We start from the raw sequence: 144,179 nt of genomic DNA, 5'->3' as shown, positions 1-144,179 counted from the left end.
CTCAAACCCTTGGTAAGTTAGGGACTTCCTTTGCATGCAAAGGACAGGCTCCAGCAGATTGGGTGGACAAGACCAATAGTGGGTCCAACGGTCAAGAAGTGGTTTCTGCACGTGCTGCAGAAGGAAGTGAGGGGCAGATGAGGCTCATCAACCTGGGAAGGCGACCCATCTAGGAGAATGAAAACTCATCCTAGACCTCCGCTGCCTTGCAGGGTATCTTTGGGAGAAAAAAAATGCTAAAGAGTAAACCCTAAACAAATCCAGAATGGAGTCCCTAAGATGGTTGGATAGCGCCTTGTAATGCTTCCTACTGGCAACACCTGCAGCCAAGCTGTTGCTAAATGTATCACTCTGTTTTCCTTTAGACCACATCAGCAAGGCCAAGAGACCTCCAGACACATTGCCCAGGCTTGTGCCTCAGGGAGGTCACTTCAGTGCTGCTAATGCAGTGGTAACGGAGGAGGACTACCCTGCTGAGCGCCTGAGGGCCCTAGTCCTGCCACTCAGCGTCTGGCCTAAGGCAGGGCCTGACAGGCTCCATAAAGGACTGCTGCCGCTGCTGCTGGACAGAGAGGGCTCCGTTTTTGTGTGTGTGTGTGTTTTTAAAAGAATATTTTTTACTTATGTCATTTTAAACTGTGATATTAATGCTGTATTCTTAGTTTTAGATTTTGATTTGTGTGGAAATTGTTTTCCATTTGGTTGTGTATTTTTTTGATGTGGTTAATTTCTTATTTATGACTTTTGTAATTACCGTATTTTTCGCTCTATAAGACGCACCAGACCACAAGACACACCTAGTTTTTGGAGGAGGAAAACAAGAAAAAAAATATTCTGAATCTCAGAAGCCAGAATAGCAAGAGGGATCGCTGCGCAGTGAAAGCAGCAATCCCTCTTGCTGTTCTGGCTTTTGGGATAGCTGTGCAGCCTACATTCACTCCATAAGACACACACATGTTTCCCCTTACTTTTTAGGAGGGAAAAAGTGAGTCTTCTAGAGCAAAAAATACGGTATGTAAGACTTGTCATGTTGTAAGCCGCCTTGAGCATTGCTTTTGACTGTGGAAAGGTGGCATACAAATAAAATGGTGATGATGATGATGATGGTGATGATGCTTTGACTTCACCCTTGGAGGTGCACTCCATTGTCTCTTGAGACAGATGGATATCAACGAAAAGTTGTGGTTCTGTGATGCTTCCTCAGTGGTACGGCATTTTTGCCGCCTGAAGCAGTTACAGCAGCATAACAAAAGCAGGACAAAAAGAAGCTAAAACTTTTGTGGCATAAAACATTATGGGCAGCAGGAAGCTATGGGACTTGCTCTGATGGGAAATGAAGCAATCAAACCACCCCAACACTTTTGCAGGCCAAAGGGAAGCAGAAACATATATCAAGAGCAATAACTGAGAGGCTATTGTAGATAACAAGCTGAACTTGAACCCTTAGTGCAGGAATGGGGGATGTGTTACCCTACAGATGTTGTTGGACTCCAAGTCCCCTCAGTCTCATTCAGCATGGGCAGTGGTCGAAAACGATGGGAATTATAGTTCAATAGCATATGGAGGACCACAGGTTGCCATCCCTACCATAATATGATGCTGTGTGATACAAATGGCCTGCATCCTTCTATTTGTAATATCAAAAGCATCATGTCCAAGACTTGGGAAGCAATAGCATCTCTCAGCTGAGCATTGCTCCCTTCTCTTCCAGAGGACTGTGTCCACTTTTAATATCTGATTATCCAGAAGAATGCTGCCAAGTAGAAAACATAATATAGGATCTAAATGACAAAATTGTATCAGGAGCTCATGCAGGGATTGGAATTATGGAGGGGGGTGATGAAAGGGAAGGGATCTGTTGACAACTTCCAAAATGTAAAAGGATGTTGGGGGTGGGGGAGGAAGAAGGAACAAATGATTTGTTCTCTCAGCTAAGAAGAGGGGAAGAAATCACCTTAACGATAGACAATTTACATGCCACTGAGAAATGTTTGAAGCAGTTTCTTAATCATAGGAGCATTTGGGCTGTGGTGGGATAAAGCACCTAAGAAGAGCATCTCCTTCCTTAGAGATTTTCCAAGGACATCTGCTTCAGTTGTTTTTGGTTGAGGGTATCCTGCTGATTAGCCTCAGAGACAGTGGTTTGGTTCCTAGCTATAGGGAGGCCATCCTGGCTCCCCGAGTATTTTATTTTCACAACAGCTTATGTGCTTTCAATGGTGGTTGAAAGCCATCAGTCATGGCTCCGTAGTCACAAATTCATATTTTCCTCCTGGGCAACAGGCAGCGCTGCAAGCAATCGGTCTGAATGCCACATGTCATAATACCACTCAGCTGGGAGCTGGGATTATAGCTTCCCCCCATACGCCCCATAAACTGGCTGCAGGGAGAGAATCATTGGAATCAGCATGGGTCACCCATTGGGAGTGTGTTTTGCAGCATGTTGTTCAGCTGGTGGTGGTGCACAGCACTATACACAAGCCATACCTAAAGGGGGTTGTTTGGGCTTCCTGCCTTTCTATCGATCACACTAAAATGTTTGATGCACCATAGCTCAGTTTTTGCTACTTGTGCTAATTCCAAATAACTCCTGCAGTTTTGATGCAAGCATTAGAGAACTAAAGCCTGAATATCAGAAGTGTTGTAAATTTCACCATCACTCTGATATCTAAGGGTTTTTGGTTTTTTGGTGTGTGTGTGTGTGTGTGTGTGTGTGTGTGTGTGTGTTGCCAATAAAGGCTGAATGAATCTAAGGTTATAGCACAGCAATGGTGAAATTTCAAACTCTTCTGATATGCAAACTTTAGTTTTCTTATTAGGTTCATTCATAGCACAGTGGTCCTTAGTAACGACAGGATGAGGTATATTGTAGAGTCTCCTCCTTGTTAGCTTGCACTCCCCATCTGCTCTGATCGCTTTGGTTTATCCTTCTCTTGTTCTGTTCATAGAAACATAGGAAGCTGCCTTATACTGAATCAGACCATTTGATCCATCTTTCTTAGTATTGTTTATGTTGATTGGCAGCAGCTCTCTGGGGTTTCAGAAAGGGAGTTTCACCCAGTCCTACCTGGAGTTCTGCAAGCAAGACAAATACTCTACCACTGAGCTACTGCCCTTCCTCTGTATGATCCACCTCTTGATGCCATTGACTGACCTGATGGGAGTTGGAGTTCAGCAACAACTGGAGAGCACCACAGGGTCCCCAAACCTGCCTTAGCATTTGAATTCCCAAGGTTCATGACCATTGAGTGTGAAATGAAACCTGTGTATCTCTCACAGAACTTCACAGGCTCGTTGTACACACAGATCAGTTAAGCACTCTAGAGAGCAGCAGACAATTGCTTCTACATAACAACAGCATCAATTATTACAGCCACTATTGCTGCTCAAGATTTATTCAATCAAGGTGTACTAGATGCTATTTGAATTATGGCACATTCCTTGTGCAGAAATATTTGCGCTTTGTGACACGTGGGCAGGGCAGGGAGAAGATGAAAGATGAAGCATGAGATTTGATAAAGGAGTGGCGAGGTCAGAGCAGTAGTGGGTTGGCAGAAAGGTAAAAAGAACTTAACCTAATGCTGTAAGAGTTTTCTCTTGCAAAAGAAATGAATTTCAGAGAAGAATGTTAAGGGGGAAGAGAGATGGGTGTTTGATGGATGGGAGGAGGAAGGTTCTTTCCAGCATAGTTCTAGACGGCTTCAAAGTGGGAGAATTAAGATGGCTGATAGTAAGTGAGCTTCTGGAGAGTGGAGACAGAAGATGAGGGAACAGTGGGACTGGCAAATGTAGTTGGGGTATTAACCACACCATATTTCTGTATGCCCGGTTGCAAATGTGGACAGGTTCTTTTCACAGCTGTTGGCCCATCGTGGGGAAGTGGCACCTCGGATCCACGGGTTCCCCTTTCTCCCTGCCCAGGGCAGCCCTGCCTGCACCTCAGAGCCAGTGCAAAACATTACGCTGGGCCATGGCAGAGTCAGCCTCTCCTCCTTGCCTGCTCTCCAGCAGCTGCCAGGAGCTGCCCAAGGGAGGAGACCAGCAGCAGCAGCCATGGAGGGGCAACGGGATGTTCCCTCACAGTCGCCACTGCCTCCCTGGAGAAGCGCCAGCTCCTCCTCCTCCCCGAGCTTGGCAGCAGCAACACTGGCAGGGAAAATAGGGGCATTCTGGGATCAAATCAGCCAGGATGGTTTTCATAATTCTGGGACTGTCCCTGGAAAATCAGGACGCTTTGTGAGGTATGCCAAGCAATACACATAACCATGGAAAGAGAGGCCCTCATAAGACCATTAAGTCCAGAGTCTAAAACAGTGGAGGCTGGTCCATTAGGGCAAATGGGGCAGTGCCCCACCAACCTCAGCCTGCCTTCAGCCACCCCTGCCTACCTGACTGCGCACTTATAACCAGCCCTGGTTGTCAGTTTCCTCCTCCTTAGTCTGAGTTTTGCCCTCGAAAAGCTGAGCAAGGAGGCATATGCGGACAAAATTAGAATGAGTTGACTCAGCCTGTAAGTGGCTCTGTCTACCATGGCATCCTTGCCTTCTGCTCTACCAGTCCTGACAAGCACCAGTGGTCTGAGATTACCGAAGTGTGCCGCAGCGCAAAAATGTACAAAAGGAGGTTAAAGTCAGTCAGGGGGCCTTGTACCGTACCCAAGAAAACCAATCTTGATTTAGTGTCCCAGAAACGGTTCCCAGAAGAAATGAGCTTTGTATGACAACCTGGTAGTGAAGTTTCAGTGTCTCCTTCCATAACGCTCCTAAAATTCCCATTCCCCAAACTGGTGCCATATTCCATCTTGTAGCTAAAATAGAAAAGGCTGTCTATTGTGTCCCCAAGATTTATATTTATTGTCTCTTATTATGAAAGCATGTGTAATCATTTTCTGGGTGAGAACGTGTATGTGTATGTAACGAGACAGCTTGACTTTTCCTGCCAGGGAAGTGTGGGTGAACATTTGCAAGAATTCTGACAGGGTGCAACTCAGCATCTACCCCACTTTGCCTGTAGGCTTCTCACAATGCTATTTCTCACTGTTTATCATCACTCCACCTTCCTGGTGTTTCGTACCCGACACCCTTTCTGTAAGGTTTCCAAGCAGAAAATGAAAAGATAAGTGGAGCTGTCTTTCGTACTACTGGGCTGGGATATCCTGGAATGAGAGATTCTGTACCATCGCTGCTGCCATTCCTGTGATGTGCAATAGGATTGTGAACCACCAGCTCTACAAAATAACCGAAATCCGTTCTGATGTTTTCCAGAAGTGTGGCAAAACATTTAGTCCCTAGGGTGACCTGGTTAAACAGGAGATGCTGTTAAATTTGTTTGCTCTGTTCTGGGAGAATAATGCACAAATGTCCGAAGTTCAGCTTTGTCAGGGAGGGGGAATCAGAACATTTTGGATTATGCATGTGTCAGCTGTCTCATCAATACATGTGGAAGTCCCCCTATAAATGTCAAGACTTCCATGAAGGAGTTCAATTTTTTATTAAATTTGTATCCCGCCCTTCCTCCCAAAAGAGCCCAGGGTGATAGGCGTTGTTCGGTCATGTCATTCAGTGAGGCCCAAGTATCATTACATATATATTTATATTTAATGTTGCAACTGTAATACTATGCATGTCATTTGCAGAAATATGCCCCACTTTAATTGGGGTGTAATTCCAAATACTGTAGATGCATACAGTCGTACCTTGGTTACTGAATGCCTTGGAACTTGTACATTTCGGCTCCCAAACGATCGAAAACCGGAAATGGGTGTTCCGGTTTTCAAACGATTTTCAGAAGCCAAACGTCTGACACGGCTTCCGTGGCTTCCGATTGGCTGCAGGAAGCTCCTACAGCCAATCGGAAGCCGCGCCTTGGTTTTCTAATGGTTCTGGGAGTCGAACAGACTCCTGCAATGCATTCTGTTCGAGACCCAGGGTGTGACTGTATAGGATTTCTGCCTAAATTTCCCATTTTAAATAGCCACCCTGAGAACCTTCCCTCCTCATGGTGAGAGGAAGCAATGCCTCTGAATACCAGTTGCTGAAAACCACAGGAGGAGAGAGAATTGTTATGCTCAGATCCTGTTTGCGGGCTTCCCGCAGGCATCTGCTTGGCCATCATGAGAACAGGATATCGGACTAGATGGCCCCAGCCTTATCCCACAGGCTCGTCTTACGTTTATATGTGGTGGGATATATTTTAAAAACAAAGGAATCAGGTACTATAGTGCTCAATATTATTACCTTTCCTTGAAGCTAGGACACATGACGATACCAATGCATTGGTATGTTTTCAAAATCCTTATCGCAACCCCTCTATCACTTATAGATTTCCTATAGAAATGGTAAAGAAACACACCAGGTTGGAAGGGCTGTCTGTCCTGAGCTTGTAGTCAGGCCTGGGGGTGAGTGGTGGTGTAGGACTGCCCCCTGCTGTCCCTCAAGTTCGACTGCCAGATCCTTCGCCTGCACGTTTAACCATCGTGCCTCTTCTTCACATACAGAGAGAAGCATAAATATCACCTCCAAAAGCAGCCTATTTTTCATTAGATTTTCCTGCGAAAGACTTCGTCCTCAATATCTTCCCCCAACCACTCCTTTACGGCTGCTGCCTGATCAGCTACGCAAATAAGCCCATCAGTGGCACAGAACCCAGCCAACATTGCTGCAGAGAAGAAGCAATAAGCAGTCCTTAGAGAGACAGAGCCAACTGGCAATAAATTTGCACTTGCTTCTGTATTTGTGTGTGCATCTCCTGATCAACAACAATAATTGCTGCCTATGTACAAGGCTTCCCTCCCCAAAGCCTGTTTGCATTCCTAGCCATCAAAACTGTCACCTCCCCCGCTGCTCCAAAGAGTGCATATAGTCATAAACAATCCAAAGCAAGTGGGATATGTGTTGGAGAAGTTTGGAAGAGAGCTTCTTGCTCACTCATAGCAGAGTTAAGTACAATGGCAATTGATCCAAGTGCATTAAAACTGGGTAAGAATTACATCTACCCTCTTCCACCTTTAAACAAACTTTCCCCACAAAAATACTTAGGCTAGAATAAATTACAGTCACTTAACTTTCCAAATAAGTGAAATTTTTACTCAGAGTTTCCATAAGTTACAGCAAACAAATCTCCATCCATTGGCAGTAAAACAAAGATGAAAAAAGGTTCAAACAATTTTAAAAGAAAAGTACTTGGTTTCCTTACAAAAAGGATCATGAAATGTTTGGGTTAGCAAAGATGCAGGCTATAAAATATCCTTTTAGAGAGATTCTTCATTCATGTGCAGCTTTTGCTGAGTTGGGAGCCAAGCCACATGGCCTGTTCTTTGCTTCTTCCAGGAAGCGCAAAGGGGGGGGGGATTAAGAAGGGAGGGAGCAAAGCCTGCTGAGAGCCTACAAAGTCTCAACCACTTTCAACATGAGCTCAGGTTAACCCTATTTATGAACACAAGTGTGAATCAATAACTATCTATTACAACAATATGAAACTTCTCCTAAAAGGTATGGCAAAATTCATAATGGCTGTATGGAACCTGCTCAAGATCACATGACTCAGATTAGTTAATGTAGGGGTAATCTGTGACCCTCAAGATGTTGTTGGACTCCCAGCTCCCGTCAGCCCCAGCTAGCATGGACAATGGTCATGGATGATGGAGCTGGAGCTCAGCAACATCTGGGGAGGGAGGATTTCAAGCTCCCCAACTTGCCTTAATGCCTATCTGTATGGCAGAAGGTGACACTAATGGGATTGTGATGACATGAAGAACCTAATTAACTTACTAATCATAGGCTTGCTCACATGTTACTCTGAACACAGCTACAAGTCATCTCTACACTTTCCACACTGAGGTCCAGCGCCGAGGGCCTTCCGGCGGTTCCCTCATTGCAAGAAGCAAAGCTACAGGGAACCAGGCAGAGGGCCTTTTCAGTAGTGGCGCCCACCCTGTGGAACGCCCTCCCATCAGATGCCAAGGAAATAAACAACTACCTGACATTTAGAAGACATCTGAAGGCAGCCCTGTTTAGGGAAGTTTTTAATGTGTGACATTTTAATGTATTTTTAATCTTTGTTGGCTGGGGAGACCCAGCCAGATGGACGGGGTACAAATAATACATTATTACTATTATTATTATTATCATTATCATCATCATCATCATCATCATTATTTATTTATTTATTTCCCAATGCTTGGGGCAAGTGTACCTAGTTGCCTGCGCCCCACTCTGCACAAGTCTGATCTATAGCCCAAGTTGGAGGGCAGGCTTGACTTAGTTCTATTTGCTATTTTTTACTTGTTATCAGCAGTATTATACTATTATTTTATGGGTTTTTCCATTTGATGTTACCTGTTTTCAGCATTTGATTTTATGTATTTCATATCTTTTATTCTGCATTTCCACCAAGTGTGCCAAAAGTGTCTAGCAACAACAGATAAGAATGCAGTATTAAAAACAAACAAACCAAGCACTTTAAAAGTAGCAATTAAAAACTTACAAACAGCAGAGAGAATGCAAAGAACTTATCAGTCAAGCTGCAAAGTCCAGGATTGAAATGCTTCAAAAACACCGAGAGAGAAAGCAAAACACACAACCTAGCACGTCTACAAATATTTTTTGAGTTTAAAAAAACACCATAATTCGAGTATGAGATATGGATATATGTTGCCTGTCAACAAATTTAGATTTGTGAGCAGACGGATTCTAACAATTATTCTAATTATAATGGTGTTCTAAAGAACAGTCTTACTAGAACAGCTGGGAGAGCAAAGAACCTATTTGGTGCTAAAACTGAGAGGCATGTTTGATAAGTTTTTTGATCTGATTCTTCAGTTATAGCTTATTGAAGCTGGATAATGATCCCCCAAAGCCATGAATGTTGTATAATGTAGTGCCATTATTCAGTCTGTAAAATGGGGATAATGTTTTCACTATGATGTTCACAATAAGTGGCTTTTGTAAGCAAATAATTGATCCACAGAAATTACCGGTAGTTGTGACTATATCCCATAGAGATGCAGGTGACGCTGTGGTCTAAACCACTGATCCTCCTGGGCTTGCCGATCAGAGGGTCGGCAGTTCAAATCCCCGCGATGGGGTGAGCTCCCGTTGCTCGGTCCCTGCTCCTGCCAACCTAGCAGTTTGAAAGCACGCCTAAAAGTGCAAGTAGATAAATAGATATTGCTCCGGTAGGTAAAGATAAATAGATACTGCTCCGGTAGGTAAACAGCGTTTCTGTGCACTGCTCTGGTTTTGCCAGAAGTGGCTTAGTCATGCTGGCCACATGACCCAGAAAAACTGCCTGCAGACAAACGCCGGCTCACTCAGCCTGTAAAGCGAGATGAGCGCCACAACCCCAGAGTCGTCTGCGACTGGACTTAACTGTCAGAGGTCCTTTACCTTTACCTTTATATCCCATAGAAAGCAACAAGTCATAAGTTGATCATAAATATCTTTATTTGTTTCATTTGTTTCAATATGACTTCATCATTACTAATTCCAGCTGCATCTGGGCTTTAGAGGTTGAGGCTCCAAAATTAAATTACTGTTATCATCACCATCATTTTGCTATTAAATTTAATACCATGATAAAATGGAATATTTCTAACCCCCCAAAAAAGAAAACGATATACATGGATAAACATTGTCTCAGAAGTTAGTATTCTAATGTATTACAGATAAATCCATTTTTCCATAAATGTATCTGATGATGTTTCATCTTTAATCCTCTTTATGTAATTTTAGTTAAAAGAGCTAATGTTCTTATCCGTTTATACCAATCCAGCAAGGGTGCTGTTATCTCCAATTTCTAAGATGAAATTATGCAATCTGTGCCAATGGCAGCAAAGTGAGTATTAACTCAAAATCATCTTCCGAGACAACCCAGGCATCCACCTACATAAAGAAATTACACACAGAATAATACGTGCACACAAAATTAATCTCAAAATTAACCACTCCAATTAGTACCTGAGTGCTTGCATACAGAAGACTATTCATATAATGACATGCTATAACTGTGGCAAATTACAAAAGAAACAACCATCGATAGGTTGTTGCTCAGTTGCAGTTAGAGCTGATTTAATCTGAATTTGCACCTCAGCACTTATGGCAGAGCCAAAATTTATTTATTTATTTAGTGTGCAGTTGGACACAAAATATGCAGTTGGAAGCCGGTAGTGTTCTGTTTGAAAAATGGGAAGAAATCCAGACAATCTAGTCATGTTACTTAACCATTTAAATGACGGGCAACGTTTACAAATTATATTCCATACTTAATCTGCCCAATCATATTAAAACACCTTCTTCTTGTTAAGTATAATTGGTTTAATTGACACTGTTACGGCTAAAATCTGGGTGTGGGGTTACTCTGCCACCCAGCTCATCGGACTAAGTCCGTGGGTCCCTGCGGAAGAAAATGAGCTCAGCCGGACGCAGGAGCAAACTGCAGAAGATCCAAGTTTATTGCACAACAGGTTCAAGGCGAGATTGAACCCAGAGAAAGCGGTGACATTAACTTTTGAAATTTCCCTCCATATCCCAGAATACAGTGCAAAATACATCCCAGTTACATCATGAATACATTAAGAAGAGGTTGGGTTACACAGATTAACATATGGAGGAGGGAGGGGTGAATATGCAGAGAGCCGGATGGAGGAGGGAGGGGGAATATGCAGAGCTGGAGATATGCGCAGATAAGCACATCCTGAGAAGACAATGGTCCATGTACACATAGTCTGTCACCTTGCCCAGAGGAAAGGTTTGGCAGAGTGATTTTGACAGGATTACTTGAGAGATTATGGAGGACAGGGGAGGGGTGATGGAGTCCTAGAGAAATTGAGCAAATATATTGTAGTGAAGAAGACATGCCCCCCCCCCTTCCGCAACAGTCCCCCATTCGGAGATAGATTTGCATTAAAGTTCTGTAAGAACTTGCGAATCTTTTCTCCGCACCCTAAATCTCGGTGAATGGGATGTGTGGCTTTATGCAAACCTGAAAGGGACTTAAATATCATGCTGCTTTAAGGATATTTGCACAGAAATATAATGGTGTAACAGTGCACATAGTTAGACATAGGATATCACGTAAATTAATATTTTGTTGCTCAGTTACTTGTGGTATTCTAGCACCTCAGAAGAAATATTTTCTCAATAGTGATCTATGCTTTACATTTAGGCAGGAAGGTCCACTAATGACTGCAAAGTGCAGTTTGCTCCCCCCCCCCCGCCATTTGTGTGTTCTCAGGTGTCAAGGTAGCTCTTCTGTGGTCTCACATCGGCATGGTGTCGCAGTAGTGGCAATCCCTGGTGAATCCACTTAGGGCTTTCATATTTATCATGTAGCCTGGCACCCACCACAGCTGGCACAGGTTTCGGACACGTCCTGAGAGAAATGTCTTTGCCTTGGCCAAAATCCATGGGATTTCTTATTATTATTACAGGCTCTGGTCTTGTAGTCCTGGGAAGTTGATCACTTGCACTTTAAGGACCAAAAAGCTAATTGCAGCCTGGATACACTTGCCCAATTCAAACTGAGTCCAATTTGAATTTATGTGCCCATGGTTCTCAACCTTTCAAACCAGTCTGTTAAAGGAAAACCGTTCTTAAAAGGGCACTTTGTCCAAATAAGTCAATTTAACTCTATAAGGGATCATTCCTGCTAAACCAAAGCATGTGCACCTTCATGTATCTTATAAGCTTCTCCTTGGTAAAGCAAGTTTTAGCACATTTTAAAATGGATAGGGAAAGTCGGCAGAGTGCCAGGTGGGACAATGAAATGTGGTTATCTAAACATTGGACTACACAATAGTGTGAGCTATCAGAAAGTATAAAATGCATGAGAATTGGTGTGCAAGCAATAAGACATTAAACATAAAAATTACACACAAAAATACCCCCCTTGTGGAAATAACACACTGTCAGACACATTTCAACATTCCTACATAATAACACTTAATACAAAACAAACTAATTAAATATCAGTTGCATATCTTGACACAATTGTGATCTTTTACGCATGTATCTTTTGAATCCTGGAGCACAGAGGTTTGAGGTTCAAGTGAAAAGATGTCCTTGCAAGTCAACTCCACCCCCCTTGTCAGGCCCACTCCCCTGGCAGTCTATATCCTTTGAAAGAGATAGCTGTGGGCACTTGGAAACTCTGGTGTCTTGTGATGACGGAAGAACTGAGTTGAGGGGTTGTTGCTGCTTTTCATCATTGCACATCTGTAGAAGTGATATCCTGTAAGGGGCAGGGTTTTGGGGCGACTTAAAACACAGTTAGACAAGAAGGATGTCCTCCAGTTTCCATGGGAAGCTGCAAATAATAAAAAATCTTAGCACATTAAGCATTTTATTTATTTCAATATTATTATCACATTTCCACATAATTACTGTTATTATCTGCTAAGTTTGTTTGCTTTCCTTCACTTAATTTTTGTTGTTGTTGTTCTTTTCATATTATAAAATAAAAAATTACTCCACATGTATAGAAAGAGAACTGTAAAAAAATACAAAGGTTAAAAAATAAAAAGAAAGCAAAAAATTAGATTACCAGTTAGATGAAAATGGACTTGACACAAAGACATCAGATTCAGAAAATAACTATTATTAAATAGTACAAAGATATTATCAAAACCACACATATTACTACTAGACTGAAAAAATGGGAAAACAATGGGGAAAAACTTAAAATTCACCATGTGCTATCTGATAAAAGAACTTCATGAAACTGACTTTCAACATGTGATGAACATGTCCCCAAAGTAAAACACACACACAAAATGAGCTATGAGGAACCAAAAATAAATAAATGCTAAGACACACAATTAATAAGTAACCTGAAGTAATCTGTTTTGGCATTCTAACATCCCAAATGAAAATAAAAGTGTTTCTTGATGTGGCAACATCAACTGTAATGTTAATACTGGGAAATGAGTTAATACCAAGAAAAATGAATGGCAATTTAAAGTTGTGCAGGTACCTTGCACTAGCCAAAATGACAGAATTAATAAGAAATGCTCAGGCAAAAAGGTAAACAAATACCATTCCACAAACAATGTTTGGTTGTGCTTCGATTAACTTCATAGATATCATGGAGAAACAGATTAAATAAATGAAATCAGATTATTTGTAACTTTAAAAAAAGTGTCAAAGCCACAAAGAGATGGAAGTCACTAATATAGCAGGGATTCAGACTTGTTTCACAGAACAGAAAGAAAGTTGCTGTGGGAGGAAAAAGGGACAAACACTTTGTTATCGGGGTTCACATATCCTGTTAAAAGGGAAAATTATTTCATGTGAGAAGCCTGTCAGGAAATGCTGTTCCTAAAATTCCCATTGAGGGAGGAATGCTTTGATATTTACCTGTGAAAAGAATTTGGCATGTTAAGATTTGGAACCTGGAAAGCTCTTGACTTTTGATGGGCTAGTTTTTTTTTTTTGTTTTTTTTTTGTTTTTGTGTTTTTTTTGTAGCCTTTTGTCTTAAGTAGCCCCTGGAGCAAAGACAGATTAAGGGTGATTTCCCTCAATGGTTCCGACTTTTCTTTTACATTTGGAAGAAACCTCCTCTCCCTCCTTACAGTTCCCCCCTTCCTCTCTCTCTCTTCTTTAGCTGATCTAGCCTCTGTGCATGTGCAGAGTTCATGTCTCAGCAAACCTTTTATACTATTGAAAATGTTGCATCCTTTGGCTAAATTACCATTTGAATAAGGGAAAGGAAGGGTAAGGAGTAGATTTTGAAAACAGGGTTTGATTTTAAACAAAAAAGAGAAACTCAGCAATTTAAGTATTCACCAAAGCTAGCAATTTCAGCCCAAGCAAACTGAGACTGCTTCCTTTATGTACAGGAAAGGGCTAATATCCCTCTGGCTATTCGCGGAACAATCAACCGCTCTCTTATTTATGAGTAAAAATGGCCAGAGAGTTAGAATTCATAGGATTTTTTTTTTTTTTTTTACATTCTCAGCATTTACAGGAATGGTCAAGGCTAATTCTACTTGATTATTCATTTGTATGTGCTTAAACTTTGAGTAGACTTTTAAGTCTGATTTTTAAATAGTAGACAAAATGATAAACACTGTAATCACTCAAATGCTTGATATTACCAGTTGGGCTTCACCTCTCACCTTTTAAAACTAAAGAGCAAAGCTAGGCTGAATTTCAACTCCATTACCACACCAGAATTTAAGAATTACCCTCCAATGCTTGCAGACACATGGTCTTCCACACAGCCACAAATTGGGAGAGTTGAAAGGGACCCTGGGGTCATCTAGTCCAACCCTCCAAAATATAGGGTTCACAGCAAGATTTCGCAGCAAGATTTGTACTACCAAAGAGGCATACACATTTAAGTACAGATTTACAGCTGGGAAAGGAAACATCTATACTCCTGAGAGGATCTCTTATAAAGCACAGTTAAAGCAGCCCTAGATTTGATTTTTAAAGGGAATACACAAGTGTTGCCCCCTCCCCTCTTTGCAGTTTCCTTTAAAGGAAGCTTACTCGGGAGTAAATTTACCTGGCACAGAAGTAAGAAGGGAGAAAACAACTGAAAGAGGCAGAGTGAAACAAGGGGGAGGGGGGCATTTTCTAACAAAAGAGGCCATGAAGTCTTATAGAGACTGATATCAGGAGCCTTACAATAACTCTTCTGTCCAACCAAATCAAAGTTAAAACTGGACTCAAATATTTTTCTTAGAATGAACACCATACTTTTATAGGCATACGCTTAATGAAATACATACACTGCATTTTAGCTTGAGAGAGCAGTTGTGCTCAACTAGGCTTTTGCAGCAGAAACATTAGGTTAAAAGCACCTTCTAAAATAAGACTGTAGACTCACAATCTCAAAAGTTGGGGCAAAGCAAGAGGTGGGGTAAACATTTGCACACTTCATTCTCATCTTCTCTTATTTAGGACTGCTAAGATCCAGCATGACTTCCTTAGATTTAAATTTTGAAGCAAGCTTGCAGTTTAAACTATGCGCACTTAAGAAAGGCAGTCTGCCAGAGACAGAAGGAACAGACAACACACATAACAGACAACATGTAAACATACATATTCTCATATATGTATTAACACATAACAGACAACATGTAAACATGTAAACATATATATTCTCATCCTTTAGTTGGTTATTGCAAGGAGTTGGGCCACTACCTTTGGCTTCATTAAGTGAAATTAGTAGGAAGGTCCCACATGGTTTTATGAGCCTCCTTGCCTCTTCAAACACACCACCAGGTAATCAGACTGGTAGGGCTCACAACGCTTGGTTGACTGGGTACCCCTTTATAGATGAATGCGTTGCTGTTGTTGCTTTTTTGCTTTTTCCTTTTTTTTGGGGGGGGGTGTCTGGGATAGAGAAGGGGAAAAAGGAGGGGTTGATTAGGATTGGTATGTCTAGGGGTTTGGTATGCTTAGTACAGGGACGTATAGTAAAGAGGAGAAGGGGCTTCTAGTTGCCTGGCAACTTCCTTAGTGGGTTTTAGAGAGCTCTAGCTATCCGGTTCCTTGCGTTCCCTTTCCTATTTCCTTATTTCCTATTTCCTTATTTCCTTATTTCCTTATTTCCTTATTTCCTTATTTCCTATAACCTGGGGTCTCTTTCCACTCTGCCGGTCCTGCCCAATTCCTCATGGGCTATCCCTCCTGGCAACCTCCTACCTATCGTCACATCTCAGGAAAAGGGGCCCTACTGGACGCCCGCGCCATGCGGTGCCAGATCAGGTGGTCCCTGGATAGAATTTCGAACTGAAAATCCCCCTTGCTTTTGGAAGCGGGCTCACGCACGGTTACGTGGCACCGACCAGTGCGGCTGGGATTGGTGATAGAAAGCAAGACCACTTCCCGCCCCCTTGCCGGGCGCTAGAGAAGTTCGGAAAGAGAGCCCCAACCCCTTGCTTTCAACTGGGATGTCCGTTGCGGAGAGTCGGCTATCTTTCAAGTTGGCTCTCTCCGTCTTACTTTCGGACTCCCAATTGGTGCGGCTGGCTGGGGGGTTCAGAGAAAGAGATAGAGCTCAGAGCCCCCCCTTTTCGGGCTGAGCAGTGGTCCACGGTCTCTCTCGTTAACAGGACCAAGAGAAAGGTAAGAAGGAGCGATAGGGAGGAGGGCAGAGATTCAGTTGCCAGGAGATTCCACCCCCTTCCCACCAGTGCACTGGATTTTCCTTTTTCCTTATACTCACGCGTCTTCTATGATGATCCCGGGATCGATGAATAAGCCGGCTGGATCCCTCTTTTGCTCCCCGGCTGAACTCCTAGGGCTTTCGATTACCGCCCGGAAGATGGCTGGGGGTCCAAAAGGATCTTCCCAGGCAAAATGGCCCGGAGCCGGCTGAAGATTTCGGGGCCCCCAGTCAGCAGCTCGGGAGAACCACAAGCCCCACGTTGGGCAGCCAACTGTTACGGCTAAAATCTGGGTGTGGGGTTACTCTGCCACCCAGCTCATCGGACTAAGTCCGTGGGTCCCTGCGGAAGAAAATGAGCTCAGCCGGACGCAGGAGCAAACTGCAGAAGATCCAAGTTTATTGCACAACAGGTTCAAGGCGAGATTGAACCCAGAGAAAGGGGTGACATTAACTTTTGAAATTTCCCTCCATATCCCAGAATACAGTGCAAAATACATCCCAGTTACATCATGAATACATTAAGAAGAGGTTGGGTTACACAGATTAACATATGGAGGAGGGAGGGGTGAATATGCAGAGAGCCGGATGGAGGAGGGAGGGGGAATATGCAGAGCTGGAGATATGCGCAGATAAGCACATCCTGAGAAGACAATGGTCCATGTACACATAGTCTGTCACCTGGCATTGCCCAGAGGAAAGGTTTGGCAGAGTGATTTTGACAGGATTACTTGAGAGATTATGGAGGACAGGGGAGGGGTGATGGAGTCCTAGAGAAATTGAGCAAATATATTGTAGTGAAGAAGACATGCCCCCCCCCTTCCGCAACAACACTGAAATAGGAAGGCCTGTGTACTGGTGAAAAGGTTTAATAAGGGGAGATTCCATTGAAACTAAATGAAGAGCAGGCTGTGGTCTCCAAGCTTTAACTGAGTTGATAATTAACTGTGGGATGTTCTCTACTCTTAAACTGAACGTGTTCCTTTGATCATATGAGAAAGGCATTTGGACAAATCGCCATTTTGAAGGAAGTCGCCTTTGAGGGGTTTTGTTGTTGTTGTTGTTCCCAAAGCTCCGTGGAGTGAGGATGTAAATGAAGCTCTCCAGGTAAACAGTCTAAGGCTGATGGAGGCTGGAATGCAGGCAATGGAGCCTGTGTGAGAGAGAGCTATGTTTGTCAGCTCCGATTATAAATTAACGCTATTTCTTAGATGCTGAGTCTTGATATTGTATGGATATTTGATGCCTTTGTTTTGTTTTGGAAGGAAGTTCTGAAAGTAAAGATTTGAATTAAACTGATGGGCCTTGACCATGTTTTTATTCCAAAAGGATTCAGTTTTTAATCCATCCAGTTGCTTCAAACTGTACAATATTAATATCTTCAATACTTCTTTGGGGCCAAAACCTTCTCTACTTCGTCACATCCTTGTAAATACCTATAATGTACTGTTATATCAGGTATGTCCAAAGTCTGTTCCGGGGGCCTAATCCGGCAGCTCAACAACTTTGGGGTAAAATTGTACACAAATATTGGCCCTCACGCATGTTCACTTCATACAATCTGGCCCTCTTTGAAAAATGTTTGGACACCCCTGTCTTATATGGTACCCTGTTTGTTTGTTTGTTTGTTTGTTTGTTTGTTTGTTTGTTTGTTTGTTTGTTTGTTGCAGCCAGTGCAAAACGGCTCATCTGGTGTCCCACTCATCCATGGTGGCATATTATAAAGGATGTAAAGATAGATGTTTTCTGTTTCCACAGATAACTGGGGTCTGCTTTTGCTTTTGAGCACAACATTTGCATTTATGATTGACACTGTGGGGTTTGGCAGTGAGTATGCAGGTGAGGATACTAGCAGTGTTCTTACAATCTGACAACCCTGCAAAACATTTGACCTTGTTGCTCAAAGCCATGGAGAACACATTCTCAATACATTCAATGCCCCATATTTCATCAAAGAAAACAGATTTATTGATTTATTTTGCTTTCTTGGAAGAGTGCTACACACACCGTTTTCCCTCCCTACCACACACAGAAACACGAGAGACATACAGAAAACTTCAGCTGGGTGTGGGAGGCAGAGGAGATCCAGTGAGTGAGCCAGTCCAGAGAACTACTATTAATTTATTATTCCCTTCTGGCTTTGCTTGCCAAACTGCACTGTCACCTAGTCAAGCCTTTCAGATTGACGAAGCCAATCACAGGCATGGACTGAGTCTGAAACTGTCTAGTTAACCCTCTGAGAAAGCTTCATTGGTTAGCAACTTGATTCTGCAGACAATACAAAATGCTCTGGCAGAGGGAACTAAGCAGCTCATCCTACCAATTGCTTTAAAAAGAACCCGGCGTATGGTTATGGCTTCTGGCCTCATGGTCCATCCACAAGTTATGCTCTTCAAAAAAGGGGGGGGGATTTTAAGTTATGAAGGGGTAAGCTGTGTTTCTTCTCTGGAATATTAATCATAATAATTTATTACTTATACCCCGCCCATCTGACCAAGCCTCCCCAGCCACTCTGGGCGGCTTCCAACAGGATATTAAAAACACAATAAAAGATCAAACCTTAAAAACTTCCCTAAACAGGGCTGCCTTCAGCTATCTTCTAAAAGTCTTCTAAAAGAACCCTCTGCCTGGTTCCCTGTAACCTTACTTCTCACAGTGATGGAACCGCCAGAAGACCATCAGCGCTGGACCTCAGTGTCCAGGCAGAATGATGGGGGCGAAGATGCTCCTTCAGGTATACTGGGCCAAGGCCATTTAGGGCTTTAAAAGTCAGCACCAACACTTTGGATTGTGCTCGGAAATGTACTGGGAGCCAATGTAGGTCTTTCAGGACTGGTGCTATATGGTTTTGGCAGCCACTCCCAGTCACCAGTCTAGCTGCAGCATTCTGGATTAGTTGCACTTTCTGGGTCACCTTCAAAGGTAGCCCCATGTAGAGCATGTTGCAGTAGTCCAAGTGGGAGGTAACTAGAACATGCACCACTCTGGTAAGACAGTCCACGGGCAGATAGGGTCTCAGCCTGCATACCAGATGGAGCTGGTAGACAGCTGCCCTGGACACAGAGTTGACCTGCGCCTCCATGGACAGCTGTGAGTCCAAAATGACTCCCAGGCTGCGCACCTGGTCCTTCAGGGGCACAGTTAGCCCATTCAGGACCAGGGAATCCTCCACACCAGCCTGCTCTTTGCCCCACCCCCAAACAGTACTTCTGTCTTGTTGGGATTCAACCTCAATTTCTTAGCTGCCATCCGTCCTCCAACTGCCTCCAGACACTCACACAGAGAGTGGGTCTTGCCCTCCAAATTTATGGAAGGTAAGTGAGAAATTGGTCATTATGAAAAATAAGAAACACTGAGATTTTCCACTAACTCCACTAGAATAAACACACTGAAGAAAACAAACAAACACAACCTCCCTCCCACAAACATTATCCCCTACGGGTACTTAAACGAATATATCAGGTTCATTTAAGCCCAGAATTTTGTAAAGAGAAGAAAATCAGCAGGAATGTTTCCAGGGCTTTAAAGTGAGTAAATAAAAACCCATTTTCTGTGAGAAACCTTGTTTAGAGAGGGGGGAGTATTTCCTAGCAACCTTTGGGACAGCCTTAACAAAGCAGCTTTCTGCTAGTCCAGGTGAACCAGAAAATGAAATTGACAAGCCAGTAACTTGAGAAAGGAGAGAAACTGACCTGCCTTTCTTCCTTGCCTCCAGCTGTAAAGTAAGGGGAGAAAAGAAGTCAGGAAACAAAATTGGATTTATTTAACTTTTAAGAAGATATGAGGCAAACCAAAATCAAATATTGAACACCCTAGAGTCTCTGGCTACATTGGAAGCTTTGTTGTATCTTCTCTGGCTTTATTGGCCTATGTGATGAATAACACAGGTTATGAAATGTTTGGTAAAAATAGATGAGCGCTAGCTTTATAGTGTCCCATAAAGAACAGCTCTCACCAGGGATACAGCTCTTCAACAAGCCTTACCCAGTGTTGTTGATTGCTAGTGTTTTCCTAATGATGGTTTTTGACTCTTCCCAATACTGGCATTTAAAATCAAAGGATGCTTTAAAATAAGGCTACTCTTCCGTTCCCAATTCAAACAGAAACTCCTAATGCTGATAAGCATCTTGGGTAGACTTTTCCAAACTATTATTAGGATCCACATATCACTGCTGGCACACTAATAATAATAATAATAATAATAATAATAATAATAATAATAACAATAATAATTTATTATTTATACCCCGCCCATCTGGCTGAGTTTCCCCAGCCACTCTGGGCGGCTCCCAATCAGTGTTAAAAACAGTACAGCATTACATATTAAAAACTTCCCTGAACAGGGCTGTCTTAAGATGTCTTCTGAATGTCAGGTAATTATTTATCTCTTTGACATCTGATGGGAGGGCGTTCCACAGGGCGGGCGCCACTACCGAGAAGGCCCTCTGTCTGGTTCCCTGTAGCTTTGCTTCTTGCAATGAGGGAACCGCCAGAAGGCCCTCGGCGCTAGATCTCAGTGTCCGGGCTGAACGATGGGGGTGGAGACGCTCCTTCAGGTATACAGGGCTGCAGTTCTAATTCCACTTACTTGGGAGTAACCATTGAATTCAACACTAGAATGGGCAGATTTAATTGCCTATTTAAAAAATCCAGGGGGCTTAAACTCTGCTAACTGTAAAGCAGGCATGTCCAGCAGGTCAGTCACGATCTACTGGTCGACCATGGGGTGCCCCTGGTCGATCCTGGTTGATCTTTGGACCCCCTGAGCATTGCAAGCCCCCCCAAAAAAAAGCAAAAAAAAAAAAATGGCCCACCAACTTGGGCTTCCTAAAAAGAACTCATCAACTCTGGTCCATCCACCAATGACAATGGGTAGAACACTGTCACTTTTTTTTTTACTGTGAGTAAATCGCCGTGTCTTGGGAGTTGGACGTGCCTGCTGTATAGGACTGGCCTGTAAGCATACAGTGAACAATCAGGCAATAAGCTTAGCTTTAAATGTACACACAAGGAGGGAATCAAACTTAATAATCCTGACAGAGCAGAACTCTGGGGTCCAGTTATTGGAGAGTCTCAGCTGCACAAAACATGGCTTTGCCTTTAATGGCAGATCTGAGAAATTCAAGGGAACGTGTGGTGGCTGTTCCTTAAACAGAGCTCACCAACTCCAGAGAAGAACATTTGTGCTGGAAGAGGCAGGCTATGGGAAGATGGGCTCACAATTAATAATATTTAGGTCTGTGGCTGGCAACGGAATTTGGGAACCTTGGTTCGCCTCTTCCTCTCAACCATACCATTTCTGGCTGCATGACAATCTTTGACTAGTTAAAAACTTCCTTTAATGCAAAGGAGTATGATGAAGATTAGCAACAGTATTGAAAAAACTAAACAACCATAATGCGAAGTCAGATAATCTGCCCATGGGCTTTTTGTGGTGCCTGCCTCCTTCAGGTTTTTAAGCACCTCTGTCTAAGAATGATGAAGCAGCGCCGTTCTAAAAAAGTGACATTCGACTGATAGAGACGCCAGAAACTGGCCCGGGAAAAAATGGTTAATGCCTTTGCAAACTCTTCCAAGCTCCATCAGTTGTATAAATGTCATGGTAAATGAAAGGAGGCCCCACTGGGAGTAATGTGCCTGATCTCAGTGTGTAGCACTCTAGGGCAAAAACACAGTGTGCTTTCTCTCTCTCTCTCTCTCTCTCTCTCTCTCTCTCTCTCTCACTCACACACACACACACACACACACACACACCTTTAGAGACTGTCAACTGAAGGGGTTGAAGGACAGGAGTGGATACAGAAAGGGAAATAAATAGGGCTGAATGGAGAAAAGAGGTGCTGCAGTAGTCATGAGCATAGAGGAACCAGGACTGGCCCAAGACATTTTGCTGCTTGAGGCAGATTATAAAATCCCCACCCCCAGGCCCAGTTCCCATGTATGGTCTGGCTGTGGCATTTTAATCTAGAATTGGGACAGCATCCACCATTGCAGCCGAGGCAGCACGCCAGCATAGTGGGTGCAGGATCAGTCATTGTGGCACACAGAGTTGTACTCCAGCTGAGGGAAATTGCTGAAGGGGCTGCCCCTCCAGCATCTGCTGCCTGAGGCATTTAAATCACTCTGCCTAATGGTAGGGCTGGCCCTAAGGAACAAATACGGGGGAAATGAGTGACCGATAACCCAGCAAAACAGGCTAGAAAAAGCAGTGGGAGAGTGAAATCTGGAGAGAAGTAAAACAGATGCAGGTAATGGGAAATGGCAGGAGAAGGAAATATATCTCCAAAAAAAAAAAAGAAAGAAAGAAAGAAAAGAGGAAAGTTACAAGTAGAAAGAAGGAGGGGGCCTGGAGTGGTTGTCGGATGTCAAATCTAATGGAAAAAGAGGATTTATCTGCAAAAAATAACCCAAATCTAAGCTGCAGCTTGAGAGTTGCTGTATTTAGACCCATAAAAAGTATGGAGCATTTATTCTTAAGATGAAGGAGGAGGGAGAAAGGGCCATAAAACAAAATCTCTGCTTTTGAGGGAAAGCAAACACGCTTTTTGCTGGAGAAAGACTCAAATTATCTAAAGAGTTTCATGCCAAGAGAAAGCAAAAGCAAGGGCCAAGTTTTAGAGATCACTCATCCATGGTGCTGGAGAAACCATTTTGTACCTCTTGGGCTTGCCGATCGGAAGGTTGGCGGTTCGAATCCCCGCGACGGGGTGAGCTCCCATTGCTCTGCCCCAGCTTCTCCCAACCTAGCAGTTTGAAAGCACACCAGTGCAAGTAGATAAATAGGTACCGCTGTGGCAGGAAGGTAAACAGCATTTCCATGCACTCTGGTTTCTGTCACGGTGTTCCCTTGCGCCAGAAGCGGTTTAGTCATGCTGGCCACATGACCTGGAAAGCTGTGGACAAACACTGGCTCCCTCGGCCTGAAAGCGAGATGAGCGCCGTAACCCTATAGTTGCCTTTGACTGGACTTAACCGTCCAGGGGTCCTTTACCTAGAGTAAACTCATAAATAGTCTACAGTGCCTGTGGGGGGGGGGATTTATCACTCTCTTCCACCCTGTTATTCTGGGTGGAGTGAGTAAAGGTACTACCAAGGCTATGGTACGTGATGTCTGACTTCTCTGTTATGGGAAAACTGAGGCAATGGGATTAGCTAGGAAGAGGGTGACTGGCATTTGGAGCACCCTGACAACAGACCTCTTTTCTCCCCTTTACAGAGAGCTGCAGCCGTGCAGTAGACATCAGTTTCACAAGTTGTAAAGCCAGAGCCACAGCTCAGTAGTAGACCATCTGCTTTGCATTTCATTAAAGCAGAGCATGCTCTTGAAAGCTATTTCCATGATCTTATGCCCTGCATAAGTTCTTAAGAGAAAATATCACATGACCCACCAACCCACACCCATGCTAACAGCTCTATATCTGTGGAGCTCACACAACTGGCAACATTTGTCCTGACGTTGCTTCCTATCTCCCTCTCTATATATACTTCCTATATCTATATCTATATCTATCTATCTATATCTATATCTATATCTATATCTATATCTATATCTATATCTATATCTATATCTATATCTATATCTATATCATCTATATCCCAGGAGGAAATGTATTAAGACACCATTGGATGGTTTGATCCAAACAGGCAATTCAGTTAAAATCTAACTGAGAGAAATATGTTAGATTTAGAGTTGCAAGAAACTGAGAACAAACATTATTGCAACAAATGTTGTAGATTGTAAATATGTGCATATTGATGATGAAGACGTGTTTTAAGCATGTGGGGTGCTACATGCTCTCTTTGTGCTACTTTCTTTTTTTTACTTTGGGTGCGGCTTTATCTAATCCTTTATTTTTATTTAACTCTTGAAATAAAATAATTGGTTAATCAAGCCATGTATCCACTGAGAAAAGCCAAGGCATTTCTCTCTCTATCTCTCGATTTCTCCCTCTCTTTTCTCCCTCTCCTCACCCCCCCCCCTTTAACATCCTGAATTTGATAATTGGGATGAACCAGGCAGCTGGGTTCTGAAATTAATTTGTTAAGGTCGCTGGGAATTGTAGCTCTGTGATGGGTAAGTTACAGTTCCCAGGCTTCTTGGCGGGGGGGGGGGCATGTGCTTTAAATTTATGGTGTATATGCAGCTGAAGAGCGAGAGAGAATTTTTTAAAACCTTTTCTGCCTGAAAGAGTAGGGCTCTGGGATTCTGAGAGATTTACAAGGAGGAAGGTTAAAAAAAAAGTTATTGATGCACACTATAAGTCTCTTTCTCTCTCTCTCTCTCTCTCTCTCTCTGTGTGTGTGTGTGTGTGTGTGTGTGTGTGTGAAAGAGAGACAGAGACAGAAATATCTTTAAATGCTTAACTGTTTTTATTGATAATTTTAATATTCCTTGTAAACAGCTTAGAGGTTTTATTACAGCCAGGTAGCACATTCAACCTATAGTCTTATGGAAAGAAAGCATCCATTGGTAGGTAGTTTGCTTTGCTGTGCACAAAGTCTAGGGAGAAATTTGCTCTGGAACCTTTTACACTTTCCAAAACCATCCATGAGCCCAAATGTAATGATCCTTTAAAATGTGTACATCTCTGAATTTTGTAATACAGTTCGCCAACCTGAAATTGAGTTGGGAAGTGTACCTAAAAATGCATATACTCATGAAAATATCATAAAAGGGTTCTTTTCCTTCCCAAAAATTGGCTTGCAACAATGTGTTATTATTTTAGTTGTGTTGCTTGTTTTAAATATCAGGAATGTGAGACTTTGGAGAGCTGCCACTTTAGTTAGATTAGGGAAAGGGAACCTCAGCGAACATCACCAGGAGGGCCACAGGTTCCCCATTTCTGGGCTAGAAGGACCAAAGATCTGACTCAATAGAATGCACCTTCAGTTGTTCATATGAGATGGTGGCACCCAACAATGTGACAGTGGACCCACCAATCAAATGCCACCATCTAAAGTTATGAAGGCTATTGCCAGCCCTGATGCAGTCTCAGTTTTTGCTTTGCTTTGGCTTCCCATTGTGATGAATCTCCTTCCCAGATATCTGTATATTACAACAATAAGGTATACCGGTACTTTACAAACGACATACCGGGTATGTACAGTCATACATATTTACAGTGATGCATATGTGTCTTTCACCACAGTCACGGACCCTCCAAGTGTCCCTATTTTCCAGGGATGTCCCTGATTTAGAGAAGCTGTCCCGGTTTCTGATTTGATCCCAGAATGTCCCACTTTTCCTTAGGACATCCCTATTTTCATTGGTGAAGTGTTGGAGGGTATGGGGTTCTCTGACCCCCAAGCCGTCTGAAGGCAATCCTGTATAGGGAAGTTTCTTTAATGTTTTATTATGTTTTTATATATGTTGGAAGCTGCCCAGAGTGGCTGGGGCAACCCAGTAAGACGTGTGGGGTATAAACAGTAAAATTATCATTATGGAATGGCACGTCCCTATTTTCATCGAGAAATGTTGGAGGGTATGCAAATGTTGCATATACATTTGGTAAGAGAGAGAGAGAGAGAGAGAGAGAGAGAGAGAGAGAGAGAGAGAGAGAGAAATCATCATTGCCTAAACAGCAGGCACAAACCTGGAATATCTGTGTGTAAAAAGGATCTCCCTTCCCAACTTGGAATAATGGAAATTTACTTTAGGAGGCTGGATATCAAGAACTTGTTCCTCACAGAGGAACTGTTGGGCTATGGAAATGTCTCCTGAGTCATGAGAAAGATTGCTTTGGGACAATTTTAAAATTAGATCTGCAGACAAACCCACAGCTGTGAAGAGCCCTGCATATTGACTCTCTGACCCAGAGCTTTTCCATCTCAGCTCTGTGCGACTCGCCTCTGATGGATAGCTGGCTGCAGAAAGGACTCTATTGCCTTGGCAGTCGTTCCCCTCTAGTGGACGAGGGGCCACGTGGCTGCGCTAGAAAGCTGTTTCCTCATTCTAAGAAATTGGATTAAGGGTCAGAGGATCCTGGCTGTTATTTACCTTTTGATTAAAGCCGGCCTGCCTCCCTCTTGAGCAACACGGGAGGACAATGTTGCTGTTATGTACTCTGCTGCCAAGCCTGGAGCTCAATCTCTGGCCTGCAGTAGAAGCCAGAGAAAGAGAGAGAGAGAAGCAGAGGGTGGGGAGAAGGAAACAAGGCTTTTGGGCAGGCCTCCATTCCCTGTTTGTTTTGTAAGCAGGATCTCGTGCCAACTTTATGAGCCAGGTCAAGAATGGCTGCTGTGGTTGATTTGACCCCGAGGACTCGCTCAGGGCACTGCCCCAGGTAGAGCAATAATCTCTTTCTGCTGACTCTCTAACATACTGCAGTTGTCTGCACTGGGCCCTCAGCTATGCATCCACTCTTCTGGGGTGGGAAAATATTTTCCGCTTGAAGGCTGCATTTTCTTTTAGGTAACTTTCTGGGAGCTAATGCCTGTGCTGGACAGGGACAGGAGCAAAAGCGAGCAGAGCAAGGAATGGAAATGTTTCCTTTGTGCAGTATGCTAGTTCCTAGACGTGTTCCTCTCTATCTTCCATCCAGGGAAGGAAGAGGCATTCTCAGAATTCAAGGCATATTCTAGCTAGGCAAAAGCACTCAAGGAGGGGGCAAGACAAGGCCAGTTGGGGGTATGGATTTGAGAGTCTCGAGGGCCAGGCAGAAAGCCTTGGAGGGCTGCATTCAGCCCCAGCCTTTGGTTCCCCATCAGTACCCTTTGCAATGAAGGGGGGGACCTGCGGTCCTCCAGATGCTGTTATAACTCCCAGCATCCCTGACAAACATCCATGCTGGCCAGGGCTTGCTCAATACGTTCTGTTGTTTAAGGTAAAGGGGGGAAATGGCATCCCCTCTCCATTCTACAAGCCGAACCAGACTGGACTGTCAGTTGAATCTGCCTGTGACACTGACGACAGGATAGCAGCCAGCAGGTTAAGGGGGTCGGGACCGGCTGTGTGGCAATCGGGATAAATGAAGCTGCAGAGTTCAGGAAGAGCAGCTGTCATGGTAGGGCTGGCCCTGGTGGTGCTGGGGCTGTTGATGCATTGATCATTGCAAAGCATCCCTAATTAATATTATTGTATAATTATATTATATAATTATATATAATATTATTATATTATTGTATCTGTCCTTCTGAATTTGCCACTACACTACTGATGCTTTGTTGTTCACAACGGAACTGCATGTAAGATTGCATTGTGTGCTGGTGTACATTTTAAAATACGTTTTTATTTATTTATTTATTTACTTACTTACTTACTTACTTACTTACTTACTTCAAGCCCTCTTGAATCATTTAAGGAAATCAGGGCACAAAAGCTGCCCAATCAATACATAAAACTCTTGAGTCTTGACTTGTGCAGAATGGTGATGTACATAATCATTGGCCCTCCAGATAATTACCATATCTGGAGACTGCTTATTTGCAAATAGTGTGGTGGCCAGAGGGGGAATTCAGGGCCAGCCCCAGACATGTTTGGTACCTGGGGTAGAAAACCCAGAGAGTATGCTCCCTTCCCGGGAAGAATTATGGGACACATCCCACCAGGACATTCTCCTGTCCTAGCCCCATTGAAGTGAATGGGAGACAGGGAAGAACATGACTGTGTTCTTACACAACTCCTTCTGTGTCAATGGGCCTGAATCAGAAAAAGTTATTTACATACTGTGCCCCATGGATCACATCTGATTCTCCCACCCTCCTGTCCTTCATCTTCTTCCTCACTGGTGATCACTCGTAGCCGAGTAAGATTGTCTCCTATGAGCAGATGGTTTTTTGGAAGACACCTGCGCATGAATTTGTTTTATATGCGGAGATCAGTGCATGCTGACCAACTCACAGTCTTCACCATAAAGCTATATTCCGATGGCATGAGTATCATGACAATCGGTAGTGTCTTATCTGCTGCAGCCTTCATCCTCCTTGTAACATACCTCTTGTTATCTTCCGCCTGTTCTGCCATTGAGGACTTCTTGGATCATTCTTTGTCTAGCAGCTCCTCTTACCGCCTTGGATGACCCTACTGGGAGTACAAGACACCTGACAGCTTTCCTCACAAGGATAATAGGAACATGCAAGCCCACTCACCCCAACAAGGTGATGATCCCGCGAGGGAGTGTCCTTCATACCTCATAGTAGCACTGCTTGTATGAGGAGTTGTTTTTTGAAAGGGTGGAAGGAACTTCTCTCCTCTCCTTGCAACTCCCCATCTCTTACCTCAGGGGTCAGCAACCTTTTTCAGCTGTGGGTCGGTCCACTGTCCCGCAGACCATGTGGTGGACCAGACTATATTTTGGAAAAAATAAAGAACGAATTCCCATGCCCCACAAATACCTCAGAGATGCATTTTAAATAAAAGGCCACATTCTACTTATGTAAAAACACGCTGATTCCCGGACCGTCCGTGGGCCAGATTGAGAAGGCGATTGGGCCGCATCCAGCCCCCGGGCCTTAGGTTGCCTACCCCTGTCTTAGGTCCTGGATTTTCAGAGAACACACTAAGGATGACCCAAAAAGCTCAGAGCAATCAGTTCATTGTTACATCATTGCTTAATGACCACCATTCCAAACACATTATAGCTCCTGTTTTCCTTCTTCCTCTTTCCCTCCCCTCCTCTCTTAAAATCACTTTGGATTTCCTCCCCTATCTTTTATCCTTCTCTTCTCTTATTTCACCTTTCCCTCTCCCCCCTCCCTTTCTCCTTATGTGCTCTCACTTCCGCATTATCCTCCCCCCTCCCTCAGCTGCTACTCCAGGACAATAGAGCAGATGGCAAGTGGTTTGCTTCAGAAAGTCAGTTCAATGCTGGAATCTGCTGCTGTTTCTAAAAACAGACGTGCTCTCTAACGCTAAACTGAGCATTAAGACAACTGGGAGGAGGCTTTGGCTCGGGAATATCACCTACGCTGGCCTGACAGCAGCCATGGTGGTCTCAACCCCTCCCTCCACTTTGCCCTGTCCTGATGAATTGTGCTTTTTGGGCATCTAAAAGGATGCATCTTAGGTCTTGGGCTGTTGCCAAATGGCCAGGCAACTCCTGTCCCTTTGAGAACAGCTTGATCTGGAGAAGTTGGTAGGCAAAGCATTTCAAGGCATGGGGTTAACTATTATCACCTGCTAATTGCTGCAGATGAAGCTGCTGGTACACTGATTACAGAGATAGGAGGAGAACAGAGTAGCAGCCTCTCTGCCTCCATTATCATAGGGCTTAAGCGTGGCCCAGGGAATTGGATCTAAGCAAAATGGAAGCAAAAGTTAAGAATTAAGAACATAAGAAGAGCTTTCTGGATCAGGCCAGTAGTCCACTTAGTCCAGCATCCTGTTCTCACAGTGACTAACCAGATGCTTATGGGAAGCCTGCAAGCAGGACATGAATGGAACAGAATCCACCCTCCTGCATCTTTCAGCAACTGGAGGTAGTACGTATCTGTCAGATTAGTAGCCATTGATAGCCTTAGCCTTCATGAATCTGTCTAACCCTCTCTTAAAACCACCCCAGTTTAAAGCCACCAAACCCAAATGAGGAGTTTGATATGCTTCTATCAAGGATCAATTGAACATTCACACTTTAATTTTTTAAAATTCACATTTAGTTTTACTTTGTCGTAGGATATGTCGGAGAGGGATTTGGCTTCATATCAAGGATGGAAACCTGTGACAATGAGGTGCAGGGGGACAGACATTGCTGGAATACAACATCCATCATCCCTGGCTGTTGGCCATGCTGGCAGGGGCAGGTGGGAGTTGGGTGTCCAACAATGGAAGATTGCAGGCCCTTGCTTTAAATGGCATGTGTGTGATCATCGCCCTGCAAGTGTGACTCAACTAATTTTGCCAGCAAAATCTTAAATGAGAGCACAAAAGCAGAAATCCACAATAAACTTTTAAAACAATTCTGTTTTGAACTTGCTCCTTTCAAAGGAGTGGGGAACTTTCAGTTTGGACTTTGAAGTCTGGAATATACATATATATTTTAAAAATCGTTTGTGCTATGTTTTGCATACAGCTTGGTGTCAGAGCTTGTGCATTACATAGGAAAGGTCCCAGGTTCAGTTCTTAGAATCTCCAGGTAGGACTGAGAAAGATGCCCTGAAAGTCCACTGCTTGACAGTGTAGTTAGTTACTGGGCTAGCTGGATGGACCAATGACCTGCCTTAGGTAGAGGAATCTGCCTTATACCATGTCCATGCCATGCTCCCTCCCAGAAGGTCTATATTAATCTCTGATTTGAGTCCCTACCAGAGAAGAATGGCAGATTAAGTTGATGGGCTATGCCAAACTGGCAAAAATGACCAGAAAAATCAGAAACTGGGAAGACCAAATTTTAATAAGGAATGGGGGAAATATATAATTTACCTTAAAAACCATTTTAAACTATTAAAATTATTAGGTTAGGAATAACACTTGTAGTTTAATGTTGAATCTGGGGTATAATGGAGATTTTAAAGATTCAGATTAATAGATAAGATGCAGGAGGAAAAGGTTAATATAAGGACCCACAAAGGGGAGAAGGGAAGTTCAGGAGATTCTTCGGAATTCTCTTTTTATGCTGATTGCTGGTGTCTCCTGGTCAGGCTGGAAGGAACTCCTTCCTCCAACCCCGGAGAGCCACTACCAGGCAACGTGGACAGTACTGAGCTACATGTTCCTATATTCCTTTTATACCAGCTTGCTAAAAGGCTAGTAGCTTGTGTTTCCATGTTGGCTGTAGAGGGGCTTCCTCTCCACCTAGCTACTAGCCTCTTAGCAGGCTAGTAAAATAATAATACTTTGCAGGCTAGTAACATCTGTGAGCTTATTTGCAAGGCTTGTACAGAGGCAGAGGCACCTGTTTATGTGAAAGTCAATAGAGGTAATCTATGCCTCAGAAACTGGAGCTAAATTTGCAAAGGTGTAAAGAAGCATTGGCCCTACTCAGATGGTTGTTATCTGGATAACAAGGGACACCAACCTAAAGTCCTTGAGGGCAAGGAAGGGAGGTTTCAATGTGAGAAAAGAGAAATTTCACCAATGCAAAATAGAGCCTCTAAGCTTAGGGTGTAAGTTTCCCACTGTGGTGATGGAATTGCTGGGGCATGGAGAGAAACCCGTGGTAATGGCTCCTATCAAGCCTCTCCTGGGTGAACAGAACCCCATCTTTCCATTTGGAGAAAGAACTGAATCACACGGATTGGAGCTTTTCCCGCCTCTGCTTGGCTTGCTCTTGGACTGGGCGATCTATCTTTGCGCGCCGGTTATGGTGCTCCTGGCGGGAGCTGTGGCAATAACGGAGCTAAGCTGATGGGTGTCGATACAGCGCAAGGCGTACGTGCTTTATCGAGCACAGCCATCCCTTCCCTGCTGCGAGACACACAGCCATTGCTGGGAAGGGGAATGTAAATAATGACAGCTCCAGCATGCGCAATTGCTCCCCAGAGCAAGAGAAACACGTCATAAATCAGGCAGAGTGCAGGCCCAAGCAAGTAACCCAGCCCACGAGAAAGGAAGGAATCCAACTCGATGGGCCAAAGGAGAGCAGAGCATGGAAGCATTTTCTGGCCCCCGTGTCTGGCCAGGCCTCTCTTTTTCATGCCGTTCCCTGCTGCTTTCATACAGGAGAGGTTTGTGAAAGTGGGACCTACCTTCATCTAAGCTGAAGAAGGGAGCTGTTACATCCTTGCTGGCAAACAACATAGAAACAAAGGAACCGATCCACCAAATCAGCATTGCCTGCACTGTCCATGCCAAGTGTCTCGATTTCCCCAGGACAGTCCCAGAATTACAGAAGCCATCTCAGCTTCTGATTTGATCCCAGAATGTCCCGTTTTACCTCTCCAGCACCGCCACCACAGAGCACATGTCAGGGACTGGACTGAAGGGGACGAGCTTGAGGAGGAATGGTGGAGATCGCCCCCCCCCAGAAGCTTCCAGAGAAGAGGAAGGCAGTATTGAATTACAGCAGTGGTTTGAGGAAGGTCACAGCTCAGAGACAGGCGAACAGAAGAGTTGGGAGGTGTTGGGAGAAGAGAAGGCAGAGACAGAGCAGCCAGCTGACATGGAGAGTAGTTCCGATCCCCCTTCTCCCAGAACACAGCATTCATTGAGGGTGCAAGAGCAAAGGACTCAGAGACAATTAGCCCCTGGCGGCCACTGTAAGGGGAAGTGCTGTACTAGGAAGGGAAGGGGGAGTAGCTCACTTGGAGCAATGCCATTAAAGGGAGCCAGTGTGGTGTAGTGGTTAAGAGCAGTGGACTCGTAATCTGGGGAACCGGGTTTGATTCCCCGCTCCTCCACATGCAGCTGCTGGGTGACCTTGGGCCAGTCACACTTCTTTAAAGTCTCTCAGCCCCACTCACCTCACAGAGTGTTTGTTGTGGGGGAGGAAGGGAAAGGAGAATGTTAGCCGCTTTGAGACTCCTTAGGGTAGTGATAAAGCGGGATATCAAATCCAAACTCTTCTTCTTCTTCTTCTTCATCTCTTACTGTGATGATTGAATAAACTCATTAGTAAGAACTCTTCCTTGTTTTTCTCGGCTCCTTGCTGCCACCAGGGGAAGGGATGGACTTCCCTGAAGCCTGACAGCACAGGAGGAGGATGAGCCGCCATTTGCAGCCAGCACTTGTGCTTGCGGTGGAACCCTTGTGCGCGGGAGAGGCAGTTCCTGTGGTGGACGTGCGCAGCACTCTTGCTGGCCCCTCTCTGCCACAGCCATAGCTGCCACCCTTGTCATACCAGCATGAGGTGTGGGGTGGGCAGAGAAAGCGAGCGGGGAGGGAAGGGAGCATGCAGCTGCCAGGTAGGGGCTGTGGCACCAAAAGACCCACGATTTCCCAAATTCCATTTCAAGAATGTTGGAAGGTAAGATGTTCTGCTTCTGCCTTATGCTGAGGCCCTCCTAGCTCAGCAGGGTCAGATTCAAACGTTACGTTTCATGGGGACAAAGGCTCCAATGTGTGTGGAGCTCATCGCCAGTTACGGGAGGAACTAAGCTAGTCAACTTTATGGAAAGAGGTGAGTGGTGAAGACACCTTTGGGGCTTGGTGGATCAAACAATGGCTGCTCAGCTCAAAAGCTGCAGCATCTGGTGGGATGAGGAGGACCGTGTCTTACTGCTGCAAGAAAAGGTGAATGCTGCTGGGCCTTGGATGTAGCCAGAAGAGTTAATGCAGACACATGCTTCTCCTTTCCCAAGGTCTATTGCCGTAGAGACGTCAGTGTTCCAGCAGAAATAGAGGCAAGTTGTAAGAAGTCATGAACAAGACATTCAATTTAATTTGCCCAGAGAGTTTGTTAAATAACAAGCATCTGGTTGAAGAGGCACAAAATGATGTTTTACTGTGTTCAGTCCAAATATTTGACTAACTTCCATGACCTTGTTAAGTCCTGGGAAGCAATTTAAACATCAGAGATCAGCAGCTCAACAGACCTCAGGTCAGTAATTAATAACGCATCGTCTCAAACATGGAAATAAATTAGTTTTTTTGCAGGAGATTTCCCCTCCATCCTGTCACTTGCAGGGGAGCGGGGCTGCGACAGGAACAGCCTTAAAGAGGCTCTGCTTATTTAGAACCACAATCCAGTTTTGAAAATATAAAGTTGGCCTGCAGGGACTTGCACCTGAAAGTGCAGAAAGGAACATACAAGAAGATTGACAAAGGCCAACAACACCTAGGCAGGCAGGAAATGGGTGTCCCAAAAGACCAAGTGGCTGTAGGAACTCCGCTATGAGGACAAGGGGCTTTCTAGTTTAGAAAACAGTCAAATAAGGTGGGGGTGGAGGAGTATAAAAATGTGGCTGAGATTATTCAGTGGCTGACTGGGTGGTTGGATGCCTGAACAGCAGCACTCCATGCTGCAACATTTAGTTGCAGGTCCTAAATGGAACTTCGCATATAGCTCCCAGAGAATTCTTAATGGAAGTTCATAAGAAGTTATCACCACCTGTTGGATACTGATGGAATCGGCAGGCTATGTGCTTAATGAGCAACAGAGGGGCCAGTCAGATCTCGACCCTCAAAGTGAAGATTAAAAACCTCTCCCATGGAGCACTGAAGCACTTTTGCCATAGATGACTTGCAACCATAAAGATCCCTTGCCTTCCCCCCCCCTGCATTATAAGAATACACTTCCCATAACAATATTCATCTTTAAAACTAAAATGACTTGGTACTTTTACTGCAAGGATAAGGCCTGGGGTTTGAACTCCTAAATAGTCTTGAAATTCCCTTTTTTGAAGGCTGGCCAACTGGCCTAAAGGTAAACTAATTAATTCCTGCTACCTGTACTTAAATCTGTACCTACCCAAAGACTTTAAAATCCTTTGGGGAGTCTGTTCATAATAAACCTGTGTTGTTGTTTTCGCAAAGAGAATTTATAACGGATGTGATTAAGTAAAGTTCGAGAACCTTTGCATTCCTGTAATTGCAGACTGTGTTGTTCTTGTATTTTAGGAACCACATTATTTCATGTACATGTTTTTGTAGCCTGATAATATTCACATTACCTTTATAATCCTTTTATTAAGCAAGCATGTATATTTTTGATATTGAGCATCTGTCCATAGGTTTCCTGGCAATATGAAACAAATCTGTAAAGAACCCCTTCTGTGCAAAATAGCAGGACACTAATCTGGCTTTCCCAAATCTAGTTTGTTGACTTAAGGCTATATAACAACTGACGCCCAAGACATCGTTCTTTATTTATTACATCACTTCAACTTCAAAACCTTCCATGTCCTTGCCTGCTCACTTTATCTCTCCACCCTTATATCCTGACACATGACCTTCATTTGTTTTAACTTCACCATCTTTCTGCTTCCACAAGCAACTCCATCCTTTCTCCCTTGCTCCCCATTAGGCCTCAAGCGACCTTCCACAACCCCGTGAGGCAAACACCCTTACGTTCTTCTGACCTCTCCTCAAAACCCACCATGATAAGGTAAAGGTAAAGGACCCCTGGACGGTTACGGCCAGTCAAAGGCGACTAAGGAGTTGCAGCGCTCATCTCACTTTCAGGCCGAGAGAGCTGGCATTTGGCCAGACAGCTTTCCGAGTCATGTGGCCAGCATGACTAAATCGCTTCTGGTGCGATGGAACACCGTGATGGAAACCAGAGTGCATGGAAACACTGTTTACCTTCCCACCACAATGGTATCTATTTATCTACTTGCACTGGTATGCTTTTGAAGTGCTAGGTTGGCAGAAGCTGGGACAGAGCAATGGGAGCTCACTCTGTCGTGGGGATTTGAACCGCCAACCTTCTGATCAGCAAGCCCAAGAGGCTCAGTAGTTTAGACCACAGTGTCACCTGCATGCGACCCCCACGCCATGTGTTGGACCGCCCAGCTCTAGTACTTCCAAGCTGAGGTCTTCTGAGTCAGAGGAGGGCTATACAATGTCTTCAGGCTGGCGGGGGGGGGGGGCAATGATGCCACAAGCTCTCATTGTGGTTAGGTGATTCTGAGGCTGGCCCTGAGAGCACTTCCCTCTCATGGCCTGAATCCCCAGCTTTATTCCCTAAGGAAGGGACGACTGTGTCCAGGGTCATTGCCTTTAGCTTGAACACAGCTGCTATACCACATGCTTGGAAATCATGCCCTGAGGGCGTAATTGGCACCCTGCCATAATCTTGGTGGCCAGGGGGTGCTCCAGCAGCTGTGGAGGGAAAGAAGAGGCGTGTGAGCCCTAGCCCACAAACATGACCCCTGTTTTACTCAGAGAAACAAAGGTAGAATCTAGTGTCTCGTTCAATACCCAGAGCAGGAGATGTAAAAATGCCCTCTGATAAGTCATTGTCTTGGGGGCTATGGCAAAGTCTTTTGGCTTCTTCTGTAACCAACACCTCTCTTTATTCATCTCCTCATGTATTGGCATGAATCTACTGCTGCAACTGCTGCTAACTCACTCCTCAAGCCCCAATCTTTATAGTCCCCGCTACCTCTTGGTCATGCTGGAAGATAGCCATGAGATGATTTGACATATTTCATAGATAGATGGATAGATAGATAGATAGATAGATAGATAGATAGATAGATAGAAAGATAGGTAGATAGATGATAGTGAGATACTTAGGATTCTGAACAGGCTACCATATTCTGCAGCAAATTCTATATGCACGGAATAACCCAAGACAACCAATCTGGTCTGCAGTGCTGGTACTTCCAATTAATTTGATCTTATCTTTCCCTCAGTGGACAACCGGGTGTTCTACATCATCTTTATGGTAGCATTTTAAAACCTGGTGAATGTTATATTCCCCATTTAATTTTCTTTTTCAAAGCCAAGTAATTTTCTAAGCCCAGATATTTTTTTTCTATCTCTCTCCCTCCTACCTCATGCATTACAGACATTTTATACCCTCTTCTCAGGCTTTGCTACAATCAAGCCCTTCAGAATAGTTTTTTGGTCCTTATTCACAGCAAACGTTGTATTTCTAAGTCTTGTTCTGTTTATGATCTAAGTACAACATTCCCAAATCCTTCTTAATGGAAATATGTTTAGACAGTTATCCCCAACTGAGCTCTCTAGCTGGTTTGGAAATATCTTAACTATTTGGGGATACATGTTGAAAACATCATTAATGGGGAGCGGGGGTTCAGATTGGGGCAAATCAATGTTTTGCAATGGTGCAGTCGGCTTTTAATTGAAATGGGACTATTACTGGTGTTCAATTGGCATGGTTATGTATTGTTTCTATGTCAAATTGCAACAATGAGAATTGAATCATTAGTGTTGTCCTAATGATGGGGCGGGACGCGGGTGGCGCTGTGGGCAAAACCTCAGTGCCTAGGACTTGCCGATCGTATGGTCGGCGGTTCGAATCCCCACGGTGGGGTAAGCTCCCGTCGTTCAGTCCCAGCTCCTGCCCACCTAGCAGTTCGAAAGCACCCCTAAGTGCAAGTAGAAAAATAGGTACCGCTTTATAGCGGGAAGGTAAACGGCGTTTCCGTGTGCTGCTCTGGTGCCGGGTCGCCAGAGCAGCTTCGTCACGCTGGCCACGTGACCCGGAAGTGTCTTCGGACGGCACTTGCTCCCGGCCTCTTAAGCGAGATGAGCGCACAACCCCAGAGTCGGTCACGACTGGCCCGTACGGGCAGGGGTACCTTTACCTTTACCTAATGATGGGGGGCATCCACATGATGCCCTCCCCATCCCAGCATCACCCCAGACCTTTCCTTTTAATTGCAGGGCTTCTCAATGCTTGGAAAATTCAGAATGACCAGGATTGGGAAAACCTACATTTAAAGGATGGGAGTGGGGCAGGGGGAGGTCCAGGACAACACTAAGATAAGGAAGACTTGCAGATGCACCCCCACCTACATTAATGGGGAGACAGGCAGGTGCAAATCCACATTTGCAAATGTAATCTAATATTGAGTTTGCCTAACCCAGTCCTAGTCCCTCGGGTAAGAGTCTTTTCATGTCGAACTTCAAGGAGAGATGCTGCCTTAAAGCTCAGCACAAAAATAATTCTTCCCAAATTAGACAAATTTGAGAAAGACTACATTTAGCTGAAATGGAGTATTACTGGTATTTCATAGTAATTGGCATGTTTGTTTGTGTGGTATATTGCAGATACAATTTCTTGTTCTTTTCATCCTTGTGCGTAGGGGCTTTCACTGTGGGCAGGTTGGTGGTCATTGATCTCCTTATCCTCAGTGCATGTCTTTTAGGGGGGAAATAGGTGCTGGTACTGCATACCCCTGAGTACCCCCATAAGAAAGGACTGCTTATCCTTCTTTTTGTTCTTCAGATAGAATGGTTCTTCTTAAAGTTTTGGAGCTCAAAGCATTGGACAGACTAAAGACAGGGACCTCCTTTTACAGACTGTGGATTATTCTGCAAAAGGTCTTAAGTTTCTGTCCTGATCAAAAAATAAAAAAATGAATTCTCCACCATCCATTCATTCAAATTTATTTATTTATTTAAAAGGTTCATTTCACACCAAGAGCTTCAGAACGCACACTGATTCACATTTCATTGAAGTGCAGGCTTTGTTTTCCCAGGGCTTTTGATCAGTGCCCTGTTATTTGATTCACACGCCTCTGTGTACTCAGAGGGAGGAATAGCTGGAAGTTACAAGGCCAGGATTGTCGCCAGGAACTTCTCAGATGAAAGAACAGGCTCCTTAGAGACAAAATGTTAAGGTGTAGAGTCATGTAGAATGTTAGAATAAGGGCGGCCCTTTAAAAATCTGCTGCTTGAGAAGTTGGTAGGAAATGCCAAAGTTCCAGATCCCTAGAAAGTGGTTTAACAAAATCATCAGATTTGATTCACAAAGAGGCAGAGCTAGCCCTAAACAATCTGGTGCCTGAGGTGCAAAATCCAAATGGCACTAGTGTGGTTATGTCATTAGGGTGTCAAGTTCAAATTCTGGCAGAGTAATAATGCTCATTTTGCCCAGTTACCATCTCTCAGCCTAACCCTACCCCACGCAAAATTATAATTAATTATTGTTGCTACCAGTATTATTATTACCACCCCTAACTTTGCTTCTGCCAAAACCCAGTTCAGGATTTCTGAAGGATACTCAGACTTTAGCCTGATCCATCAGGCTTTCCATGCGTCCTTGTGGCTTTATAAGTCAAGGCCAGAACCTTGAATTGTGCTATGTTGGGCACACATGGACGTAACTGAGAAGGCTGCCTTAATTGGTAGAGAAACAAAAGTGCCTCCCATTACTTTTGCTACTGCAGATACAGCTAAGGGTGCCTTTTCAGACTTCAGTGAGTAGAGAATCATTCTTGGACATTTTATGTATTGATTTATTTTGCTCATCCGACACCTTCAACAAGTGTGCATTCCCAGAGTGACTCACAATAAAAACAGAACAATACAATCAAACATTAAATGCAATAATATTTGAGCAGCCAGTGAAAGATAAAAAGAGTAAAAATGCAGCAGATGAAAACACAACTTTCTCAGTGCCTTACAATGTCTGGCGAAGCCTAGGAAAACAAAGCTGGGTACCAGAATGGCAGGTGCGTCTCCATGGGGAGAGCATTCCAAAGGTGGGCAATGCAATATAGTGAGTCGACAGTGATGCTCCAAGGATTCAGACAGAAGTCTTTCTCAGGGCCTCCTGGAGATGTTGGGGATTGAACCTGGGACCTTCTGCATGTAAAGCAGAAGCTCTTCCACTGGCCTATGGCCCCAGAGACTCTCTCTAGTCACAACCTGCCTTAGGTCACCAGGAGGAAAGCAAAAATAGAGGACAACTGCACAAGAGACATGGTTCACATCTTTTTTTTGTTCTTGGATTTTTCTTTGACTGTTATCAATCTTTGCAATTTGTACACCCAGAGAAGTCTCTGATGGTTATCTCAATGACCAGCAGGAGACAGGGTGGTGGGGTGGTAACCACCCATCAGTCACATCATAGCTGCTTCCTGAGAGGCAGAGGAGGAGGGGCAAGTTGGCAGCAAAGTCCATGCAGTGCAAATGTTCTGGCACACCTGCTGGTGCATCTGCACTGCCCCAATCTCCCCACTGCCTCACATGTCCATCCCTGTAGGCAACAGTGACACAACTGGTGCTGTCAATGTCAGGGTAGAATGCCAATCTGACAAGACCCTGGTCCCTAAAGCATACAGAACAGTGTTCTTGAACCTTGGGTACCCACATACCACAGCCAGCTCAGCCAATGTCCATGAATGAAGGGATTTGTAGTCTGGCAACATCTGTGAACCCAAAGTTCAAAAGCAGCGGTGTGACACTTTCAGGAAAAACACCAGGCTTGCATATTTCAACATATCTTCAGGCACACGTAGAGCATCACATGTGATGAACCAGGTCATCAGTGTGATACATTCATCAAAATGAAAAGCGATAGCATAGGCAAGGCATATGAACTGAATCCCACATGAAAGTACATGTGGCATGTAAGGAGATATGATTCACAGCAGATGTTATGTGAGTTGGCCCAAGGGCAGTCACATTTGCAGTCTACTACCTCATTTGAGCCCCTTCATGGATCACTGCCTTGCCGTGGCAAAGGGGCTTGAATAACTCAGAGAAGCTATGAACAACACCGAGCAGGGCACCCAAGATGGACAGGTCATAGTGGAGAGTTTTGACCAAACGTGATCCACCTGGAGCAGGGACCGGCAAGCCACTCCAGTATCCCTGCCAAGAAAACTCCATGGACAAAGACAACAGGCATATAAAAGTTATGACACTGGAAGATGAGCCCCTCAGGTCGGAAGGTGTCCAACATGCTACTGGGGAAGAGCAGAGGACAAGTACAAGTAGATTCAGAGCTGATGAAGCGGCTGGGCCAAAGCCGAAAGGTCGCTCAGTTGCGGATATGCATGGAAGCGAAAGGAAAGTCCAATGCTGTAAAGAAAAATATTGCATAGGAACCTGGAATGTAAGAACTACCAAACTGCGGGAGGCAGTGGAAGACAGGAGTGCCTGACGTGCTGTGGTCCATGGGGTCACGAAGAGTCGGACACGACTAAACGACTAAACAACAGCACCTCATTTGACATAACTTGAAGAGCAGCTCTCAATCCATCCTCTTGCCACACACTTTAATGTATCTCCCCTCTTGCCTTAGCTCTTCCTTCAGTAATCAATAAAGCCCTCAGCTAAGTCAACACACAGCTACTGTGGTCTCTGTTGAACAGGGATTTGGAATACTTGACAGCTTTACAGGGGGAATAAACAAATTTGTGACGGATGAGGCTATCAAGAGGTCCTAGCCATGATGGCTGTGAACTGCCTCATGCATCTCCATCAGTTGATGGAGATCAGGAGCAGTAGAGTTCTGTTTCATTGATGTCCTGCTTGTGGCCAGCCCCTGGGCCCCTTGGCCACTGTGAGAACAGAAGGCTGGGCTAGGTAAATCTTTGGTCTGGTCCAGCAGGGCTCTTCTCATGTTCTTCTCCACCATTCACGGTCAGACCTTCTGAGCAGTTTTCACAGGATGACTGGCTGTGGGCACCAGGAAGTGTCTGGATAAAGAAGGCAGTGAAGCGATCGAAACCTAGAAAGGAGGGGGAGAGAGAGAGAAGGAATGTAAAGAGACGGCTCTTGCTGCAGATGGGGAAAGGGCTGCATGTGAGGAGTACATGCTCCCCAGTGCCCCATCCAACACCAGATGCTCTCACACTGCACTGCAGCGAAATGTCTAGATGGATGCTTCTCACCCTCTAATCCTGTGTAGATTTAATAGGCGCCTCAGCCAAAGTACGCCCTGCCCATCCCCTTGGGGCTGAATAACCTTGAATGTTTGGCTTCGGTTCCAGACTTTGCAATAAAGGCTGAGCTTAAAGGGTGATAAAAGAGAGCAAACCATGAGCAGCAGAAATGCTCGGCTCAGCTCTGGCCGTAGGACTGCAGGCTTCTGCTCCTCATCAGCATCGTCCCCACCCAAACCTCTGCTGGTACCCCCGGTTTGGCTCTATTCAGGCTTTTTATCCGTGTCCTTCAAGCCCTCTTAACATTGCCAGCACGTTGTGAAAGATCTGCTCTCATGGGAGATACCTGGAAGGGTCATCTTGTGGAGAAAAAGGACCAGAAAGCTCGATGACATTGAGCTTCTTCTCAAAAATGCCATAGCTGAGAGTAACCTACAAGGAAATACCAGAAAGGAAGAAAGATGACTGAGGAATATACATGCCCTGTGGGCAACAAACTCCTTTTACGCATCACAGCCAAAGATACTTCTCAGCCGTACAAGTCTCCTGCCCTCTCCAATTTATTATACACACATGCATTCTGCTACCTAAAAACTATTCAAAGCCAAATTACAATGCCTGGGTAGTTTCTAGTAACCTCGGTTTTCTCCAGGTGCTCCAGACTTGTTGGGAACACAGGTTTAGCCATATTTTCCCAAGCTCTTCGCATCTCTTCTGCCTTCGAGCAACTGCCATGCAAGGGATCAGATTAAAGAGCTGAAGGACATAACCAGCAGAATCACATGGGGGCAGTTCTAGTTGGGATGGAGTATTCAAGATGAAACCTCTCTGCCGCCATCCCCCCCCCAAAGCTGTTGGTGTTTGGTTTTTTAAAAAACCAACATAGAAACCACTATACCAGGTATAATGGGGCACTTCTGAGAGAATGTGTACTTAGCTTGTGCTAGAAACTGGGCTTTTAGTATCACAGCTCCAGCCCTCTGGAATCAATCACCTGCCAAAATTAGACAGGTGCCTAATGTTTTGGTACTTACTGAACACGTTTTTGTTTAAGGTTTCCCGAAGGTCTGACCCAGTCATTTATGGAATATTAACAGCATAGTGGCAGAAATGGCTATGTTGTTGTATTATTTTGTTTTATTGCTTTCAGAATTTGTTGCAATTATTTCATTGTTTTTAAGGCTTGCATTTTTGTGTTATTTTCTATCTTTATCTTATACAGTGCTTCAATGGCTTCATGCTATGAAGCAACTTATACATTTTTTAACAACAGCAACAACAGTAGAAGTGTCTTAACTTACCAAGCCTTTTCATTGGCTGCTAGGTGCTCCTCCCTTCACCTTTGACCATTGGCTGTGCTGAAGGGGACCAATAGGAACTGGAGTCCAACAACATCTGGAGAGCCACAAGTTCCCCACCCCTGAACCATGTGGCCTACCCTCTGCATTCTAAACTGGTACAGTCCAGCAAGAGTTTCGCTCTGTGATTCTGCTGATTGGGTCACACTGCCCTCATGGGAGAAGAGGGCAAGTTATTGGCACTAGGACTTCTATTCTTGAATGGAAGGAGTTGCCTTTTCTTGGACTTTGACTGGCAGAAGTTTTATTGGCTAGTTAATTGCTTTTCCATCCCCTTGCCTATTATTGCAGAGAAGTGTCTGGGGAAGCATTTGTCAGGAAAGCCTCCTCTAAATAATGCATGATTGATTCAATCAGTGTCACAATTACTGAGGAGATGATGTGAATGACTGCTTTCCTGCCTGCTCCTCTCTCCTTCTCCTCACTCTCTCTCCCCCCCTCTCTTTTATCCAGACAACCCCAGCCGCATTTTGATAGTCTTGCGAATCCCCATTCAAAGACAATAGCAGGCTATCTGGTCACACATAATGGATGGGGAGATATCATGCCACAGGCGGTAGCGAAAAGTGTAAGGCTAGCCCCAGCAATCTCAGCAGCAATGGATGAGTTCATCTGGGGAAAGAATTATGTTACCCCCAGGTACAAAATACAACACATCCCAATTCGACTGAGAAAATGCTATATCACGGCGACCGATGTGCAACTTCAAGAGGAGATGATTGGATTCTGGGCAACAAATGCATAGCGGAGGGGCAATTTCATGCATCTGAACTGTCATTCAAAAACAGTTCATTTGGAAAGTGCCCACTCTCTCCAACAAGGGCAAGATGGTGTTTCCTGCATCATCTCACCTGCTTAGTAAGTTGGGGACCCTGGATGACATGCAAGTTTTCCAGGTGAGAGTGGAACAGGTCACTAGGGACCAAGTGACCGGCTAGCTTACGTTCAATGATATAGCCCACGGTGCAGTCATCTGGGAGGTGGATGAGCTCAGATGTGATCAGGAAGTTGTTGCCACTGGAAAACAAAGCAGGCCAGATCCATTCATTTCATAAAATTAAGGAAAGGAATCTGACAGTGGGGATAGTGGAAGACCCGTGTTTCCCCAGGGAATGTGAATTATATCATAGTGGGCAGGTAGGGCTGATAGGTGGCACACATACATAAACATCTGTGTAATTCTGGCCTCAAGTTGTATGGCACTACAATCATAGCCATTTTGTTGGGTTTAAATACTATTTTTAATTAGCATCGCACAATGATAATTGTGTGCAATTGTGCACAACCCTGTTATTGGATTTCTTGAATGCAGTGGATGAGAACAGGCCACTGCTTTGGTCCTCTACCTCCACCACACATTCTTCACAGCCCTGCCAGCCCCTGGCAAAGTCAGATGTCCTCCTGCTGCTCGAAGAGAAAGAGAGAGGGAAGGAATAGGAAATACTTCTTTGATTCTTCCCACTCAAGAGAGGAGGGGGAAATGACATCACACAGAGCCCTCTCTACCAATTACATTTCTATGGTCTGAGTCTCTGCCTATCAGCAATACAGCGCTGGGGTCATTAGCTCCTAAGCTTACCCAGTAACAAGAATATGTACTGTCAGATTTGACTGCAATTTTCCCCAGGTAGAGCACTGCTTTTCGTGCAGAGGGTTCCAGGTTCAATCCCCAGCATCTCCAGGTAGGATTGGGAGAAACCGCCATCGAAAATCCTGGATGGCTGCTGCCAGGCAGTGTAGACAATACCTAGCTAGATAGACCAATGTCTGCCTCAGTAATAGTAATAATAAAGTGCCTACATTCCTGGCAGTAATATATAGCCATCATGACTTGGAGGTCAAGCTCCGTTCAATTCTTGTACATCTGCTAGTTTTGGCCCATCAATGTTTGTTCAGAGAATTAGACAGGAGGAAGCTTCTAGCTCAGGTTCTTAAGAGTTGTTCTCTGGGATTAAAAAGGCTTAGGCATACATCAATCCATTAAGGGGAAACTCTTGCAAAGCTACATAGCCCACTGTAATGGTTCTAGGGGTTGCTCGTGCGTAAATCGTCGCCACACTTGGCTGGGTTGCTTGAGTGAACCTTTTCTGTCTGGACAGCCACTCGCCCGTGGCTGTCTCAGTCGCTGGCAGAATCCGTCAGTGAGCGTTTCTTGAACTTCTTCCAGCAAAGAAGTTCTTTGACGCCTAGTCTCCGCCTAGTCTCCCTGCGCGGGAGCCTTCTGCGCAGGGAAGGTGTGGGCAGCGGAGGACCTGTGCCAGTGTGGTGTAGTGGTTAAGAGCGGTAGTCATGTAATCTGGGTAACCGGGTTCGCGTCTCCGCTCCTCCACATGCAGCTGCTGGGTGACCTTGGGCCAGTCACACTTCTGTGAAGTCTCTCAGCCCCACTCACCTCACAGAGTGTTTGTTGTGGGGGAGGAAGGGAAAGGAGATTGTTAGCCGCTTTGAGACTCCTGAAGGGGAGTGAAAGGCGGGATATCAAATCCAAACTCTTCTTCTTCTTCTTCTCTCCCCGCTGGTCCCCGGTGAAGAGTCATGGAGCCTCCTCGCTGATTCCCCCATCTGCCCCCCCTTCTCCACTGGTGCTACGCTGATTTCCTTCCCCAGAAGATGTGCTGCTTCTCTCCCTCCCGGGACGCTCTACGAAACCCCTCTGGAGCCCTCCCTCTCCCTCTGGCTCCGATGGCAGTTCCCTGACACCCACCAACATGTGAAGGGCACCAGGCTGGGGAACGCCAATGAATGATGCTAGCTTTGTAGTCCTCTAAACTGCAACCAGTCAATGGCCGAGCCTCTAGATTTAGCTGTCTTTTCACGCTTAGAATGCGTGCTCAACAAATCCGCCCTATTCCTTTTGAACCCCGTTTGCCTGCAAATCAGATGTCTGAATCAATACTCTGTGTAAAGGAGACAAATGTGCTAATAAGTTCCTCAACAGGGCAGCTTCCTTTTCCTGGCCCACTTCCTGTGTAATATGAAAATTAATGAGTTCATTATTTGGTTTAAAACTTCAAAAAGAGAAGGGAAGCTGCTGGGGTTTTTTCCCCTGCAAGAAATCCATATTCAGAAGTGGGAGGGATGGTAACTGAATGCAGAGAGAGGGAGAGAGAAGGAGCTGTGCTGAAAACTACTGTGGGGTAATGCATTTATTGGGGGTAACTAAAATATCACAAATAGTAAGCAAAGTTTTGACTTCTCTAGAATGTCTCAGGCTGGATGTTCAGCAAAATGGGATGAGGAAGAGAAAGGAGGGAAAGTCCTGGCATAGCCATTGCTATTGGAGCTCAAAAATACATAGTTTGTAATAGGCTTGGGTTGCAATCCTATGTACCTTTACCTGGGAGTAAGCACCACTGAATACAATGGGGCTCCTGAGGAAACACAAGCAGGCTTGCACTGTTAAGGAAGGTCAACAGAAGTTAGGCAGGCTGACAACACCATCATCTACATCAAGGTTAGCCAACGTGGTGCTCTTCAGATGTTGCTGGACTAGAACGCTCATCATCTCTCACCATTGGCCCGAAGTGAGCTGGGATCTGACAACATCTGGAGGCCCACAATTCAGTTCATTGGCCGCATGAAGTGTTATAATTCCAGAGTTGGGGAAAAGGTGACCCTCCAATTGTTGTTGGACTCCAACTCCCATCAGCCCCAGCCAACATGGCCGATAGACAGGGATGATGGGAGCTGAAGTCCAGAAACATCTGAAGGGCTGCAGGTTCCCCAACCCTGTTATATACTCTTTATTCAGAAACTGAATTCAATAAGACTTATAGCAAGTTGGTAGGTTAAGACTGCAGCCTTAATTTGTTTGTTTGTTTTTTGTTTGTTTTTTGTTTATAACCTGCCCTTTGTCTTGGTGGACCCCAGAGATTAGTTTCTGCTAGACACAAAAGAGATTTTCAGTGGCCCTGTATATTTTGGAAACACAAAATCTACAAAGTGCCTAAATCTGTCCCCAGTGCTGTTCATAACCAATTAACATGAAAGTTAGGAGCCATTTTTGCAGCCTGTTTTATTTAAAAAGGAGAGTAGCAATTGTTAAAAATACATATCAAATTGGTCTTTTTTAAAAAAGAAAAGAAATTATATTATTTTGCATATGAGAATAGACAATTTGTGAAAGGCACATATGTAGTAGATCAAAACAGCACCTTAGGATGTATTTATATATATAATTGTTGGTACAAAGGAGAGGGAGGGAATCCAGGACTGTTTCAATGCCTGCAAAATGTTGTTGAGGGCAAGATGATTGTAGGAAGGGATTGCAATGGACCCTAGTTGGAGAAATCCACTGCGTTTGGACAAATCAAGATGTGGTCTCTCTGGTTGGAATGTTTCCAGAAGTATTATGAAGAATCTAGACTCGAGAGCTTTTTTTAGCCTATTGATTCATGGAGGTGTTGTTATCCATTGACCTGAGACTGCATTACTCACATTTATATATTCATTTTGTCTCTTCACAGCGGGTGTTTTAACACAAACAGTAGATGTTAAGGTAAGAGTCTCAGCTTTATGCGGATCTTGCACCAATAACCATGTAATTGAAAGATGGACATACCATTTTGTTTCAGTCTTGGAAATTAAATACTCCATTGCTTAAGAATGTTACCAAGGAAAAAATTCAGCGGTATTTTAAACTAACACACATACAGACTATGGGTCATATTGTTATTTGGGATGGAGAGAAGTCAGTGGTGACAGGGCAGTTAATTAAACTTTCAGCTTATTTAAATAAACAAAAAAAGAAAAGAAATCAGCAAGCAGAAGGTTTGGTGTTTGTTGTTTTTTAAAGAGAGCAAAAAGCTTGAGAAAATGTGTAGGAACTGATCCATTTAAAATAGGCATGATCCTCATAAGAGAACAGAATCACAGAGCCTTCAACAATCTGCAGAGATAGCGCAGGATAGTGTGCACCCCAGAAATGATCTCTTTCAGCTTTTGCCTTCTGGAAGAAGGTACAGGGTTATAAAGACTAGGACTAGCCTCCTGAGAAACAGTTTCTACCCAAATGCGATTTTGGTTTTAAATGCAATATAAGGAGTCTCTATGGGAGTATATTGTATTTAAAAATGGAGGATCAGAGTTTTTAGCGGGCTAACCAGGTTGGGATAGCTGGGATAGCAGGCTTGTTGGTTTTTGAATGCCTTATGTAGATTTTTCAATTTCGTTGTTCTGTATGGGACAATGACAATAAAGATTATCGTATTGTAATCTGATATGCTTCAGATGTTTTGAACTACAACTCCCATCAGCCCCAGCCAGCTGACTGGGGCTGATGCAAGTTGTAGTCTGGAGAATACCCAGTTGGCAAAAACTGGTGTAGTATAGCCACACCATGGGAAAAGCTTTGGATGTATTGCAACAGAAGTGATTTTGGATCAGTGTCCTTCACACCATTGTGATCACATGGAGGGAGAGAGTGGGGCTGTGCCACTGTCATCCTGTCGTACCCCCTCCCCCAACTGCTCACGAGTGAGGGAAGAAGCTGTAGAGGAGAGCCTATAGTATGTGCATAGGGTCTTTCTATGTTATGGGGTCCTCAGTCATTGGAAGATTGGCTGTACGGAATCTGAGAAAGGCTGGCAAAAATCCTGGCAATCAAAGTAGCAAAGGAAATGACTCCTCGTCATGCAAACATGGAGAGGCTGTATGTGCAACATATCTGAAGCGTTTGTTGAGGCTGCAATCCCAACCCAATTTAGCCAGGAGAAAGCCCCATTTGTTTTAATAAGACTTACTTCTTAATAGGCTTGGTTAGACTTGTGCTCATAGTCTTCTAGACAATATATATGATATTTTAAGTAAAGTATTTCATTCCTGAAAATGCAATAGAACCAGAAGTCATTATTTACTAGGGGGAAAGTGTTGAAAAATGCTAAAATTAATAAATCCTATGGACTGGACGGACTTTACTAGAGGAATGAAAATTCGTTACAATAACTTTGTCTGCTACTTCTTTCAATGAAGTATCTTGTTATAAGATCAGGGGGTTTTAATCCAAAATTCTGGTATTAAACACAGAGAAACAAATGAAAGTTGAAGCACACCTCCTTTCTGAAATTTCCTGGAAAACCTATGTCATAAAATACCTGGAATATAGTCTTCTGATTGCTTGAATAGGTTGTTTGAGGATAATTATGTTAACGTGATTAAGGAAATGCAGAAGTTTCTGTTACGGGCTAATTTAAAGATTTAATGGTTTGGAACAATCTGTACAGTAAAGATAATAATTTTGTCAAACCATTATTTATGGTTCTTCCTATCTATACTGATAACTGTAAAGACCTGGCAACAATATATTACTAAGTTCATTCAGGCTAGAGGCAAAAAATGAGAATGAAACTGGCATGCGTCTTTGCCACATACAGTAGAGTTGGGAGCAGGCAATTAGCTGTATCAAATCTTTTTCTTTGCTACCTTTCATCACCCTTAGCAGCAGCAAGGGAATGTTTGGTACTGATAAAAGCACAGAATTGGGACAGTAGGATGTAAAAATTCCCTTCCCCTGAACTATTTATTATATTATGCCATAAGACAGAATAGATTTTAAAGAAAATACACTGTCCTTTAGTACATATTAGTTGTATGGGAGACATGGAAGATTTATAAACCAAAACTGAGTCAAATGTCTCACTATTAGCATCTGTTCAATATTTATAAGGTCCTGCCTGATTTAGGACTGTTAGGAAATTTTAAATTGTTGAAGTGGTATAATTTAATTAGGAAGAATTGTGTATAATGGAAATGCACTGCCATAAAAAGAACATCTAGTGTAAGATCTTCTGGCTTTCCTCACCCCAGGATTTTCAGGTATGGTATTTGTTAAGCACAGAGCATTTTAGAGGGGCAAGCCATCAAACCAGTTTGAAGGAGGGATAAACCATCAAATCAATTTGTGGGAGGAAGTACATGGCGAGAGAAGCCCTGACTGCCTGACCTGGACATCGTTATCTTCTATTTTTCCTTTAGTGTGGAGGACTTCCTGAAGGACTTCCTCTTTAGCATGCATGCCAGTGAGCCATAGCAAAGGGCAACACGAAAGGGCCTTGACCCTCTTACATTGTCTTCTAGTGTCGATATCAGGCATAGGGTGTGCAAGACTCTTAGTTTGCTCTGCAGTGGGAAAGGTAAATATCTCCTACTGAGACTAAAAACAAGTATTTGGTCATATATGATGATGATGTTGATGATGTATATTTCTATACTGCCCAACATCCAAGGATCAAAAGGTGGTTTACCATATAGAAAGCAAAAATACATACCATAGTAAGTAACAAAAACAGTACCCTCACAGATACAGTTTAAAAGGCTATAGATTGTATAATTAGCCAAAGGCCTGGAAGAAGAGGAATGTTTTTGCTTGACACCTAAAGAAATGTAATGAAGGTGCCAGGCAAGCCTCCCTGGGGAGAGCATTACACAAATGGGGAGCCACTGCAGAAAAGGCCCATATTCGTGTTGCTCCTCACGTGGAGGGGGCAAACGGAGAAGGGTTCAAATGTTGATCATGGGGTCTGGGTTGGTTCATATGGGAAGAGGAAGGGAGAGTTGGTCCTTGAAGTATTGTGATCCAGAGCCGTTTTAAGGCTTTATAGATCAAAACCAGCACTTTGAATTGGGCCCAGAAACAAACTGGTAGCCAGTGCAGTCGGGGCCATGATCGGTTTTGGATGTTAATCGAAACAAAATTCAGTGGTACCAAAGAAAATAGGGGAAAGATTCAAACATTCATAGAAAATGCATGGAATTAGATTTGGGACAATGTTCCTTCAAAATTATTCTGTGTGAACTTGAGAGAAAATGTATATAAAATTAAGGATCAGTGCAATCACAGTGAGCTACTTTAGGGTGTGTTTGTGTATCTGTGTGTTTTAGATTTCTAGTGGGATGATTCCACTCCAGCTGATTTCATTCATAATTGGTCATGTTGCCGCAAAATACAAATATATTGGCAGACAAGCAATAATTTAGGATAGTAAAATATGTTATAGATTACCAATTACCATTTGATTCACAAACGATTCTATCTTTTGTGATATACCTAGAAAGGTTGGGACACGTGATCTTGAATTTATTATTAACCTTTTGTGCACAATCAAGATTAATTTGGCAGCTAAGAAGAAAAGTGCAACCGCTTCCAAGTTTAACGACTGTGAGGAAAAGATTGGGCAAATAGCCAAAATGACTGAACTGACATATTATATAAGGGTTTGGGAAATATGCCAGTTAGATAACAAGTTTGTAGAACACTGGGCATTGTTTATTCATTACTGGAATGAAAAATTTAATGATAATGTTCAACCATATGTTTTGTTTTTGTAACTTTTTTGTTGTTGAAACAGCTGGTTTTATTTCTCTTTGGTATATTCCCTGCTTTCGTCTCATATATATTTTGTCGATTTTTCTTCATCTTATGTAAACATTGTGCTTTGAGATCAAAAAGTAGTAATGCTAATACTACTAATAGCACAACTTTCAAATTACAGTGGAGATTGACCCATGTGCATTAATATCACTCTGCATCAGAGACTGAGACCCTTGGCTCTCCAAATCATTATTGGGATTTAACTCCCATCATACTTGACCACTGGCCATGCTGCCTGGGGTTAATGGAAGCTGAAGTCCAGCAACAACAACTTATAGGTCCACACATGCCCCATCCCTGCCCTACAACAAATGACTTCTTCCCTAAACATATGGTTTTCAAACAAAGGTTGTCATCACCTTTGGCTGACCAACGTCATGCATATTCATTTGCCATTTAGAAAGTCTTCACCTGTTTTCAAATCAGTTTTCTTCTTTTTTTTTAACCACTGGAGAGTTCTAAGGTAGTGCCAAAGGCCCAAAACATGTCATTCCTATTGTAACAGTCATAGAATCATAGAATTGTAGAGCTGGAAAGGACCCCAAGGTTCAACCATCTGCAATGCAGGAATCTCAGCTGATGCATCCATAACAGATGGCCATCCAACCTCTGCTTAAAAACATACAAGGAAGGAGAGTCCACAGTCTCATGAGGGAGACCATTCCACTGCCTAACAGCTCTTCCTGCCAGAAATTTCATCCTAATGTTTAGTCTGGGGGAGTACTCATTGATCCACCACTATCCCTAGAGGCCCAAGTGACCTCTGAGTCCAGGAGTGCTTTTGTAAGTTCTGGCTGGTACGCCATTTGCGACTAGTCCTGGACCACGACAGCCAGATCGCAGTCACCCATCCATTGGTGGCCTCAAGATGTGATTACTGTGAGACGCTTTATGTGGGGCTGCCCTTGTATCTGGTCTGGCAGTAGTAAGGAGTACAGAAGGCAGCAGCCAACCTGCTCACAGGAACAGACTACCAACAGCCTGTTACTCTACTACTGAGAGACCTGCACTGGTTGCTGATTTGCCACAGGGCCAGGTTCAAGATTCTTGTGTTAATTCAGAAGACCCTAAGCAATTTGGGTCCAAAGTACCTTAAGGACTGTCTGATCCCTACAGCGTGCACATGCAAATGCCTTTGAAAGATACAGTGAGTGCAGGTGCACACTTCAGCAAATGTTCATCTTCATTTACATCTATTAACCTCCCATCCAGGAGCATTGTTAAGGGATGGCTCAGGGGGTTAATTGTTAAAACTTCACTTGCAGAGCAGCTTTCCCTCAGACAGTTGGCTCAATGTGCCTCCATACATATAAATCAGCAGATGCAAACTTTACGCAAATCTGTATTTTCCCTGACCGCTGGCCATTCTGGCTGGAGCTGATGGGAGATGGAGTCCAACCACATCTGAAAGGCCACAGGTTCCCCACCCCAGCCATTGCAGGAAGATGTGAAATGAGAGACATTCATACAAGATCTTTTAGTGGTCACTGCTCACCTTGCCCAGGGAGCCATCTTTCGGGCCAGCTTCCTGCTGATACAGAATCCAGCACCTCCAGTGGCAAACCAAAAATACACTGACTTCTGAAAGAAGGAAAAATGGAGATGTTGGGTGGGTATTCAGCATACATGCTCTACCACTGAGCTATGCAGTCCCTTCCCTTATAGGCTAAGGGTGGAATGCAGAGGAGATTCAATGTTTTGTTGAAATTTATGATAGGAACCCAACATTTGCTCCCGAGATCAGCCTGGTATACATTCTTCTCTCTCCTCAAAGCAATTGTCCAGATGTTGTTATTGTTTGGGGTGCAGAAGCTCACCTAGCTGCCCTTAGAATTCCCAGCCAACCTGCTGTTTACTCCTGAAATAAAGGGGTTGGACTTACTGTCTGATTTTTAGGCAAAGCTTCTGAGGCACGAATTGGCCTGTTCAAGCTGGGCTTCCCAATATACACATCTTGGTCCGGAGAATAAGAAGACAAGAGCTTGAGCAGAGCTTGTGGGTTCAGGTAGTTGTCGTCATCAAGGTGGCAAAACCAGCTGGAGAAGGAGGAGAAATGCACAGCCGGTAGATTCAAGAGGAGACTATAATTTCAACTTGATTCCATAACAATGGCGGTTGCTGCCCATTGGGACTGGTAGGGTAGAAGGCAGGGAGAACAACAGTGAGTGGAGCCACAGCCAAGAAGAGGCACAGGCGTGCAAGCACACACTCACACAAATTGTAAGAAAGAAGACAAGCAGTTGGTGGATGGCTGAGCGCAGACTGAGTTGCTTGGGTTGTGTCCCATTTGCCCTAATGGACCAGACTGCCCTGTCATAGTTAGCTGTTGAACAGTTTTTTGGCATCTATCCCACCAGTTAAATCTAGGCGCCACTTGATTCATGGTTGGTATAACTGCACTTCTGTCACTGAGTCATTGTCGTACACAGTTTAATTTACTAACCTTGGCATTCACCACCTGGAGCAAGCAGGCAATTGCTCTGCAGTGCATGTTGATCAGAGGGAGCTGACTCCTTATGCTACCTATGCTAAATGCCGTTTGCATTTCCTGAGTGATCTCAGATGGCTCCAATTAGTGGCTCCCTCACAGGACAATTTTGCAGAGGCAAACTACAGTTTGAATGGAGCTTTGGATAACTAGACCACAAAAAGCTAACTATGGCGAACAAGTGTTTACTTTTATTGACAATAAATAATCTCACTAAACTTGGATAGAAATGGACTCCATCCCATGTCACATCTCCCAACTCAAGTCCATTTGCTCACCTTAGGCCGCTAACCAAAAAGGCATCAAACTCCGCCGCCATTTTGCAAGAAAGTGCTGGATGGCTGTACTCTGCAGAGCAGTTTGTGATGATCATGCGGTCACCTAATGGGAAAAGGAGAAACGCTTTCTGGATGGGTTCCTGGACCTGTTTTGATTTATGTAAAGCAACTTCAAACACAGACAAGCTTACACCCTCAACAAGACAAAGATGGGAGACCTTGCCCCAGTGCAAAGGGCATCTTTGTGCAGTACATCTCCAAGTCTTCCATACCACAGCAATGCTCTGCAGCAGTTCAACATAGTGACCAGAGTGCCAGAAGAGAACTGAAGGAGACCTAGGTTCAAATCCCCACTCAGCCATGAAAGCTCCCCGGGTTAGATTCAGCCTGTCACTTTCTCCCAGCTATCTACCTCACAGAGTCATTGTGCAGGGGTGGGGATGATATAATTAGAATAAGCCGGTTTGTATATTATTTTCATTAACCCACATTTCACCCTAAGGTCCCAGGGCACATCACAACAATTTAAAATGAAACGTTAAAAACAGTTTAAAAGAAACTACAGACACAAGAATAGGGCAGGTCCTAAAAGTATACACCTCAATCATCAAAGGCCAACATAAAGAGATGCATCTTCAACATTCATTGAAAACTGTATAGTGAAGGTGCCAGAGATACCTCTATGGGGAGGAAAGTTCCATAACTTAGGGGCTGCCACAGAGAATGTCTTTTCTTCCCCCTTCCAAGTTGGCTGCCTCTGCCAGTCTCTTAACACCTAAGAGTGTTTGTAGAGAAGGAGGTGTTATTTCAGATATTTGGGGTCTTGGGACTTTAAATACTAACATGAGCACCTTGAGTTGCACCCCCAGAATGAACTGGCAACCAATGAAGCTGTTTTAAAACAAGGGGTATAGGAATTCTAAAGAGAATCCTAGCAGTAATCTGGCTGCTCCATTTTGGACTAGCTGAAGTTTCTTAGTCATCTTCAATGGCAGCCCCATTTAGGGCACATTGTGATAATCCAGCTGGGCTCCCCTACATTTTCAGGCCTTTGGGCACATTTGCAAATGAGAGAAACTGTTGCACCAAACATGCACTGAAGTTGCACATGCACTACAACAATGCACACACGTGTGTGCGCAACAAAAGACTTCTTTCAAACCTCATTTCAGCAGAGAGGGGCTCAGGGGCAAGATCCTGCGGGGGCCAGGGAAGGCTTCTGTGGGCAAATGTGCTCCCATGGTGCTAGCCATGTTAGCAACCCATGATTTAGAGAGTGGGGTGGGAATAGCCTAGATGAGAGGAAAGCTCACCATGGTTTTAAATAAGCATGAGTACACAGTGAACAGAGGAAGGCTTGCTGCGATGACTGTCTTAAGTCTGCTGGCTCCAAAGAGTCACCATTTTAGTGAGAGGCAGTCAGAAACTCAGTCAGTGTTTATTGCCTGAAGCCACAGGCCATTGCAAATGGTAGCTTTTTTAAAAAAGGAAAATGTCTGGAAGGCAAAAAACCATGACCAATTGAGCTTCCCAATTCTCATTTAATGTAAAAGCCATTGCTAAAATAAATCCTTAATAAAGACTCTTAGTGATTACGCTTGACTTAGCTTACTCAAGTGAATCACCTTTTCAAATTCACTGGTATTTCCTTCAGATATTTGCTCAAATTTTCTTAGCTGCTGCACCAAATAATAAAACTAGATACAGCCATGCTCAATGAGAAGTAAGAATGCTGGTATATCTTGAATTAGACACCCCATAAACTGAGATACAGGGTAAGACAGACATTGCCCAGTTACCTGCTATATGTGGGGTTGGACTTTGAAATAAAAGATTCATAGTTTGGGAGTCTACTGGATGCATCTTTGTCACTGGAAGCTCAGAGCCTGACTAGCAGTGTCTTTCACCAACTATGATTAGTACAGAAACTATAGCCATTCTTGGACAGGGATCCTAATTCATGCATTGGGAATGTGAAGACTTTATTACTGCAGTACGCTCTTTGTGGGGCTACACTTGGGGCTGGTCTGGAAGCTCCAACCAGTGCAAAATGCTGGAGCTAGACTACTTGTGAGAGGACAGACTACCACCAGCAAATAACTCTGGCGATTAAAAGCGTGCACTGGCTGCCCATATGGTACGAGTCCAATTTCAAGGTTCTTAATTCGCAAGGCCCTTAAGAACTTGGGTCCAGTGAGATTGGACTGCAAGATTCCTAATGTCCCTGCCAGATCATGGAGGTCATGAGCAGAGTTGCTGTTAGTGGTCATCCACCAGTCAGTCGCACAGCTCGCAATGACCAGCAACCATGCCATGAGCATCATGGGCCCAACTCTGTGGACTTCCCTCCTGATTGAGATCAAGCAGGCCTGCCTCACTACTAAACTTAAGCTGCGTGGTGAAGTCTTTTCTTTTTTCCCCAGCAGGCATTTTAAGTAAACTTTTCTGATTGTGTGGTTAATTTTACTGATTTCATCCTTTGTATCTCCTTTGTGTCTTCATCGTACAACACGTCAAAACTACTGCATAAAGCAGTATATAAATTATTGAAATAAATAATAATAAATAAATGCAGCAGGGGTGCAGAAACTGTGGCCTTCCGGATACTGTTGAACTCCAGTTCCCATCGGCTTCAGCCAACAAAGGTCAGAGCTGATGAGATTTGTAATCTACCAACTTCTGGAAGGCCACAGATCCCCCACCCTGCTCTACAGGTGTTGAATATTACCATGTTCTGCCTGACAGATCTGTCCGTAATCCCCTAGTTGTGCACCAAGACTGAATCACTCCCTTTAGCACCTCTTGATTTCGTAGAAGATACAGGTCTCTTCTGGTCTCTGCAGGAGTACTATGGATAGTTCTAGATTTAAAAACAAAACTATTTGTAGTACTTCCAGTGAAGCTTGTTTACCCTTGCCCAAGATCTCAGAACCACAATGCATTTGGGCAACGGCTTTCCCCAATACTGTAGTTTATCGGATGTCCTGCCAATTGCACCCCTAAGTAGGGGCTGAAAAGGCAGCTCTGCACAGCAGCTTGCAGGCACTGGCTGAGCATGCCTGAGCTGGAATTGTAAAGTGAAGGGACTTCCTTCCTTCCTTCCTTCCTTCCTTCCTTCCTTCCTTCCTTCCTGTTTCACTAGCTAGAAAGCACAGAGCGAAGTAGAATCAGTAGTTCAAAGTTGTATTAACTTCGTAAAAAAAACAAAAACCAACCCCACATTTCATTGTTGAACACCTAGTCAAATTATTGATAAGCAAAACCAGGCGAGGGAGTGCTCATCAAGCAAAGTCAGATAATGGCATTGGTTCGTTGACGGTCATTATTCTCCTCCCAGGCACTACCCAAGGGGGTGCTGACAAGAGTTGCCAATTACCTTCTGCATAGTAATCACATTAGCAATGATAGCGCTAGTCAGGGAAAGGATCTCATTTTCTCAGCAACATGATATTGAGGTTCTGAGAGCTGGGGAAATGAGTTAGGACCTCCTTAACAGAAGCCTCATCTGGAGAGAAAATGGCGGCAACAAAAGAGCAACTACAATGGATTTATGGTACAAAAATAATAATAAACGCTGTGCTTCCAATATTGTGATCTGACAGTTTAAAATCTATGAGTGGTATTCAGCTAAGCCCTATTCAGAGGAGACCAAGTGCAATTAATGAACCTACATTACTCATGTCCATTAACTTCAGTGAGTATACTCTGAGTAGGACTAGCGTTGAATATCAACCTTAAAAAAAAAAACTCTTCAGGGGGAATTCAAGGTCGCCGTCTTCTGATTTTATTTCAGCTTGCCAGGCGGAATGATCTTCCTTCCCCTCGTCCTGTGTGCTCTTCTTGGGGTTCTCTTGACCCCAATTTGGGGGGCCTGGGGCATGGGAGGAGGGTGGGACCTTGTTGCTCAAGTGGAAATCCTTGCAAGTGGCTTCTGATGACAGGACTCATTCAGTGAATCCCACCCAAAAGCAGTGGTACACCTAGTTAACATCACACAGAGTAATCCAAAGTCCTGGCCAATAGAGACAGAGCTTCATGGGGGCAGCACAGCCACCACAACATACAATGCCCCAGTACTCACAACAGCTGGGTGGGGGAAGTGGGGCACAAAAATGGCTCTTTGCTCCACCAGCTCTCAGGCTGATGCAGCAAAAAGGCCCAGATCTTCCATAATTGGTAGACAGTATTGTCTAGTTGTGCAGGGAAATTGGATAGCAGTGTCAATGCGCAATGAGCCTGACAACACATGCTGATGTGCTGCACAATCCAAATTGATATTAATTGCCTGGTTTTTACTGACTGGGCTAAGAAACTTCATCCAAAGGACTTGATCATTTTTATGTTGGTGGGCTGCGAGTTTCACCATATCTCAGAACTCGAAGGATGCAAAGAATCTAAACTTAGACATTCAATATATATATATATATATTTTAAAAAAATTATTGCAGTTTCTGAAAAATTAACATAAAATTTGAAAGTACAATGAGGCGAGGGCAATCCAGGAGATTTTGCAACTGTTTGTGGCCATTTTAAAATTATATGTCACATGATCCTCAAAAACTATGCACCAAAATACTTGGACTTTATTTGAAATTATGTGTAACTTCTCTTCCTGCTTATCTATGATTTTTCCTTCCTGTCTAGGTCAATCTACGTATTTTTGTCTTGCTTATAGATGGATTTCGTATACAACCTACACGCTTCTATATCATCTGTAAATAGCCCTGTGCTTACCAAGTTTTCCTTAGTTTCTTTGTATTAAAACCTGTATTATCCATGCTGTTCTTCTGTATTTAAAAGCTATTAATAAGAAAGAAGTAAGAGAAGGCCCAGATCCGGCATGCTGTCAACACATGACAGCAGTAGGACCGGCTCAGGATCCAGCAGATCCTGTATAGACCCAGTCCAGCCCTTCCCCTGAAATGCTACTGGTAGCAGAGACACCACTAATGGTAGCTTCCACTTACTTGCCATTTGGGTGGTTCACTGAGCTGTTCTTCACTGCTGAAGCTTCCCTGCCATTGGTGGAGGTCAGCAGAGTCAAGTCAAGGCAGGGTATAGAGAGATACCTCCACTCCAACTCCTCTAAACTTCTTCCAGTGGATAGATTGGGGGTTTGGATCACTCTGTTTGTTGTATTTACCAAACACAGATTGTTAGCTGGTGTTGCAGTTCAATACCTGCAGATTTTATGTCATATTTTTTGGTTCTGCCCATTAATTCGGTGTTTCTGGAGAACTGCACAAGCTGCAGTAAATGAAATTACTAATTACTTGATAGCTGAAGAGCCAAGCATAGCAGTATTTGACCCTGAGGACCTTGTCGATTAAGCAGATTTGGATTGGAACTGGCGATGCCAGAGCAAGTCTACGCATGTCTACGCAGAAGTAAGCCTTGGGTGGAGATTTCTGCATCACCAATAAAGAAGAAACACATGGGGGGAGGCGTAGAAGAGGTGCCAATTTGCATTAAATGTGGAGATATGTATACATGCAAATTTAGAAATAAGTAATATAATTTACCGTAAATAGAAACTCAGCACATCTCACCAAAGTGGAGAAGACTATGTCCGGGTTACCTGTGTGCCTGCTCAGTCTGTTCTCCAGGTGCTGATGATATGATATGGCTCTTCATTCTCAGGGTTCTTTATCTTTACACAGACAGCCTTAAGTCATACTCAGAATAGACCCAGAATAGACTCAGTTATATTGATTTGTATTTAATAATTATTATTTTATGTTGTGAGCTGCCTTGTGATCTTTGGATGAAGGGTGGTATACAAACTAAATACTAATAATACTAATAATAATAAGATTGAGCATAGCCCAACAGACAGTCAAACTGACTGCCCCTTATCAGGTGTCCTAGTGAGTTCTATGGCTGAGCAGGGACTTCAAACTGAGTCTTCCCAGTCTTAGGGCTTGTCCACATTTTCGCTTCTCCTGTGCCTAGAATGCATGAGTCCAAGCAGTTTTCCTCCTGCCAAGCCACTTTTCCCAGAGAAAACCTGCAGTTTAGGGCTGAATCAGAACAAATAGCAATCGGGTTTTCCATACATTGCTGTTTGTTCCGATTTAGCACTAAAGAGTGGGTTTTCCAAGAGGGAGCAGTGGGGCAAAGGCAAAACCACTCAGGCCCATGTCTAGGCAGCACGGGACAAGTACATGTATGTTTGAGCCCTGAGTCAAGAATGAGTTATCCCATCTATTACAGTATAGGCGTCCCCTCCCCCACTTTCACGCGATCGCCTCACACACAACCACATATACGCACAATACCAGAAAAATAAATCATTTGATTCAACCCAGAAATAATGGGAGGAGCAGCCACAACACACACACCCCAAATGTTTTCCCAAGACCTCATTCAGAGATGCAAGACTGAACCTGGGACTGCATGCAAGGCATGTGCCCTGTGGCTGAGCTATAACCCTTTCCCACGGTCAGTCGTGTAAGGATGCTATTACCCAAGCGTTCCTGACACACAGTTTACAGAAGTCAGTTTCCAGATCTTGCGCAACACTAAAGGCCGGATTACCCAGTTTTTCCCGTAGCTCATCATCTTCTTTATCAGTGAAGACATATGCCTGAGGAAAAAGAAGAGAGAAGGGTTATTCCAGGGCCTAAAATGTGCTGAGTTCCATACCTGCCATCCAGTGACAAGCCACATAACTCTCTCCACCGTGGCTATGCGTCATATGAGATTATTACTGAAGTAATGAATGTGAAATGCTTTGAACACTCAGAAAGTGTTTTATCTGTACAAATGGAATAATAATGCCCCCATCTCACAGAGATGCGGCAAAATAGAGGTTGTAACAAGTTCTGATATGTTTTAAAGTGCTATATGATGATGGAAAGTAAGTATTTGACCCAGCTTCTTTGCAGGGAGGGAGAGAGAGAGAGAGAGAGAGAGAGAGAGAGAGAGAGAGAGAGACTCACGCTCCCCTTTGCTGATTAATTGATTAGTTGATAATCTTTTGATATGCTTGTTTGTTCTGTTCTGGAAAAAATCCAGATGGATCTGAAGCTGGTATTTCCCGAAGGACCCTGCATATTGCAGTTTTGAGAGGGTGTTGATCATTCAGTGGAACAGGTCACTAACGTCATTGTAGAATGGCGTTCACCCCACCCCCACCCCAGCAAGTGTTTTGGTGTTGAGTACCTCACCCATTGAGAAATTGCTTTTAAAACAAAGACAACATAGATAGATTGTGCTTCAGTTATGAAAGGGATTTCAGCAAAGTGTATTTTCGGGCACTTCCTCTGGTGCATGTTCTTCTGGCAGTAGTTGTAGGCAGCCATTTTCAATTTTCCACAGTGCCCCAAATCAGCATGACGTTTGGCCAGGGCAGGCACCAGCATCTGTTAGTGTGGCCATGTGTCCTACTTTACCGAGGTCAGTCCTCTGTTTGAAAGGCTGTCAGAGTATAGTCCTCTATTTGAAAGAGCTCTCTTTTTGGAGGGCGGTCCAGTTCAAGTCCAGTTTAAAGCTAAAGAACCACCACAGGGGAGAGTAGGAGTTAGCACCTGTGGAGTGCAGATAGAAGAAGACTGGGAAATGCTCTGGTTCAAGGCCCCATATAGATGTCTTTCCCCCTTATGCTAGATGGGGTGCCAGAGTATTGGAACCCACTGACATGTGTGATGGTACTGCCTCAAGGTAAAAGGGTTCTGGATGGAAGTATTTTCTGAGAATCCATTGATAACTGGACAAAATTCACCCCGCTCCTTGTCTTCTTTTTTGAATCTGTTTGCAGATTCGGATCAAGACCTGAATAACAAGGAACTGATTTTGCATCCTTTGACAGCAACCAGAGCCACAATTGCCAAGTTTTGCAGAACTTTTGATCTCAGTAATCTAGACTATTGCTATTCCAAGACTTGGCAAATCACCCTTCTTGAAAAAAGTATTGCATAACCTAAATGCGTCCAGGGTTCCCAAGTGTTCAAGATCGCAGCTTTGCCATTTGGTCTAATTTTATTTTATATACAAGCACAGGAGTGTCAGATACCACAGGTCTATGCGGGTGTTTTGATGGAATATGTTTTATCATCTTTTTTGAATTAAAATTTCTAATTGTTTTGATTTAAACTGCAGGACTCATTGCAATTATAGACTACACATATTTTTCCTTTCAGTACATTTCCTGTATTTCTTTATTGACAATTGTGACAGCTTATCTGTATTTATTTTTCTCTTCATTTCTTTTTTTCTGTCACCTGTTTGTCCTAATTAAAATTGAATTTAAAAAATGTGAGGGGGGAAACAGTTAGAACCTATGCAGGCATGCACATACCCATAGCAGTAATCCCTACTCTATTTAACTTATGGTCCTTCTAGATTTTTATCTATGGATATAAATTTGCATGTGTGGGTTTTTGTTTTGTTTTTGCAAATGTATGTTCTCTTTTGACCTATTTTGGAGAGGGAGGTGTATTTCCTTTTGGGGGGCGCAATGTGTAAGCGCCTACTGTAGCACCAGGGGGTTCTGCTAGGGCTCTGGAGCCCCAATAATATCTGATATAGGTATGAGTCATTTTTGTAGAACAGATGCTTTCAATATATAGGTTTCATTGTGCTGAGCCAGCTCACACTGAGCTTTTAGTCACCAGCCTGGGGCTGCAGAACCTGGTCTGATCCAGCATCCCTAAATAACTCATGAGCCCAAGGGGTGACCATCGAATAGCTCAGGTTTGTCCCTCGAGAATCCTGCTGTGATGTTTGCAAGATATCTGACAGCAGATTAAACAGAAGCTTTGTAGTGAAAGGAAAGTTGAATTCAGAAAAGAACATCTGTTCGTGTGTAAAAGACCTATAAGCTCTCTGCTGTTTTCCCTACTCTCCTCCTCCTCCTCTTCCCCGCAGTCCCTCCCCGGCCCTCTCAACAACATCATGTGGCATGTTCTTCCATCCCAAGGGCAGAGTGGGGATCGAGTCCAGCAAAGAATACCTCCTCTCAAGCGGAAAATGGGCTTTCAAGAAGCCAAGGGGACTGAAAGAGAGAGACACAAGCCTTAAACAATCTCCCCACCAGCTGCCTGCAGGCTGGTTAAACAGTGTACTTGCATTATGTACTGAAATATGGGCAAAGTCATTCAGACAGTCGCCCAGGCACGTGGGCGTCCCCTGGGCCTGGCGGTGGCGAGGCCTTTTCACAAAACCAGCCTGGGTTTTATTGTGAGCCTCTTGTCTCTGGAAGAATGAAGGAGCTGAGGGACAGCGATAAAGAAAAGGAACCAGGCGGACGAAGCAACCACAACAAAAAATACGAGGGAGGGGAGAAAAAACACATTTGCTGGGAATATAGCAGGGCTGAATATGGCACATTCGCTCCTTAAATCGCCAATTAGAGATGTGAATTTCTAAATGATATGTCAACCAGAACTGTCCGCCCCTGAAAGAGCATTCGGTGCTGGTGTGATGGCAAACTATCTGCGTACATTTTGCAAGGTCCTCAACATTTTGCTTTGTGTATGTGTGAGAGAGGGACGCGGATGGCACTGTGGTCTAAACCACTGAGCCTCTTGGGCTTGCCGATCAGAAGGTCGGCAGTTCAAATCCCTGCAACAGGGTGAGCTCCCGTTGCTCTGTCCCAGCTCCTGCAAACCTAGCAGTTCGGAAGCACGTCAAAGTGCAAGTAGATAAATAGTTACCGCTCCGGCGGGAAGGTAAACGGCATTTACGTGCACTGCTCTGGTTTCTCCAGAAGCGGCTTAGTCATGCTGGCCACATGATCCAGAAAAACTGTCTGCGGACAAACGTCGGCTCCCTCGGCCAGGAAAGCGAGATGAATGCCTCAACCCTAGTGTTGTTCGAGACTGTACTTAACTGTCAGGGGTCCTTTACCCTTTTTTATGTGTGTGAGAGAGATATATACTCAGTCCTTTTTTCTGGGGGGATGCAGGGGTATCTAAACATTTTGTGAATCTAAGTTTGTCATTGAGGAGCAGTATTTCAATATGAGTAGGAAAATGAGAGTACTCCTAAACATTTTTTTAGAGGAAAAAAGCACAGTATATACTCATACATAAACGAATGTATGAATTCCTAGGCCTGTTTCACACATTACATGAATGCAATCCTTTGTCTGCCTCAGAGTCAACCAATTCTACCTTCCTCGTGAGTGAAAACAGTATGAAATCTGCCTCACCAAATATGTTTTGCCCATTTACCTTTAACATGTGGAGAAGCTCATAAACAAGTGTTTTGGAAGGCCAGTGTTTCTAAGGCAGCTTAAAAAGCCCTGAGAGGCATTGGGGAGCTAGTCCAGGGACAAGCTTTCCCACACAAACAAAGCATAGTTAGAACAGTTGGGCTGTGCATGCCTCTCCCTGATCCAATTCAGGGCTCGGTTGGGCACTTTGAAGAGACACCAATCCAACCTGAGACCAACTCAACTCGGCACCAGACTCTGAACCAATCTGAGCACCTTGCACAGTGTCTAATTAAGGTTTAAAACCCTATATATCTCCTTTCCCCCCCCTCTTGCTACCACCAGATCCTGCACCTCTTTTGCCAGCCCCAGATTGCTTCAGCTGGACCTGATCCAACCCAGAGTGACCAGGGGCTACCTCCACCCAATATGGTGGAATCCTGGGTTGATCCAAACCTGATTTGATTCAGAACTCAGGATTTGGCTGAGAAAAACACCACCATGCTCTGCTCTGCATCCCTCCCTCCCCCATTATCAGTCTCCTCCAAATCTATGCGGCTTGCTCCCTCGGCTTGCTTTGAAGTTCTCCGAGAGACACACTGATGTTACTTTTCTTGGGTAAAATAAAATGATGAATGAGACAGATGGCCATCAGCATAATGAACGGTAGAAAGACTAGAATCTGGTATAAGGCAGCTTCGTTGTAAAAACATACTCTTTTTTGTAAGTGCAACAGCAGGTACTTTTCTTATTTTTCTTTTTTACTATGCTTTGATTAAAAGCAGGCAACACCAGGGCTTGGGGCTAAATCAAATCACATCTGGGGATGTTTCCAGCCCTGAGGCTTCCAAATGACCAATCCTGGCTTAAGGCATCATTTGGTTCTAGGCAATGCGTGCGCATGAGTGCATATGAGAATCACACACAGGTTCTTCCCTTAGGCATTCTGGTGTCAGCGGTCCATTCAACCCTCCCTCTCACCCTCATACCAACCTGTCCTTTAACCTGGGAGATCCAGGTCTCCAGCAGCAATCCCATCCTGGACTGGTGGAACTTCTGGGTTGTTTTGACAGCGATGAAAAGCTCTTCCAGCAAGAGGCCTTTCCCAGCAGCAGAATGCGCCATACCGTCATCGTGGCCCTTGAGTTGTTTCCCATGCTCAGTCTCCCTCCTGTTTCTCCAGTCTGCCCCACCTGCCAGCATCATCTCCTTCCATGCCCATCTGCCAGATATCCCTCCTGAAAGTCTCTGGTTGCCGACCGCTTCCTGGATGCCGGAACGCCTTGTGGAAAGGAGCACCATGCTCACAAGAAATAGAACAACTCCAGAGGAGGTCTGGAGGAGATGCCTGCGCATGGCTTTCGATCCCACAGCGAAGAGATGGGTGAGGTTCAAAGCTTGAAGTGCAAATCCTGCTCTGGCCTGTGTGCATAGATTAAGGCCTGTCTAATAAATACCCCAGGAATGCAAGAGGAAGGGGCCAGTGAGTGGGGTTGTGTGGGTCTTCAGGAAAGCAGAAATTACCAAAGAGGTCTGCCTCACTCTTTTCTCCCCCACTCACACCTCAGGGGATGAGGAAGCCTGGAGGGCAGAGGCATGGGATCTAGGGAGACCTGATTTTCCAGATATCAAAGAGGGTAGGTGACAGAGGCTTTTAGGTAGGAGGAGGACCCTATCACCTGAGCCCAGGTAACCAAAGGGGGCATGACCCTGGGTCCCCATCTGAAGTCACACAGGATGAGCTTCAGCTGTCAAGTCAAGACTCCATGGACAAATACCCACCCCAAGGGCAGGGAAGAAAGTGCCCACTTTTCCACAGCGAAGATTCCCAAATAACAGCCTCTCCTTCCCAGCTAGAACACAGAGCTTCTAACCTAAAAGGCAAGGCAGGTTTTTCCTTTTTTGATCGCCTCCTTTTTGTCTCCCAGCAATTACAGGCTAGAGCCAGAGCTGCAAAGGAAACTGCCTTTCTCCAGTCCCACCAGCTGTCTGCTGCCCTCCCTCTCCCAGCTCCATTTTTTGGCTGCAAGGAGGCAAACTCCGCCCAGTCCCTTTTTTATGGGTAAATGGCTTTTATGGGTTCACGGCTAGGCAGATCCCGCGTGTCTCCGGGGAAATCTTCCCATCTGAACAGCCGCCTGGCTGCCCTCCCAGCTGCTGCCCTTTTGACCGGCTTTGTCAGGCAGTGAAAAGCACCCCCTTCCCAATGGAGAATTTATCTTCTCAGTAAAGGAAATGGCACGCATATTGCAAACATTGATTTCTCAGGCCGGCTCACTAGTAAATAAGGGTGCGCAAGCAAAGATCACCTGATGCAAATTAGTTTCCCTTCACACCTGATAACCTGTGGGTTGCAGGCAATTAAGGAGGTAAAAAGGAGCAATTCCTTTGCTCTTTGCATTACAGAGCTGGGCTGAGTTTGTTTGAGAGGACAGAAACCAGAATATGTTAGTTTATCAGGAATAATTCCTGGTACATCTCAAATATTAAGGGGCAGCAACACAATGGGTACACATTGTCAGGGCATGATATGGGTTTGATGAGGCCCTAAGCTACTGAAGGTAATAGGGCCCTTTATATGCGATATTTTAGGGAGCAGGCTAGCAGGCGGGGCCCATTACTTACATCATAGGAGCCAACACAACACAAAACACTGTTGCTGTAGGTAGGTTTTATTTTATTTGTTTATCTTATAATTTGGAAATGTACATCCAGTTTTTTCACCTTTAATTTTTTGGTGGGGCCCAAGAGAGTGGGGCCCCAAGCTATAGCTTGTTTAGCTTATACATAAATCCGGCACTGCACATTGTACTTATAAGGCACATTTTGAGTACATGGCTTTCCCTCAGAAAATCCTGGGACCTGTAGTTTAAGGGTGCTGGGAACTGTAGCTCTGTGAGGTGTAAACAACCATTCCCAGGATTCATTGGAAAAAGTGATATGCTTTAAATACATACATACATACATTTTTTTTTGCATGCCACATTTTCATAGTTAAAACCATGCACAAGGCAAGTTTCAACATGAAAAAGTACATATTTACAAACATAACAAAAGTAGTCATAAACAATAAAAAACATCAAAAAGTTCACAACCAATTTAAACAATTAAGCAATTTCCAAATTAAATACACGGTATGCATGCAGCCTCTGCTACCCCTGGCAAGAACAGCTGTATGATAATCTTTGCAAATGCCTGTCTCTCCCCCTTACTGCGCTTCCATGCTTAGGCATACATTAAAAACATCTAGGGGAAGAATTATGGCTTAATTCTTACAAACAAAAGTCAAGGTAGCAAACTTGCCTTTTGAAATGTAGCAAACTAGCTGTAAGGTATTTAGTTGTTGTTTTAGTCTTCTACAGTGTGCAATAGCGATGGAAGGGGATGCTGGGGTCAGAGCACAATTCTTGGTTTAAGAATAGATGCTACTAAAGGTAAAGGTAAAGGGATCCCTGACCGTTAGGTCCAATCGTGGCCGACTCTGGGGTTGCGGCGCTCATCTCGCTTTATTGGCCAAGGGAGCCGGCGTACAGCTTCCGGGTCATGTGGCCAGCATGACTAAGCCGCTTCTGGCGAACCAGAGCAGTGCACGGAAACGCCGTTTACCTTCCCGCCGTTTACCTATTTATCTACTTGCACTCTGACATACTTTCAAACTGCTAGGTTGGCAGGAGCAGGGACCAAGCAATGGGAGCTCACCCCGTCTCGGGGATTTGAACCTACTGTGCCACCCGCGTCTACTAGTCAGTGCTATTTTTCTATGCAGAAAAGGTGTACTAGAAGAACTCACCAGGAATGCCCTCCTTGTTCTCTTATTGTGGCAATAGTGCCCGTCTGAGAGGTGCCAGAACTGAGTTCTAGTGAGTTTCAGCTGAAAAAAAGCCCTTCTACTAGCATGTTTCGATGGTCTTCAGTGAAAGGTACAAGAACATATCAGGCAAAGGGCCATGTTTGTGCACTGGGATGGAGAGTTCCCTGACTCCACAGCCAAACCGCAACCATGGAGAGAAAGATCTTTGACCCAGGATTCTTTGGGGTGGGGGATGATGCAAGAATGCTTTAAATGCATGATGAGGATGGTTCTTACGTGCAGCGATGCACTCTGCCATCTACAGATGGAGGAATGCCAAGGCCATTAAACCTGGAGTCTGAAGATTGCCAAACCATCTTTGACTCACTGCTGAGGCTGCAATTGCAGAGTCCAAGGGCTTGCTGCTTTCAATACTCACAGGTAGTTTCAGCTGAGAAGGATCCTTTGCAGTAGGCTGCCAGATTTCAAAAAAGAGTCATATGGTCTGCCGCTTCATGGAATTGTAGCATTTTGAATAACAATACAGGAGCAGTTCAGCGGCCACATTTTCTCCTTCTGTGAATGATGTTCCTGCAATAAGGAACAGAAAACCAGAGCATCTGGCGATCCTAGTTTGGCAAGGAATGAAAAAATGCTCATGTGAGTTAAACTCAGACACATTTGCGTGCACACACACACAAAATGTACATTTCTATTTTTACATGCTTGCCTTTATAGGCTGGCTGCTGGAAGCTGACCTCCTCCCTGCTTTTGAGAAGTGAAACTGATAATTTCCCCTTTTCCCCCACCCACATCTCTGTTCCTAAAGACCTTCCCATAAGGGACAGTCATTCATTCCAAGTAGATCATGCTGCTCTGGATTTTATGCACATTCTTCTCTTTGTTACATGCTTTGATGAGCAGTGACCTAATTAAAACATGTTGCCTTTTAGAATATTATCAATGGCATCTTGAAGGGAAGATATGCACATCTAGTCTTTTTGACCTAGATTTTTAGATTCCCTTCCAGCTTTCAAATCCCTTCCAGCTTCCCTAGCTGCAATAGTGCCCAACCATGCAAACTTACCAATCTATCAATTCTGGTCCATGTTCCCCCAGACCACCTGTTGGGATTGTGCGTTAGCTCACATCTTGCAAGATTTTTGCCTTAGGGTACTTTCAGATGGCTGGATGGGGGATTCTAAATTATGAAAATGGGTCATTCAGATATCACAGGCAGGTTGTTGGCAACAGGGTTGTTGTTTTAATTACTAGGTTTTTGCCAGAGAATACAAATTGGATTATTATTATTATTATTATTATTATTATTATTATTATTATTATTATTATTTCCAGACACACCATTCTTGCTCCCACAAGAGCCCAGAGTGGCTATCAGCAATCACACAAAAAAGAGCTTTTAAATACAAATGCTAAAACAACAATCTGAAATAAAATAAACTATACAGTGGTATCTTGGGTTACAGATGCTTCAGGTTACAGACGCTTCAGGTTACAGACTCTGCTAACCCAGAAATAGTACCTGGGGTTAAGAACTTTGCTTCAGGATGAGAACAGAAATCGTGCAGCGGTAGCGGGAGACCCCATTAGCTAAAGTGGTGTCTCAGGTTAAGAACAGTTTCAGGTTAAGAACTGACCTCCGGAATGAATTAAGTTCTTAACCCGAGGTACCACTGTACAGCATAACGATCAGTGACAGAATATTCCGTAAGGACCCCCAATTCTTAGAATCATAGTTGGAAGGGACCACAAGGATTGTCTACTTAGTGGCGTAGCTTGGTTTGCCGGTGCCCCGGGTGTGTGTGCCAGGCAGGGGCGGGGCAAGGAGGATGAACGGAGTCTGCTTTGTTAGCCCAGACTTCACCGCAGACACTGCCAGAGTGACCCCCCACCAGAGCCACACTGTTCTACCTGCCTGCCCACCTGCACAGGGTGGAGCCTGGCTGGCCGATGCTGCCCTTGACAGGAAAGCCCCCCCCCCGATGCCCGCAGAGAGGAAGCCGAGCTGAACCACACTGGGGTCACCCCTTGCCTGCTGCACTCCATCCACGCCCACTCAGAGGACTGGAATCTGCATATGCTATTTCATATGTAGAAATGGAAATGTAGGATTAAAGGTAAAGGTAAAGGGACCCCTGACTCATGACTGACTCTGGGGTTGCGGCGCATATTTCGCTTTATTGGCCAAGGGAGCCAGCGTACAGCTTCCGGGTCATGTGGCCAGCATGACTAAGCCGCTTCTGGTGAACCAGAGCAGCGCATGGAAACGCCGTTTAGCTTCCCGCTGGAGCAGTACCTATTTATCTACTTGCACTTTGACGTGCTTTCGAACTGCTAGGATGGCAGGAGCAGGGACCAAGCAACGGGAGCTCACCCCGTTGCGGGGATTCGAACCGCCGACCTTCTGATCGGCAAGTCCTAGGCTCTGTGGTTTAACCCACAGGCGTCCCCAATGTAGGATTACTATGATTTAAATAGAAATACATCTTAATGGATTGAGGAATGCCTGCATAACCTGTGTGCCTGCTCAGTCTGCTGCCCAATTGCAAACTGGAAGAGCATCTTCGAGGCCCCTGCCTCTCTTCCTTCTTATTGTTCTTTTTCTTTAAACCAGACTTGGGCTGGACTCGGGCAGCCCTTCAAACAGAGGACTGTCCTCTTTAAGGCAGGGCACATGGCCACCTTCCATCTTATGAAACTATGCTCCTTTCCAGCTTATGAAGTTCTATTTCCCAACATACTCCCAATGCTCATAATGTAGTGCTGTTACTTGCAGTCACTTTTACGATTCAGCAATCAATAGCTGCTTAAGTGAGTACTGCTGCATACACCAAGCCAAGCTACCCCTCCCCAAGTTCAGTTGCAGATGGAGTTAACCCTCCAGTCCGATTCCTTCCTCTAGGAGACCCATATTTCACAGCTTTGTGGATGCTAACAATCCCACAGAAAGACACAAGTGGACCAAAAATTGGTTGTGGGTGGCTTATGCAGCTTCCTAAAGGTCTTGGCGGGACGCGGGTGGCACTGTGGGTAAAACCTCAGCGCCTAGGACTTGCCGATCGCATGGTCGGCGGTTCGAATCCCTGTGGCGGGGTGAGCTCCCGTTGTTCGGTCCCAGCTCCTGCCTACCTAGCAGTTCGAAAGCACCCTTAAGTGCAAGTAGATAAAGGTGGGAAGGTAAACGGCATTTCCGTGTGCTGCTCTGGTGCCAGTTCGCCAGAGCAGCTTTGTCTCGCTGGCCACGTGACACGGAAGTGTCTGCGGACAGCGCTGGCTTCCGGCCTCTAGAGTGAGATGAGCGCACAACCCTAGAGTCTGTCAAGACTGGCCCGTACTGGCAGGGGTACCTTTACCTTTACCTTTAAAGGTCTTGGCTTACATTTTTGTAAAAAAAAGCAGGCATCTAGGCCTTATTGCTTCGAATGTATATTTGAAAGTGTTAGACGAAGTCTGCTGAACTCTTGGAAGTCAAAGGAGCAGATGAATAAGATGTCCAGTGGTTGAAAATGGAGCGCTAGCTTGTTTGGCCAAGATTTTTTCCTCTTCCCTTGATTAGTTCTATTTTTGAAAAACAAAACACCACAGAATAAATTATTTAAAAGAATAAACATAATAGATGATAAACAATTATGCAAAACAAGTGAAATTATGCAAATCTGCTCTATTTGCATAATTTATATAGGTTGCAGAATTCAGTATTTTGGGAACAGTGTTAGGAACTGCTGACCACTGCCCCATGTGGTGAAATGTTTAACTGCAGCCTTTCATTGAAGAACAACAGGAAGGAGTGTAAAACATATTCCGGTCTCAGCAGTGATTTGCTTGGCCGACAGAGGCTGCATGAACTGTGGCAAACCCAGTCTTGTTGGTCCTGGTTGGCTCTTTGATCTTGATTTCTGTGTGGTCCTGACTCCTAGTCCCAGGCTCACTCCAGATCATATTCCTGACACAGAGTTTAACTTTTTCCCCAATGGGATTTTATTTTCTCTTTTGTTGCTGTTGTTCAAAGATTATACACTGCACAGCTCCTATTTCCAACCACCACCCCCAAATCCAAAGTCCATAATTGTCCCAGCAGAGTATCCCATAATCAGCATAGGATGCCCTGTTGGTGGTGCTGTTGCAGGATACAGCCCATTTGACCCATGGCAGGACCTTCTCAGTGGCAGATCACCATTTCTGGAATGCCCCCATTATTAACTTCTAGGAAGCATTTAAGACATTTCTGTTGACCCAGGCATTTGATAGCTGAAAAACCCTGTTCTTGGCAACCTTGAAATTACTGGCTGTGAGAGTTATGTGTTTTCAGACATTTCAATTGTTTTAAAATGTTTTTTAAACAATATTTGTAATTGCATTGCATTATCACAGATGTCCTGGGCTCCTTTGGGATGACGAATGGGATATAAAATTAATAACTAAAATGTAGAGTGAAATAATATTTGAACTGCTTCGTTTTAGCCATAGCTGAGCACTTACCTCTTCCGAAAGGCACGGTATTCTATCTGCCACAGATTTTTCACAGAACTCCAGGCAGCTTTCCATTTCTTTGGTGCTCCCCTGGTATTTTAATATATAAATGTATATATTATTTTTAGATTCCCTTTGAACATCAGCGTGTTCTTTCACTGACTTATTGGGAACAACATGCCTTAGGCCCCGAGGCCTGATAAACTTCACATTTGCAAAGCTCCAGCACTCTACATGGGTCAAACTGGCAACCCCAGAGAAACAAATCCTTGGAGGTGTTCCACTGACATGAGAGCATAGGAAGAACCGATGTTCTCAAAGTGGCCAACCAGACGCCTGTGGGAAACCCACAAGCAGGGCTCAAACACAACAGCACTCTCCCCTCCTGCGGTTGTCGGCAACTGGTACTCAAAAGCATTACTCCCTCCCATAGCTGTCAATCGTCCCTTATTTGGCGGGACAGTCCCTTATCCCAGCGCCATGTCCCGCTGCTGTCCCTTATTGATGATGTCCCTTAAATTTCCCGGGTTTCAAAGGAAGCAGCTCCTCTCCCTCCCTGCCTGCCAGCCAGGGAGGAAGGAGGCTCCAACTGTGTTGCTTGGCTGCTTTGCTCACCCAATAAGGAGTCTAAGAATGACTGGGGGGGTGGAGTTTGCATGCCTTGTGCCGATCAAATCGGCCGCATTGCCTGGGGACTCGCCTTTGCTCAGCGCTTCCCAGCGGAGAGGTGAAGGTGGTTTTCCTTGCTGCATCCCCTTTGCCGGGTTGCTGCGCTATGGGAACCACCACTTGAGGCTTCGTTTGGCTGTTGGTTGACTAAAATCCCTTATTTTGGCTGCTGATCCCTTATTTTTGAGGCTGCTGGTCCCTTATTTTCAAATCTGTAAGTTGACAGCTATGCTCCCTCCATCTGTGGGAGCAGAGCACAGCCATCATGGCTAGTACCCATTGAAAGCCTTCTCCAAGAATCTGTCCAGTCCTCTTTTCAAGCTATCCAAGTTGGTAGCGTCACTGCCTCCTGTGGCAGTGAGTTCCATAGTCTGACTATGCAATGTGTGAAGAAGCATTTTCCTGAATCCTCTTAACAATCAACTTCATTGGATGGGATGTCCACAGGTTCTAGCGTTATATGAGAGGAAAATTTGCCTTGGCTGCACAGATGTTATTTTTTTAATAATAATTTTTATTAATTTTACATATAATTACATTGCGTAGCATCATATCCCCTTATTAAATCTCTTTGGCTCAACTGAGCCTAATGACTTCCCTCCCTCCCACCTAATGGTTTACAAACTTAAATTTTGCATCTTTGCATTTCACTTCCTTTCCTATTCTGGCTATATCATTACCTAAGTTATTACATTACTCATCCTGAATAGGTAGTAATTTCATCTTACAAATCTTCAGATAACCCTGCTAGTAATGTTCCCAAAGGCTGCTGATGGCTGCACAGATGTTATTGGCCCAGAGATGGAAAGAAGATACAGTACCTACCACAGAAGAATGAAGTTGATGGACGATGCTGAAATGGGTAAAATAACTGGAAGAGTCAGAAATCATTTAGACCAAAATTTTAATAAGGAATGGGGGGAATTTGTAACTTATCTTAAAGACAGTTAAAATCGTTAGTAGGATTGGAATATCACTTGTAGTTTAAGGGTGAATTCTGGACACAATGGAGATGTAAAAGATTTGGATCATCATAAAAGATGCAGGAGGAAATGATTAATATCAGAGAACGGAAGTCCAAGAGATTCCTTGGAATCTTGTTTTTATGATTTATGTTTGATATATCTCTGTAAAATTGTAATTTGAAAAACCAAATAAATTAATAAAGAATTTAAAAGGAGAGGAAAATGTTCCTCTACCGATTTCTCCATGCCGTATGTAATTTTATCGTGCCACCTCTTACTTCCTTTTCTGCTAACTAAATTGTCTTGAATGCCGCAACCTTTCCTCGCAGGCGAGTCAATTTGTCCCCTCATTCGCTTCGCATGCCGTTTTCTGACCCAAAGCAGCTAAAGAGAAACATCAACAGATACCTGGAGCACCCAGAGTAACAGGAGACTCCCAGAGTGATGTAGAGAACCATACATGGTAGCCCTCAACCCTCCTAAGATTTGGACCCAGACAAAATGGTGGGAGGTCCCTGCTGCCTCCAGTGGAATTTGCAGCTGTTATGCTGCTTTGAGACTGGCCTGAGGCCAGCAGCCTGCTCAAGTCTGCTATCAGTGTTACTCCGATGATAATTTACCATGTCTGCTCCGCATTTGATTTACAGACACTAAGCCTGTTGGCAGAGCCATTTGTTTTATTGTTCTTCATTGATTGTACAGCACCTAGTTGTTTAGGTGCTTAATAAATTATTATTATATTACTCTCCCAGCACAAAATCATCTGGCCTCCTCTCTCTTACTGCTTCAGTTAATATCCTTCCAACCCGCCCACTAAGGCTCTGGCTACCATCATTCATGTTTCTGTGTCTTTAAGGATGGGCTGCCAGGAGGCACTTTTCGTGGAGCAACCCTTGGAGGCTGTTTGGCAGGGCCAATTTGTGCAGCATATCCGAGCCAGACTCCTCACAAGGTGAATGACACATGTGAGCGTGTTCAGCCTGATCAGTTGCTCAAGTTACCTATTAACATCCAGGTAAAATTCAACATGTTGGCTTTTGACTTGAAAAGGCTCTGTAATACATGGGCACTACAAGAGCCTCCCTACCCTTCAACAGCTGTGGAAGAGGACACACATAAAGCCCCTTTGCTACAGGTGCTAAGCTCAGTTGGAAAAAAGCAATATCCTTTCTTCTATATCCCTGACATTCCGGAACGAGTTTTCCCACAGTCCAATCCTGCCGACTTTTAAAAGATGCTCCTTTTCGACTGGGCTTTTAAAGGATTTGTTTTATAATCTAATAGGTTCATTTGTTCCTTATCCAGCCTGCATTTTTACTCAACGCTGAGATGTTTTTACCGGCGTTTTTATTTGTACTACTATTTCTTAGCCACCTAATTAAAAATAGAGGGATATTTATATTTTAAAGAAATGAACAAAATAAAAAATAAGTGCTGTTCTCAATCTGCCAACCAAGGCGTTGAAAAAGAGGGAATCCAGAACAGCCAAGGTTAGATGTGTCCAACACTAGCAGCAGGCAAGCAACATTTCCCCCCTTCCTATCCAGCAATTTGTATCCCAATATATTGGGGTTCTTGAACCTATGAAACCAGACTGGCTATAAGCCTGAGAAGCCCATCTGTACAAGAGTGTTAGAAAGTCACAGTCTGCAGTCCAAACATAAATCTAATCCCTGTTCTCAGAACACCCATATCTTTGGGTTCGATTCTAAATCGATAATTCAGAGAAACTGCAATGGCCTATAAGGCCACAACTGAGATGAATTATGATTAGGAATATTAAAAGATGCCTTACAACAAGTCATGCATAGGACTGTGTTATGTTAATGCTTATCTTATCCTTGCTGCCGTTTTTCATCTTTTGGTGGTGTTTTTGTTGATGTTCTTGAGAAATAACCTCCTCCTTTAGTTTTATGGCTTTACAGAACAACCCCCCCCCCATTTGCACCTTCCCAAATGCAGCTGCATTAAATGACTCTTTACACGACTTCTACAAGGTATTTACTACCCTTCTAATAGCTGCCTGAGGAGGCAAATGGCATTCCTCTGCTAACACGCCTGGAGCTGCCCTTGCTCTGCGGCAGGCCAAATTAACTTGCAGGGTTAATATTTACCCAAGACTTCTTTAACCCAGCTCTGCCCACACAGGGAACCAGGCCGCTGGCGTGAAAGGAACTGGTAAAGTACAAATGCAGAAGTAGCCACCGCAAGTGGGCCCCAGAAGAAATTGTGGGCATCAGAAACAGGTTCTGAAACAAACACAGGGAAGAGAAACAGTGTGGGGTGTGATTCCTACAGTGAAATACGGCTGCCAAAAAAATGTCTGAGTTTCTTCAAGCCAGGAACAAGGTGCTGGTAAAGCTTGGAGAGACCATATTGGAGAGCCACTGCCAGCCAGTGTATAGACAGCATTGAGCTAAAAGGGCCAATGGCTTGACTCAGGAAGAGCCTAAGGAGCTGCTCTATACCAGCTTTCCACAACCCTCCTTTACGAACACTTGCCAGACTTTTGTGGCATCTTGCACATCAGTGGGCCCCTAGAAGCAACAGAAGACAAGCTCTGGGAGCAGACCAACTCTCTCTCTAAGTCACATCCTTCCCAGAACACAACTCAGAAGGTAAGCCAAGAGCTCTGTTATGTACCAAAAGCCAGCTGGGGCTGACTTCTGCATGGTAGCTCTTCACTCTCCCCCCTCCGTGCATTTCATTGACTGTGCTTCATCCTCTTCCGCTCCACCCCATTCTTGGCCCCCATGTCCATGGGGAAAAGATAAGATGGAAGAGTTCAAGGCCGAGTGATCTTAGCAAGTCATCCTACATCAAGGGGCAGCCAACATGGTGTTACTGGACTCCAGCTCCCCATCAGTCCAGGGCAGAACAGCCAATGGTCAGGAGTGATGGGAGCTATAATTGGAGGGCACCCTGTTGGCAACCCCAGCTCATGAGATTTAAGTGAAGACAGCCTCTGTTGAGTAAGTGCAACAGCTGACTTTCTGGAGGCCCTTGTGGACCCAACCTCTTGTTTCTGACAAAGCACTACAGCTGTTCCTGAGGACTGAGGGGGAAGGAATCAAAGAGGAACAGGAAGTTGCCTAGGAACAGAAGCGACAGCCACTCTTTCGCTAGAAGGGGCCATGGGTCATTGGTAAAGTATCTGCTATGCAAGCAGAACATCCAAGCTTCAATCTTCAGCTTCTCCAGGTAAAGCTAGAAGTGACCCCTGCCTGTAACTCTGCAGAATCACCACCAGTCAGTGCAGACAACACTGCAAGTCCGACTTGGTATAAGGCAGATTCCTACTTACAGTTTGTGCCTTTAGCCACACAAGAGGCAGCAGGTGAACGGCAAAGAGACACAATTCAAGAATTGTGCACAATTCCAAGCACAATTCAAAGTGTTGGTGCTGACCTTTAAAGCCCTAAACGGCCTCAGCCCAGTATACCTGAAGGAGCGTCTCCATCCCCATCATTCAGCCCAGACACTGAGCTCCAGCTCCGAAGGTCTTCTGGTGGTTGCCTCATTGTGAGAAGTGAGGTTACAGGGAACCAGGCCTTCTTGGTAGTGGTGCCCTCCCATCAGATGTCAACGAAATAAACAACTATCTGACTTTTAGAAGGCACCTGAAGGCAGCCCTGGTTAGGGAAGTTTTTTATGTTTGATGTTTTACCATGTTTTTAATATTCTGTTGGGAGCCGCACAGAGTGACTGGGGAAACCCAGCCAGATGGGTGGGGTATAAACAATAAATTATTATTACTAGGCAAAAAAGAAGGAGTGGAGACAGAGGCAGGCAACTAGGAACAAGTTGGAAATGTGCTTCCTTCCCAGTGAACTCAAGAAGCAGCCAGTCGTTCATTTCCATTGTTAATGCTGTTTAATTCTCTTTCCATATTCTGGTCTTCAATAAAAAGGGTCCATCAATAATTTAGGCACAAGAAAGCGGCGGGCGCAGAGGGTGTCTCTCCTGCCCGCTCACAGTCCCTCTGGCTGAGGGGACACTGTATGTCCATATGCGTGCATACGAGGGCTCCTCATCCCCCCTCTAACGCACACACATACTTCCATCAGGATGTGAATGGAGGTAGAGACAACAGCCACAGAGAACACAGGAAATGAGGAAGGGCCTGGGAGAGTGAAGTCGATACTGGAGGCAGTGAAATGCAGAGGCACATTTTCCCCATCCTCAGGCTAATTGAGGGAACGACTGGACCACAAAGGAAATGGGCTATGTCTGTAGGATATCTGGAGTGAATCACAGATCCAGAACATCATCAGCGGGTCGTAGATCGAAGCCTCTGTCCTGCAGAGGCTTTTCTGCTTGCAGACACCTCCAGACACCCATCACAAATCCCTCTCCTCGACCCACACAATCCTGGTCTGCTCCTGGAAGACGTGGGACCGCACCACCTTCACCAGCTCCTCCGCACTGCCCCAGGCGTGAGGATCCACCCAGGCCCCCAAGCACGGCAAAGTGTGCAGAGTCCACTTGGCCTTCCGGCACTGCTTCAGCACCTCTGAGTCGCGAAGCCCCGGCTTCCCCAGCCAGCTCCTAGAAGGGAAGAGCACAGCAGAGAAACATGCCATCAGTAGACTCCTCGAGACGCTATGAATAATGCATTCGCCAAGATGGGTTAAGTCAAGCATGTTAGCTTAAGCATGTTGAAGTCTAATGGTCTGATCCCAAGAACTGATGGACCGCCAAGCAAACGCTCCAGTTGGGAGCTTCCTCCGCCCCCCTGCACCAGAACGATGTCACAAATCACAGTCCACGTGTGTTCCCATCTGAAGCAAAACATTCAGGATTTTTGCAGAAGGAGCTTAAAAAAATTCAGCAGACGCTGTAACCGCCCAAAGGAGAGTTTGGGCAACCGGTGAAACCTTATGGTCCACAGCGTATTTGGGGATGGAGCGCAGTTCAGTGGTAGGGCACTCATTTCACGTGCAGAAGATCCCTGGTTTCAATCTCCACCCAAGGCCAGGAAAAACTGCATGTCCGAAACTGGGAAGAGCCACTGCCAATCCATATACAGAAAACTGAGATATAGTGCAACCACCTATATGGCTTCTAATGTGGTGGTTTTTAAAAGCTTTCTGCATCAGCACTGCTTGTGAAGGAGTTGCAGGAAAATACTGAAGCAATGAAGGTGCAGGTTTTTAACCAGAGGTTGGATGGCCACCTGTCGCGGATGCTTCTGTTGAGATTCCTGCATTGTAAGGGGTTGAACTAGATGGTCCCTTCCAACTCTGCAATTCTATGGTCCCCCGAGTCAGTTGATTCAGAATATTGGCTCAGCCTATTGGGTCTTACTGTCCTCTTGCACAGAATGAGAATAGTTCCCTAAAAACACTTCCTTGAGGCTACGGAGTTTGGGAGAGGACCAACAAAGATGGGGGAAATTGTCTTTCAGGGAAACTTGTCAGCTGTTCTACTCGTCTTCTCACTGCGAGACACCTGTGTTCTAGGGTGGTCAGCTGCAAAAGCAAGACAAGAGGACATGGCTCCTGCAGCTTTGATTGCAGCGCAGAAGAGGAAATTTCAACAAGCATAGCTTGCTACACCTCCTTAGACGCTTCAATGCCCCAGTCCGCTGCCTTATTTTTTATTTTTTTTCATACTTTTATTTTGCTTTAAACAAATACAGATAAATATAAACAATCAAAATCGAAGAAAATTTATTATGAAAAATCCTTAATAATAATAATAATGAAAAAAGCTTTAAAAACTACAAAAAATATCAAAGTATATGGCATAGAACATAAGCTATTAAGGGAAAGAAAAAATAAAAAAGGGAAAGGGAAAGGAAAGGAGGAGGAGGAGGAAAAAAATAAAATAAAAAGGGGGGGAGGAAGATGAGCCAAAACACAAGAAGGCTCATCTATTGTATGCTTCCATCAAGATCACAACAGATCATTATTCTTATCAATTCTCTCTATCTGCATTCCATAGAATCCCTCATCTTGGTATCAGTGAACATTTCCCTAAGTCCGCTGCCTTATATTCATAGAATCATAAAATTGTAGAGTTGGAAGAGACCACAAGTGCCATCTAGTCCAATCCCCTGCGATGCAGGAAACTTTTGCCCAACGTGAGACTCAAACACATGACCCTGAGATTCAGAGCCTCATCCTCTACAGAGCGAGCTGGACCAGGCCATTTGTTCATTTAGCTCGGTCCACACTGACTGGCAGCAGCTTCCCAGGATTTCAGACAGGGCTATCTCACAGCCCCACTTGGAAACGCCAACGACTGAACCTGGGAGACTGTGCATGCAACACAGATTTCAGACAGTGTCTCTCCTAGTAGCAGGTGCTAGAGGGTGAATCTGGGACATGCTACACGCAAAGAAGATGCTCTTCCACTGAGCTATTGCCCTTCTCCAGGTGGTAATTCAGTAGGGCATGGAGCTGGGTCTAGGCACAATGGAAAGGTTGGTGCTTCTTCCGGCAGGCTCAGCTAGAGGAAGAAGGGCTCTCATCTGGAGCTGTGTCAGGGCAGAGCAGGGGGTGCCGGACTGCCTATACCATCTGAAGCCAGCTCTTCCCATCTGCATTGCAACCCGTGTCAATCCTGAGAAGGGCTTTTCATACCTGACTCCCCTGACGTTCTTCTCTGTGACCTCGACATGGATAACAATGGGGTATATTTCACTTTTAATTAGTTCCCTCGCCACCTGGACCTCCAGCTCCAGCAGGCAGTGTTTGTTCTGCAAGGAAATCCAACAGATTTACTGATTTAAATGGAAAAGAAATAACCCGTCCCTGACAAGTTACATTAAATCAAACCCTACACTGTGAAATATCATTGCTTTTCCAATAGTAATTCCATTAAAGGATGGGATTTACAACCAAACCAGTGAGGAAAAAGAGAGAATTGAAGGGCAGGGTCAGTTGATATACAGCATGCTGGGTGTCCGATACGTCTGGGTGGGAGGAGAACTCGACACTCACCTTCAGGGACACTCGGTCTCCCATGCTAGTCAAGGAGAGCATCACCCCACAGACCTGCATAGCCCACCAGCTTGCAGATCTGCACTCAGAAGACCCTCTTCTCTGGAGAAGGAGGACAAATGGGATGTGAACAGATATTACACAAAATGGCAGTCATGGAGCTTACATAGGAAGTTGTGGAGACAGCTTGTTGGGACTGGTTTGAGGTAGAGGAAGATAATTTGGATTCCCCTCCCTGGAAGCAGGGCCAAAGTGTAGCCATTAAATTTCCCACAGCTCCAGATGGCCGCTAGTACACTCCCTGCTCTGAGAGTAATTGGGAATAGCAGTGTAGATGCTCTCGCCACAAAGAGTTGCCAGGGTAGTGTTACAATAAAAGGGGAATCTAATTTGTCTCGAGTTTTTCCATAAGGCGGTTTAGCATAACCGTTCGTCTCGCCCTGCCTCTCAGCCCTGAAATTGCAGTGCTCTAGTCCTCACCTTTCCAATAGCCTCCTTGATGGTGCGCATCTTCCCGCAGTTCCTCTGGCTTTCAGAGATCCCATCAGCGATAAGAATATTCTTGGAGGAGGCAGAGGAGAGTCTTTGGTCAGGAGGGGCATCTGTGAATACAGGGAGCAAAAACCACAAAAGGACAAGTTGTGGAGGAGATGTTACAATAAGAATGAGTTGTCATTGGGGGGGGGGGGTTTGCTTTCAAAGCCTAGGCCAGGAGTAGGCAACCTAAGGCCCGTGGGCCAGATGCGGCCCAATCGCCTTCTCAATCCGGCCCGCAGACGGTCTGGGAATCTGCATGTTTTTACATGAGTAGAATGTGTGCTTTTATTTAAAATGCATCTTTGGGTTATTCGTGGGGCATAGGAATTCGTTCATCCCCCCCCCCAAAAAAAAAAATAGTCCAGCCCACCACATGGTCTGAGGCACAGTGGACCGGCCCATGGCTGAAAAAGGCTGCTCACCCCTAGCCTAGGCTAAGACATGCACCTTCAATCTGAAATTCTCTTTAATCAAAATTAAGTCCCAGTGAATTCAGTTACATTTATTTTCAGTTAAGAGTGCAGGGAATGGCAGCCTAAGGCAAACCTGCGAGTCAAATCCACTGAACACACTGGGAGATATTTTTGAATAAACATGCATTGGATCGCACTGTAAATCATGCAAGTTGCAATGCAGAACTTTTCTCAAAAAAATTGCCCTATTTTTTTTCTTTTGCAAGGGAAGGAAAACAGAAGCAACGTCTTTTGTTTTTATGACCTTAGCGCTGTAGTTCCCAGTAGTTTTGTTAAGGAGATCAACCAATGGATTTTTTTCAAGATCCATCTATTGGCCCTGACCTCGATGCAGAAGAACTTCCTGTCCTTTCATTTTCCACACCACACGGTACAAGAATCATAGCACAACCTCAAGCTCCCACATTTCACTGCATTAGGAGGCATTAATTTTGTATCAGCAGCAACACTATGGGCCATGAACATGGGTCAGTGGCGGGTTTTCTTCTTTACATCATGGGTGGGGGACCTGTGGCCTTCTGGATGTTGTTGGACTCCAACTCCCATCATCCCTGGCCACTGGCTACGTTGGCTGGGGCCGATGGGAGTTGGAGTCCAACAATGTCAGGAAGGCCATAGGTCTCCCATCTCTGCTTTCCATGAATAGAGATCCTCAGAGTTCTGTTTCCTACACCCAAAGTGTGGAACCTGCATTTGTGGGGCTCAGGTAGGGAAGGGCAAAAGGCACAAAGTCTTGTCAAAAGTTGCCCCCCACCCACTTCAAGATGCAGAAGGAAGATCCTTGCTCAAAGCAAGGGTGGAGAACATGTGGTCCTTCAGGTGTGGTTGGGCTACATCTCCCATCAACCCCAGCCAGTAGGACCAACAGGTTGAGATGATGGGGAGTTGCAACCTCTGCAAGGCCTGGATCACCCCAACTCTGAGCTAGAGGCATGAAAAGGAGACTTTCAATGCTTACTCCTGTAGGAGTAAAGATTATTAAACCAGAGACTCATTTCCTAGCATGGTCTCAAGGTGCAAGTCCAGAGCTAGGATAAAGGATGTAGACCCACTTGGCGTTTCCGGCTTCACCACCGGCCCATTGTCAAATCACTCAGCCTCTCCTGCTTACCAGACGGGCACGAGCAAAAGTCCTGATGGGAGGAAGGGAGAGCCAGAAGGTTCTTAATGAGACGGGGTGCTAAGCATGCAGGTGAGAGCATGACAGGACGACGGGTCTGAACCATGAGAGGACATACTGGGCTGTAGGGCTTTTCAGTTCCACCTGCAAATAAAAAGGCAGGGTCAGTGAGCAAGAGAAGCGAGGGCAGGCTTGCTGGCTTATATGTCTTTAATATGGTGATGGTTGGGAGCTGCGTGGGCCTTTGAGGTCCCCATTCCCTGACCCCTGCAAGCTCTGCTCAGCCCTGTTCTGGCTGGAGAGGGCCTGCTTATTTATTTTCCAAGCGGAACAAGGAGTCCTGTGACCCAACACGAAGCAGGGATGGGAAACCTGTTGCTCTCCAAGTGCTGCTGGACTGCAGCTCCCATAATTCCTGAGCACTGGCCATGCTGGTCGAGGCTGATGGGAATTTGAGTCCAATAGCAACCAGGAGGGCCACAGCTTCCCCATCCCTACCACCCTACCATAAGGTAAAGGTAAAGGGACCCCTGACCATTAGGTCCAGCCGACCATAAAGACTAGCAAATAGGACCAGTGAATAAAGCACAAGCTTTATTCAGGCAAGAGCAAGTGCCTATCACCATCATCTATGATTTACTGCAAGGTAGGGAACCTCAGTCCTGGGGGCCACATGAAGCTCTCCATTTGGCCCTCGATGAGACTGTGCCAGGCCACATACCCCTCCCACAGGCCATACCCTCCTCAAATGCTTTTGCCAGGCTGTGATGTAACTTAATCAACAAAGGCAAGAATCACATCCATTGTTCTGCCCGCTTTGGCATCTACTCCTGACCCTCAGAAGGTTGCCCTTGAAGGAATGGGGTCCTTGGGTTGAAAGGGGCCCCCACCCTCGCTCTGTAGTTATCTTGGGGAAAACGAGAGGGAAGGAATGAGATTCCCATGCTTCCCACTTCTTTGGCAGGCACACAATGCCGGCATAATCCAACTCTATGGTTATCATCAGAGTGCCTTCTCCAAGATCAACATGTGGTTAACAAAGGAAGGGCCTTTTCAGTGGTGGCACTGTGGCAATGGAGCGTTCTCCCAAGAGAAAGGCTCACCTGGAAGCCACTCAAATGCCTCATCAGTGCCTAAGTAAAAGCTTTTTTAAAAAAAATAAATCTATTTAATCCTGGCCCATTTTTATGATTTTCTAGATTAGCTGTTATTCTTTATTTTTAAGTACTAGCTATTTTAATGTGGGTTCCCCCCATTCATTTTATTGAAAGCCACCCCGATTGCATAATTAAAGGGTGGAGTATCCACAAATTAGTGAATGAATAAATAAATTCACCGGGGCCAGACAGTCAGAGCATATAACGCCAATCCTGGCCTGGCTGGATTAGTTTCTGGGCCCAGTTCAAAGTGCTGGTTTTGACCTCTAAAGCCTTAAGCAGCGCAGGACAGCAATACCTCAACAACTGCCTCTCCCCATATGAACTCATCCAGACCCTGTGATATTAATCTGAGGCCCTTCTTCATGTGTTTCCTTCACAAGAGGTTCACAGGGCCCTTTTCTGCAGTCCCCACCCCCCATTGCGGAATGCCCTTCCAAGAGAGGCTCGCCTGGCGCCTTCATTACATATCTTTAGGCACCAGGTGAAAATGTTTCTCTACAACCAGGCCTTTGGCTGATTAACATTCTATGTCTTTTAAAAATGTGTTTGTGGGGAGGGGGGCGTTACTGGTTTGCTTTTGTTCTCTCCTTTCTATTTTGGGTTCTTGCTTCGTATTTTTATGTTGTGAGCCACCCTGTGATCTTTGGGTGGTGTTTTGCATATTGAATAAATCAAGCAAATCCTCATGAATATGCAAAACACAGACACAGAGAAACACTGCCCCTGTGTAGAGAGCCCTCACACCACAGTAGGTAGACCATTTGTGGGAGCTACTTATCTGATGTTAACTCAAGAGCAACTCTTTTCTGTTGGGAGCAGAGGTTTGCAAATTCACCTGGGCAAAGCTCTTGCCAAGGGGCCTCCTCACTCTGCCCCCCTTGCTGCTTATGTTTCACCAGGCGAAGCTGGTCCAGGGCCCGTTTCTTCAGCTGGAAAGAACAAAGAGAAAGGGAGGGGAGGGGAGGGGGGGAAGGAGACAGACAGAACAAAGCATGCATCACTCAGGCGCTTGCAAAATGACAGCTACATGTTTATTATTGGAAGTTAAATAGGCTGTGCCTTGAGATACAACTCCCCGAGTGAGGCAGGGCATAGCAGCAATTAAGAGCCTTCCTCTCTCGCAAGCTCCGGTCCTTCGAGAAAACGGCTCAAGATAACAATGCAAGGCATTTCTGTGCATCTCCCATAAGGGAAGGCTGTCCCTAAGAAAACGCTGCACCAGCAGAGACAACGGCTACCACACAGGGAAGTGTAGCACTCTTCGCCTAGGCTGTGTGTCGGAGAGAGAAAGGCAGCAAGAAACCAGCTACCCGATCCAAGAAACCAGACACTGAGGCCAGGAAGTAGGACCCGAGGGCTGCTCCAAGCTTTGCAGTCTGTGGACAAGGGAAGAGGCTTAGACCAGGATGGGGTTTTCTCTCTCCATCTTCCCTTCCACACCGCAACCCTGGATTTTGCCATGGTGAGCCTCCCTAAGTCAAGAGCTGCGATGATTTCCTAAAATGCAGAACCCTTCTGCCTATAAATTGGTCTAAAACATCACAATCCTGCATCTTCAGCTACTCGTGGTGGCTTATGACCGCCAGACTTTTCATGGCAATTCCAGATGGGTGCGACTTGATCACTCCACAGCTGAGATAAAAGTACTTCCTGCATGTTCAAAAGCACTCCCTCCTTGACGGTACGTCACACGTTGCAGGAAAGAACCTTCTTATTACTATTAGCAAAGATTCATATTCAGCCCTTCATCCCAGGGACGAATGTTTAGTAGGCTAGCCTGGAGAGAGACTGACTGGCCTGGGTTGCCCATTGTGTTTTGTAGTTGAGTGGGGATTTGAACTCGGGTCTCTGTGGTCCAAGTCCTTCATTCTATCTGCTGCACGACACTGGCTGCACCATATCATTTTGTGTTTTTATACTGTAAAAGTGATCTTCGGTTGAAGGGCAGTTACTGATTGATTGATTGATTGATTGATTGACTGATTTGCAGGTTCCAGGATTGAGTCTAGACAATTCCTCTTGTGCACAGCTTACAAATGTGAGCCTCCTCTCTCAACAGCTTTGGCTTAACAGCCAAGGAGTTATACCAAAATCACCAATGAGCTGCAACCATTCTATCTGCTTTTTTCCCTCTGCTCCCTTCTCAATCCCTTTTCCTTTTGGATTGCAACCCTGAGGATAGGGACTCCCTTACTAAGTGCAAGCTGTTCTGGAAGGCTTTTGGAGAAGGGGGCTCCCCAAGAGTGGAATAAAAGAACTTTTATGATTAACAATAATAATACCACCACCAGTCCTTTCTTCCCAACCCACACATTCCCCCTGTTCTCTCACCTCCAGCTTACCTTAGTCTTGCAGCCTTTTTGCTGGGCTGCCACTTGACTTTTCTCCTGTATCTTCAAGAGCTGATGAGCCCTGAAAGATGACAGCAATTGAAAACCAGCTTGCTGGGAGGGAGGCGCACACAGACAGACAGACAGACAGACAGACAGAGAGAAGCAGAACCGTGTGGCCAACTGCTCTCAAGAGGCACAGGAATTGATCATTCCCAACGCCCTTTTTAGTGAAGAAGGCATATTGAGATATCTCTCATCCTCACAAACAGGCAGCTTGGTAAGCCTCAGCTCCTGTTTTGCTTAGCAAGGCATGGAAACACAGAGGTACACTGTCAGTGCTTCCAAACAGTCAGCGTTTTGCAGGATTCAAGCGCACATCAGAACTTTAGGTCTGTGCAACTAAAGTGGATTAAGGGACTCAGTCGGCCTAGCAGAACAAATCCAGTTTAACAAAAACAAAAACAAAAGCCAGACTTAATGCAATTTGGAAAGTGATGGGGAATTCAGTGTAGAATTCAACACTGGAAAGAGGGAGGTGCAACTGGGCTTTCATTAAGGAAAGTCAATTAATCAAATGGATTTTAAAAATAAATCAAATGTGCATAAATGTGCGTACAATTACAACAATAGCTTATGTAAGTGAGGGGAGGCATGGTGATGGAAGTGCTTATGCTTCAGCAAGGGCCATCTGTGAAGAAAGTGATGTGGGGGGGGGTACCACTTCTAAGATATACCTGCCACCTTCAGTTTTTGCAAGTATTTAGGGTAAACTCACATTTAACTTTAAAAAAATAAAAAATTAAAACTTACCACCCAATCAAACCAGAGATGCTTTTTTTTAGTCTATTAAAATGGCCCTAACCAATTAATTTAAATTATTAAAGGTTGCAGCCTGAACTTTTATATACACATCATTACTTCCAGAGGGGCAGCCGTGTTAAGTCTTTTGCAGCAAGAACCATTTATTACGGCAAATTCCGTTAGCCTTTAAGATGCCACAGGACTGTGTGGTCATTACTTATTTCCACTCTGTTCCAAGTGCTTTAACACAATTCTCTTCTCATTCATCTCTAATGATACTGGACGTGAGCTCAGTGCACAGATCCTAACCAGGGAAGGCCACATGGATATTCCAGAGCTGAGGGGCAACGACCCGGTCTCCCAAATCCCAGCTCAAATCCACTGATTCACCAGTTCCCTACAGCTCCCAGGCAGCCTCTGCAACAGCAACGTGGCCACGTCTCCACCTGGCTGCCCCCCACCAAATTTCTGCCTCTGTTGCCTTACCCAGCACCCAGCCTTCTCTAAAAATCCAATGGAAACACAATAAAAAGCACGGCAACAAATAAAACTCAATTAGCTCTCCAAAACCCAAGTCCATCTAAAATTAATCCAATAACGCTACATAAATATTACAAGATACCTTTAAAAACCCAGTTTAAACAAGGATGCTTTTGCAGATCCTGCTAAAAACCTGCAGGCTAGACTTGGGCAATTCTCAGGGGGCAGAATGTTCCACAAAGCTCTTGCAACTGTTAGGATTCCTCAAAGGAGGAGGGCCTTACCAGAAGAAATTAAATGGGGGCGGGGAGGCACTCACTAACAACCTCCCCTCCTCCCGGTTGTGGGTTCCCCTATAAACCCTTCTCCTACAGCACCCACATATCATAGTGGTGCTTAGATCTATGGGTTACAACTCGCCGTACCTTGTGCTAGTCAAGTGCTGCAACTACAAAAAAATAGAGGGGAATCTTAAGAAGCTGCCTGATGCCATCTCTTGGTATTAGTCGCTCTCTAGATCTCTGTTATGCCCAGAGCTGTTTTCCGGGTTCTGCTGCCCAAAGAGAACGACTGCATCTAAATGTACTTAAGCTACAGGGAGGGAGTTTTCCGCTGAGAATCAGGAGAAAAGTCTTGAATGGTTATGGGAAGGGTTGTAGTGCAGGGCTTTGAATGCTGAAGGCCCCACGTTCATTTCCCATTATCTCCCGGTAGAGGTGGAAATGTCCGCTGCCTGAAGCCCTGGAGAGATGCTCCCAGCCAATGTAGACACAGCCAGATGTTCCAGTGGGCCTGACTCCTTATAAGTTCCCTGTGCTCTTAAGAGCAGCTTAGAAGGCAGCCAATGGCCAAAGCAGGGTGGAGGGATCCTCCTTCACTGCCAATCTTAATAATAATAATAATTATTATTATTATTATTATTATTATTATTATTATTTATCATTTGTACTCCGCCCATCTGGCTGGCTTTCTCCAGCCACTCTGGGCGGCTTCCAACAAAGATTAAAAATACATTAAAATGTCACACATTAAAAACTTCCCTGAACAGGGCTGCCTTCAGATGTCTTCTAAATGTCAGGTAGTCCTTTCCCCCATTTTTCACTAGAGATACCAGGCATTGACCTTGGTAGCTTCCAGACAACCCGCTTACTGATCATACATCCCAATTTGTTCGCAGGGAGATTAGATGACAGGTGGCTGTTTACTGGGCATCCATTCCGGTTTGCTTACTGGGAAGTTAGAGGATGTTGCCTCAAGTGTTACCCCACACTTTCCATTGCATTTTCCAGTTTCTTTCCTCATTGCAAGAAGTATGATTAGGGCGGGGCAAGGGAAGGGGGGGGGAATGTGGTGGTTGTATAAGGCCTCCCTTGCCTAAAGGATAACTTACTTAGTAGAGCATGAGATTCTTAATGTCAGGGTCATAGGTTCGAAAGGATTCCTACATTGCAAGGGGTTGGACTAGATGACCCCCGTGGTCCCTTCCAGCTCTACAATTCCATGATTCTCTCATTCGGCTATAACTGCACAGCCTGAATTTGCCAGTATGACTGAATCCCACCCCAAAAGACTAGAAGCATCCCTTGTGCTTTTAAAGCAGCCCTCTGCCCACTTAAGTTCTTGTGCATTAAATCACACCCAAGTTCTTGTGCATTAAATCACACCCCTGCTTGGCAGGGGGTTGGACTCGATGGCCCTTGTGGTCTCTTCCAACTCTATGATTCTATGATTCTATGACAGAGGCCCATTACCTGCTGTAGTTAGGTACCGTGCCACTGTCCAAGTCCTGGAGGGTGAAGGGATCCACGCGGGCACAGTACCACTCCAGCCGCCCCTTGTACAAAGTGTCCGTGACGTGAAGGATCTCCCGGTGCTTCACGCACAAGGCGTAAGGGTCAGCAAGCTCCAGGAGGCTCAGGTTGGCCCGTACATAAAACGAGTCGCCAGGAACCTTCTTCCCAGCATCCAGTGCTTCTTTGAGAGGCTGGTATCCTGGTAAAGAGAAGAGGATGCAAATGAGAAGGGCCCTACTGGATCAGGCCAAAGGCCCATCTACTCCAGCTTCCTGACTCCTGCATTTGCCAACCAGGTAGCTCACAAGCCAGACATGGAAACAGCAGATCTCTCTTGTTGTTGCTGCTCACCCCTCCACCACTAGTACAGCCTCTACCATGCAGAAGAGACAGCAAATAGCAGTTGAGAAGCCCAAATAAATGCATTAGTTTACCATCCTCTTCAGGAAAACAAATGGGGGCTCAAGGAGAAGCTGGCAAACATCAATACAGTCCCTGCCTTCAGGCTTACAATCTAAATGACACAGCACAAAAGGAAAAGTGACTGGGAGGAAGGAGGAGGAAAAAAAGCAAAATCACGTGCGGTTTTGTAACAAAGGGCCCCTCTGCACTTGGTTTTTGTTTGGGTTTTGCAGATAAGGAACAAGTTGTTGTGAGGAAGCTCTTGTAATGACCAGCTGGAATGAAAAGAGTTCCAAGGAGAGGAGGAGGAGGAGGAGCTATGAGTTGCTGGTCTCTTGGCAGAGCAGATGGATGGAGTGCCCTGCTTTCTTTCCCTCCAACAGCTGGAGCTCAGTGGAGCGGATGTCTCCAAGTTATTGTTGATGGAGGAAGGAACCTGATGGAGCTCATCGCGATGTAAAGTGCAAAGAAAAAGTCACACGAGAGAGGGCAATGATAGAGAGAAGTCTTCAAATTCTGTGTAACTGGAAAAATGCTCCACATGAAATTAGGAACTCGCAGGAGCTCCAAAGAAAAAAAAAGGGGGGGAAGATGGGAGATCTAGAAGCCTCATGGATCCCTCTCCAACATCAGATAAGCAGGTGTGACTTAGGAGGCCCAATAAGTGGCCCCTCTACTCCTCCTATCTCTCCTGTGAACATGGTGTTCAAAAAAGCATTTGAGGGAGAGAGAGAGAGAACTTCTGTATCCTGGTACTGATCAGCATGAGAGCAGGACAACACTGCCTTGCTCCAAAAAATGAGCAACAGGAAGAATCAGTGGCTGGTCCCCTCTCCTTGCTCTTTTGCACGGGACTCTGCAATTCCAGCATTGTGACAAGGCTGCTTGGAGAAGTCCTCTAAAGTGAGGTTCTGTATGTAAAAGAAGCACTAGTTTAAAGATGCTAGTTTAAAGCTGGTAAAATGCGGTCTTGACTATGCTACCACTCAGTGGATTTGTAACTGGCTGACTGACCGAACCCAAAGGGTGCTCATCAATGGTTCCTCTTCATCCTGGAGAAGAGTGACTAGTGGGGTGCCACAGGGTTCTGTCTTGGGCCCAGTCTTATTCAACATCTTTATCAATGACTTGGATGATGGACTCAAGGGCATCCTGATCAAATTTGCAGATGACACCAAACTGGGAGGGGTGGCTAACACCCCAGAGGACAGGATCACACTTCAAAACGACCTTGACAGATTAGAGAACTGGGCAAAAATAAACAAGATGAATTTTAACAGGGAGAAATGTAAAGTATTGCACTTGGGCAAAAAAAATGAGAGGCACAAATACAAGATGGGTGACACCTGGCTTGAGAGCAGTACATGTGAAAAGGATCTAGGAGTCTTGGTTGACCACAAACTTGACATGAGCCAACAGTGTGACGCGGCAGCTAAAAAAGCCAATGCAATTCTGGGCTGCATCAATAGGAGTATAGCATCTAGATCAAGGGAAGTAATAGTGCCACTGTATTCTGCTCTGGTCAGACCACACCTGGAGTACTGTGTCCAGTTCTGGGCACCACAATTCAAGAAGGACACTGACAAACTGGAACGTGTCCAGAGGAGGGCAACCAAAATGGTCAAAGGCCTGGAAACGATGCCTTATGAGGAACGGCTAAGGGAGCTGGGCATGTTTAGCCTGGAGAAGAGGAGGTTAAGGGGTGATATGATAGCCATGTTCAAATATATAAAAGGATGTCACATGGAGGAGGGAGAAAGGTTGTTTTCTGCTGCTCCGGAGAAGCGGACACGGAGCAATGGATCCAAACTACAAGAAAGAAGATTCCACCTAAACATTAGGAAGAACTTCCTGACAGTGAGAGCTGTTCGACAGTGGAATTTGCTGCCCAGGAGTGTGGTGGAGTCTCCTACTTTGGAGGTCTTTAAGCAGAGGCTTGACAACCATATGTCAGGAGTGCTCTGATGGTGTTTCCTGCTTGGCAGGGGGTTGGACTCGATGGCCCTTGTGGTCTCTTCCAACTCTATGATTCTATGATTCTATGATTCTATGATGCTGATTATAAAAAGCTGATTCTGGAGAGAGGGCTCCATAACGGCCCTGCTACTCAAAGGAAGAGAGGCATCTGGGCTTCCAACCCAAACTGCCCCCCAGGCACTAACTCCCATGATCTGAATCCAAGCTAGTGGGGAGTCTGGCTTGAGCTGGCCAGATTTTGGACAAGTTCCACCTGGGTGACTTAAATTAAAATCAGGGGCTCTTATCACTGCAAGGGTAATCCTTAAAGCTGTACATGCAAATTAAAAAGCCATGGGATACCAGAGACTCGCAGCAGCAATGGGAAATCTGTCCCAGCATGGCAACCTATAAAGGTAAAGGTACCCCTGCCCGAACGGGCCAGTCTTGCCAGACTGTGGGGTTTGTGCGCCCATCTCACATTTATTGGCCGGGGGCCAGCGCTGTCCGGGGACACTTCCGGGTCACGTGGCCAGCGTGACAACGCTGCTCTGGCGAGCCAGAGCCGCACACGGAACGCCGTTTACCTTCCCGCTGGTAAGCGGTACCTATTTATCTACTTGCACCCGGAGGTGCTTTCGAACTGCTAGGTGGGCAGGCGCTGGGACCGAACAGCGGGAGCGCACCCCGCCGCGGGGATTCGAACCGCCGACCTTTCGATCGGCAAGCCCTAGGCGTTGAGGCTTTAGCCCACAGCGCCACCCGCGTCCCAATGGCAACCTATATGATACCCTAAATGAACGGTGTGGTATATACTTCAAGTATTGCAAAAGAAAAGCATAGAGCTACAACAGGGGCACTGCACTGAACTGCCACTCTTGGCTAACTGCAGGCCTCGTGTGATCTAAGGGTTCTAAGATATCATTCCATAGCCACAGGGACTAGAAACTTGGTTTGTGCTTACTTCTTCTAAATAAATCAAAACTTGAAAAGTGGCAGCACTCTAGGCCAGATATTCAGCTAAAATGTTTCTGCAGCAGCATCACAGCTGTGCAACAGACCCACAGCCTTGACTGTCCAGATTAGTTAAGGACAGAACAATCACATATGCAGGATTGGGTAAAAGTGGCTTACCTCTCATATCAGGGAGGAAAAGCAGAGCAGATGGATCATCCCAGTGCAGCAGACTCAGGTAAGCTACTTCCAGGGTGCAGTTCTCCAGAGAGAGCACTTCCCCATTTAGCTGCAGACCCCTAAGCTGCCACAGAAACACACACAGAGTAGAGATGCAGGGATCAGTTACAATTAGCTTTGTAAAAAAATAATAATAATCTGGACTTTAAAAAAAAGAAAAAGAACCGTGCTGCTATCTCTCCATCCATCCCCTCTGCAATCTTTAAAACAAAACAAGCAAGCAAGCAAGCTGTAGGCTGTTAATGCACGCTTGATAGCAGGTTTCCCGGGGACAGGAGATCTGAAAAAACAGGCTGCTGTTGGATTCTTTGATCTTTCTTCAAAGAAGGGGTGCAGGGAATTGGGAGATCCTAAACTGAAGAAGAACTTTCCAGAGCTACTGAGACAGGCTCCAGGCCGCTCTGTTCAGAGGTGGTCTTGTGGCCTATGCACATTCACCCCAATGCCCATGTAAATGCTGGGGAACAGCACAACTTTTGGGGAGAATCAGGAACAAAGGAAGCTAACTGTTGCAGCCTAGAGGAATATCAGCCACTACAGTAGCACATGGACTGACATTAAGAGCAGCAATAGAAGAAAGGGGGGAAACCCTAGGCCTAGCTTGGCCCTTGAGACTCTCCCCAGTCACACCCTCCTTGAGCATTTTTGCCTGGCTGGAATATGTCTGTTAACTCTGCTAATGCCTCTTGCTTGCCTGGATAGAGGATAGATCAGAGCTGTGTGAAACTAGCCTGTCTAACAAAAGTAAAATCTGCATATATTGCTCTGCCTGCTTTGCCTCTGGCCCCTCCCACCACAAGCACATGGCCCATGGAAGGTTGTGCAGAGGGAAATGCAACCTTTGCACTGAAAAAGGCTCCCCAGCATTGCTAGAGCAGGTGATGGGAGTCGGGCATTTAAGTGGGCACAGGTGTGCAAATCAGATTCAGAAACTAAAAAGGATGCCCAATCTTTTGGTAGTTGGTGTAGCCTGGTGGGTAAAAGACTTAAGAGCTGGGACTCAGGATATCCTAGGTTTGAATCTTGCCTCTACCATGAACTTGTTAGGCAAGCCTCTCTTTCAGATTTCTATCTGCAAAATGGGAACAACAGCAATACTTGACAGCAACTACCCAGCTGTTGCAAGAAGGACAACGAGGTAATGTATATGAAGTGTTTTGGGAACACTGAATGCCGCCTTGTACCTAGTCAGACCGTCGCTCCACCTGGCTCAGTATTCCCAACACTAAAGATATCGCTGGACTACAATTCCCACAATCCCTGACCATCAGACTCTGCTGGCTGGGGCTGATGGGAGCTGGAGTCCATCGACACCTGGAGCACCATGCCACAGGCTCCCCACCTGTCAGTGGGGCTTGCACAAACTTTCATTGGTTCTCCAGGGTTTCAGACAGGAATATTTCCCAGTCCTGTCTGAAGATACTAAGAATCGAACCTGGAACTTTTTTCCATGGAAAGCATGTCTCTGTCACCAAGTTACATCCCTCCCTAACCACCTTGATTGCTTGAAAAGGTTAAATTACATGTGAAGCATAATTAGTATAGTCTTGAAAAGGACCAAGCCCACATCCACATATCAGCACCATCCTCCATTGGGGGGGGGGTTATGCAAATAAACCACTTATGACCTGGTGCCAGGTTTAGTTACGCATGGGTGTAAATGACATCTCCATTGCAGGACTTGTGCAAAAGTATGAGGGGACCCGTGCAAAAGTAACTAGGCAGCCGCTTAATGTCTGAAGTAAGACATTTGCAATAAAGAATTCAGCCACTAGGTGTCATTCTGCATTGCATATCTGACTAACCGAGAGACAAAGAAGGGGAGTCACCTTTTGGTTTATTACTGCAGTCCCCCCCACCCATGCCACTTCCTTATAACTCTTCCCACTCCAACATTATCTGCAATTCCAAACACTCATTCATACCTCTAGGAGTCGGCATCCCTCTCTGAGCCCCACGCGCTCCGCTTCTGAGCCTGACCTCACCCACTGGACATAAATCCCAGTTGTGTTTCCTCCAAGGATGGAGATGTCCCCAGACAGTCCGCTGCTGTGGGGCGCTGGGACATCCATGGGCCCTGTGTGAGGCAGATGCACCACAACAGACCTGAATGGGGAAGGAAGACAGCACGGACTTAGACTCTGGTACCTCTCATTCTCTGTTTTGCTGAGCAGGATATGCGGCTGGGATGGACCTGGGGCCCTCTAGATGTTGCTTGGACTACAAATCCCATAATCTCTGTCTTACTGGCCATTCTAGCTCATTGGAATTGGGAGTCCAACAACTTTTGGAAGAACCACAGCTTCTGGTTGAGAACAGTATGCTGGACTTGGGCTCTTCATGCGTTAGAACTCAGAGCAGGCACTGGTGGAGTAGATGGACCAACAAGTCTATAAAAGGCAGCTTTACATGTTCCTGTCTTCACAACCAGGTGAAGCGGTGGAAGAAGCAGCAATGGTTGAAGGACCCAGTAGCAGGGAGGGGAGATGAGTCCTGGAAATGGATGCCATTCAACTGCGGGCACAGACCTCACAGAGTTACCCAGCGTGGCTGCCCCACCTAGGATCCCTGCATTCATAGGGCTGCCTCTCCAAACCATCAGGGAGGCAGGAGTGTTTGTTTGAGAAAGGGAAACAAACCTCCTGGAGAAGTCCTGCTTGACAGAGGTTCTAGACAAGCAGATTTCTGACTTTGCCCTGGTGTAGGCACTGCTGGAAGAGGAACGGGATCTGGCAGATGAAGGAGTGTTGATGGCACTTCCTGAGAGAGAGAGAGAGAGAGAGAGAGAGAGAGAGAACAACAACAAGTTACCATGGGCAACATGCAAGGATTCATAAGCACCTTTCATCTGAAAGGCATTGAAGTCATTGGGCCGGGGAAACCCCAAGCTCCAGAGCCGCATTTAAATGATCCAGCTACATGGGCAGCTGGCCATGTAGGTTAGGATTCACACAACCCCACCCTCAACAAAGTTATTAGGTCACTTAACACCAGCTCAGTTGCGCAATGGACAGCGGCAGAGAAAAGCCAGAGAGCTAGAGTAAGGGCAGTGAAAGTTCAGGATAGGGGCTGCATGCCTCCCTCTCTGACCCTCAGGACTCTTCCTAGGCCACACCTCCTTTGCAAGCCACGCCTCCTCGGTGGCCCCGTTGCACACCCTCATTTCACCTGGCTGGAATGTGTCCCCAAACTGTGGTTATGTATCCAAGCTTGCCTGAATGGAGAACTGGGTGTGGGGGGGAACCTCTGGCTTTTGTGTGTTGTGAATGTTAACCTACATTCAGTGCTCTGCCTCTGGTCCTGTGCCTCTTTCTTCATGCAGTTCTTGGGCTGAAAAAAGGTCCCCCCACAAACACACACCTGAGCTAGAGTAATCTCAGAAGAGACCTTTCCGTATATAAGTTCTGGAGAGCAGTGTATCAAGCAGAGTGGCAGGCAAGCGAAAGGATGGTCAGCTGTACTCCACCAATACCTAGATTGGATTCTTCCAAATGCCCATAAAAGGAGGCACCAGGGCAAATCCAGGAGTGGATTCCCCGAGTATGTTGGAGTGGACTCTGGGCAAATCTCCCCACTTTCCAAAGCCTCCGACTGCAGAAGCCAGACACTCTTTGCACACGGGCCAACTGCCCCAAGGAGTCGCATTGGTAGAAAACTCCACAATCTAGCCAAGGCCTGAGATATACAGTGGGACAGGCGTTGGGAGATTTACAGCCTGTCACCAAGAACCGATAACAGCCTGAAGCTGAAGCATTTATCTCTTCCGGTTCCCACTCCTCTGAAACTGAATCAAATTCACTGTCAGACAAAAACCCGCTGTAAATTAAACACACCAGACCAGAATAGCCTCAGAACGATGTGCTGGCGAGACCCTGGAGGTGGATCCCAAGAGCTGGCAGGGGAAGTGTGGGGCAAGGGTGCCCCCTCGTGGGCACACGGGCAAGCAGCTGATTTGGCAGGGGGGAGCCCACAGCTCTCAAGAAGAGAGGCTCTGTAACGCAGGGGGTGGGGGCAGGAGAAGGATTGGCAATACCTGTCAAGTCTTCCAAGCTGCCAAAGGACCCACAGGACCAACTAAAAGTACAAAGGAAACACAGAAGGGATTAATTCAAAAGCATACAAACATCAAAACCATCCCTCCACCTTTCTCCAGTGTTCTCTTGATGTCTTTTGTTGCATTTGGATCCTTCCCTGTCTCCAAACAGCTCAGGGTGGTTTGCACGAGGTTCCTGAACAGTCAGCCGTCCCAAATACTAGCTGAGGACAAAACAGGCTTAGCTACATTAGGTGGGACTGCCTGCAGCACAATCAAGCCACTTCCAGGGCTTATCATTGCAGAGATGCTCATAGATGCAGCCCTAGAGCCAGCTTTTGCATCCCTTCTCATAAACGACAGCTGCTCATCCATCCTCCTGCACACAGACATCATCTGGTCCTACCCAAAAAGATACCCTACTTTCTCCAGAGAGGGCATATTGAATTCACCCCACCTTTCCTCCCTTGCATTTATCCCTGCGATCTACTATAACTGGTGCACCCGTATCTCCCTAGCTGCAATGAAAACCTCTTAGGTCCTCCACATTTGCTGCCTGCCACCCTCTTGCATCCTACAGCATGCACAGACCACGAGGTCTCAGGTCCTGCCCACGGAGTCCCTTTTTCTTTCTACCTGCCTGTCGGCTCCTGTCCCATGTAGACATGGGGAGGGGGAAGTTTGAAAGGGAATCTTCTCCTGCTCAAAGAAGGCTGGCTGCATTTGGAGTCAGATCCAGCCCTTTTCAAGCTGCACTCAACTCAAAATGGGGTTTGTTCCCCCCCCCCTTCACTGCCTCCTTGCTCTCCATGACAGCCCCACCTTTAAAAAAAGCTTTATGTCCAGGAAACAGGACAGTGGGAGAGCAGAAAAGGGATAAGAGCCTGGGATCCGTGATGGGAAACTATGAAAAGAGCATCATCACATCCAATGAAAGGCCCTATATGGCTACTCTACTGCCCTCCTACACAGATTCTACCTCCCTCCTTCTCCCCCTCCCCCCCTTAAGAAGCTGGAGACTTGGAGAAGGGGAAGAATTGGGATTTTAAAGCATTCACGTTCAATGCTTTAAAAAAATCCCTTGAGGTTTTGCCTGAGGCTGAAGACACCAACATGTAAGAGAGAGTGCCATTGCGCTGGGATTCCAAGTTTCACCTCTTGATGGGGGTCGGTCCGTCCTCACGCTGCCTCCGAAGAATGGAGCCAGTGCAGGGGGGGAAGGGGAAGATGGAAAGGCGGTTTATTTCTCTCTCGCGCTCTGGAGTCACTTCCTAAGGAGAGGGGAGAAAAGACCTGAAAGCCAAAACGCCACACGCACCACAAACTTCCTTGTCTCACTGTTCATCAGCGAGATTAAAACCTAGTAAACTTTAAAGGTAAAGGTAAAGGTAAAGGGACCCCTGACCATTAGATCCAGTCGTGGTCGACTCTGGGGTTGTGGCGCTCATCTCGCTTTATTGGCCAAGGGAGCCAACATACAGCTTCCAGGTCATGTGGCCAGCATGACTAAGCCGCTTCTGGCAAACCAGAGCAGCGCACGTAAATGCCGTTTACCTTCCCGCCGGAGCGGTACCTATTTATCTACTTGCACTTTGATGTGCTTTCGAACTGCTAGGTTGGCAGGAGCAGGGACCAAGTAACGGGAGCTCACCACTTCGCGGGGATTTGAACTGCCAACCTTCTGATCTGCAAATCCTAGGCTCTGCGGTTTAACCCACAGCGCCACCCGCGTCCCTAGATTACTTGATTCTTTTAAACTGGAGATGCCAGAGATTGAATCTGGGAAACGTTTACATGCAAGGCATGAGTTCTACTACATTCTGGCTTTATCCAACCCCTCTCTTACCCCGTTCTGGCTTATACAGTCATCAGGGAAGACGACATCCAAGACGCCTGGCGTATCAACCACTCCACCCTCCAGCGATGGAGGCTTCTCTACCATGCTCCAAGTGCTGCTTAGGATGGAGCAAAGTGAATGGGAGGAGGAACACATCTGCAGGGTGGAAAAACAAAAGACATCTCAGGGGTCAGCTCCTCAACGAGAGAGGTGGCGCTGTTGAAACTTGGCAAGAAGCTGCCCTCTCCAAGCTGCACCTCCTGCAGTGGTTCTAGGGGGGGGGTCATAGGAGAGACCACAACACCTCTGACCACAAGCCACTTCAAAGGTTAACTGCACAACTGAAATTAACCAACACACAGGCTGCACTCCTATGCTCACTTACTTGGCAGTAAGCCCTAATGAAAACAATTGAGCTTACTTCTGAGTGAACACACACAGGTTTGCGTGGTTCAAAAATATATGTGCATACGACAGGTAATGAGGCTCCCTGAAATCACACCATCTTCAACACTCTTGAGCTATTGTTTGTCTATCTTGGGCAGGTGGAGCTGCAACCAGAGCTATTCTGTTAGCTAATGGTAGGAAAGCTTCCACTACGGATGGCATGAAGGCACATGATTCAGCTACCTTGCTGAAGCAAAGCAGGTGTGGCTCGAGTTAGGGCCTGGATGGGAGACCACCTTGGCCTGCCACATCAAGCTCCATAGAAGAAAAGCAGGGAAAAGACCCACTTGAATTTGAAGATTGAAAGCTGGTAAAACTGCAAGTTTGCAGTTAAGGGCCTAAGTAACAAACCAAGAGCTTGACGAATTCTCGGCTGCTAGTTTACCTTCAGCCCATCCCCTTAACGTGCAAGGAATTCTGTCCTTCCCTCCTAACTTTATTCCACTCAAGTCTAAGCTGCCGTGCCTTCCCTCCTTCCAAAACATCCACCTTCTCCCCTTCCTTTCTGCCCAAAGGCTTTCTCCTCTTTTCAAAACGCACCTTCTTGCCCAGGCCCCTGGTGCAATGGCATCGCTGCACCTGAGCCTCAAGGGTGCCAATCTTGCCCTCGGCCTCTGTGAGTCTGCCCAGCAGCTCGTCCCTCTCTTCCTCCAAGGCCCGGACACGCTTGCGGTACTGGTCCTTCTCAATGAGGATTTGGGAGTATTGCAGCTGAACGCCATCTCGGCTCTGGATTGCCTGAAACAAAACACATTCCAGGTGGGGGGGTGGTTGACATACCTTGGGAAGGTGGGATTACACGCAGACAGATGCTTTCTTCTGATTTTGTTTTTTGTATACTGTAATGGAGTATACAAATTAAGCAACTTTGCATGCCTCTGTTTATCTTGCACAGCTTATCGGTTCTGCTTTCCATAGCCAAGGGACGGGGACAAGGAGTTACCAAGAACAATAATGCCCCGCCCTTGGCTACCACAAGGTCCTCTTCTGCCAACCAGGTGCCATCTGTATGCATTGGTGCCTTAAGGACTAGAGAGCCTGCTTTCTAGAGAAATTTTGGGTTGCACCAGAAGCTGAGCTCTGGAGCTCAGTATCATATCCCGCACTTACGGACTACAAATTGCAGACAGGTACGGCAAGGCTCACACTTGGCAGGTAGGGTACAAATCCTCAACTCCCTGCAGCTTCAGGAATAGAGTGGGGGGGCGTCCTCCGCATGATGCCTTCTAATGGGAGCACCTTCTCACTGGACACTGCTGCCCTAAAGATACTGGTGGACTCCCAATTCCCATCAGCCACAACCAGCATGGCCAATAGTTAAGAATGATAGGAGCTGGAGTTCAACAACAGGTGGGCCACAGGTTCTCTCCACTGTGGCCCAATGCAGTGAAGAGCTTTTCAGCCACTGCCTTATATGGTGACATAGGACTAAGGAGACGAGGAAGCCACCAAAAAGTTCTCCATTCCAGTTGGCCTCCTCTGCTTCCATATACTTTTCTTAGCATGCCTGCTCTCTTCACTAGGTCCATTCCTTCCATTTTGGCTTCTTGATTCTCATGACTAACTACACCAGTACCACTCGTCCTCACCTAGTAACCCAGAATGATAGTAGAGGGATTCTATCTCTTATCAGGGGCCCTTACTTCTAGCATAAAGAAGCAGCTCACCTGATCTCTTTCCTTCTCAATCTCCTCTAACTGAGCCAGCACGGTATTCATTCTGTGTTTGTACAGGTCACAGTTCTTCTGCAGAGTTTGGTGCTTCAGCTGGAGATCTTCCTTATCTTGCAGATACTGGAGAGGTGGGTTGGGGGAGGTGAGAGAATCCAGAGGGTTACATTTTCAAGGAATATATTTAGGGCTTAAAACTGCTGCAGGTTTAGACCTGCAACCTGTGCAACCAGATCTGTAACACATCAAGTGGGAAAAAAAGGATGCATGTGCAAATATTTATTGTCACCTCTTTGCAAGCACACACAGCTCAACGTACACCAGCTAATGGGATAGAGAGCCTGGCTTTGTGGTAGTAGCTTTGAACAGGGCCAATGTCAGCAGTCAGCATTGATGGGCAGCTGCCAAGAGCCATACCCGGTGATAGCACTTTGGTCCTGTTCCTCTTCTTCCTGGCTACCTCTGCTTGTTCACCTTCCCCTCTCCAAGCAAGTGAGCAGCGGCAAGAGCAAAGGAAGGGGCAGCATCCACTCATTTTGCCCTCTCCTTCCGGGCAGTGAAGCCCAAGAAGGGTCATGGCACAGCGGCAGAGGATCCGCTTTGCATGCAGACGGTCCCAGGTTCAATCTCAAGCATCTCTGGTACAGCTGACAAAGAGACCCCTGTCTGAAACCCCGCAGAGCTGCTGCCACTATGGACAATACTGAGCTAGATGATGCTATGGCCTGTCTTGGTATCAGGCAGCTGTTTCTGCGAAGCAGACTGGGCTGCGGCCAGAGAGAAGGGGAAGCAAAAAGGCCATAGCGAGGAGGGGACCCACTTAGAGAACGGTGATTCTTGAGAGCAACTTGGTGAAGGGCCCTGCAAAACCTGGCTGAGACATTAAGAACTGAATGCATTCAGACCACAACTGCATCAAAGCTTCCCCCAAAACAGATGCCCAGGGAAGGGGCAACTGACCTTATCTCTCAGCTCCTCGGCCCACTGCAGCTCATTTTGCACAGAGTCCAGTTTCTGGCACAGCTCCTGCCGGTCTGCTTGTGCTTCCTTCCAGTCGTGCTCCAGAATGTCTAGAAGGATCCTCTCAGAGCCTGGGACTGGACCTTCACCTGCTACCTAAGCGACAGAAATGCAGAATCACCCGTCTGGTGGGATGAGCAGAATTAGGGATAGCATGATGGACAGAGAGAGAAACAGCAGTCAACACTTGCAGGGTGGCTGTTTTCAGTATCTGGGGAATATATGTCATCTATATATACTTTTTTTGTTTTATAATTTCCCCCACCACAAACTGCAGGCGCCTCTTACAATACAAACTCTACACCATTTTTTATGCCAGGATTCTGGCCTAGATGGGCCACTGGCCTGATCTGGCTGGCTCTTCTTATGTTCTCAATGCTGGGAATTCTAGTTTGGTGACTCCCTATCCACCCCCTCACAGAACTACAAATCCCAAGGTTTTCTGGGGAAAGGAATGATGGGAGGTCTGCAGGGTGGATGTGCCCTAACAGCTGGTTCACATGTTAGCTCTGTTTGCACGTAACATGCCGGTAGGGATATCCAAGATACTGAATGGAAAATATACCCTCCATCTCAAACTAAAGAACCAAACTGTGAATGATTGAAGCTGTAATGTCAAAATGTCGTAACTAAGCAATGCTTTATGGTTCATTAGGAACACGGAAAGATGGGGTCACGTCTTCCAAGATAAGAACCTTATAATTTCATGCTTTATGGTCCCTGTTCCTAAAGTACTCCAAGTTTAAATTACACAGTTTTAAATGGCAATATCAACATTTTGCTGAGCATGTAATAGATTTATATAACGAACTGATTCTATCCAGATGCTGCCTCCTCACCAATCAATTTATTTTTACATCCCCAAGTTAAATTATGTCCTCTCCTGGTTAAACCTTTCTTCTTTGGGGGCTGGGGGGTTGGAAATAATCTCAAACTGAAAATGTATTTTAAACATTTTTCTCCAGGTTTTGCAAATAAGCTGTGTATCGTGATATAAAGTCGTACAAACAGCATTTAGGGTGGAGAGATAAGAGGTCTGTGATGCAGGATACCTTTTTTTAAACAAAACAGGGGGAAACGGTAAAATAATGTGTTCACATACTATCCGTGGGTTAAGATTTTGTAACCCAGATATCAACAGGCAGCTTTCATCTCCTAAACAGTCACAGCTGTTGAAACCACCCATTGGTATTCTACCTACATCTCTAAGCCAACACTAGACGCCCTTCTTTTAAATAGATTTTATTCCTCTTAGCATTTTACTAGTGCTAGAGCTGTGATCTCTCCATGAGAAGCATTGTGGTCGCCTGGGTCAGCGTCAGGACCAGCCTTGCTGCAGGAGATTTGTCGTTCACCATTTTCATTCGACCAGAATTGTGGCGGTTTGATCAGCAAACAAGGTGAAATTAGGGAGCTTGAAAACAAAGGTGAAAGTTTATTTGGGGCAGGGGAAACAAAAGGTTCACAAAAAGCAAGGACCGCAGCATGAGAATAGGGCAGCCTTGCTGGTGTCCAACCCTTCGCTTGTTGGAGGGCCACACGTAAAATCAAACATCTAGCTAGATAGCAGAGAGAGGTAGAGGCAACAGAGATGAGGCTAAAGCACTGTGATGGGCAGGTGTCTGGAACCAGACTGCCCAACAGCCTGCATCCCACAAACATATACCTTCTGCACCACCTCCAGGTGTTGTTAAGACTCCAGCTCCCATCAGCCACAGCCAACATGGCCAAAGGTCAGGGATGATGGGAGCTGTAGTCCAGCAACTGTTTTTGCCCATCCTGAACTATACCAACTGTCCCAGGCCCTTTTGTTCTTCAGGTTGCCCTCAGGTCCTGCTGGGAGGCTTCTTGCAGGCATCTGGTTGGCCACTGGGAGAACTAGATGATCCAGCAGGGCTGCGTATTTTAATTTTCCTGGGACCTTCCACATTCAAACCATATGCTCTGCCTTTGAGGTATCCCCGTCAGACTGGAGAAGGCATTGCTGGACCGAGAAGAACTTCCTGCACGCAGAGGCTGGCTCTTACCATCCAGGAGAAGCTCAAGTTTCAGTGGAGAGACATTAGATGCAATTCAGTACAGCCCCTCCACAGGTTAGCATTAAACATTTTCAGCAAGTACCTGCAGCCTGCTCTGCAGCTCCTGAAGCGAAGCTATCAGTCTCTGGTTCTCTGCTCGCAACTCACAAATAGTGTCAGCAAGGCCACGATCCTCCACTTCTCTCTGGGGAGCTGTCAATGCCTGCTTCCTAAGTAGGGCGCATTCTTCTTCCAGGCTGCTGACCTTGCATTTCATCTGGTCTACCTGAAATATAGGAAACAAAGGCCACAGCCGCTCAATCCCCTTTTCTTTTCTTTTCTTTTCTTTTCTTTTCTTTTCTTTTCTTTTCTGATTTGATTGATTGATTGATTGATTGGCAAGCTGCCTTTGAAGGATTAACTTCTTCAAAGTGGTTCACAACACTTTGAAAACATAAAACGATGTAATTACAAATTATAAAGCCGCAGTCTAAAACCCTCAAACCTATCAAGTGATAATAAAGACAAGGGGATGAACTAAGCATGAATGAATCTGAGCAAAGTGAGCTTCTCTCCCCATAACCCATCCTACGATTCTGGGGATCGGGATCAGAACTTCCAGATCAAAAGGGAAGGATGCCAAAACATCCACTTCTCTTTTTAGGACAGGCACTCAATATCTCTGATTAAGAAGAATGCCAAGAATTAGATAAAATAAAAAAATTCCTTCCTGTAGCACCTTAAAGACCAACTAAGTTAGTTCTTGGTATAAGCTTTCGTGTGCATGCACACTTCTTCAGATACACACTGAAGAAGTGTGCATGCACACGAAAGCTTATACCAAGAACTAACTTAGTTGGTCTTTAAGGTGCTACAGGAAGGAATTTTTTTATTTTGACTATGGCAGACCAACACGGCTACCCATCTGTAACAAGAATTAGATAGAAATTGGGACTGATCAGCTATTCCTAATAGCCTTGGGCCATTCTACTGGAGTAAACATCAGGGTCCTATAAGGATGGCCTTCTCCTCGTTCCCAACCCCCGGCCTTCTTTTCATGTTCAATGGCTCTGCCTTTCCCTTTTCCCAAACTGGGGGAGGAGTAGAGTCTTGCCAGATGCCTGGACAGCCTCAGATGCAAAGCAGACGACCAGGGTTGATCTGACAAAGTAGGTTTGCAATTTTTTCTTGATTTTATCTTTTGTAAACTGCTTTGAGGTTTTTTTTAACAAGAAAGTGGTAGATAAATTTTATGACATATGTCATATTGTTTGGAAAACAGGATTGCAAAACCGGGAGGGGGGTTGCTCCTTTGTAAATGAAATTAATATGAAAACAGAAATACTCCAACTTAGGCAGGATCAATCAGGTTATTCTCTCTCTCTCTCTCGGCATGGGGCAGTCAGTGTGGCAGTTGTTGCTGAACTACAACTCCCACCATCCATGACCATTTTTCCAAGTTGGCTGGGTTGACCGTAGTTGTAGTTTGACAACTGGAGGACGACCCCTTTGGCTATCTCTGCACTAGACCCACATTCCACATTGTTTTGCATAGTGCAGTGACAGAAAGTGCAGTTGTGGTGCAAGATAAACAGGAAGGAGTACAGGATACAGGTAAACAGGGAGGAGCAGTTTAGGTAAACCCAGGAATGAAGATGAAGACGATACCGCAGGGCAACAGTGAGTAAGAGCTCTGTGGCAAGAATCCCAAGAACCAGAAGACTATTATTATTCCAGATAAGAAATTATTCCAGATAAGTAAAATCAGATCAGAACAGATTAGCTCATAGTGAAACTCTCCTGTCTCGGAGAGAGGAAAGAGGTATGTCAGTTGCTCAAGGTGAAAGCCAGGTGACCAAGCTGCAGCCCTATAAACTCCTTCAGGTATTTGGAATGATAAGACTCCTTAGGATGTGGGTTTATCACCCAACCGTTTAAGCTTCCAACCACTTTCTAACCAGCATCTCCTTAGTGGCCTTACAAGGTCAATTAAAGGTCCATTCATGTTTTTATCTCACCTGGAGTACCTACAAATTTCCTGATGAGTCATCAGCTGGGAAGTGATTGGGAGCACAAAAACAAGCAGATGACACATCTACATACTAAGCAACAAGGGGGGGGGGAATCCTAAACTTGCCTTGCATGCATAACAACACACAAGCACACACGAAACCTACTATGCTTAAACCACAGTACACCAAACTCTTTATCTGATTAAAACAAACGTGGAAAAGATCAACGTTCTGCCCCATAAATCACAAGAAGGGCAAATAAAGAAGTTTTTATCTCTCTCGTGAGCACACACACGCACACTAAACCATTTCACATGAACACAGGTTTTAGCAACAGCAAATAAGCATGAGGCTTTCTTTAATTGCTGCTCCATACTGATATTGCAGATCTGGGTTGGTTTTGCTAGGCTCATATCCTGACTCTGCCATGAGCTCAGCAGAGGGCCTGGGGCAAATTCCTCTCTTCAGCCTCAGCCTCCGCTTCTGTAAAATGGGGGTGACTAGTGGGACTTGCAATAAAATGTTGCAGTGCAAAAATGCTTCTTCTTCAGGGTTCAACACTTCATTCTGTTCCCCCCATCCACCTGGTTTTCTTTATTTCCCACCAGGCAGCCAGCATTTGACAACCACTGATGCAGCTCAGGCAACTGCCGGTAGATTTCAGAGCTTTTTAATACTGGCACCTTTTTTGGTCACCACACCCCATTCAAAAGGTACTGAATTACAGCTAGAAACATAGAATCAGGAGTGCACTTACAGCGGTTTTCCTTTGCAGCCACAGCTTGAAGTCAAGACACGGCTACAAAGGATGGCTCTTTTCAGATGCAGCTTGAATTAAAGAGGCTGCAAAGAAAGAATCTTCTTCAAAGCTACAGGTTTAAAGCTGGAACACCTGACATCATATCATGTCAGCTGATTGACAGGTGAGTAGCCCTGCCCAGCTGCCAAAGTGGCCCTTGGAAGGTGAAGGAATTCTGGGTCCAACCTGCCAATCTGATCCAGTTCCCTACCCATGGTATATTTGATAAAACCAACCTTACCCAACTGGGAAGTTTTAAGGGAATTACTGATATAATAATAATAATAATTAATTAATAATAAATTTATTATTTATGCCATGCCCATCTGGCTGGGTTTCCCCAGCCACTCTGGACGGCTTCCAATAAAAGATTGAAATACATTAAAACATCAGTCATTAAAAACTTCCCTAAACAGGGCTGCCTTCAGATGTCTTCTAAACATGAGATAGTTGTTTATTTCTTTGACATCTGATGGGAGGGCATTCCATAGGGTGGGCGCCACTACCAAGAAGGCCCTCTGCCTGGTTCCCAATAACAATAATTTATTATTTTACATGAAGCATTTTGAATACTGTGATCCACTATAAAAAATGTCAAATATTGTAATTTTAATTGCTGTTGGCATCCTATCCTGAACCTTTAGGGACAGAGTGGGAAATGTGGAAATAATAAAAATAATCTACAAGAAGAATGACATGTTATATACATCTTCCATTGCGAATAAGTGAAGGCAGACATACACGAACGTACCCTAGAGGCAGCCCCTCACTTTCTGATACTTGCATCCTACATGAAAAGATGCTCTGCTATAAACACAAACGAAGCCCCTTTTCAGTTCATTAAAGAGAAGATTAAGAAGTGCCTTAGCCATGGTCTGCGTATTAATGCCTTCCTGGAGCAAATGTGAAAGTAACTACAGGGCTCAGATCTAACCAAGGAAGGCGAGGACTGCCGCCATCAATCATTTTTACGGCATCATCAATATGCATAGGGCTTTACGGAGCAAAATAGCAGACAGTTGCTTACTCCACAGTGGCCGTGCCGTACAGGGGGACAAGTGGGAGAGATAATAAAAGGAAGGGGAGGACAAGAGGGGAGGGATACAAACACAAGAGAAACCACAAGACAGCAAGCAAACAGGTGTATACATATGCCTAGATTAACTGAAGGGGGAGAGAGAGCTTTGAGAGGAGCCCAAGAGAATACAAAACTCCCAAGGAGGGACTTGGAAGGTGAGAAAAAGCTGGCTGGGAATATTTGGAACGTCAGGAAATGCTATACCTGGTAAGACATATGCCTTGCATGCAGAAGGAAGCAGGTTCAATCCCAGGTGTCTCCAGTTCAAAAGATCAGGTGAGGTGATAGACCAGGCATAGGCAAATTTGGCCCTCCAGATGTTTTGAGACTACAACTCCCATGATCCCTAGCTAACAGGACCAGTGGTCAGGGATGATGGGAACTGTAGTCCCAAAACATCCGGAGGGCCGAGTTTGCCTATGCCTGTGATAGACCCTTGGCCTGGAGAGCTGCTGCCAGACACAATGGGTTGTTTCCAACTCAGTTATACTCAAGGTAAATCTATAGAAATCAGTGAGTTAGTCCTGTTTAGCAACGTCAATGGGTCTACTCAGAGTAGGGCAAACAGGGGCTACATTCCAAAAATGTCCAAGACTGACAAATAATCTGACTGGGTATAAGACCGCTCCCTACCCCAGTAAACCTCAGCTTAAGAATTATCGTGTTATGAGACTTGCCGGAGAACACAGCTACTTCTCTATAATTCAGAACCTTTTATTTGTACCTGGAGCTTTTCCTAAAGTATATGCACGCTCTGGCCTTCATGCAAAAACAGCAGCCTGGATATTCTCTTATGACACCAGTCCTCCAAAACTGATTGCACAACAAAAGTTCACACACCCATAACATAGTGACATTTGGAAAATATAAGGCGTTCCCTTTCCTGGTACAGTGGTACCTTGGTTTAAGAACTTGATTCGTTCTGGAGGTCCGTTCTTAACCTGAAACTGTTCTTAACCTGAGGTACCACTTTAGCTAATAGGGCCTCCCACTGCCACCGCACCACCATTTCTGTTCTCAGCCTGAAGCAAAGTTCTTAACCTGAGGTACTATTTCTGGGTTAGCAGAGTCTGTAACCTGAAGCTTCTGTAACCTGAAGCGTCTGTAACCTGAGGTACCACTGCATATACACTCCTGTGTTTCTTGGAATCCATTGGTGGTGGCATTCATTCCAAATCACTGCATTCCTTTGCATAATTTCCTCGAGCACTACTCTGGGGAAACTTTTTTAAACCTTCAAACATGAGACAACAGTCAAGCAACTCGCTGGCCTGCCTTCAGACACCTTTCCCCTATTTCCCTATAAAGGAGTGGCTGGCAGGCCGGGGCCAATGAAACCAAAGCACCTACATCCAGGCAGGCAGTGCATCATTAACACAGTGATTCCTGGCACATGGAAGCAGCCTTGGTTTATCTTGGGTGTGCACACCTGTTTCCATTGCCCTGTTAACACCTGCATGCATTCACCAATAGTCCCCACCTCTCTCTTTCCCCCTGCTCTCCATACCCCCAGCTGCAGGTCCCGGCTTCGGAGAACAGCAGCGTTCTTCTCCTCGCACAGGTGGGTGTAGCGCATGGCCAGCATGTAGTTGTCGTCCTTCAGCTTCAGCAGCTCCATGCTGTGGGAGTCCCATTCCTCCTGGAACCTCTGGTAACGTTCCTGCACCTTCTGCAGCTTCTGGAGCTGCTGCTTCAGCTGGGCGCCCTCCTCCTCCAAGGCCCGGTTCTTTGCCTGGAGCCCGTGTTCCTTCTCCAACTGCGCTCTCCGCTGAGCCCTCATCTTCTTTACCTCCATGATCAGGAACTGAGTCAGGCCTTCATGGCCCTCCTCGTCTGGAAAGCAAGAGGATGCTCAGCAAACTGGGCACATGGGGGTTACAGCCAACCAAGTTTCCACTCACAGTAGACCCACTGAAATTAATGGGCCTATGTTAGTTAGTGGGTCTACTCTAGGACTCGCTTTGCAGATAACCCATGGACTCTCAAGGGCCATAGCTCAGTAGCAGAGGGCCTGTCTTGTCTGCAAAAAAAATTCCCAGAGTCAATGTTCAGCATATGCAGGTAGCACTGGGATGAGCCTCCTGCCCAAAAATCAGTATTTCCCAACCCTGGGTCTCCAGCTGTTTTTGGACTACAGTTCCCATCATTCATGACCACTGGTCTTGCTAGCTAGGGAGGATGGGAGTTGTAGTCCAAAATCAGCTGGCAACCCAAGGCTGGGAAACACTGGTGTAGATCAAGAGTGGCCAACCTGATAGTCTCCAGAGGTTGTGAACTACAACTCCCATCGGCCCCAGCCAGAACGTCCAAAGGTTATGGGAGTTGTAGTTAACATCTGGGAGTTGTAGTTAACATCTGACTGGTAGTCATGTTGGCTACCAATCAAGTAGACCAGGGGTTCACAAATTGTGGTCCGTAAGCTTCATATAGGTGGCCCATGGTGTGTCTGTGAAGAACAGGGGGAGCAGCAGATGTGAACAGCGGGCACAGTGCATTTAGTATCCATATGGATTTTTATTTTATGTTGTATTTATGGAATTCACACTGTAATACAATACAACATATGAAATAAAAGCAGCAATAACAATGCAATTAAAAATCATGCCGCATCTGTCACAGCACATCACAACTACTGCAACAGGCAGGAGAATCATTAAGTGGTCCACCAAGATCCTCAGCAATTTGCAAGCAGACCACGGGGTGGAGGGAAGTTTAGGAATAATAATTAATAATAATTTATGATTTATACCCCACCCATCCGGCTGGGTTTCCGCATCCACTTTGGGTGGTCCCCAACAGAATAGTAAAAGCACAATAAAACATTAGACATTAAAAACTTCCCTAAACAGGGCTGCCTTCAGATCTCTTCTAAATGTCAGATAGTTGTTTATTAACTTGACATCTGATGGGAGGGCGCCACTACCGAGAAGGCCCTCTGCCTGGTTCCCTGCAACCTCACTTCTCGCAGGGAGGAAACAGCCAGAAGGCCCTTGGAGCTGGACCTCAGTGTCCAGGCTGAACAACTGGGGTGGAGACACTCCTTCAGCTATACTAGGCCAAGGCCACTTAAGGCTTTAAAGGTCAGCACCAACACTATGAATTGTGTACCAGGCCAAATGGAGCAACGGTCCAGCAGCTTGCTATGTTTCTAACCAAGGGCAGTCAAATCACACATTAACAGGACGAACATGTTCACCACACATTGGCTGGCATTTGCAGCAGCAGACAATGCCACATGTGGAGATATTCCTTTATAAACATACACTGGGCACGTGCCAGGAAGATGCAGTCCAACTGAAGCACCCCACTGCGAGTACACAAACACACATCTCTGCTTCACACTTTGCGGCCGTCACAGAGTGGGAGTTGGGGTGCTGCTCCTGGCACCAGTGCTGCTTGTCAAGAATGGGATGGGGCAGGGAGAGGTGGCGGCGAAGGCAGCGGAAACACCAGGTTGGCCACCACATGCCCATTCACCCTGCATGTGATTCCCAGGCACTGACCCGACCCTGACCTGCTTAAGCAAGCTGTCAGCCTCCTGTGCAAAGGAGGAGACTTCCACAACTTCTTACCCAGGATCATTGAGCAACGCTGAACTGGCTGCTTCCCCGTCAGCTGGGTGAAATGCTCAGGGTAATAGAACTCCAGGGATTCTAGGAATGCTTCGTAGCCTCTTTTCCCTCGGTTTCGCAAGATATCCATGAGGAGTCCTGCGGAGGAAGACAATAAATAATAACAACAGAACAAATGTGTGCCACACGATCAGCAGCGAGCCGAACCAAAAGCCAAGCAGCTTCAAGTATCCAAAGATACTACTCCAACCTTCTCCCGCTGTCCCAAAAGCATGCAGAAGCTGCTGGATCTGGAAGGCTTGAGCCCAATTTCATTTCAGTCTCCGTCTCCCTGCGTGAGTCTTAAGCCCCATTTTGTAAAATGGGAACAACAAGAGCATAAATCATAGTGATTGTTGCGTGGGTAAGGCAGAGTGAGGGGGAGAAGGAAAGGAAGAGAAAAAAGCTCTTTTCATATTAAAATGCAATGTGAAGCCATGATAAATAAAAGCAATAAGCCAGGACCATAGAGACATGTGTCTGGGATCCATTCCTAGATTAGGGCGTTGGGCCAGGACTGCTTTATACAAAGCAAGCCCCCACCCCCAGCGCTGTACCTTCCATGCGAGTTCTTAACTTCTCTCACCTGTCCGATTGCTCTTGCATGGAAACTGGTGGGGACTCAGCACCATCTCTTCATCCTGCTCATCAATCACACGGCACTGGCGGAGGTATGGAGTCAGTTTGGCTGGGTTGAGAGAGCGGGTCAATTTGTGCCGGACACTCTCAATCTTTTCCCACAATGCATCTTCTTCCTCTCCTGCCTCCGAGAGGCTTTCGTTTACTATCTCCTTAGGCCCTAGGGGTGCACAGACAGGGTCATTAAATTTGAACCCGTTGCCCCTTTATGAGCTTTCAGCCAGTCTTCCGTACTTACAATCAGGATGGCTATTTCCCACCCTTTCAGAGCGCGCTCCTGGGTGAATGGAGAATGCCAGCCTTAGGACAACATGGAAGCACATGTCTGTTTGTTGTTCTTACAGGGAGCGCAGTGATGTGCTCTTATGTATGCAATATAGAAAAAGTATGGGCATGGATAATGAAGGAATTGGCATTGAACATGATACCAGTTCTTGGGGTGCTTCCAGGCAGCCAATTTACCAAGCATTCATTGTTACTTGCTAGCACAGAGGTTAAATGTTGCTGCATCAAAGCGAATAATATTCCATGTTTTCCAGAGCATTCACTCATCACCTTCCTTACTGGGGGGGGGGGGAGTCTGACCTTTTGGGGAACTGCAACCACACAACCTGAATTTCCTGGTATGTGGACTGAATCTCACCTGAAAATAGTGACAGCCTCCAAGCAACATTTGACTGCAAAACCAAACCCAAAGGAAGAAACAACAAAGCTGCTGCTGCTGCTGTAGTGACCAGATGCTCCTCCAGACAAACCAGTTTATTCAGCATTCATCCCAACTTGCTTGCTGTTTATTGAGCATGAGGTCCGAAATGTTTGTGGGGTGGTTATACCACAGTGAGTATTCATCCTGACTTCCTTGGAATCATTTAACTCACACTTCTTAGTGTTTTTTTCTCATCAGTTTCCTAATTGCAAGACATCTGGGTTTTTTATTTGTTTTTAAGTAGATTTGTTGCACCACTTTAATTACAAAAGCCTAAATTTCCAGCATCTGACTGATTTCCTCCTACACACTATTGATGGTCTGGAAGTCGCCCAGAAGCAACAGAGATAATCTCCCTGCCAAAAGGCCTTTACAACGTCTCCTCTTTAGCATCTTTCAAGTCCCTTCTCAAAGCCCACAAAGAAGGCAACCATCTCCAACCTGGTGCCATAGGGCCAAAAACTCCCATTGTGTTATGTGTCCAAAACATCTGGAGGGATCAGGTTGAGGGAAGGCTGGGTTAACCCTTTTGTTCTCATTTACACCTGAGAACTAAACAGAAAGAACTGCATTTGCTCCCATTCATCTTTGTTACTCTTGCCTACGGTGGCCATCTGCCCTAATTTCCAGAAGACAATCCTCTGTCTGAAGGGCGATCAGATGACAAGTCCAGTGGGAAAACAATGAATTATAAGGGAGAGCAGAACCTTGAAATTGCCCATCAGCAACAGGGAGCACCTGAGTGGCAGACCAAGCAGGCACACAGGACACCTGGCCACAATCTTCCTCACTATGGCGAGATGTATAGCTCAGTCGGTAGAGCATGAGACTTTTAATCCCAAGATCGTGGGTTTGAGCCCCGTGTTCGGCAGAAGATCCCTGCATTGCAGGAGACTGGACTAGATAACCCCCACGGTCCCTTCCAACTCAACATGACACCATGAAATTATAGTAAATGATTACTAAATTTGTATCTATATAAATCAGGGTGCCCAAACTTTTTTTTAAAGAGGGCCAGATTTGATGAAGTGAACATGCATGAGGGCCATCCAAAGTTGTTGAAATAAACTGCCACAGGGTACAGACCAGTGGGCCGGATTAGATCCCCGAAACGGACTTTGGACATGCCTGATATAAATAGATTAGCATATCCTTGTTTATCCTCTTCAGGTGCTGATGCATTTCATATTTTCCCCTTTTTTGCCATGCATTGACATTGAATTACTAAAAGGACACCCTGCTCTTCCTCCTCTGCACCCTTATGGAAATTTTTTTAAGCAGGTGTCTCAGTTTTAGTCTATAAACCATCATGTGTATTGATAATGCTGCGTAACAGATAAAAACATGCTGAGACCATAAGGAGAGCCCTGCTGGATCAGGGCCAATGGCCCACCTGCTCCAGAATCCTGCTCTCACAGAGGCCACACCCTGATGCTTATGGGATGTCAGACCTGATTGCATGAACACTCTCCTCCCCAGGTGTGACTCCAAGCAGCTGGCATTCACAAAAGTGGACCTTGTGCTGAAGAAGCAGGAGCCTCGCCTTCTCTGGCACTGCCCACCTTAAGGCAAACCAGAGCACTGTTGCCATCAACCGGCAAGCCAAACCAGCAGGAATGTGAGAGCGTTTAAAGCCCCCCCCCCCCCGAAAGGAACCAAGTTGATAAATCTGATCGCTCAACGACAAGTAGACATCCCCAACTGTTTGGTAATACGGACACACACAAAACACCTTCTCACAAAGCACTGCCTACACTCCCTCCCTCCAAAGCTTAAAAATGGCAATCTTTACATGGGCAAAGTCAGCACTCTCCAGGGAACAAAACTGCCATCACGCCATCAAACAGGAGCAAATCCCCAACCTCAGGGCCTCCAAAGCAGCCCAGTATCAACATTGCTCATAACAGCAGGCCTGAACCTGACCTGCAGCTCCCTGGAGCTCCATTTCCCCTGCCTTTTCTAAGAAATTGAAGATTAGAACAAATACGTAATGCAGAGCCCCAGAGTCAAATGTTTGCTTTCCCACGGAAACCTCTTTCAGCAAACACCAGTGTTGTCTGCAAGAACAAGAAACCAAGCCTTTAGTGTTATCAGTCCAATCCTGAGGATTCAGTTTACAAACGTCGCAAAACTGGAAGTAGTGTCCTGGTTTGCAAACTTTACCTTGGTCTAAGAATGGAATCCGAACAGCAGAAGGGCACCGGTGGCGGGAGGCCTCATTAGGTAAAGCGCACCTTGGTTTAAGAATGGTTTCGGTTTAAGAATGGACTTCCAGAACAGATTAAGTTCGTAAACCAAGGTACCACTGTATATGAATATTTTTGTAAATAAATAAAATGGACATATGGCACCCAGTAGGCTCCAAGTCATGACCAGAGCTGAATTCCTTAAGTAACTTAAAAGGGAACTTTTACACAACTTATTGTTTGACTTAAAGGCCTAGCTGACCTGTCTGCAAACTTAATATTGGTTTTATAGCACTTTTCATTGTCACAGTTTCTTCCGAGGATCAAGGAATTGAGCTACTGAAAATTTTGTTAAGAAATGTCTTCGCTGCTGCCAAGCAAAGCATGTGAAACATACAGTGCTGTCCACAGGAGAAGCAGACTGGGTGGTTTCCACTGCTGACTGGGGACGCACCCCAAGTTTCGCTGACTAAGGCAGCAGGAAAGCCAGAGCTCAGAGAGGATGGACTATATAGCTTTTTTTGTACAGCATCTGCTTTGCATGCAGAAAGCCTCAGGTTCAATCTCTGGTGTCTCCAGTTTGTGCTGGGAATGTTCGCTGTCTGAAATCCCAGACAGCAGCATGTAGTCAGTGTGTAAACAACACTAGCCAGGTGACTCAACTCAATATAAAGGCAACTTCCTATGCTCCTCTCTCTGCCTAACGGTAGGGCTGGCCCCGCATACAATATTACTAAATACAGTGGTACCTCTGGTTGCGAACGGGATCGATTCCGGAGGCCCATTCGCAACATGAAAAGCCCGCAACCTGAAGACCGTATCTGCGCAGGTGCGCAGCGAGATTTGGCACTTGTGCGCATGCGCGAAGTGCGATTTAGTGCTTGTGCGCATGCCCAAGCGGCGAAACCTGGATGTAACCCTTTCTGGTACTTCAGGATCACCATGGGATGCAACCGAAAAAAATGTAACATGAAGCAAAAGTAACATGAGGTATGACTGTATCTAGACAAAACAGGGATAATGGATTGGGGGGGCGGGGTGAACAGCGACTGGTGAGGAGAATTCTAGGCCGCATTCACACAAACACTCAGGAGCATTGAGTATTCACCATGAAGAATTCAAGGTACTGTATTGTCACCATTGCAATCTTTTAAGCGCCAGATGAGGTGCTGTGGAAAATAGGATGCTGGACCCGAAAGGTTCTTGGTCTGATTCAGGAGGGTCTTGCTATGGAACAATGTTCTGAGTAATACAACTTTATACGTTCATTCATTAAGGTCAGCATTCACTCCTTTGTTCTAACATCTCAATAAGCCCATTGGCGGTTGATAAAGATAAGCTAAAGAGATGGCACTGACTGATCCTAGACACACATTCTGTGGTATTAATAGCTGCACAATAGGCTGGCAGCTATTGAGCACCAAAGCTCCCCTTTGAAGCTAAAGAAAGCTGACAAACTACAGTTTGCCTGTGACAGTAAAAGGGGGGAATCCCATCCCTCCTTGAACTAAATGCGAATAAGTGTAGCTCTGTTTCTCCCCATCCCGGCTGATTAAGCAGGGCAGGGCCATTCCAAGGATGAGTCATCAATCTCAGACACACAAATGACCTGCTGAGTCATCAGTCGCAGGTCTTGCCTCTTCCCCCCCAGGGCAGGTATTTCCTACAGTGGCTTCTCTGCCATAAATCCCAAGTGACTTATGGGGTTATATATTTAAGAGAGGAAGGGAGAGGAAGGATGTCTCCACACATACACAACTTCCATATAGAACAACTTCAATCTCAAAATAAGCCAATCAGCTCTGCAGCCCGTTGCACCTCCACTGACCCTACTGGCTTACCTGTCATGCTGAAGAATCACAGGTAGCACCAGCCCAGGATAAAAACTTCAACTTTGGCGACTGCTTCTGATTTCTCCCTTTTAGTTATGATATGCATCTGTGGGTCATCTCACTTTCCGGGAAGGGTGGATTATTCTAAGTACAGCTGGCAACAGAACAACAAAACCCTGTGTTATTTTCTACAGCAAGGTCCTTCCCTTCTGTTTCATTAACTAATTCTTAATGACATGAAGAATGGTTCTTTTCATCTCCACACATGCAGGCTCCCCCCTCCCCGCTCCCTTTTTCTCTTGCTCTGTCCTCACGCATCTCTCTCCCTGGGTGTGTCATCTCTCTCCCTGGGATTCCTGTGTGTCCAAAGTACACACAGTAGAAATGCTGCCAGCCCACCACAAATCTCTGAGTCGATCAAAGGGAGGAGAAAACTGTTTTGAAAGTGGCACAGTGATTTTAACTTTTCACTGCCTCCTTAAATAATGCCACTGCTCAAATATTCAGTATGGCCAGATGCAGCTCAGCGTGGGCTATTGGAGGGATCCGAGGTGGCAAAAACAGTTTACAGGATTCAAGAGATCTTCATTTAAGCCAGGGGTCTATAGGACTTGCTGCACAATTTAAGGCTCTGCACACACACACCCCTCTTATTTTGCATCCAGTGCACTCCCATGGCTGGTTTTGAAAAACAGTATATGCACAACATTAGCCACAATCCATATCTATTCTGTCTGTATCCTGTCATTTCTTATGACATACGGCATTTTGATGCCTTTCATTCCAAACTGCCTTTGATCCAAACTGAGGAAAAAAAGAACAACCTAGCTGTATTTTAAGCTGGCAACATGTGCGCAGCCTAGATCCAGCACTGGGAGAATTTAAAATGAGCATACATCTGACCATGTGCAGACATGCTCCTCCTTCACAAAAATCAATTACAGGTGGCTTCCCACGCACATACTACTAGCACGGATATTGAGGAAGGTGGAGAGTTCAAGCTCTCAGGGCAAGGGGAGTGCCATTCCAAGCAATCTTGGGCCTCACTGCAAAAATTAAATACCACTCACATCACTGTAGATCTATAACTACACACACAATTACTTAAATAACACTATCTCTATGCAGGGGTGTTAGCAAAAAAATAAATACAAAAGCCATTTCTCTGTTCCCAGGGATCTAGAAACAGGCGGGGGGGGGGGGGCAACGGAGGGAAACAAGAGGCAGGGTTGAAAAGGAAGGAAAGAAACGCGAATACAGTATTTCCGATTTACATACTTACATGTAGGATACTTTGCAGTAGGGCTTGGGACCATCAGCCACACACACTCACAATAAGGGTCTCAGGAAACATTCCTGGGTATCACACACAAAGTGTACCTGCAGGCCTGGCCCCGCACACTCATTCACCGGCTTCCTCTGTGCACCATGAGGACTATCACCTTGAGCTGAGCGGCTCATTAATTCCACAAGGAATCGGGCATCCCCAGGAACAAACTCCCGATCCGGAAGGAGCAGCCGGGGGAGTTGGTCCACTTTCCCCGCTCCGCGCGCGCCCTTTGCCTCCCTCCGCGCCTTCTTCCGTCTTAGCCCCGCACCCGGCCCGCCTCTCGCCCCTGCATACTCTCGACTACTCATCCCTTGCACACACACGCACGCACACCTGGCGGGAGCAGTCACCAGTCACCAGCCTGGTCCCGGGCCGGAAAGGGGGCCGGGCTATAGGCAGGCAAGGGCAGATTTGCACACTGGCGTTTGAATGGAGGAATTCGCCCTCTGAGCCAAAACAAGTCCCAGCAGCCCCTCCGCCGGCTCAGGAATGCGCGCCGTGTGGATGCCATTCCCCGGGGAGAGACAGGCGCTCGCCCGGGGGGCGGGGAGGACGGCGGCGAAAGGGAGCGAGGGACCCCGAAGCCAAGAGGGTCCGAAGGGATCGGTCCACAAGATCTCTTAGGGAACACATGTGCTTCCTCCCTGCTTGGCCGGTGGCGCGAAGGGGCATTTAGCCATCACGTAGCAATGCCTAAATGTTTCACATCTTGTATTATCCTGTAGAGGAGGTCCGTGTTGTTGTTATTCCTTTCTGTGGATTTTTCATTTTTATTTTATTTTTGCGACCTCTTGGCACCGGCAGCGTTCAAGCAAGGGGATTTGTCGCTCAACAGGCCCATCGGATTATAGGAGCAGGTTGCATTTGGGGGTGGTTTTTTGTTTTTTATCCCTCCCATCAGCCCAAAAATGTTTTCAGAGCAGCCCACGGATCTGCCGGGAAGCTTACAATCTTAAAAGACGCCACGCGAAAGGCAAATACAGTAGGTTGGAAGGGAGGAGGAAATAAGCGAAGCCAAGTGCAAGGTCTTAGTTACAAGTGCTGTTAGTATTTGTTTATATATATAATAACAAAGTTTGCCAAAACAGAAAGAAAACCAAAACCAAGGAAAAATATAAAAATAAGGGTGAGAGAAAAGCAGGAAAAAAACATCCGTTCACATTGAAAAGGCAGTCATCAATATGTCCATCTTAATGTAAACATATTAAGCGGTATGTGCTATGCAAATGTCCACACAAAGTTGGCAGTTATAAGAAATATGTTCAAATGTGCACATCAAATGCATAGTTAAAGCATATGACACCCCCCCCCCTTTCCGGGGAAATAAGAATCCTGAGAACTTTAGTTTTTCGTTCATGGAGATACAGTTCCTAGCTGCCTTGAACTACAGTTCCCAGGATTCCTTTGGGAGAAACCATGTGCTTTAAGTGTGTGTTGGGTGTGCTTTAAATGCATGGTGTAGATCTGCCTTATATAGATGCAATAGTTAAATGTTCTTCTAATGACAAGCTGGGGTGGGAAAAGTCAAGAACAGGAGCCAAAAGTTGCTCAAATGAAGTGGCCTCGCATCCTTTCTCATCCTTCCTCTGTTACAACCTGATGTCTTGGCTGTTGCCTGGGTTACAATAAAGTTATGTGTGATCCAAGAGGTCAGGTGTACTCCCAGGTGTTTGTGGGTGTCACACCTGCCCAGGATCCAGAGTTGCTTTGCGATATTGCAAAGGGATCCTCTGGGTCTTGAGTTGTGATGTGTAGCTCAACCCAATATGTTCACGGCTGCTGTGAAAAAAAGGCAAATTCCATGTTGGGGATCATTAGGAAACATAAAGTCAAATAAATAAAACTGCCAATATCACAATGCCCTTTTATGCCAATCTTTGATGCAAACACACTTTGAATACTTTGTACACTTCCAGACATCACATCTCAAAAAGAATATTGAAAAGTCGCAGAAAAGGGCAACCAGAATGATCAAGGGGCTGGAGCAATTCAATTGCAAGGAGAGGTTACTGTGTTTGGGACTCTTTATCTCAGAAAAAAGGCAAGTAAAGGAGGACAGTAAAAGAGCTGTACAAAATTATGCATGGCTGAGGGAAAGTAGATCTCATAATAGTAACACCTGGAGTCATCCAATTAAGCAGAATATCGGGAGATTCAGGACAGTCGAAAGGAACTACTTGTTTGTACAAAAGGTTGTTAGAACTATAGAATTCTCTACTACAAGATGCTCTGGATTGCTTTAAGAGAGTAAGAATGGCTACTATAATCATACATTATTTCCAGTATCAGAGGCAGTATGCTCTTAAATATCAGTTGCAGGAGAAGACTACGATGCTCAATTCCTACTTTGGGGCTTCCCATTATCTAATGGCTCACTACTGGTAAAATGGCAGCAGTCTAGAATATACCTTTGGACTGATCATGCAAGACATTTCTTAGGTCCTTATTGCTATGGATTTGTGGGTGCCCTGACTCCTCCAGGTTTCTGGGTGCCCTGACCCCCCTAGATTCCTGGGTGCTGGGGTTTAATCAGTGTGTTGAGAATTATGGTGAGCTGTGTCCTTTTGCAGGAGGTTTTTGGAAAAAGCAAGAATGGTGGGGCAGAACGCCATGCAGACTGGCAAGGAGAGGCTGCACCCAGAGACCAGGGACCATAGCTGACTTCTTCTCTGGACACAAGCTTTGCTGAAGCTACGAGAGAGGGAACAAGAGACACTCTTGAAGTGTAAAGTTCTGCATTCCCTCCATCAAGGCTCTGGTGTGGGTGGGTGGGTGTGTAAAGAAAACCATACATCTTAAAGACACTACAGTCTGCGCTGTGCCTCATTTCAAAGGAAACATGAACCCTGGTTAAGTGCCAAGACCCCTGGAATTTTGCACCACTTGGCAAAGACTGAGGTGGCCTGTAGCGTCTTTTCTCAAGAGATGTGGTGCAGAACTTTTCCCTGGCCTCTTCCCTTTCTGCCTGCTGATTGCTGAAGAAGGCAAACAATTTCTCCAGAACACCGATTTGGATTGTTGGATGCACTTTTGTAGAGCCACCAACTTGAAACCTTGGAAAGAAAGAAATCATGGGCATGGGACGAAGGAGATCTGTTTTTCTTCAAGCACTAGTGCCAAGTGAATGATGTTACCTGAAAGGTCGCCTGCCCCTGTATAGACCTGAAAGATCGCTTGTCTTAGATCATTTGGGGAAATTCTACCACACCCTACTGCCAAGCTTTCCAAACTTTTCACATTGGTGACACACTTTTTAAACATGCATCACTTCGCGACACAGTAATTCAGTTTTACTGTCAAGCCGGAGGTTAAACTAACTCCTTGTAGGAGATATGAACACATATTGCGTGACATACCTACACACTGCAGCCAACACACTAACGTGTCGCAACACACAGTTTGGAAAGCTCTGCCCTGCAAAATACCATAGGTGCTGACCTGAAAACAGGCATTTTCTGCTACTGCACCTGCACTATGGAATGCCCTTCCCTCCGTCATACGTGAAGCAGCAGCCACCAGTTGCTTCAGACATCATGTAAAGACATATATTTTTGAGCAGACTTTCCCTGACACAAAGAACTGGACTGTGGTGGTGCTGTTTTTCTCCATCTGTATTTCATGCATATTTGTTTCTATATGCTTTTATGCAGCTGTTTTGTGTAGCATTTTTGTTTTAATGATACTGATTGTTGTTTTCATGTGGCGCTATGCTTAAAGATAAATATTAAGCAGCTTATAAACACTTTTCAATAAATAAATGAATAAGCAGAGGTTATGTGTTTCTGAAACCATACATTTTCTGAAGAGCTAATATTGGCTGACAGTTAGTAATGGCTGTAAATATCCCCGCCCCCCTTTTTTTTCTTATGAAAGACAAATAAATACTCCTGAAGGCCTTTCAAATCTACTGCTATTAACAAAAGATGCAAACTCCAGAAACGAAGCAGAATTACCAGCTTGGCATGAGGAAAGGGGTGGGTAGCTAGGTGGAGGAATGAATCTAAAATGGCTGCCACTGAAGACTCACACAAATGCAGATAGTCAAGACAGCCCAAGATACTGTGCTGGCTATGGCAAAATAAAATACAACTAGTGGTGCCCCTGGTGATAAAATAATTATGATAATAAATTAATGATATATTAATGATATATTTTTGACTTTTCATAATGCCTCCAAAGAAATCTACCGCCTGAATCATGTGTGTTGAAATTTATTTTGGCTGGGAGTGGGGGGTGGGGTGACTCAAGCAGGCAATACAAAAGCGCTTGCTATTTGCTATTTGTTTTTTATTTTAGGAATTGTGTTGAGGCAAGCATCCAAGGTAACCTAAAAGGGATTTAAAAAGCAATAAAACCAATTTAAAATATGAAACTGGCAACAACACCCAGCAACATTAACTATTTACAACATTTTAAACACACACACACACACACACAAATACATTAAAAGCCCAGCAGCAGTATAAAGTATTAAAAGCATTTGAAAACAGGAAAGTATGAAACTGGCACCTCAAGAAAACAGGGAAGGTCTGATGAGCTTGCAGGAGAAAAGAAGTTGCAGAAAACCAGGAAGACAGAGATGGAGAAAATGAGGAAGAGTAACAAAAATAACAAGCAAATCCCATATTGAAGATTGGGGTTAAAGGTGGGGCCTGGGTGCAGAATAATCCTGCTTTAGATGTAGAGATTCCGGATTTTTTTAAAGTAAAAAATATTAATAATAGATGTAGATATTCTTGTCTGATCTGCAGTGGCGTTTGAGTGGAGGAGAAAAATTATTGCCTCATTAGGGTTGCTAACCAGTCAAGGAGTGCTCCAAAAATAAATTAGGCAGTGGATTTTTGGGGGGAGGCCTAGGCAGGAGACCTTCAATGTGGCCCCATTCCCTCAGTTAGCCTACCCTCCTCACTGCCATTGTTGCTGGCTACTCTTGTGCCTCACAATGGCTTGCAAGACAGAGCCAACGAACAAGGAGGTAGGATTCCACCTTCCACCCAAAACGACAACAGTTGCATTTTCTTGTAAGTAAAGAAGTGTTTATGACTGCAGACTAGTGATACAAACTTGTCGTGAGGGAAAGAACAGAAAATAGCCAAGGCAAAGGGGTAGCCACAATAAGCCCAGTTCAGATTCAAGGCCAAGGGGCAGTAACAGGGTTTCAAGACTTCAAAGGAGCTGTGAAATTGTCCCAACAAGTTTGCCTGCCTCCCCACAAGCTTTTAAGCGGAGGTGAAAAGCGCCCAGCTACTTGTGAGAATCCCTGTGCCAGTGGGAATTCCTGGCCTTATGGAAGGAATTATTAATATTTATCAGTCACCTTCCCCACATGTCTCAAGTTGATGTACTAAACACAATCAAACAGTCAAGAGCAACGCAGAAATTGATGGTAGTTATACTTAAAAACAATACAGAGTAGATACTGGAGATGGCAGGTTTGAAGGTGTTGTTGTTGGGTCCGACTCTTCGTGACCCCATGGACCAGAGAACGCCAGGCATTCCTGTCTTCCCCTGCCTCCCACAGTTTGGTCAAACTCATGCTGGTAGCTTCGAGAACACTGTCCAACCATCTCATCCTCTGTCGTCCCCTTCTCCTGGTGCTCTCCATCTTTCCCAACATCAGGGTCTTTTCCAGGGAGTCTTCTCTTCTCATGAGGTGGCCAAAGTATTGGAGCCTCAGCTTCAGGATCTGTCCTTCCAGTGAGCAATCAGGACTGATTTCCTTCAGAATGGATAGGTTTGAAGGTAGATTTCACTAAATCTGAAGTATTCAACATACCCCCACTGATACAAACTCACTTATTTGTATAGGTGGGTAACTCACTTGGTTAGAGTGTGCTGCTAAAAATACCATGGTTGCAGGTTTGATCCCCTTAAGGAGCAACTGCATATAAAGGTGGGGGAGATACATGGCAGATTTTTATTCATCAGATACCATTTTTCTCTCTTTCCAGTCCCCTTCCTTCCTCCCCCCCCCCATTCCCACTATTCCCCTTTGTCCAGCATATCGGAAGGAACAGGTCACTTCTGCCAGAGATCTGAACTGATCACTGAGGGCTCTCCTTCCACATTCATTATTCCAACCTTCCCCGTTTTCCCCCTTCCAGACTCCACCCCATTTGCAAGAAATCAGACTGAGGACCACATGAAATTAGGCCAAGGACCTCAGATTACCCATCCCTTTCTGATGTGACAGGTCACCTCCATCCCCTTTTACTTGACCTAAACTCTCAAGGACAAGCTTTATTTAATGTCACTATGTATTTACAATCATTTGCCATATAATTATAGAATTATAGAGTTGGGAGGGTCCCCTACGCTCCTCTAGTTCAACCCCCTGCAATACAAGAATCTCAACTAAAGAATCCTTGTGGTTGGTGCTAATAATAGCAATACCTGGGCTTTAAAAATTGCATTCTTCCTGAGTTTTCCAGTTTCATTATCTTACTTCTAATCCTAGCAACGGCTCTGTAAGATAGGGAGATATAGCAACCACATAATAAGCAAGGTTGATTAGCCAGTCATCTTAATGACATACCCTCCAAGTGTCCCAATTTTCAGTCCCGGAATTACAAAAGCCATCTTGGCTTCTGATTTTATATTGGAATGTCCCTATTTTCCCCACCAGTTCCATTGCTGCTGAGCTCAGGGAAGAGGATGAGCAGGTCCTTGTCCCAAGCAATGGTGGCAGGAGCATCCCATTGCCTCTCCATTGGCGGCCTCCTCCCTTGGGCAGCTCGTTGTGGCATCTATCTGGAGAGCGGGCAAGGAGGAGGAGAGAGGCTGCAGCCGCAGAGGCCCAGCCCTGTGTGACATGAGGGCTCTGAGGGGCAGGCAGGCATGCTTTGTGCATCCACATCTAATCTTGCCCCTTTCTAAAAGTTATTTATTGGTGTATGTTTTTCTTTTTGTAAATGGGTCAAACAAAGCATGAAATCAAATACAATCAGGATTAAGGGGTTTTCTTAGGATGGGTGTGCTGTGTCCTGTTGGTATATTGGTGGGGGCACATGCACTTCTTCTGACAGGGAATGCTCTGCATTGGGGAGGGGAACCAAAATTGGGGGTAGACCACCCAAGAGGTATGCTGAAGAGTTTGCTAAAACAGTCATAGCAGATACAGCTGTTGTTAGTAACTCAGAGGAGGTTTAGGAACCTTCAATCTTCCAAGTGGTCAAATGTTTAACCTCAGAGGCTGCTGAGCCAGGGTTAAATGCCATGAAGGCTGAACTTGGTTCCTTAGAGAGGAACAAGACATGGGAACTACCGTAGTTCCAGGCCTGCCCACGCCACAAAAGGTTTACAAAGTTCAGTTACTGCAAAAGTTTTTCAGTGTTAATTTTATGCATTTTTAAAAATCACCATGGTATTTAACAATAATATATTATGTCCTTTCGAGGAGAAATTGTGAACTGTACAATTTTAAATACCCGTCGTCATCCTTGGCTTCACTCAGTTTTGTTTATAACACTCTTCCATTTTCTTCCAGTTGTGAGGGTGGGGGATGGGAAGGGGCCTCACAAATGGAGTAGCCTAGGGCCTCTCTTCATCTAAATTCAGCCCTGCCTAGCTGCACAGGGGTCAGCAAACTTTTTCAGCAGGGGACCGGTCCACTGCCCCTTAGACCTTGTGGGGGGCCAGACTATATTTTGAAATAAATAAATAATGAATTCCTATGCCCCACAAATACCCCAGAGGTGCATTTTAAATAAAAGGACACATTCTACTTATGTAAAAACATGCTGATTCCCGGACCGTCCACAGGCCGGATTTAGAAGGCTATTGGGCAGGATCCGGCCCCCGGGCCTTAGTTTGCCTACCCATGGCTTAGCAGCTCATAGCTCCTCCAGCTCAGGACTCAGAAAATCATTATTCCTTAGCCCCCTCAAACCCTGAAAAACAATTATGTTCTACCAGTTATGGATGCCTGTGCAGATGCAACCTCTGTTGGGCTCAGTGGGACTTACTCCCAGGCAAGTGGGGTGTAGGATTGAAGCCTTAGTTACATTGTTAAAGCAGTCAGCGATTCAGGGAAGTTGTTATACTGAATTAAAAAGGGGAGACACAGACAGCTCGTTCTGCTGTGTATGCTTGGAATAAACAATAATTTACAGTAAAGGTTTTCGTGGACTAACACATATATATTTACCAGTGACTTGGCTATTGATCACTGTGATAAAAGATAAAATACATATTATAACAGGAGCAGAGAACAAGTAAAAATAAACAGCAAAGATAGCTGGGTAAAATAATCCCATAAATAGTGTGACTCGCCATAAAAGTCTTCATAAAACACTTAATGGAATAATAAAACATTTACAGCAAAACCATCCATATATTACATTAGATTTATGACTTAATTTCTTCCACCCACCACCCACCATATTTGTTCAGACTCCACCAAACCTGAATTTTACTAACCAGCGTTAGAGAAGATAATAGCATCCATCTGTGGAGGTTATTCTGCATCTCCAGATAATACTGTCCATTCATTGACATTAGTATTGTGCAGTGCAATACCAATGTATGTTTACTCCTATCATGTTCAATGATACTCCAGAAACATGAGAGGGATTGCAGCATTACAGTACAATCCACTACTCATATCTACTCAGAAGTAAATTCAAACTGTTTAATTCAAGGGGACTTACTCATATCTCTCATTTTGGGGTGATTATCTCCTGATAGCCAGCTATAACCCTTTGAAGATTCCTTACATTAAAGATAGACTCTCCCATTTAGTGTATTTCATCTTTCCTCTGAGGATCTCCTGGAAATATAAATGATTTCACTTATTTCCCCTGTAAATTAGGTTAGACTGAGAGATGGTGACTAGCCCAATATCACCCACTACGTTTTGTGGGTTAGCAATAGGAATTTGATCCTGAGTCTCCATTGTCTAAGTCCAGCAACTGTTACAAACTGGTTAAATGACCAGAATTTACCGGTATATGGTGTTCATGTGTATCCAAAGTTATCACATACGTTATCTGACTAATTCAGAAAACACTTCTATAAGTAGGTCAGCATTAATATTTCCTTATTGTTGATCAGAGCCCAGAACACAGTGACTTGTCTAACAAAGCAATTCAGTCATTGCAATACTGAGATCTGAACTACAAGCATAGTGGTTTAATCACTTAGGTTACAATCCTAACCCCCATTTACCTGGGAATATGCCCCACTGAATTCAATAGGACTTACTTCTGAATAGACTTGATTAGGATTGTGCTGAAAGCCACTATGCTACAGTGGCTTTCTCTATGTGTGCTTCCCCCCTCTCTGTATTGTATACCTGTCCAGCGCTTATTTGTTTTACAGATAAATATGTAAGAACAGACACACACTCCATCCCCCACAAATACCCATAGTTTGCTACAATTTCCAAAGGGGTCGCCTAGATCAGGCTATGCAAGAAGTACTTCCCTTCTTCTTCTCTTTCCATGGCTCATTTTGCATATCATAAATCCCTGCATATTTTACAAAAATGATACCATTCAGTATTCCATTATTACATCCATCAAAACTGATTTACACTGTTGAATTTATCTTAAAGCTGCCAGCGTTTTCAGCTGTACACAGTTATTTCCCATATATTCAATACAGTGGTACCTCGGGTTACATACGCTTCAGGTTACATATGCTTCAGGTTACAGACTCCGCTAACCCAGAAATAGTGCTTCAGGTTAAGAACTTTGCTTCAGGATGAGAACAGAAATCATGCTCCGGCAGCACGGCAGCAGCAGGAGGCCCCATTAGCTAAAGTGGTGCTTCAGGTTAAGAACAGTTTCAGGTTAAGAACGGACCTCCAGAACGAATTAAGTACTTAACCCAAGGTACCACTGTAAACGTTTTCCAATCTTCTCTAAATGTGTGTTCTTCTGGTTCTCTTATTCTATATATTAAGTCTGCAAGCTGCACATCTTCTGTAAATTTAATTATCCATTCTTCTTTGGTTGGGACCTCACTCATTTTCCATTTTGGGCTAACAAAACATGGGTCTCAGTAGTACATAAGCATAAATATTTATTTATGTATTTCATAAATAATCATACATAAATAACCTTTTTTTTGAAACCTGGGAATTTCAGTCTCAATTATCCCCAACAGAAAGGACTCTGTGTGTTTGGGTGGGTGGGGAGTACTTTTGAACATTTTTTTTCAATTCATTATGTATCATTTCCCAATACTCTTTTACCCTTGAAGAAGTTTGCTTTCTAACCACACAGCTGTTCAACTCACATCAGGACCAAGCACCATGACGGATGGCTAGGGATGATGGGAGTTGTAGTGTTGCATCATTTGTAGGACCATATAACAGGCATGTAAGCACTACTGTATGAAAGAAACCTACTATGTGCACTGACACACTTCTTTGACCTTTCACCCAAAACATACCACCAAACCCATTGTCTACAGCCAAGCCCTACAGCAGGGGTAGGCAACCTAAGACCCGTGGGCCAGATGCAGCCCAATCGCCTTCTCAATCCAGCCCATGGACGGTCCGGGAATCAGCGTGCTTTTACATGAGTAGAATGTATCCTTTTATTTATAATGCACTTCTGGATCATTTGTGGGGCCTGCCTGGTGTTGAGTAGAATGTGTGCTGCTATTTAAAATGCATCTCTGGGTTATTTGTGGGGCATAGGAATTCGTTCATTCCCCCCCCCCAAAAGAAAAAAATAGTCCAGCCCATCACATGGTCTGAGGGACGGTGGACTGGCCCACGGCTGAAAAAGGTTGCTGATCCCTGCCCTACAGCCACAACTGTTCAAACTTTTTAGGTGGAAATTACCAACTTAAACATTTATATCAGGCAATCCTCAGGCAACGATATCCACCCAACTGTATGATAATGTAATTATCACCATCTCATCTGTACTTTTCTGCATTTCATTTCCTCCTTATCTCTTACCTTATCATGTGTATGACAATTCATGTATCTGATGAAATGGACTGTCGCCTACCAGAAGGTTATGCTCTCACAAACTGAATGAACGAAACTTTTATTGTTCAAAGCCGCCCCCATATAACCAGAACAAACTGGGTGGGCTTTAATGCATGCGTAGGCAAACTAAGGCCTAGGGGCCGGATCTGGCCCAAACACCTTCTAAATCCGGCCCACAGACCGTCCGGGAATCAGTGTGTTCTTACATGAGTAGTTTGTGTCCTTTTATTTAAAATGTGTCTCTGAATTATTTGTGGGGCCTGCCTGGTGTTTTTACATGAGTAGAATGTGTGCTTTTATTTAAAATGCATCTCTGGATTATTTGTGGGGCATAGGAATTTGTTCATTCCCCCCCAAAAAAAAAATATAGTCCAGTCCCACACAAGGTCTGAGGAACAGTGGACCGCCCCCCTGCTGAAAAAGTTTGCTGACCCCTGCTTTAAGGTGCCACAAGACTCTTTGTTGCCCTAAGTCTGTTGCAAGTACAAATAAAGAGGATGCAGTAAGAGACTTTGTAACATGTCCAGAAGATACTGTGAAGTTTCCACAATTGCTGGAGAATATTAACAGAAAAAATTGGAAGGATGCCTATGATGGTAAAGCAAAATACTGTGGTAAGGGATGAGAATGAGCAAGATAAAGCGCTAGATGAGGTACACCTTGATAGTTAAGAAACAAGCACCCCTGCAAGCTTGCTATCTCCTAACTTTTGCACTTAATAATACTGGAAGTAGAGCACTGATCAAAACCGACTGCAAAAATTAAGTGCTGGCTTCCCAAGCCATTCACAATATTTCCAGGTACAAATTGCACCGAGAAACCAGCTAATTTAGACAGACCCTCCGGTTTAGTATCAAAAAGCACAAAGAGGAACTTTGAGCATTTCCTCTGCTCCTCTCACCCCCCCCCTTCCCTCTGTTTCTTTGTTGTCCCTAATTGCCTGCACTAATGTTTCTATAATTAAATGGAGGAGAAAAGGCTGTAGCAGATATCTCAAAGTTGCTCCCTTTGGTAATAATAACACATATCAGGGTCAGTCTTGCCAACATTTCTCCATGCCCACAGGTTTTTGCAAATTAATGTTAAGCTTTTTAAAAAAGGAAAAAAGGGGGGGAAAGAGCAAAGCTGTACATTTGAGCTTCTGAAACAAGGAGGGATGTTCCATTGCAGAGGGTGGGCAACTTGTTCATCACTAGGGCCACAGGTGATTTCCATATTTGAAATGATCATCACATTAGCAGGATTTACATAAATGGGCTCAGTCATGGAGCTACAACTGGTGGACCTGGGGACTTGTTCCACAAAGCAATTTATGCAACTTACAGTGCAATACCAGAAGAGGCAGTTCTTCAAAAGTCTAGCGGATGCCTATTAGTTAATTAGGAGCTCAATTTACACTTGCAGAGATTCAGCAAAGAATGGGTTTCCATTCCTCCTTGCAAAATGTGCACGGTTGCTGGGAAAGGAAGCACATTTTAAGGGGAAAGACTCAGCATGTCAGAAAAGCTGAAAAGCCTCCTTGTATGAACTGGCAGCCATTGAAAATGGGGAGGGCAGAGGTTTGTGGCAACACTGGATCATAATACAGTGTCTATAGGCCTAGGACAGACTGGGGGCAGGGAATACATTCTCCTTATCCATCTTTAGATGAGTGATCAGTTTCCCACCTTTCCCAAACAAACCCGATCTTTCTGGAGGAAACAGACACCACAGGCACATCAACGCCCAGCAATAATTGTTACAGGCTCAGCTAATAAACATCTATTTCTCTACATATGCAAGCCAATCACATGCATATTCCCAGAAGTAAATCCATCCAGATCAATACAGCCTCTTTAATTATTCAAATAGTTTCAGCTAGCAACCTGAGCTAAAAATCTGACTTTTTGGTTCAAATCCATATCTGGAATTTTAAGCGCAGGACCAAGAGCTGGCCAAAGCATTGGTGCCCCTAGCAGCTCCTGTACTACTTTAGCGTGCAGTCCAGTTCTACAGACTTTGCAGAGACACACCTGTGGCCTCCATCCTCTACCTCTTGAAAAGTGCAGCCTTTAATCTGCTGTGTGTGTGTGTGTGTGTGTGTGTGTGTGTGTGTGTGTGTAATGGAGAGCCTTTGCGAACAAGCACAATTCAGCATTTGCATTTCCTCTGCTCCATTAAGCTCCAGTTAACACAGCCGGGTGTTAACTCTGCTGCTGACTCATCTTTGGGAAGGGAAATTTTGGTGGAGTGGTAGAGTTTCACAGAGGTGGGGGTATGTTCAAGGCGGCTCCTGCCTTCTCCCTGCCAGTCACCGCACATCTATTGTGCGCTCTCTCTTTCTCCCTCTCGGATGCAGCTGTAAAAGAGAGAATGAGAGAGAGAGAGAGAGAGAGAGAGAGAGAGAGAGAGAGAGAGAGAGAGAGAGAGAACTCAACCCAAGGCCTCTAGTCAGCGTTAAATTCCAGTCTCGCTTCTTTGCCTCCAGTCAGAAGAATCAATTCGCCAGTTTCAAATGAATGATCAGAAGCCAGTACAAGCTGTACTGTCTTCAGTGAACTGAGACCAAATGGAGCTTTGGCAATTGTTGCTGCTAGTTATTCCACAGCAGCCAACCAGAATGACTCTCCCGCAGAATGACTATTTATTCCCTCTGCTTTTTTATTTTAACAAGATCTCTTGCACAAGGATCACAGGGGCATGTGGCAAAAAAAACGTTCAAAGCTTAAAGCAAAAAGGAATGATAGCTTCCCCTGAAAAGAGATGATATTGCACAGGGCTGAGGAACCTTTTGGACCCCGCTATGTGCCAGATTCTTAAGGTCAGGTTTGACTGGCCAGGAGGGTTGCCCACAGGGAATTTACTCACACAGTCAAACTGAGCAGGATTTAAACTCCCCATCATCGTGGAGCAGGGGTGGGGGTTGATAATCCTGCAGGGAAGGGGCACATGCACCCATCCCATCAGTTGACACCACTGGCCCATCATAGTCGATTGACAGTTTTGCATGACTTTTATTTTTTAAGGTCTTGAAGGCCAAACAGCCCAAGATCAACACATGGGCCAGATGTTCCTCACTCCTAGTAAAGCATTATCCCACCAAAATGGAAATAAACGCACAGACCTGATTGTTTCAATCTCCACTAGGAATCTATGATACTTTCACCATTCTTGACCTATATCTATTTGATAAAAAGGACCTGGGATCAGATCTGAGACCAGAAAACATACACGAAAGGATTGTCAATGCATTGGATATTTGTCTCCGGTCAAGGTCAAGATAACAATTTGGGAAGCTGGCACTGACAGTAAGTCTTGCTTCTGGTTTTTCCAAAGTGAACTTAACCACACACTCCTCATCTGATTCCTTGCTTCCCTAAACCCTGTTCAGACACTATGTTGGAGGTCAGTTCATGCTGGGCATGCACATGTAGATGCCACCATAAGAAAGAGTGTGCATGACATGTGGGAGAACCCAAGTATACCAGGGACCGATCACACATTCCTTTGTATATGTGCGCAATGCGTGGTAAAGTCTTGTGCATGTGTACATCTCATAGCTGTATACATAAAAAGGTAAAGGTACCCCTGCCTGTACGGGCCAGTCTTGCCAGACTCTAGGGTTGTGCGCTCATCTCACTCTATAGGCCGGGAGCCAGCGCTGTCCGCAGACACTTCCGGGTCACGTGGCCAGCGTGACAAGCTGCATCTGGCGAGCCAGCGCAGCACACGGAAACGCCGTTTACCTTCCCGCTAGTAAGCGGTCTCTATTTATCTACTTGCACCCGGGGGTGCTTTCGAACTGCTAGGTTGGCAGGCGCTGGGACCGAGCAACGGGAGCGCACCCCGCCACAGGGATTCGAACTGCCAACCATGTGATTGGCAAGTCCTAAGCGCTGAGGTTTTACCCACAGCACCACCCGCGTCCCTCTGTATACATAGTTGGGATCAAATTCACAGAGGCAGCAATAGAGAGTAGGACAATTTGTCTACCCAGCATACGTTGTTGTTAGAATACCTCAGTTTTAGTTTCATGATAGATACAATACAGCAGTGGCGAGAAGCCCTCAGTATATCATTGGTCTCTCTGCTTCCTACTGTATAGGTTCAGGGGCAGTGGGGTGGGAAGGCGGAGTCCCCCTCTTGCACTTACACTGCCCGAGGCAAGTGCTTCACCCTGCGATATGGGGCAGGCCGCCTCCGGTTGAAGGTTTTATGGTTCAGGCACCAATCAGTTTTGCACCCTCTAAACTTGTCAGAATTGTAACTTTGCATTTGTCCTCCTGTAATATCCGCAGCTCTGTGTGAGATTAAGGGTCAGTAGGGCGAGGGATTATGCAAATCCATCAAGAGCGCTGGGTCGGGGTGGGCTTTGTGTACAAATTAATTCAGCGATCTGAAGCGAGCTTACTCAAATGTCACAAATAAGCCCCCCACAAGATAACAGCTGCAAGGCGTCACGCTTAAATCAGCTTTCTGCATTCCCTTTGTCTGTAACTGAAATGCAAAGCACATATTGACTAGAACAGATGGGGAACCTTTATGGGAAGTGTACCATGAAGTCAAGGCCAATGCATTATATAATGCCACTCTGTTGAACAACACAAAACTTTCCCTGCCCTCCTCCATTTTACTGAAGCAGCAAGCATCCAAAAGTCTAAGTCATGGATGAGGACCCTTTGATTCTTTGGGTATCAATGGACTACAATTCCCATTCTCTCTGACCATTGGCCATTTCCCTCCAAAGACACTTTGGGTTTTTATCCAGCATTTAAAAGTTGTACATTCCAGATTAAAGGGCGTGCTTAACATCTCTTGCGGGGGGGGGGGACGGACGACATCTGAATGTCTAAACATGAGCAAATGAGGAATTATCCTACTTATGCACCAGATAGTCAAGTACCCAGGTAATTTCCCCACCGGGCTGTCCCTAAGAGAGTAGGAGACTGATACCCATTTAAGGTATTCCAAACAGATCTCCTGACTCACAGAATTAGCATCTTATTTACTTGTTCCTCTCTCCATCCCTCAAACAGGCTTGTTCTGAGGGCTGATCTCAATTGTTGGGATCCATCTCTCTCAAGAGACAAGGGGGGTGAAGTCAAACTGCTGTGATTCTAGATTCAGGTAGGTAGCCATGTTGGTCTGACGCAGTCGAAATGATTAAAAAATTTTTCCAGTAGCACCTTAGAGATCAACTAAGTTTGTTCTGGGTATATTTTTTAATTTATTCAAACTGCTGTGTTAGCAGCACCAAAGTGACCTCCTCAGGTCACACTGAGAGCCAGTGTGGTGCAGTGGTTAAAAGTGGTGGACTCGCAATCTGGTGAACCGGGTTCACTTCCCTGCTCCTCCACATGCAGCTGCTGGGTGGGCTAGTCACACTTCTCAGAAGTCTCTCAGCCCCACTCACCTCACAGAGTGTTTGTTGTGGGGGAGGAAGGGGAAGGAGAATGTTAGTCGCTTTGAGACTCCTTTGGGTAGTGATAAAGTGGGATATCAAATCCAAACTCCTCCAACTCCTCCTCCTCCTCCTCCTCCTCCTCCTCCTCCTCCTCTTCTTCTTCTTCTTCTTCTTCTTCTTCTTCTTCTTCTCAGGGCACAAGCCTAGGAAGTGTGTTTGGGGGTCCTGGGTTGGCCAGATGTTGACCCTCCTCTCGGCCTCACTGATGTGGTCCAAAGGAAAGCAGAGCAATATGTTTGGCACCAGATTGGCTGCAGGGGTTGCTAGAAGGAGGCATACAAGGCCTCATCCAACCATCTTAGAGACTTCACTCCAGATTTGTGTAGTGTTTTCTTCTCCCAAAGATATCCTGCAAGGCAGCTGAGGACTGAAAAGTTCAAAGTGATGGGGATGACATTCTCCCTGCCCACCTGGGGTTGGGTGACTCCAGACAGCCCCAAAGCTACAACCTTTACTGGTTTGTTTTCAAGATCTCTATGCCTCTTTTCAGCTTCTGCTAACCAAGGCAGTGCATACAAAGCAGTCACATAAAATGCTGTAAAATGCTGCATTAAAATGAACATCAACACTTAAAAAAGAAAGAAAGCATATGATAAGGTTAATTTCCCTATTCCTTACTTCACTACACGTGTTAATTAGCTTAGCAATGCTAGGACGGTTTTAACAATTTCCAGATGAGTGGCCAGCATGTTAGTCTATTGCAGCAAAGAGTCTTGTAGCACCTTAAAGGCAAACAACTTTATTATGGCACAAGGACTTTCATGAACGAGAGTCCACTTCATCCGGTACTGGGGAACCTTTGGTCCTCCACATGCTGCATAACTACAACTCCCAACAGCTCTAGCAAGCATGGCCAACGATTGGGGATGATGGGAGTTGTAGTGCAGCAAAGGTTCCCTTCTGCTCAGATACATACTGCAGAGCTACACCAAATGTTTAAAGCACATTCAACACACATTTAAGGTGCATGACTTCTCCCAAAGAGAGCTACACTTCTCTGCACCCTTAACAAACTGCAATTCCAAGCTTTTTCCTGAGTTGCTGGTATACACATGGTTGGGTGGGAAGGGGCAAACAGAGAGGTCAGAGGGAAATAAAATTCACAAAGTACTTGATAAAACACACTATCCTGATTTAAGCCAGAAGTGATGGAAGCGATTTTCTTTATGATTTCTAAACTGGTAGCTTCTAAGCAGCAATCTCTAATTTCTATACATTTTAAGCTTTAGTTGAATTGCTGTAGGCTGCACATTTTGCATTTCATTGCCACTGGGTCCTCCTGTTATGCTGGGTTGTGTGGCTTGCAGCTGTTCACAGATTCGCACTGGTGAGCTGACGGCAGGGGCAGCCAACGCAGTTACCTCCAGGTGTTGGACTACAACCTCCATCATCTCTACCTATTGGCTGGTTGGGAGTTGTAGTTCAGCATCTGGGGGGCACCATATTAGCTACTCTTTTTTGAGGGGAAAAGCACTTTCCAAATCTATACCTGTTAGGAGTGTGGAACAGATACCATTTTCTGCTCTACCCGAATGAGCAAAATATGCCTGAGTTCTCAGGGGGGGAATGCAAAATGTTCAAAAAATTGGCTGTAAGAGTAGCATATCCCTCTTAAACCAGAAGTACTCCAGCTACAAAAAAGTTTAGGAAACACAGTTCAACTTAATGGCTTTACTTGCCCTTAAGTAACAACAGGGTTCCAAACTAGATGCGCAGCTTCGTATCTAACTGTATTCCCCCCCCCCCAAAATACATCACACTGGTCTGCATGCATGCAGCTGAATTAGATGACCTCCACGTCTTTTATAGGCCTACGATTCGCCAGCCCCCAGGGAGAAAAGGATTGGTATGAACCCCTTACTAGATTATGGCCAGTTTCCTCCTGTGTTCATTAGAACCGCAGGCCATGTGCTGGGGCAAAGGAAAGCAAGGCTTGAGCGCCTGCAGCAAAAGCAAATCTTAGATACGGTCTTTTAAATGGAATCCATTTTTCATAACTGAATCATTTCTCAGTGCAAAGCTCGGCCCATCCTTCAGCCAGTGATGAATAAGCCTGAATCAGAATTAAACCATAAATCTCCATCTTCAGATAGGTATACCCCTGGCTCTGCTTCCGAATTGTCTTCTTATTAAAATACTGACTTCTTATTAAAATACTGTTGTGTTTGCAAGAATAAAATAAAATAGCCGATTTTCTCTCTCCCTCCTTCTCTCTCTCTCTGACACACAAGCACACACACACACCTACACACACTTTCAAACCATACTTTAGTCCAGGGGTCAGCAAACGTTTTCAGCAGGGGGCCGGTCCACTGTCCCTCAGACCTTGTGGGGGACCGGACTATATTTTGAAAAAAATAATGAACAAATTCCTATGCCCCACAAATCACCCAGAGATGCATTTTAAATAAAAGGACACATTCTACTCATGTAAAAACAAGCTGATTCCCGGACCATCCATGGGCCGAATTTAGGAAGCGATTGGGCTGGATCCGGCCCCTGGACATTAGTTTGCCTACCCATGCTTTAGTCCCTGGTCCCAAAGTATTCAGAAGCGTGTGTATTATTGAAGCTGATTAGGATACTACAGGGGAACCTGTGGCCCCACAGATGTCATAGGAGAAGGATCTAGACACATCAAAGAAGCGTTTCAGTGAAACGCGTTGCAAACTGTATGAGAAATCGGGTAAGGAAACACGGAACTCCACAGCGCCATCTGGTGTGACAGTGTTAGAATGCATAAACAACGCATATAAAGCGTTTTTTCTTTGCCATTGTTGCAGAGTCCGGGCTATAGCTCAGTAATAGAACATCAGTCTTGGATGGGGAAGGTCTCAGGTTCAATCCCCGGCATCGAGCCGCTGCCAGTCAGTGCAGACAATACTGAGACTGGATAGACCGAACATCCAATTCATTGTAAGGAACATTCCTATGTTCCTGCTTTCACTAGCCGCAGTCAGCCTGGCTAATGGTCAGGGAAGGTGGTCATCGTAGGCCAATGGCATGTGGTGGGCTCATTGCTCCTGGAATAGCAGGTGTTTAAGGCTTTTAATTGCCCCTCTTCTGCCCCATAGCTCCCTCTTCCTGACAGTAAGAGCTGGACAGTGGAACGGTCTCCCGCAGGAGGTTGTGTACTCTCCTTCCTTGGAGATTTCTAAGCAGAGGTTGGGTGGCCATATGACATGGATGCTTTAGCTGAGATTCCTACATTGCAGTGGGTAGGACTAGATATGGCCCTAGGCATCTCTTCCAGCCCCACAAATCTAGGATTCTATGTATGTCTCATCCTCTCTTGTCTCTACTATCATACAAGAGAATCCTGAATACAACTTTTACCAGGTCAGACTATGCATCCATCTAGCTCCCTATTTCCTGCTCCTATCGGCTGGAAATTTTCAGGATCTCAGGCAGTGCCCCCCCCCCCCACTACTTGATCATTTCTTTGAGGCTGGACCTGGGTGCTTCTGCATGAGAATCTCGTGCACTACCCCTGAATCATGATCCTTCCCACACCGCTGCCCAAATTTTTATAATACAGCATTTATTGCACTGGGGTTCTATAATGCCAACTTGAAATTAAGAGCCTGAGAAGTTGCTCCGAGTTTTTCTTTTGTTTTGTTCACTGGCAGAACAAAGAACAACACGTAGCCCTGTGTGCCAGATGAAGGCAAACAAAACAAGTGATCAAAGAAATTAACAATTTAATCCAGTTTAAACACCCTCTCTCTCTGCTCTCCGGCTCCCCTAAGCAACAGTTCAGAGACTGTGCATCAGCTTAATCGAAAAGCTTTGCCATTTCTATTAGCAAATACATAAGAGCTTGATTCTTCACTGTCTGGCCTTGAAACAGCAAGGAGCTGGAATCCTCCCTGTAGACTCGAAGCACAAATTGGAATTACACGTTGGCTGTTGATTGCAACAACGCCCATGCCCACATTGCACTCAAAGGTAGCTGGCTAAAAGAAGGCCAAAACTGGAGGTGTCCATTGCTTAAAGGGAACAAGCTAAAGTTACAGGACGGATAAAATATTGAAAGGGAGTATTAAGGCTGTGGGATGGAGCGTGGCTTTCTTTCGTCAGTGTGAGGTCTAGCTACTCCAATGTTACCGAAAAATCTAGGTGTGAGGCTGCTCAGTCACCCAGCTCGTCGGGCCCTGCGGAATAAAGGAAGGATTCCAGGCACCAACCGGAGCAAATAGCTGTAGACCAAAGTTTATTGCGCAATAGGTTCAAAGAGGAAATTTGAACCCCGAGGATGGGGTGACAAAGACTTTTAAAACTTTCCCACCAAATCCCAGAATACATTTCTTACAGCATCATTGCTACATCATTGCTACATAACTGACATGTTACAAAAGGGGAGGGGTTAACCTTGGCAAACATTTTCCAGACAAGTCCTTGGTACAAGATTAGCATAAGCAGACATGGCAGGGCAAGACTCAGGTATAAGATTAGCATAGACAAATATGTCTTAAGTACCCACCACCCAAAAGTACAATAGAACTTCCTTGGCATGTCTGGAGCCTGAGGCAAGTCAGGTGATGAGATTTGGCTTCCCTTGGCTAACAATGAGCCCAGCAATGTTCACTTCTGGGAACTTCCTGGAGTCCTTTTTCAAGGGGGAAATAGCTTTGGAATGGAGGAAACTGGCAAAGGAGATGATTTTATATTATTTTTAAAGCTAGGTAACTTCCCTGAGCTGTCAAGTTGAGAGGATACATTCAGGCATAATATTTGTAACATTTAACTTTAAATTTCTGTAACACCTTCTATGTTCAATGTGCAGATGTGTGTGGCTTAATTAACCAAAATGGTAGCCTTCATGCACAAGAGAAAGGGAGGCATCTGCAGAGTCAGCTGTGGGTGGGGGGAGGGCTGGAGAAACAGGTTTGTAAAAATAAATAAAAAAACCCTCAAGGAAGGGTAGATATGCTAAAAAAATAGCCATATAGCCATTAGGGGACTGAACATGCACAGTGACCATGGAGTGCTGACCAACTATGGGGTGGGTAGGGGAAATCTGGAGGGTGGGACAATGGAATAATTGTTTGTTTGTTTGTTTATACATACATACATACATACATACACACACACACCGCCCATCTGGCTGGGTTTCCCCAGCTACTCTGAGTGGCTCCAAATAGAATATTAAAAACACGATAAATACATCAATCCTTAAAAACCTCCCTAAACAGGGCTGCCTTCAGATGTTTTCTAAAAGTCAGGTAGTTATTTATTTCCTTGACATCTGATGGGAAGGCATTCCACAGGGCAGGTGCCACTACCAAGAAGGCCCTCTGCCTGGAATGACACAGCTGCATTCCTGAGTGACAGCTCCAAATTTGTGTAGGGTTTACTCCTTAGCCTTTTCTTCTCCCAAAGACATGCCGCCAGTTAGTGGAGGTTTTGGACCAGAGTTTCCCTTCTTCCAGATGGATTACCTTCCCAGGTTGACCAGCTCCCATCTACCCCCCCCCCCCCCGTAGGGAGGGAGGGAGGGAGCCCTCCGAAATGCGCACAGTTCAGCAACTGCAATGTAAATGAAGCAAAAAGAGTGAGATGATCTGTTGGGCTCTGGGGCTAATCCTGCTCCACTTTGTTCCATAGGAGGTTTGCAGCTGACTCTGCACTTCTATCGACAGCTCCCCAACCAGCAGCTTGTATGAATTCATTGAGAGATTTTGGTTCTATTTGCGATTCTCCCACACCGCACAGTCGCCCACTAATGACTGCCGCATTTCGGATGCATGTTGGCATCCTCCGAGGCCCAAAATAAATATTTAACGTCCCCCAGCTGGATGTGTAAATTCAGAAAGATATTGTTTTCTTCCCTCTCTTTCTGGAGCAGCAGGGAGTTCAGAGCTGCCTTCCCAAGGTCAGTTCTTTTCAAAGAAGAGTACACTGAAGCCTTACAGAGTGTTTGTAAAAAAATCAAATAATCAGGTTATTGCCACCATCACAGGTAAGGAGGGAAGACATGGGATGTGGAAGTCCATGCCAGAAGGATTGCCAGCCCCAAGGCAGAAACTGTGCAGGCCTAGGTGGCTACGAAGGATGCTTCCAGACTGTCACTATTTTCGGGTGGGATTCAATCATTTTTGTTGGCCTCTGTCTGTCTCGAGAGACAATGGAGTGTGCTTCCAGGGGTGAAGTCAAACCACTCTGAAGTGACCTCGCTGGGGCACAAGCCTGGGAAGTGGGTATGGAGGTCCGGGGATGCCCAGATGACAAGACCCCCCCACTCGGTCCATTTTTTGACAAGCAGGGCCCATGGCCACACTGCACAGGCCTCAGAGACAAAAGCAACTCAGAGGACTGGCTCTAGGCCAGGTGTGGAGAACCTTTATCCTTCCAGATGTTGTTGAACTACAATTCCCATCGTCCATGGTGTTGGCCCTGCTTACCAAGATGGATGAGAGTTGTCATTCAGTTTCATCTGGTGGGCCAAAGGCTCTCCACACCCGGCCTAAGCAAAAAGTGCCTCAGATAAGGACCTAGCTGCAAACTGCCACTATTTATCCTCCCGTTTCAAAGCAAACAAAATTTGGCCAGGAATGTCAGGGGTTCCTGTGGGGCATAGTTAAAAGCCAGTGTATTAATTACTAAATTATTTACTGAAGGTTTAAAAGGAACATTTTGGAAAGGAAAACTAATTTCTCTCCTGCATGCACCACCTGTGTCTATGCTAAAAAAACGATAATCATGATAACCCACATAACCGCCAACTTTTCACCGATGAAACTAGGGGTGTCCAGTGTTATTTTTCCAGGGAAAGAGGTGCCAGAACTCACAGTGAACCTCATTCTCTTAGAATGGCAATGGTGCCCTCCAGAGAGGCACCAGAACTGAGTTCCAGGTGAAATAAAGACCTCCACCCCACCAACATTTCTCTGATGAAAATAGGGACGACCTAAGGATAAGCAAGACTTTCTGGGATCAAATCCGAAACCAGGAGAGCTCCTGTAAATCCAGGACTTTCTCTGGAAAATAGGGGCAACTGGAGGGTCTGTTCCCATTCAGCACCTCGGGGGGGGAGGCAGGACCCCTCTGAACCCTTGTTGCCTTCAAGTCCTGCTTGAGGACTTATCGGGAGCCTCTGCCGGGCCACTATAAGAAGCAAGACCTTTGCTCCAATCCTGCAGAGCTCAGATTAGGTTCCTCTGTTACATGAAAGACCACCTTCTACCACTTAAGGCGGCCCAATCCTGGTTGCTGGGGTTGGGGGGCCTTTCTCCATCATCCCCTGCCTTCTGGCCAGAGAGGTGTGTCTCTCAATTATGGCACCCCATTTGTGGAATAACAGGTGTCCCTGCCTGCTATCATTTTGGTGCCAGAGAAGGACCTATTCCTTTGCCAGAGTTTTGTGTATGCTGGTTGTAAGTTTATTTCCCCCTTTTTATTTGTAAGTTCTCTTTTCCTGTTATTAGTTCCGAGTAAAGTTGGGGGGGCTGGTGTTTTCGCTGCTTCTTGCAGGAGTTTCCCTGGAGTCTTACTGAAGAAAATCAGAAAATGAAATATTAGAGGCTATTTAAGCATTTGTGGTGGGCGGACGGGTAGGGAGAAGAGGAAATAAAGCTCCTAGATCAGATTGTTTTACTTCACGTTATTACAAAACCTTCTCAGCTGTACTGGTAAATCTATTGCGGTGGGGGAACAATGGATAGAATACTGACGATCAATAAACCACCATAACCATGGCAGGATCCAACCATAACAGTAATAGGCAAAGATTCAGCAATAGGTTTCTACAGCAATAGCTTCATACAGACCTATGTCTATTTCACACACTTTTTATTTTTTATGTATTTTATGAATTTTTTATGTATTTATGTATTCTCAGCTGGGAGATTAATTAACACCATATGCAAATATATAAATCAGGACTAATCAGGCTTCTTTTGTCAAGAGGGATAATTTATCATTTATATATTATACTCCCAGCACAGATAAGCAAAATTTGATGAAGAAAAGGCTGTTTGACAAATATTGACAACAATATATTTGACACTCCTTCGGGATTACAAATTGACAGCTCCTGCAAAAAAAAAAAAAAGCACTTGCACTGCCATAAACAGCCACAAGGTGTCTCTCTCTCACTCTCTACTCGGGTAGTATATGAATTGGCTTCCCACGAATTGAGGGGAGAGGAAAATACATTTCACGAAGTTGCGGGGGCAAGAATATCCAGGACTGGCCAAAATTGTCACATTTTTCCCTTTTAAGGGAAGAGTGCGAATTTTCATCAAATTCCAAGGCCCCCGAAAAAGCAGGGAGTGTGATCTAATAGTTGACACAATGGCAGTGCACCTAATCCGAGCCAAGATTGCCCTCTGCTGTTCAAAGGGGTAACTGCTAGTCTGTGTTAAACAACAAGGGCTTCTCCAGACAGCTTGTTTCCTGAGTGTTTGCCTTGATTTGCCTGCTCCAGGGCCAGCCCACCCATGAGGCAAGGTGAGGCAACTGCCTCAGGCGGCAGGATCCATAGGGGCAGCAGATCAGACCTCCAAGTAAGCCATCTCCCACTGCTGCTGTGGCACAATCCTTGGAGGCCAGCATTGTCACTTGGCATTTCGGAGGCTCTGCTGGTCTCTTCCAAACCCCGAGGGAGGGAATGGCAGGGGGGGGCTCTCTGGGGTCTCCTAGGCTCAGTCTGCACCTGGTGTGTTTCAGAGCAGGCTCCTTCCTTCCCCAGCCCCTGATTTGATGTGCTGGGAGGAACTGCGTGGTGCCTCAGCCAGGGCCGTCACTGTGGGACAACCCTGAGAGGGGCTCCACATTTTGTAGTTTGCTAAGGGTGCTGGGAACTGTAGCTCTGTGAGGGGCAATCTGCAGTTTCCCAATATTCTTTGTGGGGATACGTGTGCTTTAAAAGTGTGTTGGGTGTGTGTTAAATGTACGCTGCGGCTCTCCCCAGTTGGAGGCAGCAATGTTTATGAATGCCAGTTGCTGGAAACCACAGAAAGGGAGAGTGCCCTTGTGTTCTATGTTCTGCTCGCTGGTTTCCCACTGTGAAAACAGGATATGGGACTAGATGGGCCATTGCCCTGATCCAGCCCTTCTTATGTTCTTCATTGGCCCTGTTCACAGCCCCTCCCACATCAGAGTGGTTTGCCATTTATAGGAGCAAGGGACGCGGGTGGCACTGTGGGTTAAACCACAGAGCCTAGGACTTGCCGATCAGAAGGTCGGCGGTTCGAATCCCCGCAACAGGGTGAGCTCCCATTGCTCGGTCCCTGCTCCTGCCAACCTAGCAGTTCAAAAGCACATCAAAGTGCAAGTAGATAAATAGGTACCGCTCCAGCGGGAAGGTAAACGGCGTTTCCGTGCGCTGCTCTGGTTCGCCAGAAGAGGCTTAGTCATGCTGGCCACATAACCCAGAAGCTGTACGCCAGCTCGCTCAGCCAGTAAAGTGAGATGAGCACCGCAACCCCAGGGTCAGCCACGACTGACCTAACGACTTTACCTTTACCTTTAACCTATCTCCAACCCCGGAAGATGCAGCAGACCTGTTCCATTGCACTTCAGCTTTATCCTTCTGTGGTTCTAGGTCTTTCATTCTTAAAACTCTATTCACACACAGT

General features: G+C 45.2%; 2 protein-coding genes and 1 long non-coding RNA gene across 5 annotated transcripts; 1 reads left to right on the top strand and 2 right to left on the bottom strand.

The window, feature by feature from the left end:
* Nucleotides 1-33,419: 33,419 nt before the first annotated feature.
* Nucleotides 33,420-37,953, top strand: LOC309542581. The gene is made up of 3 exons (XR_014224300.1): nt 33,420-33,525; nt 34,951-35,267; nt 37,703-37,953. It is a non-coding gene; the product is annotated as an uncharacterized lncRNA (long non-coding RNA).
* A 41-nt stretch (nt 37,954-37,994) lies between these two features.
* Nucleotides 37,995-65,886, bottom strand: MFNG (MFNG O-fucosylpeptide 3-beta-N-acetylglucosaminyltransferase). Its single transcript, XM_082241426.1, has 8 exons — nt 64,875-65,886; nt 60,263-60,311; nt 53,726-53,828; nt 52,842-52,995; nt 52,455-52,540; nt 43,443-43,608; nt 41,580-41,665; nt 37,995-41,079 (listed from the first exon to the last, which is right to left on the bottom strand). Exons 1-8 carry the CDS (start codon nt 65,235-65,237, stop codon nt 41,013-41,015), a joined length of 1,074 nt encoding a protein of 357 aa, XP_082097552.1. The 5' UTR covers nt 65,238-65,886; the 3' UTR covers nt 37,995-41,012.
* An 11,764-nt stretch (nt 65,887-77,650) lies between these two features.
* On the bottom strand, nt 77,651-118,512 carry CARD10 (caspase recruitment domain family member 10). 3 transcript variants are annotated; one of them, XM_082241411.1, is made up of 22 exons: nt 118,163-118,512; nt 116,890-117,034; nt 112,104-112,316; nt 111,479-111,616; nt 109,414-109,739; nt 104,121-104,303; nt 101,940-102,095; nt 100,977-101,102; nt 99,850-100,047; nt 98,872-99,018; nt 98,181-98,296; nt 97,026-97,066; nt 95,632-95,752; nt 94,918-95,098; nt 92,933-93,056; nt 89,399-89,639; nt 86,376-86,445; nt 84,869-84,962; nt 82,865-83,017; nt 81,224-81,345; nt 80,384-80,499; nt 77,651-78,344 (listed from the first exon to the last, which is right to left on the bottom strand). In XM_082241411.1, the coding sequence occupies exons 2-22, from the start codon at nt 116,894-116,896 to the stop codon at nt 78,137-78,139; spliced, it is 3,081 nt and encodes a 1,026-aa protein (XP_082097537.1). In that variant the 5' UTR covers nt 116,897-117,034; nt 118,163-118,512; the 3' UTR covers nt 77,651-78,136. The 3 variants fall into 3 exon arrangements, with proteins under 3 accessions (XP_082097537.1, XP_082097538.1, XP_082097539.1); XM_082241412.1 differs by having other exon boundaries at nt 118,261-118,512; XM_082241413.1 differs by lacking the exons at nt 116,890-117,034; nt 118,163-118,512 and having other exon boundaries at nt 112,075-112,188.
* Between the last annotated feature and the right edge of the window lie 25,667 nt (nt 118,513-144,179).

This window comes from Podarcis vaucheri, assembly GCF_965113315.1.
Source record: "Podarcis vaucheri genome assembly, chromosome: 10".
Lineage (NCBI taxonomy): Eukaryota > Metazoa > Chordata > Lepidosauria > Squamata > Lacertidae > Podarcis > Podarcis vaucheri.
Note: the sequence above shows the minus strand (reverse complement) of the source record. Positions and strands in the feature narration are given on the sequence as shown.

Coding starts and splice junctions, on each gene's coding strand:
- MFNG (XM_082241426.1), bottom strand. CDS start 65,237: ATGCGCAGGCATCTCCTCCAGACCTCCTCTGGAGTTGTTCTATTTCTT. Junction 60,312..64,874: donor TCTCCCAGGTTAAAGGACAG/GTTGGTATGAGG, acceptor CTTTTTCCTCAG/GCATATGTCTTCACTGATAA. Junction 43,609..52,454: donor AAGATGGCTCCCTGGGCAAG/GTGAGCAGTGAC, acceptor TTTGTTTTCCAG/TGGCAACAACTTCCTGATCA.
- CARD10 (XM_082241411.1), bottom strand. Junction 89,640..92,932: donor TTTCCTCCCTGATATGAGAG/GTAAGCCACTTT, acceptor TCTCTTTACCAG/GATACCAGCCTCTCAAAGAA. Junction 81,346..82,864: donor CTTTTGCTCGTGCCCGTCTG/GTAAGCAGGAGA, acceptor CTGTATTCACAG/ATGCCCCTCCTGACCAAAGA.